This window comes from Leptonychotes weddellii, chromosome X (assembly GCF_054177405.1).
Source record: "Leptonychotes weddellii isolate Sample4059 chromosome X, ASM5417740v2, whole genome shotgun sequence".
NCBI lineage: Eukaryota > Metazoa > Chordata > Mammalia > Carnivora > Phocidae > Leptonychotes > Leptonychotes weddellii.
In genome coordinates this window covers 57,678,135-57,801,965 of record NC_138385.1, presented here as the reverse complement: position 1 = coordinate 57,801,965, position 123,831 = coordinate 57,678,135, and the positions used below count along the sequence as shown (strand labels likewise).

The window sequence follows — 123,831 nt, the reverse complement described above, 5'->3', positions numbered from 1 at the left end:
GGACTCCAGGATCATGACCTGAGCCGAAGGCAGTCGCTTAACCAGCTGAGCCACCCAGGCGCCCCCTGTTTTGTTTCTTAAATTCCACATATGAGTGAGATCATATGATAATTGTCTTTCTCTGATTGACTTATTTCGCTTAGCATAATACCCTCTAGTTCCATCCACGTCATTGCAAATGGCAAGATTTCATTTGATTTTGATAAATGAGTGGTATTCCTTTGTGTGTATATATATACATATATACCACGTCTTCTTTACCCATTCATCTGTCGATGGACATCTGGGCTCTTTCCATAGTTTGGCTATTGTAGACATTGCTGCTATAAACATTGGGGTGCAGGTGCCCTTTCGGATCCCTACATTTGTATCTATGGGGTAAATACCTAGTAGTGCAATTGCTGGGTCATAGGGTAGCTCTATTTTTAACTTCTTGAGGAACCTCCACACTGTTTTCCAGAGTGGCTGCACCAGTTTGCATTCCCACCAACCGTGTAGGAGGGTTCCCCTTTCTCCACATCCTCCCCAACATCTGTTGTTTCCTGTCTTGTTAATTTTAGCCATTCTGACAGGTGTGTGGTGGTATCTCATTGTGGTTTTGATTTGTATTTCCCTGATGCCGAGTGATGTTGAGCATTTTTTCATGTGTCCGTTGGCCATTTATATGTCTTCTCTGGAGAAATGTCTGTTCATGTCCTCTGCCCATTTCTTTTTTTTTTTTTTTAAAGATTTTATTTATTTGACAGAGAGAGCACAAGCAGAAGGAGAGAGAGGGAGAAGCAGGCTCCCTGCTGAGCAAGGAGCCTGATGTGGGACTCGATCCCAGGACCCTGGGACCATGACCCGGGCTGAAGGCAGCCACTTAACTGACTGAGCCACCCAGGCGTCCCCTCTGCCCATTTCTTGATTGGATTCTTTGTTCTTTGGGTGTTGCAAAGTTTCAAAAGGTTTAAGAGGATATACAAATTAAATATTTTCCTCTCACTCTTACTACCAAGCCATACAGTTTCTTTTTCTAGGAAACAATTAAGTTATCAGTTTCTTGCATATCTTATCAAAGATATTCTTTGTATACACAAACAAGTATTCCTAGACTTTCTTTTTATTTTTTTTCTTATTCAAATGATAGCATACCATCCACATGTTCTGAATCTTACTTTTGTTTTAATATATCTTGGAGGTCATTCCAAACTATGCATTTTTAAGCCTTTTACTGTGGAAATTTTCAAACATATAGAAAGGAAAAAGAATAGTATAATGAATCCCCATGTACCCATCACCCAGTTCAATAATAATCAACACCCTGTTATTATTGTTCTATATAGCCCTCTCTCTTATTAATATTTTGCTGGAGTATTTTATTTTATTTTAATTAATTATTTTTTTGCTGGAGTATTTTAAAGCATATTCTAGGCATCATATCATTTCACTTTTAAGTATTTGGGTTCATTTTGGGCTCAAAAGATAAAGACTTAAAAAAATACAATCACAATACCATTGTCACACTCAGTAAAATATATTAATTTCTCAACATCATCAAATACTTAGTCTGTGTTTAGTTTTCTGTTAGTATCCAGAAAATGTTTAATTTCATGGTTGCCAGTCTAAAGATATTTTTATTGACAATTTCAGAAGACCCACCCCATCCACTCCTTGTTTCCCTTAAGTTCTTTTTCCTATTTGACACTATTCCTTATAACTTTTAAAGCTATTATAGATATTGTTCTGTTCTAAATCCTTCTTTTCTGTTTTTTCTTGGCTCCTCTACTTCCTCCTACCTTCATCCTTGAGGCCCAGTGTTGAACTCTTTTCTCTTTTTCTCTAAATTCTTTTATTTTATTTTAAGATTTTATTTATTTATTTGACAGAGAGAGACATAGCGAGAGCAGGAACACAAGCAGGGGGAGTGGGAGAGGGAGAAGCAGGCTTCCCGCAGAGCAGGGAGCCCCATGTGGACTTGATCCCAGGACCCTGGGATCATGACCTGAGCCGAAGGCAGATGCTTAATCAAACTGAGCCACCCAGGCGCCCCTAACTTCTCTTCTTTCAAGTAATAATCCACATTATTATTTCAGTTATCACCTTTGCTGATGACTCTAAAGCCTTTATCTCCAGCCCAAGCCTCTCATCCTAATGCCAGTTCTCTAACTGCCTGGAGGACCTCTGAATAAAAGCTCCATTGTAAACTCAAAATGAAAATATCTAAAATGGAGCTTATCTTTTTCCCCAGATAACTTTCTTCATTGGTTCATTTCATTTCTTTTCTTTTTTTATTTTTATTTTTTTCTGACAGAGAGAGAGACAGCAAGAGAGGGAACACAAGCAGGGGGAGTGGGAGAGGGAGAAGCAGGCTTCCCGCAGAGCAGGGAGCCCGACGCGGGACTCGATCCCAGGACCCTGGGATCATGACCTGAGCTGAAGGCAGACGCTTAACGACTGAGCCACCCAGGTGCCCCCCATTGGTTCATTTCTGATAATGGCAACTTCATTCTCCCTGTTCTAATCTTAACATCCAAGTTATATCTAAACTGTAATTCTCTTTCATCCCCCTTATTCAGTTACCAAGTTCTATTGATTTTCCTTTGTAGTGTCTCTAGCTTCTCTCCAGTCTCACTGTTATTCCCTAAAACCTAATCACAGACTTTCATAGGTAAAGTAGCTACCATTCAGCATTATGTTAGAAGTCCCAATCAATGCAGTGAAATGAGAAATCAAAATAAGAGATATAAATATTGGCAACAAGAGCTATAGAATACATAAAAATATAAGCAATGATCTCTTACACAGGAGAAGACCAAAAAAAGCACTAAGCATAAAAGAAAAACTTGAACATATCAAAATTAACAACTTCTGCTATTTCAGAAAATTATACACAAGCCACAGAGAGGAAGAAAATATCACAAGTCATATGTCTGACAAGGGATTTTTTTAAAGATTTATTTATTTATCTTAGAGAAAGAGAGAGAGCATGAGCAGGGGGTAGAGGTAGAAGGAGAGGGAGAAGCAGACTCTCCACTGAGCAGGGATCCTGATGTGGGACTCGATCCCAGAACCCTGGGATCATGACCTAAGCCAAAGGCAGATGCTTAACCAACTGAGCCACCCAGGTGCCCCAACATTGTCAATATACTAAAAATCATTTAGTTGTGCATTTAAAATGGGTGAATTTATGATGTGTAAATTTTTACCCCAATAAAGCTGTTTTAAAAAGATAATTACCCATTTGGGCCAGCAATCACATTCATATTTCCCCAAATGAACTGAAAACTCACGACCACACAAAAACCTGCACTTAGACGTTTATAGTGCTTTATTCATAATTGCTGAATCTTGGAAGCAACCAAGATGTCCTTCAGAAGGTGAATGTATAAATAAACTGTGGTACATCCAGACAATAGAATATTATTCACTAAAAAGAAATGAGCCATCAAGCCATAAAAAGACATGGGAGAACCTCAAATGCACATTACTAAAGTGAAAGAGCCAATCTGAAAATTCTACATATTGTATGATTCCAACTATATGACATTCTGGAAAAGGCAAAACTATGGAGACAGTAAAAGATCCGTGGTTGCCAGGGATTGTGGGGAGAGGGGAATGAATAGGCAGACCACAGACGGTTTTTAGACAGTGAAACTATTCTGTATGCTATAGTAATAGTGGATATATGTTATTGTATATTTGTCAAAACTCATAGGATATAAAACACCAAGAGTGAACTCTAACGTAAACCACAGACTTTGGATTGTAACAATGTGTCAATGTAGGTTCATCTGTTGTAACAAATGTGCTACTCTGGTGGTGTGGGTTGTTGAGATAGCGGGATAGGCTCTGCCTGTGTGGGGTAGGAGATATGTGGAAATTCTCTGTAATTCCTGCTCAATTTTGCTGTACCTAAAACTGCTCTAAAAAATAAAGTCTGTTGGGGTGCCTGGCTGGCTCAGTTGGTACAGCATGTGACTCTTGATCTTGGAGTTGTGAGTACGAGTCCCATGCTGGGGGTAGAGCTTACTTAAAAGAAATTAAAATAAAATAAAGTCTATTAAAAATTAACTGTTGTGGCACTTGGGTGGCTCATTCAGTTAAGCATCCGCCTTCGGCTCAAGTCATGATCCCAGGGGCCTGGGATCAAGTCCCGCGTCGGGCTCCCTGTTCAGTGGGGAGCCTGCTTCTCCCTCTCCCTCTCCTGCTCCCCCTGCTTATGTCCCCCCCCGTCAAATAAATACATAAAACCTTTAAAAAAAATTAACTGTTTATGGGGCCCTTGGGTGGTTCAGTCGGTTGAGCATCTGACTCTTGGTTTCGGCTCAGGTCATGATTTCCTGGATCATGGGATTGAGCCCTGCACCAGGCTCCATGCTCAGTGGGGAGTCTACTTGAAGATTCTCTCCCTCTGCCCCTACCCCCACTCGTGCACGTGCTCTCTCTCTCTCTTTCTCTAAAGTAAATAAATCTTTTAAAAAATTTAAATGTTTAAACAAAAATAATAACAATGTATTGTGGGGTAAAAGTAAAATGCATAACAACAGTGTAAAGTCCAGGAAGAGAGAAATGGAAGTACATTAATGTAAGTACATAACAACATATAACTCTTCATGAAGTGGTATAAGAACACTTGAAGGTAGACTGATAAGTTATGGCTGTACATAATAAACCTATAAGCAACCACTCGAATAACAAAACAGAGATGTAAAGCTAATAAGCCAATAAGGAGATAAAAATGGAATTAAAATAATATTGATTAATCCAAAAGAATGTAGAAAAAGAGGGAAAAGAGAGCAAAGAAGAGATGGGGCAAATGGAAAACAAATAGCAAAATGACAGACTCAAACTTAAACTATATTAACAATTAACGTTAAGTGTAGATGGTCCAAACACCCCAATTACAGGGTCGAGATGATCAGGTTGGGTAAAAAAAAAAAAAAAAAAAGCAAGACCTAACCATTTGCTGCCAACAAGAAATGCTCTTTAAATACAAAGACACAGATAGGTTAAAAGTAAAAGTATGTAAACAAAGAGGTGCCATATGATAACACCGGTTAAAAGAAAGGTGGAGGGGCTATATAAATATGGGACAAAGTAGATTTCAGAACAAAGATACCAGGAATAAAGAAGGTAATTTCATAATGATAAAGGGGTCAATAAATGAAGAAGACATAACAATTCTAAATATGTGTGTGCCTAATATAAGAGCTTCAAAATACATGAATCAAAAACTGACAAACTGCAAGGAAAACTAGACAAATCCACAGTTCTAGTCAGAGATTTCATTACCCTTCTCTCAGTAATTAATAGAACGAGTAAGCATAAAGTTAGTGAGGATACAGAAGAAGTGAACACCACTATCAACCAAATTGACCCAGTTGACATTTTTAGAACACTCCACCCAATAACAACAAAATACATATTCTTTTCAAGTGCACGTTGAGTATTTACCAGGATAGACCATATTCTAGGCCACAAAAAAAATCTCAATGAATTCAAAAGGGTCAAGTCATACAAAATATATTCTTTAAAAACAATGGAATTAAATTACACACCAACAACCAAAAGATCTCTGGAAAATCCTCAAATATTTGAAAATGGAACAATCCACTTCTAGATATCCCATGGGTCAAATAAGAAATCAAAAGAGAAATTAGAAAATATTTTGAACTGGATAAGGATGAAACCACACATATAATTTATGGCATTCTGCTAATGCAGTATTTAGGGGGTAATTTTTAAAGATTTTATTTATTTATTTGTCAGAGAGAGAGAGAGAGACAGAGCACAAGTAGGGGGAGCGGCAGGCAGAGGGAGAAGCAGACTCCCCGCTGAACAGGGAGCCTGATGTGGGGCTGGATCCCAGGACCCTGGGGTCATGACCTGAGCCGAAGACAGACGCTTACCCGATTGAGCCACCCAGGCGGCCCTAAGGGGGTAATTTTTTAAAAAATATATTTTATTTATTTTGAGAGAGAAAGAGAAAGAGAGAGAGAGGGAGAGAGAGAGTGCATGCAAGAGCTGGAGGGAAGGGCAGAAGGAGAGGGGGAGAGAGAGAATCTTAAGCAGGCTCCTCCACGCTCAGCGCAGAGCCTGATGCAGGACTTGATCTCACGACCCTGAGATCATGACCTGAGCCAAAATCAAGAGCCGGTTGCTTAGCGCAGTGAGCCACCCAGGTGCCCCTTAGCAAGTAGTTTTTATGCACTAAAAACCTATATTAGAACAGAAGAAATGTCTCAAAACAATGACTTCAGCTTTCACTTCAGGAAAAAGAAGAGCAAATAAAACTCAAAGTAAAGGAACAAAAATAATGAAGATCAGAGTGGAAATCAGTGAAATAGAAAACAATAGAGAAAGTCAACAAAACCAGATTCTTCTATGCCAGTGTTCATAGCACCATTATTCACAATAGCCAAACGTTGGAAAAAAACAAAACGTCCATCAGTAAATGAATGGTAGCTAGAAAAGTCAAATTCATGGAGACAGAAAGTTGGTTTCCAGGGGCTGGAGGCAGAGGGGAATGAGGAGTTATTGCTTAATGGGTACAGAGTTTCTGCTTGGGATGACAAAAAAGTTTTGGAAATATCAATGGTGATGGTTTTGCACAACATTGTGAATGTACTTAATGCCACGGAATCGTACACTTGAAAATGCTTAAAAGGGCAAATTTTGTTATGCGTAGTTGCCACGATTTAAAACATTAATGATGTAACATACAAAAAACACACTGAATCGTACAAAAATTTTTAAAGATTATTATTTTTATTTTTAAGCAATCTCTACACCCAAGGTAGGGCTGGAACTTACAACCCCGAGATTAGGAGTCACAGGCTCTACTGACTGAGCCAGCCAGGCACCCCTGAATTGTACAATTTAAATGAGTGAATTTATATATCAGTAAAGCCGCTAAAAAAGGAGTGCATACTGTATGATTCCACTTACGGAAAAGTCTGGAAAATGCAAATTACTATGGTGATCGAAAGTAACTCTAATTCGCTCACTTTCTCATCTTTTACCGCCTCCATTTTTCCTAGTACTTCAGTTTCCTGCCTGCCTCCTTATGTCAACGTCGGTCTTGAGGAGGAAATCGGGGTCTGGGGAGGAGGGGGCGGCCTCACTGTGCCAAGGGAAAGAGGGGCCTTGGGGAACCTCTGAACCGAGTAGTTTGTCTTGGGGTCCGCACCTGGGGGCCGGATCGAAGTAATCCTCGATTACCCCAAGGGGCAGTCAGTCTAGAAGCCCGTGACTCGCAGACCGTGGGGCTGGCGTTGGACTCCACTTCCCAGGAGGTGTCGGGGCACCCAGCCGAGACTGCGTCTGACGACGGGGGTGGGACCCGGGAGCTGCCCGGATGTGGCGCCGAGCCCGCCGAGCCCGCCCACTCCGGCGAGAGTCGCGCCGGACGCTGTGCCCGCCGCGGTCAACGGCGCGGGAGGACGACCGCTTTGCCAGGTAATCCTTAGGGAGACTCCCCGCACCCAGCGCTGCCCCCCGCCCGCACCCCAATCCCCCGCGCTTTTCTTGAGTCTCCCCAGCCCGGGACGGCCGCGTTAGTCTGTGAGCCGTTCCTGGGATGGAAGGCGTTGGAGGGTGGGATGAGGTGGATGCATACGGGGGAGACTGAGCCAGCTCTTGCTGCTTGCGACTCGCATGTGGGGCACCTCTCTGTCCCGGGCTCGCGAGTCCCTAGGAAGTCCCGGAGCCCAGCAGCCTTGGTGGAGAAGGATGCGAGCGAAGTGCCGAGCGGGCTTGTGGGGCTCTTGCTGGGTCACTACCCCTGCCTCCCTGGTTTAAGTTTCCAGCCGCAGGATAGTCTTCCCCTGGCTCCGGTTTGGGGAGCGTTCACGGGGCTTCCTTCGGCCTCGAGAGTCCCAAAGCCTTCTGCGACTGGACTTGAACCAAAGAAGTCAGTCTTCAGTGTGAAAAAGCTGCCGGGGTTTAGTAGAGGAGCTAAGTTGTGGAGAGTAGTGAATACAAATGGGGGGTCTTCTGCTGAACTGTTTTGGTTTCAGAGAGTTACAGGGTGATTTCAAGTGGATTAGACCCAGACTTAGGGAAAGGGTGAGACTTGGAGGAGAATGTGCTAGAAACGGTAATCCTTTGAGCTGCGTTCTTGTCTTGACTCTTACTGGGTCTTTTACATTGTATCCAACCTAGGAGAAAATTGACTCCTATGCAGACTGTACATGTGAAGGAAGGATACTTTGTCAGACGAGGTTGGAAGATTTGGAAGAAACTGTAATTCCAGTTCACTGTGCATGACTGATTGGGAAGGGCACTTTCTGGGGGTGCTGGTTTCTGCAGCACCAGCCCTCTCCCAATTTCCAATCCTAGAGGCATACCTAAAGATCTCTGAGCTGCCCTGGTATCTACTTCACGGTGCTACTGGGAGGCTTAAATAAGATATGTAAAAGTATTTGGCACAATGCCTATAACAAGCTCTCATTTTTTAGTTTCCCTTTGCTTCCCCATAGCAACTTTTCCCCCCCTTTGAGCCATGCATTACTTTGTATTCTTGTTTGCCTTTTCATATGAGTCCTGCCTTTACCACAAGATTGTAAGCTTCTAGCAGTCTTTCTTTTTACTCTTTTTTGAGTCCCTTCCAGCAGTGAGGTGCCCATGGGAATACCCAGGAGAATGTAGATAGTGGTGGTGATGAGGAGGGGAAAGCTGTAGGTGATCCATAACAGGACAGCATCGTGCTAGATCCCGAGGCTGAGGTAAACAAGCTTTTCTCATTTGCCTTTCTCTTATAACTCCTAGCCTTCTCTCAGAGCTCCAGACCCTTTAAAAATATTTTTATTTTTAGTATTTTAAACCATTTTTAAATATACAGTACAGTAGTGTGAACTATATGCATATTGCTGTGCAGTAGATCTCTAGAATTTCTCATCTTGCAAAACTGAAACTTTCTTTTTTAAAAATTTTATTTATTTGAGAGAGAGAGCATGCAAGCGTGCCAGCACGAGTGGGGGGAGGGACAAGCAGACTCCCCACTGAGCATGGACCCCCCCCCCAATACGAGGCTCCATCCCAGGACCCTAAGATCATGACCTGAGCAGAAATCAAGAGAGTCAGACGCTTAACCGACTGAGTCACCCAGGCACCCCACAAAATGGTTGAAATATTCAACCTTAAAAAATATATATATCTCGGGCGCCTGGGTGGCTCAGTTGGTTAAGCGACTGCCTTCGGCTCAGGTCATGATCCCAGGGTCCTGGGATCGAGTCCCGCATCGGGCTCCCTGCTCTGCGGGGAACCTGCTTCTCCCTCTCCCACTCCCCCTGCTTGTGTTCCCTCTCTCGCTGTGTCTCTCTCTGTCAAATAAATAAATAAAATCTTTAAAAAAAAAAATATATATATATATCTCTCTCACATTTTCTTTATGTTTTCATCTATGATGGTCTTTAGGTTGCTTCCACCTCTTGGCTCTTTTTTTTAAAATATTTTATTCATTTGAGAGAGAGAGATACAGAGAGAGAGAACATGAGCAGGGGAAGAGGGAGTGGGAAAAGCAGGCTCCCCACTGAGCCAAGAGCCCAATGTGGGGCTCAATCCCAGGACCTGGGATCATGACCTGAGCTGAAGGCAGACGCTTAACCATCTGAGCCACCCAGGCGCCCCCACCTCTTGGTTCTTGTGTGTAATGTTGCAATGAACACTGGTGTACAAGTATCTCTTAGAGATCCTGTTTTTAATTCGTTTAGATATATTTTTTAGTATTTTTAAACTTTTTAACTATGGATAATTCCAAACATACACATAAGTAAATAAAACAGTATGATGAACATGTGGGCTGAATAAATGAGTCAATTAATTGTACAAAGTAGCCCCCCAAAATACCTGGGAGTTTTCCTGAACCTCCCTTTCATAGAGAGTTTGCTATGGGTGAGGATGTCCTGGGTTTTGTTTCAGACCTGGGATGTTCTAGCTGCCCTTCATCATCTAGGCCCTCAGCCATCAGTGTGGCTTGAATGCCCATCTGCAGACCATATATACTAGGAGGGTTAGTAGATAGAAACAAGCAGAAATGAGTGTAGATGCCTTTTCCTAGTTACAGAGATGAGGAGCTGAGCTTGCGGTGCAAAGTGGTCTTTGGGCCTAAGAGTTTGCTCTGGATCAGCAACTCCCTCAGATGCACAGTTGTCCTGAAAGCAGTCACTTGGAACAGAGACGTTGGATACCGGATGATACGGAATAGCAGACTGGGAAGATGAGTTGTTCACGCAGGAATTGCTATAGGAATTCAGAGGAGAAAGAAATGAATCCAGACTGGGAAAATCAAGGAAGGCTATTCTCAAAGAATGTGGTGGTGACTTTACCCTTTTTCCATCGACCTTGTATGTTTGATCCTTACGCCTGTTCCTAGATGGAAAGAGATAGGGCTGATGGTCAGTGAATACTGGAGCTGAATTACACTCCGGACTTTTAGCTGTGGGACCCATACTAATGAAGGCTTCTAGGTGGAATGCCTTGCTAGTCAGAATTGGCTGTGTGGGATGAGAGCTACCTCTAGTGGGCCTGTGTGAAGCATACTCAGAAGGCCAACTTTTCTTTTTTTTTTTTAAGATTTATTTATTTGAGAGAGAGAGCGCACAAGCAGGGGGGAGAGGCAGAGGGAGAGGGAGAAGCAGACTCCCCACTGAGCAGGGAGCCTGATGTGGGACTTGATCTCAGGACCCCAGGATCATGAGCTGAGCCAAAGGCAGATGCTTAACCCACTGAGCCACCCAGGCACCCTGAAGGCCAACTTTTCTTTACTTTGACTGAAAATAAGGTGTTTTGTTTTGTCTATGATATGGGCCTAATGTAGACCTTAGCTAGTAAGACAACAGGGTGAAGGATGTATCTAGTCCCCCAAATTCTCAAGGTGAGAAACTAATTGATTCTCAATTTTTTTAAAAGACTTTATTTATTTATTTGAGAGTGAGAGAGAGCACGAGACGGGGGAGGGTCAGAGGGAGAAGCAGACTCCCCACTGAGCAGGGACCCTGATGTGGGACTTGATGCTAGGACTCCAGGATCATGACCTGAGCCGAAGGCATTCGCTTAACCAACTGAGCCACCCAGGCACCCTCAATTTTTTTTCTATAATCAAATACATATGACAATTTATCCCCTTTCCTCCATGTTCTGACACTTGAAGAAGTTAATACTATCATAGGATCAGGTCTGAAATTAGTGCAGTAGCTAAGAAGCTAAAGGAAATGGAGTGCTTTGTGGGCACTGACAGGGTAGGGCATTGATAGGGTTTTAATATGGGGGTATAAATGTGGGAGCTCATAGTAAACATACTTCTTGGAGGTCATTTGTGCCTTACCATTAACTCTCAAATACTTGGTTCATGAAGAAATGGATGAGAAAGTATGGTGGTGGTATGACCAATGGTTTTGCTCAGATAAGGTGGGAGGGGATGAGGTCCCTGGTTTGTCTAGCATTGTAATGACATTACAGAACTTTTGCCTTCCCCAGAACAGAAGAATTATTATGAAGTCGTAGTAGTTTCTAATACTTAATGAGTACTTTCTATCTGGCAGGCACTAATAAGTACCACACAAACATTCTTTCATGTAAGCCACGGGTGAAAAGCCTGCCCAAGCTGACAAAGCTTAGAAAAAGAAAGGACTGGTTTTGGACTCCAGGTGGTCTGATGTCAGAGCCTGGACTCTTAACTCCTCCTCTGGATGGCTAAGTCTGACTGGCCTACCTTTCTCCAAGCTTATGACGTCACTGTCAGGAACAGAGGTTTCTTTGCTGAGTCTATAGCCATAGACCCAAAGTAAGAGCTATATTTCTTTTGTTTCAACCTTTAGAACCTCCTTCTACATCAATGTGTTTTTTTAAAGATTTATTTATTTGAGAGAGAGAGAGAGAGAACATGTGCATGTGGGAGGGGCAGAGGGAGAGGGAGAGAGAATCTCAAGCAGACTCCGTGCTGAGCACAGAGCGCAATGCAGGGCTCGATCCCATGACCCTGAGATCACGACCTGAGCCAAAACCGAGAGTTGGACGCCTAACTGACTGTGCCAGCCAGGTGCCCCAACATCAATGGCATTTTAAAAATTAGTTTCCATTTATTGAGCACCCACTATATTTTAGCACCTCTGATAGATGCCAGACCTCCTGGCAAAAATGTAACAAATACCTATGTATATGAATGGTTTTTAATCTTTTTGGGCTGACAGCCCTTTTTGACAACCTGTTGACAGTTTTGGATCTTCTTTCCAGAAAAATTCACTTATGTACATGCACATAATATTGCATACTTCAGAGGCGGCTTCTAGGACCTACTGAAGTTTATCCTCTAGCAGTCCATGGACTCCATGGTAAGAACTCTTGCCCTATATAGTCTTTTCCAGCTGACTCTTCTATGGTGTTAAGGGGATGGGCAGTGGTGGTGGTGGTGGGGGTCTTACCTCCTCTCTTTCTCCTCAGAGACAAATGTCTATAAAGCTTAGGCTCCCCCAATGAACCAAGCATCTGCGAACATTCTTTCTTTCTCTCTTGCACTTAGGACTCCAACGGAAGAATGCAGACAATCAAATGCGTGGTTGTAGGAGATGGGGCTGTAGGTAAGACCTGCCTCCTCATCAGTTACACAACGAATGCCTTTCCTGAGGAGTATATCCCCACTGTCTTTGACAACTATAGTGCCCAGACATCTGTGGATGGCCAAATCGTCAGCCTGAACCTGTGGGACACAGCTGGCCAAGAGGAGTATGACCGACTGCGAACGCTGTCCTACCCCCAGACCAATATCTTTGTCATTTGTTTTTCCATTGGCAACCCATCCTCGTATGCCAATGTGAGGCATAAGTGGCACCCCGAGGTCTCCCATCATTGTCCCAATGTGCCTGTCCTGCTGGTAGGTACCAAGAGAGACCTGCGGAATGACGCTGAGACAGTGAAGAAGCTGAAGGAACAGAGCCTAGTGCCCACAACTCCTCAGCAAGGCACTTCCCTGGCTAAGCAGGTGGGGGCTGTGAAGTATCTAGAATGTTCAGCCCTGATGCAGGATGGGGTACACGAGGTATTTTCAGAAGCTGTTCGGGCTGTGCTTTACCCTGCCACAAAGAAGAACACCAAGAAGTGTGTCCTTTTATAGCTTTTGGGGTGCTACTTGGAGACTGCACCTAAGGGGGAATGAGAGGGATTCCTTTGATAGCATTGAACAAACAATGCCAGCATGAGCCATTTGTCTCTTTTCCTAGAAACCCTAGACTCCAGGTTATTGGGCTTTTGGAGGAACAAAGACAGCCTTGTTTGTACATGGCTGCTTTGAAGTTTGGTCTGAACCTTTTGGAGGAAGTTTGGGGAGAGATAGAGAGAGAGTGAGAGAGAGAGAGAGACTGACTGACTGACTTTTACCTCTAAATTAGCTTTCCTAGCTGTATTTACCATTGAGTAAGTGCCTCACAGAAAGACAAGTTTCTACAGTTTTCAAATCATTGCCTTAAACTTTCCGATATATTAGTTTTAGAAAATCATTTTATATGTGATTCCTGGGTGTTCCCAGTGTCAACATGTTCTTCCCATTCTGGAGATGAGACATGCTTGCAAAAATGGTTAAGCAGCATTTTTCAAAGTTCTGGAAGATACTAATAGACGTTCCTTGACAAGGTTCTGTGGTCAAGTAAGTCAGGAACCAGTGGGTTTTTTTTTTAAGTGTTTATTTAAATTCCAGTTAGTTAACATACAGTGTAATGTTAGTTTCAGGTGTACAATGTAGTGATTCAACACTTCCGTACATCACCTGGTGCTCATCACAAGTGCCCTCCTCCATCCCATCACCTATTTCCCCCAGCCCCCCCACCCACCTCCCTCTGGTAACCAGTGATTTAAATAAAGTGGGACTGGTTCCTCTACTGGGGGGATTTATAACTTTTAATAAGTGGGCAACATTTCCCAAATTTATTTCACTGAATCTTTTCTTTTTTCTTTTTTTTTTTGGTTCCACGCAACACCTGTTAACATCTCTGGAAGCACAGTTTGAGAGATGCTGGGTTAAGAGGAACTAGAAAATCCCAAAGAGGCTGTGGTGAAAAAAAAAAAAGCATAATGTGGTCCTGTTCTTTTTGATGTTTCCCTCTTTATGCCTTTGAGGGGAATGTTTATCAGCCACGGACTTGTTACTGGTTCCTCTTCTGCCCTCAGGAGATGAGTTTGGCACTTCGTCACGGTAGCACGTTGGATGTGGGGTCCGATGGTCAGATCTGCTATCAGATTATGATAGCACTATGGGCCTGGTGTTGTGGAATTAATCCCCCATAAAGCTATGTCCCTGAGGCCTCTGTGAGGCCCTTTTTTTCTGTCAGCTTCTGCTTCAGGGAAAGACCACTGAAGGTTAACCCCACAAACCAACCAACCACCCAACCAAAGTGTTCTGCCAGTCATTATCAGGGAGTTGTGTGATTCTTCTCAGTGTCCTACCTTGCTGTCTTCCTATTCCTCCCTCCTCTGTACATTGTGTGTGTGTGTGTGTGTGTGTGTGTATTTTCAGTCTTGGTTGCCTTTTGATGTCTTTTAGTTGCTCGAAGAAAGTTGGAGTATGTTGGATCTCCAGACTCCGGGGCTGTCACATTTGTGGGGATTTTGCTGGGGGATTTCAGCCTGCCCTGCGGCGGTAGGAGTCAGATTCCTTACCCCAGTAAGCCTGCTTCTCCTTATTCTCCCTAGTTGTATTTTTGACCTTCTTCATTTGATATGGAAGGAAAACTTACTTCTCCACCTGGCAGATAATAGTTGACAACTCCACTGTGCACATATTCTCTTACCCTGCCAAAATAAGCATTGGATCTTTGAGAGTTTGGGAAATGGAGTTAAAAGAATCACGTAGCTCCTTCTGTGGTGAATGAAGGGTCTGTGCTTTGCTCTGGGATGGTCCTGCTGTTGCTCTTTGACATTATATGATCAGATTAGTCCTCAGGTTAACTGAGCCTCCTGGATAGGGTTGCCAGATAAAAGAGAGTAGTTTTGTTTTTGTTTTTTTTACAAATAATTTTTTAGTGTAAGTATGTACCATGCAATATTTGGGACATAGAGTCAAAAAATTATTTGCTGTTTATCTGAAATTCGAATTTAATGCGGCATCCTATATTTTTGTTTGCTAAATCTGGCACCCCTATTCTTGGAGAAGCGGAAGCTGGAGGTTGAGCAGATACCAAGTGTTGTTAGAAAGTGAAAGGTTACATAAGCTCACTATTCTTCCTCCTTTCCTTCTGGTTTTCCTTTCCCTCACCATGGACTAAAGTGTTCTGTTTTGCTTTTCCTTTATCCCTGTACTCTCCTCTTCATACAGTAATTCATTGGTGTATATTTCTACACCATTGTCTAAAGCTGTGGAGGATCCAGGATGGATAGTATTGTCTAGTAGATGTCTTCTATCTCAGTTTCAATGTGCTGTATCTATTTCTGGCATGTGACCCAGGGCCTCCTGTTTGGAGGGGGGGTTGTAGGGGCTCTGTGTGAACAGGGTGTTAACTGGAAGAGGGTGAGGGTGGCCCTCCTTAACTAAGGCCCAGTAGCACTTTGGAAAGTGGGGGTCTATTATTGTAGTGTGGGGACTGTAGGAGTCAACTGGCCTGTGGGCACATGTGCCAACTGCTCTGTGTAGTCACTGAGTTTTTCCCACGGGTGGCCAAATGAAGCACCTGTTGCTCGAGTGTATTCTGGTCTCAGGATGCTCGGATTGATGCTGCCTGAGGTGCTTACAGGACTTCATGGTTGAAAGGGGCTAGAAACACGGCTGTCACCTGTGTCTCTGGGAACTTTCCATTTAGCTACTGAAATCTTTTAAATTGGCTTTTAATTTAATAGCACCTCCTGCTCCTGCTTTGCCTGGGAAAATCTCGGATGTAAGCCTGGGCTTGGTCTGGTCAGACTCGCGTCCTCTAACGAGTGGAGGTGTGATCCCCAAGTCTGAGAGTATGATTTTGTATTGGACTCATTTGATGGTCCTGAACAGACACTGACATCTTGATTTTTATACTTAAAAGGAATTTGTATGATGACTAACATGCTAGTACCACTTTTAAATTGTTCAATAAACTTTTCTGATTTTACTGGGTCTGTTGCTTTCTAAAAATCAAAGCAGTTCCTCAACCCTCCTCCTTTGTCTTGAGTGGTTTCTAAATGCCTTTCAACTTGCAAAGGATGAAATAACTATAACTGTATTCCACATCGCACCTATGTGTAACTGTACTTATTTTTCTACCTCAGACAATCAGGGTAGGGAACTGTCTTCCCTGCTAACATTGATTCTCTTGTTCCTGCTGGTTTTCACTAATGACAGACCAGTTAGCTCCCTGTGGGTGATTTTTTAGTACACTACATTGAATAAACAATTATCACGCTCCTATTGTGTTACAGGTATTACAGTACTAGGGACTAGGGTTGTAAATATAGGACATAACATTTAATGTCCTTTGCCTCTTCCAGTTATTTCAGGAAAATATCCTTTCTCTGTGTGTTATAAAAATGAACTGATACTGTTAATTGTATATAGCGCTGGTGCACTATTAAGTGACTACTAAAGGGGGCGCCTGGGTGGCTCAGTCAGTCAAGCAGCTGCCTTCGGCTCAGGTCGTGATCCCAGGGTCCTGGGATCGAGTCCCACATCGGGCTCCCTGCTTGGCGGGAAGCCTGCTTCTCCCTCTCGCACTCCCCCTGCTTGTGTTCCCTCTCTCGCTGTGTCTCTCTCTGTCAGATAAATAAATAAAATCTTAAAAAAAAATAAAATAGGGGCACCTGGGTGGCTCAGTCGTTAAGCGTCTGCCTTCAGCTCAGGTCATGATCCCAGGGTCCTGGGATTGAGTCCCACATCGGGCTCCCTGCTCGGCGGGAAGCCTGCTTCTCCCTCTCCCACTCCCCCTGCTTGTGTTCCCTTTCTCACTGTCTCTCTCTCTGTCAAATAAATAAATAAAATCTTAAAAAAAAAAGTGACTACTAAGGAAGAGCAAAACCATGTTGTGTTTTGTTTTGCTTTGCAAACAGCTTTATTGAAATATAATTACATACCAAAAAATTCACCCATTTCAGGTATACAGTTTAATGACTTTTAGTAAATTTTCTGACTTATACAGCTGTCACCAAAATCCAGTTTTTTTTAAGATTTTATTTTATTATTTTTTAAAGATTTTATTTATTTGAGAGTGAGCGAGCGAGCGTGAGAGAGAGCACAAGGGGGGGGGGAGAGGGAGAAGCAGGCTCCCCGTCAAGCAGGGAGCCCGATGTGGGACTCGATCCCAGGACCCTGAGATCATGACCTGAGCCGAAGGCAGGTGCTTAACTGACTGAGCCACCCAGGTGCCCCAAGATTTTATTTTTAAGTAATCTCTACACCAAAGGTGGGGCTCAAACTACAACCCTGAGATCAAGAGTCGCATGCTCAACTGACTGAGCCAGCCGGGCACCCCAACTAAAATCCAGTTTTAGAACATTTCTCTCACCCCAAAGATATCCCTCATGCAGTTAATCCCTGTTCCCGCCCCCAGCCCTAGGCAACTAGTAATCTACTTGTCTTTTCTGAACATTTCATGTACTTGGAATCAAATAATATGTGGTCTTTTTTTTTTAATCAAGTAAGTTCTACACCCAGTGTGGGGCTTGAACTCATGACCCTGAGATCAAGAGTTGCATGCTCTACCGACTGAGCCAGCCAGGCACACCCAGTATGTGGTCATTTGGAACTCACTTCCTCTATTTATCATGTTTTCAAGGTTTATCTATTTTGCAGCACCTATGGGTACTTTATTTCTTTTTTTTGGGGGGGGTTTAACCAAACTTACTTTTATCTTGCAGAGAAGATCAAGAAAGGCTTTCTCCTCCACCCCACCTCCCTAATTATATTTATTTTTTTAAAGATTTTATTTATTTATTTGACAGAGACAGCGAGAGAGAGAACACAAGCAGGGGGAGTGGGAGAGGGAGAAGGAGGCTTCCCGCCAAGCAGGGAGCCCGATGCGAGGCTCGATCCCAGGACCCTGGGGTCATGACCTGAGCCGAAGGCAGACGCTTAACGACTGAGCCACCCAGGCGCCCCCCTAATTATATTTATTGCCTCTCCCATTTTTCCCCTCAGTGCATCCTAGTTTGACTCTAAGTAAGAGAATTGCTCTATTCCCTCAAAGAACTTTGGTCATTTGAAAGTAAAGTGTTCTTTAAATTCCCATAGTTCTATGTATCTTTTATCTTCTATAGTACATAGTGTCAAAAAGAAAAACCACAGGCCCACTAAGGCGAGGAGCCCCAGATCAGTAAAACCAAGACTTAATACCTAACTTAACTGGAGTTTCAGTTCCACCAGGAATATAACCTTTAACTAGTCAACATGCATTTTCTTGGTCAGCACTAGGAAATTTACTCATAGGCCCCTCTGTTCCCCTTTAGAGGGCTACCTTGCCTAAAACAGTGCTTTACTATTTTGGGGGGGCGGATTTTTAAAGTTTATTTATAATTCCTACACCCAACGTGGGGCTTGACTCTTACGACACCTAGATCAAGAGTCACATGCTCCACCAACTGAGCCAGGCAGGTGCCCCTACTTCATTTCTTTTTATTGCTGAATAATATTCCACTGTATGGATATACCGTATTTTATCTACTTACAATTGAGGGAAATTTGGATTGTTTCTACCTTTTAGCTATTATGAATAGTGCTGTTGTGAACCTTTGTGTACAACATTTTTTTTTTAAGATTTTATTTATTTATCTGACAGAGAGAAAGAGCACAAGCAGGGGGAGCAGCAGGCAGAGGGAGAGGGAGGAGCAGACTCCCCACTGAGCAGGGAGCCCGATGAAGGACTCGATCCCAGAACCCTGGGATCATGACCTGAGATGAAGGCAGTTGCTTAACCAACAGCCACCCAGGCACCCCTGTGTACAAGGTTTTGTGTGGACATGTTTTCAGTTCTCTTGGGTATATACTGGAGTGCTGGAAATTGCTGGGTCATATGGTAAATTTATACAAAACCACGTTTTGAGTCAAGAATAGCATCTTTATTATTTATAGTATGTGAAGTCCCCTTCCCCATTCTTTTTTTTTTTAGAATTATTTTTTTTAATATTTTATTTATTTGACAGAGAGCACAAGCAGGGGGAGTGGCAGAGGGAGAAGCAGACTCCCCGCTGAGCCAGGAGCCCAACGAGGGGCTCGATCCCAGGACCCTGGGCAGATGCTTAACCGACTAAGCCACCCAGGCGCTGCCCCCTTCCCCATTCTATAAGCCTCCATCTACCTCCTGCTGAATCTTTTCCTTAAGCACAAGCATCTAAGAAGCACTGTAAAGTACATTTAGGGTGCCTGGATGGCTCAGTCAGTTCAGCATCTGCCTTCGGCTCAGGTCATGATCCCAGGGTCCTGCGATCAAGGCCCGCATTGGGCTCCCTGCTCAGCGGGGAGCCTGCTTCTCCCTCTCCCTCTCCTGTGCCCCCCACTTGTGCTTTCTGGCTCTCTCTCTGTCAAATAAGTAAAGTTTTTAAAAAAATAAAGTACATTTAGAAATATATTCCATTTTGCTTTTTTGTTTTAAATATTAGTATAGCAGTTATATTCTCCTATAACTTTTCATTACCAAAGTGCAGCTTCTCAGCTGTGCAGATTTTGGCAGATGTTTGTCATCTGGCCTAGAAACGTAACTACTGTTAACATTCCAAGGGACATCCATACAATGAAGTATTAAGGAGAAATAAAAATGAATGAGGAAGAGTGCTACAAAGTGGTACACTGTGATTTGAGGCTAAATTATTAAGTGAAAAAGAGCAAGGTGAAAGAGTATATATAGTATGCTACCTTTTGTGTAATGAAAAAGAAGTAATATGTATACTCATTTGCTTATTTTTGCAAAAAGAAACATAGGAAGTACAAATATCAAGTCATTATATTGTACACCTGAAACTAATAGAATGTTATATGTCAATTACACCTCAATAAAAAAATAAACACAGGAAGGATAAACCAGAAATTAAGGAATGGTTACTTACAGGGAGTAGCTGGGTACTGGGGTAGAGGGCATAGGCATGGGAGCAAGACTTCTCTGGAAATAGCTTTTTACATACTTTTGACTTTTAACCATGTCAAAATTTACATATTTAAAAAATTAAATTATATAAAAAAGGATATTAAAAGCAAATCGTAAAGTTGAATAAAAACAGAAACAACTCCACAGAGGGGAAAAAAATGGTTCAAGTAATTTTTACACACAGTACACTATATATCCTTAATAGGATATATTCTAAGGACAAAAAACTGCAAAGAACTTCTGAACTTTACTTAGGTTTATTGTTGGTAGTGGTATCCACCTTGTAATTCTGAAGAGAGTCAATATATGGATGTTGGGAACCAGCATTTTAATTGTTAAGAGAAGCAAGACAGAAATATGAAATGGGGAAAAGTGAGGGAGAACCCTGTGGTGTTGGACTTGAATTGGAGGTATTAGTATAAACTCATTTATTTATTTCTATTTTTTTTAAATGTAAGCTCTATGCCCTATGTGGGGCTTGAACTCACAGGCCCAAGACGAAGAATCGCATGCTCTACTGACTGAGCCAGCCAGGTGCCCTTTAACTCATTTTTTTAGCTCTCTCCACTGAAAGGGCCTATAAGCAATGATGGCCCAGTTTCTAAATACCATGCCTCACTAAAAGATATCAGGGCTCCTTGGAGAAATGGCTTATATTGGGTCTGGGACAGGAAATGTACAGATAAGCCTAGAACATCTTGTGCCAAAAAGCAAGGAAGTACTCCAAGACTAATAACACAGGAGCCAGAGTGAAGTGGGTCCCACTGGACAAATTTGGAACAGTTTGAGCATCAAAAAGGATAATGATGGTGCTAGATTATGACACATTAAAATAAAAACGGGAGAAGGGAGGTAAGACCCAAGTTCTTTACTGAATAAATCCACTTAATAAACGTAGAAGGAATTTAAGAATTAGAAAAATCACCCTTCTGCACTCTCCTAACATAATTGATTCAGGCAAGGATCATTAAAGGATGCTAAAACCATTGCGTGAATATTCACAGAATCTCAACCCCATTTACTTAGTTACAAAAGGAAAAATGCGCCTTTGCAATGGAGAGATCTGGCGCTCAAATACAGCATCACCAATAGTGTGACAACCTGACGTTTGTGCCTTCTGATGGCCGGTAAAATATTTAACGTAAATCAGTTCGAAGAAACAATCAGACGAATTCAGAATATGGAATACTTTGAAGACAATTTGCCTGGATTCTTCCAAAAAAACTGTAGTTCATGCAACACAAAGGCTGGTGTTTCTGGATTAAGACTGAAGGGAGATTACCAAGTGCAGTGCAAGAACCTTCAGCGGATCCTGGATTGAGGTGCAAAATGCTCCAACTAGGACAACTGGGGAAATCTAAATACGAAACACGAACTGTATGTTAAATGATAACGATTTAATGTTAATTTTTAAAGATGCAATAATGATTTTGTGATTATGTAGAAAAATGTCCATTTTTAGGGCTGGAGAATCACATATTTGTAACCTACTTTCAAATGGTTCAGAAATTTAAAAAAAATAAAACCTGTAAAAATGTTAACAATTGTGAACCTAGGTGAAGGATCGGCTGTTCCTTTTACTCATCTTTTTCACACTTCCCGAAAGAAACCGAGGGGGAGGGGACTCCATTTCCATGGGGAAATGTCAATTCAAAAGAACTTGGATAGGTACCTCTGGCACAGTGCAATTTACGGCCAGTTTCTCCTTAAGAAGCAACGACGCCGCAGACAGAACGGAAGACTGCTTCTAACCTTTACTTCCGCGTACCGCGGCGTGGTGACCCGCGGTTAGTAGAACGTAGGCTACGTGACCCAGGCAGTTTCTTCCGATTGGAGGAACAGCGTGACTCTAACTGGGTGCACCGGAGATGCTCATGCGCAGATTAGTGGAAGGGGCGGGGCCCAACATTTTCTTTGACCAACCGCTTTCCACATAACCAACCTCCTGATCGCGTACGGTCGAATCAAAAGCCGTTAGTAAAGTAGTGCAACCAATTCTTTTTCGTAGGCCGGCCGGTCTTTCCGGTTATTCCCCGCCCCCCCCTTATTCCGCTTCCGGTAGGGCCTGGTGGGGTCAAGGAGCCCTGTAAGTCACTTCTGGGCGACTAGTGTTTTTATTTCCGGTCCATGGGACCAGGCTGGGATCTGCTGCTGTCCGCAGCCTCTGGTGACACCACAACCGCCATCATGTCAGACACGGACAGCGATGAAGATTCCGCTGGAGGCGGCCCATTTTCTTTAGCCGGTTTCCTTTTCGGCAACATCAATGGAGCCGGACAGCTGGAGGGGGAAAGCGTCTTGGATGATGTGAGGGGGCGGGCGTGTGTATAGGGTCGGGGGTGGTGCGGCTGAGTGAGGAGAGTAGAGGGTGCTTAGAATAGAGCCCCTATGAGAGGGCGCGGTTAACGTAAAGAGGAGAGGAAATGAGAAGCGGACCCTATTCTAGTAGAGCGTGCATAACGTAGAGTGTGGAGGCTCCGTTCTGGGTGAGGGTGGGAAGAAGAGAGAACTGTAGGCAAGCCCTCGTAGGTCAGGGGCGCTGATGTGGGTGGCGTTGGGGATCATATCCTAACAAGGCAGACGGAAAAATAGCGTAACCTAGGGATATTGCTTTTAAGCCGTTGCTCTGAGGACTTTGGAGATTCTCGAAACTGCCTGTCTGACATCGTTGACTTGAGGTGGCTCTAGAGCAAGAGGACTGGACAGAACCTGTGATAAATCGTGTGGTTCAGGTCTCCGTTCTTAGAACAGTGAATGTTCAGACTATTTGAGGCAGACCCCTTCTGGTCCAGTGCACTTCTTGGGTAGTTTTCCACAGTTTTCACTGACATTCATGAAATTGTTTCCTGTGTTCAAATGGATCTTACCTACTTTCATTTAGGTTCATTTTCTCAAGGAAAAAATATTGATCAGTATTCCTCTTCTGCATCACACACAAACACACAAAAGGTAGCAAAAAAAGTTCTTGTCATCCCTTCCCTAATCCCAGGGACCTCATTTGCCTTAGCCTTTATTCAGAGAACTACTGTTCCATTTGTTTAATCTTGGTGATGGATCTTTGACTAATCTTTTCTTAGTAAAGTATGGTGATGAAATTGGACTTAATATATTGATAAAGATCTGATCAATGTGGAGTTTAGTGGAAGATTTACTTTACAGTTCTGGAATGTGATGCTCCTTTTAGCACATGCAGAGTTATATTTAATATGGATTTACAGCTTTGTGCTGGACCAGGGAAATAAGCCTTGTGGTGTGGGAAGCTTAGGTTTAGTTGTTATCTTTGACTCTGGTGCTGTCCCTTTTTCAGGAGTGTAAGAAGCACTTGGCAGGCTTGGGGGCTTTGGGTCTGGGCAGCCTGATCACTGAACTCACCGCAAATGAAGAATTGACTGGGACTGATGGTGCCCTGGTAAATGATGAAGGTGAAGTGTGGGTCATGGGGAGTAAGGAGGGAGGAGGCTAGCCATTTACTATGTATACACTTTTCAGTGGGAATTATTTAAGGGAGTGAGAGTTTTTGTTGAGATATACCTGCCCCCCCCCCTTTTACTTATAGGATGGATCAGGAGTACAGAAGATGCTGTGGACTATTCAGACATCAATGAGGTAGCAGAAGATGAAAGCCGAAGATACCAGCAGACAATGGGGAGCTTGCAGCCCCTTTGCCACTCAGGTGATTCTTTAGTGTCATCAGTAGAGCATTCCAGTTCATTTTCTTGCTGTGTAGTCCATTTTGTTTCTATGTATGCTTTCTGCCATTGTTCCTGCTCTCCATCCTTTGCTTCTCTCTTTTTGTCAGCTCAGTTCCATGTAGCTGCTGTCTTTTTTTTGTGTTCTGGGGCAGTGTTATACTCAGATGTTTATTCCTCATATTGGTTATCCCCAAATTCTTGGTGAATGCCAAGTAAGGATGATAGTGCTTTCCTTATCATCTAGTATTTGAGTACCTACAGGGTTCATGGCACTGTTTTAGATATTACTTGAACTCAGTCTTTGCTCTTAAGGACTTGGTGGTTCAAGGAGGATTAAGTATATACAATGTCATATATAAATGAGCACACATATTTATTGGATCAACTTTTTTTTTTTTTAAAGATTTTATTTATTTGAGAGAGAGAGAGAGAGCACAAGATGGGGGAGGGTCAGAGGGAGAAGTAGACTCCCCGCTAAGCAGGGAGCCCGACGTGGGACTCGATCCTGGGACTCCAGGATCATGACCTGAGCCGAAGGCAGTTGCGTAACCAACTGAGCCACACAGGTGCCCTATTGGCTCAACTTCTATTAATCACTCACCACCTATATGCTGACAGAATGCATTTAATGCTTGCTCACAATATAGGTTTCTCTCCCTGGTATAAGGTGCTACATATAGAATCAGAATCAGAGCTAGAAGGGCTCTTAGTGATTATTATTAACCTCATCACAGATAAAGAAAACTTGGTCTTTAATAAGATGTGGGACTTTATTAAAAGTTCTATAAGTTAGGTAGTGGCAGACCTTGACTAATTCAATAATTCAGGTTATTAGACATTTATTGAGCTATTATGGGCTATAAACTATGATAGTATGGTACAAAGATAATAAAATCCATTTTCTGATCTTGAGCTTAGTTCTGTGGTCTGGAACCTAGAGCTACTGATCATAGTTCCTTTTTTTTGACTTGTAATTTTTTACAACTTTTAATTGAGGTATAGTTGACACATATATAATTGTTTCCACTGCCTTACACTACCTCTCACTTCTTGACACTTTTGTATGAGGTTGCTCATTGTTCATTGTCCACCTCTTTGAATTAGATTTCGGGACCAGTTGATGGATTTGAGTGCTTGTTATAGAGCGAGACTTAACCGTACCACATACACAGGAGGTAACCCAGAAGAAGAGAAGATACAGGTCTCACTCTCAGGGATATTATTATCATTTGGGGAAGATGGGATAAACAAACACGAAGCATAATTACTCATAATAAAAAGACATAAGCCAGCTACAAGCTCATATTTCTGTATAGAGTAGTGTATTTCATTTCAAGAGGTTGACAGAATATCTGAGACAAATATTGTAACTTATTTTTGAGTACCGAACTGTTATTTTTGAGTACCGTGGCTTAGGCTAAGGGGGAGGTGGTAGCAGCTCTGATTTTCAGGGAATACTGGAATTTTCAGGTTTGGGTTTGTTGTCTTGGCTAGGGATGTTAAGGAAGAGGACGAGTGGGGGTGTCCTAGTTGGTTTTTATGAGCTGACCTCCTAGAAAAGGAGGATGCTGCATTTGGTAGTCTTAGTACTCTGGGATGCTTATTTCCAAGTTCTCTTATTCAATGAAGGTGCCTTCACCTGTGTCCTAACTTCTTCCTTCTCTGGCATTGGCCCCTTCACATGGCTTGATTTACAAGGATTCTTCTTTGGAATAATTGGAAGTGGGTGGAGGTCATTAGAAAAGATGTCATGGAGGTGAATTTTGAGCAAAAGTTTGAAAGGGTTTCATGGAGAGGAAGCAGCAGGGCATTTTGGTTTGAAAACATGGCTTGTCTAAAGGTTTGGAGATAGAAATAAGGAATAGGTGCAGGGGGACTTGGCCAGCAGGTTTTCTTGAAAGGACTGGAAAACATACCCTAGATAGCAAGGACCAAGGATAGAGTAATTTGACAGCACTTGTATGTATGCCTTACTTGGGATTTGATGTCATAAAGGATTGTATATCAACATTGATTGTTGAGTAAGGGGCAGGGTGGTATAATGAAAAGAAAATGGACTTTGGAGTCAGAATGATAGGTTCAAGTCCCAGCACCATATTTAGTTTGAACCTGGGAAAGTTGCTCAGTCTTTGAGGCTTGGATTTGTAATAAAACCTCAGTTTTCTAGTCTGGAATAAAGATGATAATACCTCATTAATGGGTCTTATGTGGGAATTTAAGTTCATTATCACGGGGACTGAAAGCACCTACATAGTACAGTGTCATGGTAGATGCTCTGTAAATATTAGTTGCCTTTCCTTCCTAAATGAAAATGAGAAGTGATACTTGTTGCTTTGGGGTTTTGATTAGAAAAGGGGTAAAGGGGCAGACTAACTTGGAGACTGTTCTTGCAGGCTAGATGTAAAGTCATCAAGGTCTCGAGTAGGGTGACAATTGTGGAAAATGCTAAGCAGAATTAAACTTGAGAGTTGCTGATAAAACATCAGTAGGACTTGGTAAGTGAGGAAGTACATTGGAAAGAGTATAGGCTTTGTTGTTCAACCAGCCTTACTTTGTCATTTAAAACTTTGTGACCCTGGGGCGCCTGGGTGGCTCAGTTGGTTAAGCGACTGCCTTCGGCTCAGGTCATGATCCTGGAGTCCCTGGATCAGTCCCGCATCAGGCTCCCTGCTCAGCAAGGAGCCTGCTTCTCCCTATGACCCTCCCCCCTCTCATGTGCTCTCTCTCTCTCATTCTCTCTGTCTCAAATAAATAAAATCTAAAAAAAAAAAAAAAAAACAAAACTTTGTGACCCTAAGTAAGTCATTTCACTATCTCAGAATAATTCCTACTTTGCCAACATTCTTGGGAGGATTATAGATAAAATAACTACAGGTACTTGGCATATAATGGGAGCTAAGTAAATGGAAGTTGCTGTAATGACTACTATTAATGATTGATTGGAAAAGCTGTGTTGGGGGGTAAGAGATTGATGGAGGAGACAGGAGACTTAAAGTCTTAAGCTGGGAAAATGAGGCTGGAGGTGGTATTGATAGTAAGGAAAGGGAGTTTTAAAGAGGAGAAGGATATTTCAGTGTGATGAGAGATGCAGTTGTGGAATATCTGAGTGGAAAGGTTCTTTTTAAAAAAATATATATTTTTAGTTTATTTATTTGAGAGAGAGAGAGACAGGGACAGAGCATGAGCAGGGGAAGGAGGCAGAGGGAGAGGGGGAAGCAGACTCCCTGCTGAGTAGGGAGCCTGATGCGGGGCTCCATCGCAGGACCCTGGGCTCATGACCTGAGCTGAAGGCAGACACTTAACCAACTGAGCCACCCAGGCGCCCTTGAGTGGAAAGGTTCTTTAGGTGGCAGAACATGCGGTGTGACTGTAGAGGGGTAAGTCAGGGCAAGACCTACAGATCTGGGCTTAATCTGGATAAGGGTGATTCAATCTGGATAAGGGTGATTCTTGAGTAAGGGAATGGAGCTTGTGTAGAGGAATAAAAGAGTGTTCACCGTCAGGTGTTGAGTGATGCCAGAGATTAAAGGTCAGTGAAAAGACTAACAAACTGCAGAAGGTAGACAAAAAAAGTGTGTCAAAGATTTGGGGAGTGGGAAGAGAGAAAGTTCAGTCTTAAAGGAAACTGACAGAGAAGGAAGAATGTTAAATTCAATTATGAGATTGAGCAGGATGAAAATAAAAAATCAAATAGGATTTGATCGGGAGAAGGAACAAAGGTTTTAAACGGTTCTTGGGACCTCCCTCAGTTTCTATATGAGGTATACATAGTGTTCTAGTATTTGGTGATACTGTGTCATCATCTCTTTCTGAAGGCGAAGCTGCACCTCCTGTGTGTTCTTAAGGGATCTGTATAGTGTTTCATGTGGTGCTTTAAATTCTTGCGTAACAAACTCGGGGCTGTTGTGCGACCTTCTGGATGTTGAGGGGATCATCTTGCTGGTTTCATTAGATTATGATGAAGATGACTATGATGCTGATTGTGAAGACATTGACTGCAAGTTGATGCCTCCTCCACCTCCACCTCCAGGACCAATGAAGAAGGATAAAGACCAGGATGCTCTTGCTGGTGGTAAGTAGAGACTGTCTTCTTTTGTCCAAGGAAAAGTTCCATTCATAGATCTAGGCTTTTGACATACCCATAGGGAGCTATTAAGATTAAGCAGTTAGGAGAGGATACAACTTCTGGAAGTGATTCATACAATTTTCAAATGTTAATGTCAAAGGGAAGTTTTACTTTTAAAACATTTGGCAACAGTATTTTAACAGGTACTCAAGAAAAAGTAGTTTACGTCAGTGGTTCTCAAATCTGGCTGCCCATCACAATCATCCCAAGCCTTTAAAAAAAAATATACAGATTTCTGACTCACCCAGAGAGTCTGATTCTGAAGATCTGGGATAGAGCCCAGGAATTTCCAGGTGTTCTCCCAGTCATTGCTGATGCAACTGATCTGCATGCTAGTATTTGGAAACTACCTGTCTAGATGATTTTCTTTAAAAGAAAGGATTAAATGGAGAAGGCATCCTAGAATGTGCATAAATCATGTAGAGCCAACTACCAGATTCAGAGATTTCCAAGGCAAGGGCTTTAGTGATCTTCTCCACCTTTCCTGTGTCGGCCACTAGTAACTCTGTCCTAGGCTAGGAGATTGCGGAAAGCAGTGCTTTTCATCTCCTGTATTTTGAGAATTATGTTAGCCTAAATTTCTCCTGGTAGAGTTTTCACCATTTCTGCATTAGTCTGCAGGCTAAATAACATCTGATAACTTTATGTCCTGGATCTTATTTTATGTTAAACAATTTCATTATCATCCTGTGGGCTTAAAAAAAAATTCTTCAGTTTATGGGTCCCCGAACTAGAAATGATAAGGCCCGATTGGTATAAAAGTGTCATATAGTTTTGCTATTGATCACATTCCTTTAATATATGTATAGAAAGTAGTAAATGTAGTAATAGTGTTTGTTTTCTCTCATCACAACCCTAGGGTACCGGGTACAAGGTGAGTTGGGGATGGTGGGAGATAATGAGTTGGAATGAGTTTTCTGGGTTGCATACCTAGTGATCTGGGTGCTTGGAACTATATCCCCTGCCACTGAGCCATGCATATAGCCTAGAGTGGGTACTGGCTGAATCGGAGGAAATATGCTCACAGTTACATGCCAAAGGGGTTTCTCTTCCTTGTTGCAGTGTCTGAGGATGGAGAAGGCATCATCTTGCCCTCCATCATTGCCCCTTCCTCTTTGGCCTCAGAGAAAGTGGACTTCAGTAGTTCCTCTGACTCAGAATCTGAGATGGGACCTCAAGAAGCAACACAGGCAGAATCTGAAGATGGAAAGCTGACCCTACCATTGGCTGGGATTATGCAGCATGATGCCACCAAGCTGTTGCCGAGCGTCACAGAACTTTTCCCGGAATTTCGGCCTGGGAAGGTACTTTCCATGGAGAATGCCCACATTGCAAACCACTGACCTCTCCTAAATGCTGAGCTCTGTTGCTAAGATATTGAATATAGAATGGATAAGATCTAAAAGTTTTCTTATTCAATGACATTGTATTGGGTCTTTTTAAAAAAGTCGTATGCATTGATGATAATACTTGTGATTTATGTAGTTCTCGTTAGAAATTGTCCTTGTTGCCTTAAAAGAACTAGTCCAAATTGTTAAGGGATGCTTCTTTACTTCCTTGGTAGATGTTGTAACTCTGAGTTCAGCACTCCTCAGTCCCTCCTCCACAGCCGAGTAGACCCCTCAAGGGAGTTTGCAGACCCGGATGCTGCTGTTTTCCTATCTGATAATTGAGTCTTTGAGTCTCTGTGTTCTAGGTATTACGCTTCCTACGTCTTTTCGGACCAGGGAAGAACGTCCCATCTGTTTGGCGGAGTGCTCGGAGAAAGAGGAAAAAGAAGCACCGGGAGCTGATACAGGAAGAGCAGATCCAGGAGGTGGAGTGCTCAGTAGAGTCAGAAGTCAGCCAGAAGTCTTTGTGGAACTATGACTACGCTCCACCACCGCCTCCAGAGCAGTGTCTCTCTGATGATGAAGTAGGCAAAATAGAGACCTGGGATTGAGACCTACAAGAGGAACAAATGAGTTCTCCCTAGCTTATGTCTAAATTGGAAATACCACCTTAGCAGGCAGAGTCCTGTGCTGATTATGAACAAGTAATCGTGAGTTCGGTCTTAGTGGCTGTTCCTTCCCTATTAGAGTAGAAAAGTATTGTGGGCCTGCAGTTGGTGGTACACACACTGGTGAATAGGAGTTTGAATGATAGGCAGAGTGTGCCCTGATCTAGCTCCATTGTTCCCATTCTAATTCCAGTCCTGTTGAAGAATCATCCTTATAGTTCCTCTGACTTCCCTTCCTGACTGTGGACTCCCTCTAGTCCTGGGACATCTGGGATCAGGAAAGCCTCCTCCCCTCCTGCTTTGTTCTGTTACAGATTACAATGATGGCTCCTGTTGAGTCCAAGTTTTCCCAGTCCACTGGAGATACAGATAAAGTGACCGATACCAAACCAAGAGTGGCTGAGTGGCGTTACGGGCCTGCTCGACTGTGGTATGATATGCTGGGTGTCCCTGAAGATGGCAGTGGGTTTGATTATGGCTTCAAACTGAGAAAAATGGACCACGAACCTGTGATGAAATGTAGAGTGATGGAGGTAAGCGACGCTGATATGTAAGAAAGGCATCTGTGCCCAGGGCCCTCTCCGTTTTACTTAACTTTGCTTTCTAGTTGGGGAGATACCGGGCAGGGTGTCTTCGGTGAGAGATGGAGGTTCTAAGCCTTGTTCTTGTTGAGGTATGTTGCCCTGGCAACTAGGCCCGATTGTAAGGGTTCTGTTTGGACAGTGAGTGCTGCGCTGGACCAGGAGTGGGAAGAGGCAGACATTGCTCCATCATCAGGTTCTTTCAAGTCAGGGACCACATTCGATGTGTCTGATGGGGGATCTGGAGTGGGAACTTTGACCAGTGACCATTCAGGGATTTGTTATTCCTTCTCCGTTTCTGTAGGACTTCAGGAAACTTGAGGAAAACAGCGCTGACCTTTTGGCTGATGAAAACTTCCTGATGGTGACACAGCTGCATTGGGAAGATGATATCATCTGGGATGGGGAAGATGTCAAACACAAAGGAACAAAACCTCAGCGTGCAAGCCTGGCAGGCTGGCTGCCTTCCAGCATGACCAGGAATGCCATGGCCTACAATGTTCAGCAAGGTGCGCTTCTGTGCCGGCCATGTCTAGCACACTGCCCTTCATCTCCGTCATCCTGAGGGGGTTCAGCTGTGCTCTCTGCTGCTGCTGAGGGGCAGCAGAATGGTTTCAACCTGAGCCCTGATTCTAGTCCGTAATCAGTTGTACACTTTTTTTTTTTAAGATTTATTTATTTATTTGACAGAGACACAGCGAGAGAAGGAACACAAGCAGGGGGAGTGGGAGAGGGAGAAGCAGGCTTTCCGCTGAGCAGAGAGCCCAACACGGGGCTCGATCCCAGGACCCTGGGATCATGACCTGAGCCTAAGGCAGATGCTTAACGACTGAGCCACCCAGGCGCCCCAAAGTTGTACACTATTTACAAGCTAGGGTGGACTCTGATTTCTCATTAGAAAAATGTGAAAACCACTTTGAAGTTAATGGTCTTTCCGAACTAGAACAAGGCTTTATCTCTATGGTCTACTTCTGTTTTTAAAGCCAGCCCCTTTGTCTTTATCATGCTAGAATTTGCTTTTTCTCTCCTTAAGTATGCAAAAAGAAAAAAAAAAAGGTATGTCATGCTTAATGTAGAGAACTTTGAAAACAGAAGACAGTGTCAAAAATCACTGAATCCAGCTATCCAGAGATGATCGACTTTTAACTTTTCGGTGTACTTTGGTTTTCTGTCTTCTGTGTGTGTATGTAGTTGAGCTCATTTCTGTAGACAGTTTTGTATACTGTGCTTTTCACTTGATAACAGTATTATTCTATGTCATCCAAAGTTTTTCATAAAAATGTTTAATGACATGGAAACTCAAGTAAAAAAAACATAGGGCGCCTGGGTGGCTCAGTTGGTTAAGCGACTGCCTTCGGCTCAGGTCATGATCCTGGAGTCCCGGGATCGAGTCCCGCATCGGGCTCCCTGCTCGGCAGGGAGTCTGCTTTGCCCTCTGACCCTATCCCCTCTCATGTGTTCTCATCTCATTCTCTCTCTCTCAAATAAATAAATAAATAATCTTTAAAAAAAAAAAAAAAAAAAAAAAAAGTAAAAAAAACATAAAGTGGCATATATGATAACCTGTTTTGTAAGTGGGAAAAAAAAAAAGCACACTATATAATCATAGAAAGCTGACTGAAAGGAAATGCACTATGGGATTCACAGTGGTTATTTCTGGTTTGTGAGATCACAGACAGCTTCAGTTTCCTTTATATTTTTCTGTATTTCCCTTCAGTTACCCTGGATTACTTCTATAATCTGGAGGAAAACAAAAATGTCTTGATTCTTAAATCTAAGGAAGAGGTTTTTTTCCTTCTCTCGTTCTATCTAAAAGCTTTGCTGGTTGCATTGTATTCTTAAATGGATGTTTTCATAATTCACCAATAGTTATTGTATTTTTTATATATATCTTACTAGCATTTATTGTTAGTATATTTTACCATATCATTTATTACCACGATTTCTTTAGCCAGTCCCTTATTAAACACACTTGGCTGTTTAAATTTTGAGTCTTATGAAAAATATTGCAGTGAACATTTTGTCTGCAACTATTTTTAAAGGGAGAAATACACTGTATGCACTAGGCTTCTTTTCAGTAGCTGCATGAATAACTTTACTAACATTTGCTCTTTTTCCCTTTGCTGGAATCATGATTGAAAGGGGCATAGTTGGGGCGCCTGGGTGGCTCAGTCATTAAGCGTCTGCCTTCGGCTCAGGTCATGATCCCAGGGTCCTGGGATCGAGCCCTGCATCGGGTTCTCTGCTCCGCGGGAAGCCTGCTTCTCCCTCTCCCACTCCCCCTGCTTGTGTTCCCTCTCTTGCTGTCTCTCTCTCTCTGTCAAATAAATAAATAAAAAATCTTTAAGAAAAAAAGGGGGGGCATAGTTGTTTTGTCTCATTGAGTGTTTCCTCCTCTTCTGAGTAGGTTTTGCAGCCACCCTGGATGATGACAAGCCTTGGTACTCTATCTTTCCCATTGACAATGAGGAGCTGGTGTATGGACGCTGGGAGGACAATATCATTTGGGATGCTCAGGCCATGCCCCGGCTGTTGGAACCTCCTGTTTTGACACTTGATCCCAATGATGAGAACCTCATTTTGGGTATGCTATTGGCAGGGACCAGTGTTCCTTTTCCATAATTGACAGCTTGCTGCTAATGTCAAGGGACGGGGAGATCAGAAAGGTTGGGAAGGTCAAGACTAGAAGCTTCTCGGGGGCGCCTGGCTGGCTCATTCAGTGGAGAGGTGACTCTTGATCTCAGGGTCGTGAGTTTCAGCCTCCTATTGGGTGTGGAGCCTACTTTTAAAAGTAAATTAAAAAGACTAGAACTTTTAGGTAGCAGTTGAGCGAGCAAAGTTGTGGCTGTTTCTAGTATTTCTGTTTTGCTTAGGGAAAACTCATAATGTAGGAATATTGAAAAGTAGTACCTTTGAGATTCCAGGGGTGTAGTTTGTTTGAATCACCTACTAGAAGTGGTCTGGGGTGGGATAAGAGATCTGGTTAGGAAGTGCAAAGATACCTGTTGGGAAGGTGAATCTTCAGGGATAGTATCTCCAGAGTGATGTTTGTTTCATCCTTAGAAATTCCTGACGAAAAGGAAGAGGCCACCTCCAACTCCCCTTCCAAGGAAAGTAAGAAGGAATCATCTCTGAAGAAGAGTCGAATTCTGTTAGGGAAAACGGGGGTCATCAAAGAGGAACCACAGCAGGTCTGCGGAGGGAGAGGGGACCCCAGGGTGTTTAGAAGAGCAGAGAAAGGTAATGGGAGACGGGTAGTCTGACTAAGGTTTATTTGATATCACTTTGATATCCCATCATTAGAACATGTCTCAGCCAGAAGTGAAAGATCCATGGAATCTCTCCAATGATGAATATTACTACCCTAAGCAGCAGGGTCTTCGAGGCACCTTTGGAGGAAATATTATCCAGGTACAGGTAGCATTTTTTTCTGTGATGGATGGGAAACACTGCCTTGTTTTGATGGAGGATATGGGTAAATCTTGCCTAGGCTGGAGTTAGTATTTAATTTGAACCCTGTATTTCCTGTCTTAGCACTCGATTCCTGCTGTGGAATTAAGACAGCCCTTCTTTCCTACCCATATGGGGCCCATCAAACTTCGGCAGTTCCATCGCCCACCTCTGAAGAAGTACTCCTTCGGGGCACTCTCTCAGCCAGGTCCCCATTCAGTCCAGCCCTTGCTAAAACACATCAAAAAGAAGGCTAAGGTATGACTGAACTCTGTTTAGGGGAAAAAAAAAAAAAAAAACAGCTGTAAAAGATGGTAGAGTACAAATTGGGGAAACAGACATGATATTATCGATGATATTAGGGAATTACTTTTTTCTCAGATGGAATGTTATTATAGTTATTTAGGAGAATATCCTTATTCTTAGGGGATGCATGTGAAAATACTTAAGGGTGAAGTGTCATGATGACTGCAGCTTTCAAAAATGATTCAGGGGGTGCCTGGGTGGCTCAGTCGGTTAAGCGTCTACCTTCGGCTCAGGTCATGATCCCAGGGTTCTGGGATCGAGCCCTGCATCGGGCTCCCTGCTCAGCAGAGAGCCTGCTTCTCTCCCTCTGCCTGCCGCTCCCCCTGCTTGTGCACGCGCCTTCTCTCTCTGTCAAATAAATAAAATCTTTAAAAAATGATTCAGCAAAATCTGTAGAGATAATTTTAGATAAAACAAATAATGTAAGATATAAAGGTATATCTAGGTGGTGGGATAGTAAGTGGTCATAGTGTCAACTTCATGGTTGAAAACTTTTACAATGAAGTTTAAAAAAAGGCAAGGCAAAATCATTTTTGGTGTCATAGTTCCAGAATGAACATCAGTTTGCAGTTCTCGTCCCGTCAGGAGCTGAACTGTATTCTCTTTGTTCTGGGCAGATGAGAGAACAAGAGAGACAAGCTTCTGGTGGTGGAGAGATGTTTTTTATGCGCACACCTCAGGACCTCACAGGCAAAGATGGAGATCTTATTCTTGCAGAATACAGTGAGGAAAATGGACCATTAATGATGCAGGTTGGCATGGCAACCAAGATAAAAAACTACTATAAGCGGGTGAGTGTCTGAGAAAACATTTGTTACTAATATAGTTGTCATTACATATCCAGCAATAGTCTGCGAACATATATTTTGTCTTTTTTATGCTGTAAATTTTTTGGGAGAAAGAAATGGTATCTTTTTTGTAGTGGGTAATATAGCTGAAATGCTATGCTCAAGGAATATTTTGTGTAGGTTTATTGATTCTAGTCTGTGATAGTAACTGGGTCTTCTGTGTCCCTTCTAGAAACCTGGAAAAGATCCTGGAGCCCCAGATTGTAAATACGGAGAAACTGTTTACTGCCATACATCTCCCTTCCTGGGCTCTCTCCATCCTGGCCAATTACTGCAGGTGAGGGATTCTTTCCTGTTAACAATTCTTTCCTAGGGAACTTGACAGGTGAGGAGCTCGTGAGCCCAGAAAGAGCCAATTCTAGTTGATTGAGGTACTATTTATATATGAAGTATGGGGAGGATCAGTATAATCCCCAAATGATTATAGTCCCCAAATTTTCTTTTGATCTTTTTTTTTAAAATTGGCTCCTAATAATGTTATTTGTAAACTAAATTTGAAATAGTTTTTGGAAAACACACACTGGTAAGAAGTCTAGAAACATCTGGGTGGCATACGGAAGTCAACCTGGGATTAATAATTTACTGTAGTTAACTAATGAGTATTTAATGTGTATCTGCAGAATTGGTGTATTTTCATTGTATTAGTCATGATCATTTTGAGGTATTAAAGCACACCTGAACCATGCCATTTACAGTCCTTAACCATAGTAAAGTGTTTCCCGCCCCCCCCTTTTGTTCTGATGGGTGTAGAGAGGCCCTCTGATAACAGAGCTTTTACATGTTTTGTTAAAGGGAAGTACAGAGGTGCATGAATGATGTGAGGACATCTCTAGCACTGTCCTACCTTGTTTTTTTGTCCTCTATTTCTCTTGGTAGTCTTAACCACTTTTCCTCCTCTTACAGCTAGTGTATTCTATTACTACTATTGCTTATTCTCCCAAAGCATCTTTAGACTGTTCCTGGCCTTCCTCTCCCTATAACTTTCTGTTGTGGCTGCTTTTATAGTCTCTTAAAGATCCTCTTTTATCGGGGTGCCTGGGTGGCTCAATTGGTTAAGCGTCTGCCTTTGGCTCAGGTCCTGATCCCGGGGTCCTGGGATTGAGGCCCGCATTGCATCAGGCTCCCTGCTCAGTGGGGAGTCTGCTTCTCCCTCTCCCTCTGCTGCTCCCCCTGCTTGTGCTTTCTCTCACTCTCTCTCCCGCTCTCTGTCAAATAAATAAATAAAATCTTTAAAGAAAACCCTCTTTTATCTTCTGTAATTCTGTTTTTCTCCCCATTTCACGCTTAAAATTTTCTTTTCTTCCCCCCACACTTAGAATTTTCTATCCACATCCATATATTGAAGGTTTTCTTTGTTTCTGTCCTCCTTTCTGATTTTCCGGGAAGTCTTTCTCTCGAATCACAGGCTTGAGTGGTCCCTATCTGGCTGCTACTTAAGCTCAAATGTTTCTGTCCTGTGTGTTTAGTCTGTCTTTTCTAGCACACTTTCTACTCCCATTAGTTTTGGTTTTGTCATTTTATTAATTTATTTAACAAATGTTTTGGTGTTACCTGCGTTCTGTCAGGAGCTATGCTGGGCCTAGGGTAGTAATATAGTACTTGTTAGTTTACGGAGTCATTGTCATATATAATCATAGCAGTCCTGCAAGGTATAGGCATTTTAAAGTATCTCTATTTTGTAGATGAGGACAGTTAAGCTCAGAGATATTAAATAACTAATCTGACATAATACAGTGAGTAGCAGAGTCAGTGTCATCTGAATCCAAATCCTGTAGATTCCCTACTACTGACTCTTAAAGGTAGCCAGTGGGTAAAAATTTACTTTCTAATCCTGTTTGACATTCCATATTCCAGTTTGTTTATATTACTGGATAGGTTTTAGACGGCATTATGGGGATGGAGAGCAAACAAGCTTGATTTTCCTTTCTCCTTAGTTGACTAAATTTCCTAGGGCTTCTTTGTATATAACTTTTGTGTTTTTACTTTTGGTAGGCATTTGAGAACAATCTTTTTCGTGCCCCAATTTACCTTCATAAGATGCCAGAAACTGACTTCCTTATCATTCGGACAAGACAAGGTTACTATATTCGGGAATTAGTGGATATTTTTGTGGTCGGCCAGCAGTGCCCCTTGTTTGAAGTTCCTGGACCCAACTCCAAAAGGGCTAATACACATATTCGAGACTTTCTCCAGGTAAGAATGTCAGAATAGGGAGGTGGGTCAGGATGCACATAACAGGGTATTGTGGATTTGGGGGCACATCAGGAAAGATCAAAATACATAGGGGCTTAGCAGGGGAAGGAGCCCTGGCGAGCACTTTTGTCCTCTGTTTTGCCAAATGAAAACATTCGGTTTGTTGGGCAGGTTTTTATTTACCGCCTCTTCTGGAAGAGTAAAGATCGGCCACGGCGGATCCGAATGGAAGATATAAAAAAAGCCTTTCCTTCTCACTCAGAAAGTAGCATCCGGAAGAGGCTAAAGCTCTGCGCTGACTTCAAACGCACAGGTCATCACTTGTGACTAATTATTTGTTCTTTCTGTCTCTTTCTAAGAAAGGAATTAATGGCTTTCAATGAAAGGATAAGCATACAGCTCACAGATTTAGAAATTGATAGTCTTCAAAAGAGGGAAGTAGTAAATCTAATTATGGAGGCTCTGATTGTGTTTTGATTTGTGCCTGCCAGGAAATTCATTGTATGTTCGATGTCATGAGGTGCAGGAAACCTAGCAGCAGGGGTTTTCTTCGGCAGTCAGGCTAACTGTGGCTAGACCTTCTGGGACATTGCGTGGTTCAGTCTCGGTTTGTTATCCTTGTTGCTGTCAGTGGAAGGGCCTTTGGAATGCAGAATGGTCTCATTCTCTCTACTTTTTTTTCTAGGGATGGACTCAAACTGGTGGGTGTTGAAGTCTGATTTTCGTTTACCAACTGAAGAGGAGATCAGAGCTATGGTGTCTCCAGAGCAGTGCTGTGCTTATTATAGCATGATAGCTGCAGAGCAGCGACTGAAGGTGAACACCTTCCTCTTAGGCGCTGCCTGTGCCCGTGCGTTTGTTTCAGAGAGATGAGGATGAAGACTGTCCTCACTGGCTTAGAAACAATGCTTACTAGATTATTAACCGGTTACTTAAAAATTCAGGCTCTGAGGTACTCTGTGTATGTTGGTTCTGAGGAAAACTACAGCATAGCTAAGTATCATTGGGAAGGCTTAACGAGGGACAATGAAATATTGTTTCATCCGTTTGGGTGGTGACTTTAAACTTTGTTCTTTACAGGACAGGTATGTAAATAGGGCAAATACTTCAAGGTTGTTTTCCATAGCCTTCCAGGTGGGCAGAGGTGATGGTGCTGGACATGTGCTATAGAGAAGCACAATATCCTTCTGAGGCCCAAACAGGAAAGATCTAGCCGGGGTGAGATAGCGCAGCTATACCACTGAGTTAGTGAGTCTGCAGTAATGAGCATCTCTACTTAGCTTCCTTTATGGGCCTTAACTATCCATATATCAGCTGGCAAGTTCCCTGAAATATAATATATCTTCTGATAGCCTAAGGATGTAGAGTGGTGACAGAGACAATGAAGACTTTACAGAATCCATTCTGTATGCAAAAATGTACTTTGATAATCTGTACTTGGTACTTAATGAAACTTGTACTTTGTGTTTTCCGATTTATTGATTGGTTTGTGCTTAGATTTGTGCTCTTCCAGGATGCTGGCTATGGTGAGAAGTCCTTTTTTGCTCCAGAAGAAGAAAATGAGGAAGATTTCCAGATGAAGATTGATGATGAGGTAAGGCTTTACACTAATTTTTTTTGAAGATTTTATTTATTTGACAGAGACATAGTGAGAGAGGGAACACAAGCAGGGGGAGTGGGAGAGGGAGAAGCCGGCTTCCCGCCAAGCAGGGAGCCCAATGCGGGGCTCTATCCCAGGACCCTGGGACCATGACCTGAGCCAAAGGCAGACGCTTAACGACTAAGCCACCCAGGTGCCCCTTTACACTAATTTTTTAAAATTAATTACTTCTTTTAGAGAGTGAGAGAGTGTGTGAGCAGGGGTGGGGGGGGCGGGTGGAGGGAGAGAATCTCAAGTAGACTCTCCCACCTTGAGCATGGAGCCCAGTGTGGGGCTCGATCTCATAACCCTGAGATCATGACCTGAGCTGAAATCAAGAGTTGGATGCTCAGTTGACTGAGCCACCCAGGCACCCTGGCTTTATGCTAATTTTTATTAGTACATCCCATTTACCCATTTTTATTTTTTCTATTTTTCCTTTTTCTTAGAAAAACAGCTTTATTGAGATAAGATTGACATACTATAAGCAGCACGTATATAAAGTGTACTATTTGAAAAAAAAAATTAAAAAAATAAAGTACTATTTGATATGTTGTGATGTATGTTTATATCTGTGAATTCTCATAATAAGATAGTGAATGTATCTGTCACCCCCAAAAGTTTCTTTGTACCCCCTTTGGAATTCCTTTTTCCTGTCTCCTCCCTTCACTCTACCCTCCTTGTGCCCTGACAGCCACTGATATTTTCTGTCACTATAGATTAGCTCACATTTTCTACATTTTTAGATAAATGGACTCATTCAGTATGTACTCTTTCTTTTTTTAATTGTGGTAAAATATACATAACAAAATTTGCCACCTTAACCTTTAAGTGTACAGTTCGATATCGTTAGGTATGTTCACACTGTTATATAATCAATTTCCAGAACTCTTTTCATCTTTTTTTTTTTTAATTTTATTTATTTATTTGACGGAGAGAGAGACACAGTGAGAGAGGGAAGACAAGCAGGGGGAGTGGAAGAGGGAGAAGCAGGCTTCCCGCAGAACAGGGAGCCCGATGTGGGGCTCGATCCCAGAGTCCTGGGATCATGACCTGAGTCGAAGGCAGACGCTTAATGACTGAGCCACCCAGACACCCCGTGAGAACTCCTTTCATCTTGCAAAACTGAAACTCTGTTATCCATTAAATGACAAGTCCCCATTTCTTCCTCCCCCAGCCTCTGCAACCACCATTCTACTTTCTGTCTCTTAATGAATTTTACTACTCTAGGTACTTCTCCTAAGTGGAATCATACAGTATTGTTTTTATGTGACTGGTTTATTTTACCCAGCATGATATCCTCAAAGTTCATGCATGTTGTAGCATATATCAGAATTTCCTTCCTTTTTAAGGCTGAATAACATTCCACTGTGTGTATATACCATATTTCGTTTATCCATTGATCCACCGATGGACATTTGGGTTGCTTCCACCTCTTGCTATTGTGAATAGTGCTGCTGTGAACATGGGTATGCAAATCTCTCTTCAAGATTCTGTTTTCTGTTCTTTTGCATATATACCCAGAAGTGGATTACTGGATCACGCAGTAGTGCTGTTTTTAGTTTTTTGAGCAAACTCCGTACTTACTTTCTTCAAAGCAGCTGCAGCATTTTACGTTCCTATCAGTGGTATATAAGAATTTCAATTTCTCCACACTCTTGCCAACACTTATTATTTTTTTGATAGTAGCCATTCTAATGGTTGTGAGGTGGTATCTCATTGTGATTTTGATTTGCATTTCCCTAATGATTAGTAATGTTGAGCCATCTTCTCGTGTAGTTACTGGACATTTGTATATCTTTTGAGAAAGGTCTATTCAAGTCCCTTGCTCATTTTTGAATTGGGTTATTTGGTTTCTGTTGTTGAGTTGTAGGAGTTCTTTATAAATTCTGGATATTAATCTCTCATCAGATACATGCTGTGCCCATATTTTCTCCCATAGGTTGCCTTTTCATTCTGTTGTGTCCTTTGATGCAGAGAAGTTTTTAATTGAGATATAGTCCAGTGTATCTAATTTTACTTTTGTTGATAGTGCTTTTCGTTCCATATCCAAGAAATCATTGTCAAATCCAGTGTCATGGTTTTTCCTCTACGTTTTCTTCTAAGAGTTTTATATTTTTAATTCTTATACTTAGGTCTTTGATCCATTGTGAGTTATATAGGAAAATATTTCCAACGGATGAAGTATAAAATGACACCCGATGGCACCAGATTAGGTTGTCGCCACCAGTCACACTAGTAGTGGATAACACCTGAGCAGCCACACCCATTCAGACTAGCCTTCCACAATACTGCCCTCATTCCCAGTTAGGGAAGACGCCAAAAGCTAAGGGCGGAGGTATGCTTTCTTCCTTTGCCTTGTTAGCTGTGATCACGCCACATTATATTTATTTTTAGGTCAGGACGCTCCTTCATTTTTTTGGGCTTCTTCTCAGGAGGACCCTTAAGCTTCTCCTTTTCCTGGTTCCGCTTAAGCCGCCGAAGTTGCTCTTGAATCCTCCGCCGTTCCTTCCACATCTCTTCTCGATGCTGTTCATCAAAAAGGGCAAACTTCCGACTGAATAGCAAGGGGGAAAAATATCACAGGACCGTAAGCAAAGCTAAACCAAGACGACTGTCCTGATAGCTAAACACCTCAGAACTAAAGTAACGCATCCGGACAGAAATAAAAGGGGCTACCCGCATCCCCATCTCCCCCACTCATCAGCCTTCCATGTGCAGAGCGGCACCTCTCTCAGGATGAGACGTCCTGAGTCATCCCTAAGATTTTTGCCAACCAACCACAAGGCAAAGGACCCAGGTGGAACTGAAAACATGCCTTTATTTTGGAGCAAATTTGCAACTCGCCCTGTGATTTGAAGGAACTACCAGACTATTTTCCACAGTGACTGTATTATTTTTACATCCCTATTAGCAGTGTATGAGGGTTCTAGTTTTTCCACATCCTTGTCAACATTTGTTCTTTTTATTATTATTATGGCCCTCCTGTCAGATGTGAAATGGTCTCTCACTGCTGTTTTGATTTGCATTTCCCTAGTGGCTAAGGGTGTTGAGCATCTTTTCATGGCTTATTTATCATCCAGACATCTTCTTTGGTCAAGTGTCTGTTCATCTTTTTAGTCCATTTTTGTTTTTAATTGGTTTCTTGTTTTTCTTCTCATTGAGTTTTGAAGTTCTCTGTGTATTCTAGGTCCAACTGCTCTATCAGGTATGTGATTTGCAAAAATTTTCTCCCAGTCTGTGGTTTGTCTTTTAATTGTTTTAACAGTGTTTTATGAAGAGCAGAAATCCCAATTGTCAGTTTTCTCTGTTTCTTGTGGTTTTGGTATTGTAGCTAAGAAATTTTTATCTAACTCAAGGATGCAAAGATTTTCTTTTATGTTTTCTTCTAAAAGTTTTGTTGTTTTAGGTCTTACGTTTTAGATCCCTTTTAATTTTTGTATAGGGTTCAAGGTATAGATTAAGCCTCTTTTTCTTGCATATGAATGTCCAGTTATTCCAGCTACCATTTTTTATGACCTTTTTAAAATAAAAATTTAAAACCAAAATCTGATCATATGACTTTCTTGCCCAAAGACTTCCTTTGGGTCCTCACTTCTTTTAGAAAGAAGCTCTTCACATGATTTACAAGGTGCTACATGTTTTGGGTCTTTTATGTAACTCTAACCTCCTTTCATCTCCTGTCACTGTCCATCTTGTACTCTAAGCTCCAAACATACTAAAGTTCATTCGGTCCCCTCAATTTCTTTCTTTTGCCTTCCAGGATTTTGCAACTGCTTTTCCCTCTGCCTAGAATATTTTCTTGCCACTCTTCTACCATCTTACCTTCACCTATTTCCTTGGAAACTTACCCTGACTCCTGCCCTCACTCCCACTGTATTGGCTCATCATTCTTACCTTCTTTATGTACATGTAACGCTTGTTACTTTCCTATCAATGCACTGATCATGCACTATTGAATTTGGTTATTTGTCTCTTCCTCACTAACATGAGGTCCATGGGAAAGTAGTGCCTGGCATGTGGTAGGTGTTCAATAAATACCTGTTAAATCAGCGAATGATTGTAAATGAGGTTCGACAGAGTGAGTGAAGAAGCATTGTGGTGTTCTTTTGAGGTTGGAGTGAAAAATGAGTAGATGTCTAAGAATTTCAGAAAGTAAGGATTTTGTCAAATAGCCTTCGAGATTGAATCTTGATTAGCGAATCGTGTATACTCTTAACTGGTCTGTGTGGACAAGCGCATTCCTCTTGTCTTAATTCCCTGATTATTTTGCAGGGTCAGTAAATACTATTCAGGGTCCCAGGAGAGGACAGACATTTTTGACCAAACCAGTGGCAGAGGTAGAATGGACCCTGGGGTTAAAGCCAGTACTTTGTAAAACATGCTTATCATTTAATTATAGAATGTATTGGCTATTCTAAAGAAGCCATTTGAGCAGTTGGGCAGTCAAATGCATCATCAACCTCTTTGAGCATCATGAGGGTGGGGAGAGTTCTTTGAGAACTCTCAGTATATCGCAGGGCATATGGGGCTGAAGGGTACCACTGTTCCGCATATTCCTCCTTATACTGGCTGAGATCTTGATTTCTGTTTAATATCATAACATAAGTACCATAGAGGGGAGGAAGAGTAAGCTGAATACTGGGCAGCTTTATATGCAACTGTTGATCTTTGTGGATAATTGAAGAAAGCATCAAATTGTCCATTATTGTAATTATTCAGACCTTCTAAGTATGGCTAGACGTAGAGCAGATGTTTCCCATAGCCCTCAGAATCTTTTTCTATACCTCAGGTTCGCACTGCTCCTTGGAACACCACAAGGGCTTTCATTGCTGCCATGAAGGGCAAGTGTCTCCTGGAGGTGACTGGGGTGGCAGATCCTACAGGGTGTGGTGAAGGATTCTCCTATGTCAAGATTCCAAACAAACCAACACAGCAGAAGGTGAGACTGTCTGAAATCCTAGAAACTAAAAATCAAGGGAGGAAGAAATGGAGGTTAAGGAGTGAAAGTGAAAGGGCTGGAGGATCTGGCACTTAAGTTGACAGGATGGCTTAGGTGCCTCCTATAAGGAGTTCAGCTTATTACAATTTTGCCTGTTTTATGTTGGAGGTAGGATGATAAGGAGCCTCAGCCAGTGAAGAAGACAGTGACAGGAACAGATGCAGATCTCCGTCGCCTTTCACTGAAAAATGCCAAGCAGCTCCTACGTAAATTTGGCGTGCCTGAAGAAGAGGTGAGCATGGAAGAGGAAAACTTAAGAGTCTCCTAGGGGGGCTTCGTACAGAGAGGGAAAAGCTAGGAGGCAGAGGCAAAGAACTATTTGGATAATTTTGTGGTGTAGGTTGTAGTACACTGGATCTTAGGCACTTTTTCAGGAGTTAGCTTTGCCCGAGCTTTCTGTTTAACCTGCTTTGGGTGTTTTTTTTTTTTGGTCTGGCTCTCTGTGTGCCTTGGTTTATTCTTTGAAATCTCTGATGATTTAGGTTGAAATCTCTGATGATTTAACGCAGAACTATACAGAAAATCTGTATGTGTTTGTGTCTTTCTCATAGATTAAAAAGTTGTCCCGCTGGGAGGTGATCGACGTAGTCCGCACAATGTCCACAGAGCAGGCCCGCTCTGGAGAGGGGCCCATGAGTAAATTTGCCCGTGGGTCAAGGTTTTCTGTGGCTGAGCATCAAGAGCGTTACAAAGAGGAATGTCAGCGCATCTTTGACCTACAGAACAAGTGTGTTGCTTTAGTGCTGCAGAAAATCCAAGCTGTAAAGGGGAGGGGTCCCAGACACTATATTATAATGAAGAGGAGGTCACCTGATAATGTGACTAGGTGGTCAGGTATCTGAGATTTCAGGGTGGTATCTGTTCACGATACTGCTAGAACACCTACTCCTTTCAGAGTAACTTGGCAAAGGTTTTGCATTGGCAAGAGGTACTCTAGGTTCCATGGCAACTTTTGTGGCCTACTTGGGCCTGGCAGTTATTACAGTGTTGATAGGGGACAGTAAGTGGTTTTTTGTTTTTTTTCCAGAAGGCTTACTTGTGGGAGGATGGTAACGCTCTGTTAAAAATTACCAGTGTGCTGTTTTATTTCTCAGGCTTTCTCTAGGAGTTCTGAAAGAGTTGCTGTGCTATTTCGTATTTTAGATTTGCCTTGTTGACAAAAGTCGGGGAAAACTTCGTAAAGCTTTTCTGTTAAGGCCCCCATATCTTAGTGGATTTTGGGTATTCCTTTTTAAGGTTGATTTCCCAATTTCCCACTGTTGCCTAAAAGCACATTTCTTCAGCTTTTCATGCACTTTCATGTTTCCCCTCATCCTAATTTGTAACATCGTTTTTTTCTCTGTTCAGAGTTTTGTCATCAACCGAAGTATTATCAACTGACACAGACAGCAGCTCAGCTGAAGACAGTGACTTTGAAGAAATGGGAAAGAACATTGAGAACATGTTGCAGAATAAGAAAACCAGCTCTCAGCTATCACGCGAGCGGGAGGAGCAGGAGCGGAAGGAACTACAGCGGATGCTACTGGGTGAGGGTAGTGGCTTCACAGACAAGAAAGAGAAGGATTGGAAAAGTGTAAATAACCGCAGACTAAGAACTGAGCCAAAGCTGGAGGCAGAAGAAGTAGGGAATGAGTATAGAAAAGCCTGTAGATGAGGTAGAGAGGTGACCACAAACTGGACTGGAGGTTTGTCTGGGGGGCCCAGATTGAAGAGATGCCGCCAACCCACTGCTGCCTCTGTCTGTATCGGGCCTGTCCAAGCCGGGGCTAGCAGTGCTGTACGTCACGTGAGCTTTCTGGGCATTTGTCCTAGAGGCTAAGAGTTTTTAAAACCGATTTCGTGGATAAATTTGAGGGGTTGCTCTTGAACCCTCTGAAATCATATGTAAAGTTCTGTGCAAATGTGCCTTTTCTGAGAAGATCCGTGACTTGCAGAAGATTCTCAAAGGAGTCCTAGACCCTAAATAGAGTTAAAAATCACCAACCAAAAATTGTGAAAGTTGAGAGTGGGGATGATAAAGGCCTGAACTGGTTTGGGATATGGATATTGGGAATGAAAAGAGGTGAAAAATCAAGTTGACCTTAAGATTTCACTCCGGGCTTGCCAGAAAGATGGTGGTACCATTGATTAAAGTAGGAAACTCCAGAGAAAGAAGCAGGTGTGAGAAGGGAAGATGTAATGTGTGGAGTTTGAGGTCCCCCACGACACTTCCTGGTATAGACGTCAAGCAGGCAAATGAAAACTTGGATATAGATACTATGAGAGGGAGGGTAAAGGCCGAAGATGGAGATTTAAATGACTGTTCTCACTCCCTGTAGTCTTTTCCTTGGTTTCCTCCTCTCTATAAAAGCCTTGTATAATTTTGTGTTCTGACTACTTTGTAAAGATGTGATAAAGCCTTTCCACTGGGGCGGTCCTAGACCAGCAGTAGCCACATCACACGGGAGCTTGTTAGAAATGCAGATTCTCAGGCCTCACCACAAACCCTACTGAATTGGAAGCTAGTGTCAGGTGATTCCTCTTCATTCATGTTCAGGTTTGGGATGCATACTCTAGGCCCTAAGACTCTGGGCTTGTTTCTGTGGTGCCCTTTTCCCCTTTGGTGCTTGGGTGCTTTTCTTTAATGTGATCATCAGCTACTTGCTACTTAGACTTTCTTCTTCTGCTGTTCAGAGGAATCAGGATACATCTATTTTTCTGTCCCCTCTAACAAACATGTAGTTCTTTGAGTTCCTTTCAGAACTTCTCGTACTGAGAAAAATGGGAACAGTGGCAGTGGTAAAATGGAAGTCAGGAAAGGACAAATCAGTGTATTTGCGGGCTGGTGGTGATGCTGATGCTTTCTATAGAACTATACGATGCCTTCAGTAGAACTGTACTTTTGTGGCACGTTGAGCTTCGAGGTCTCCAGTCTACCTCGGAAAAACGACCGTTTGGGTGGTAGGGGGAATGTGTGGAAATCTTTTTCTGCCTTGCAGCAGCAGGTTCAGCAGCATCAGGAAACAATCACAGAGATGATGACACAGCTTCTGTGACTAGCCTTAATTCTTCTGCCACCGGCCGTTGTCTCAAGATTTATCGCACATTTCGAGATGAAGAGGGGAAAGAGTACGTTCGCTGTGAGACCGTCCGAAAGCCAGCTGTCATTGATGCCTATGTGCGCATACGGACCACAAAAGATGAGGAATTCATGTGAGTTTGACTCACCGCTTTCCAGTACGATGAGGAGGATGATAAAAGTGGTGGGGGGTGGGGATGAGGTAGGTGCTGGAGTTTGAGTGACAGGATTCTGTACAGTTGGAAGTTGGAAGTTGGAAGTCTTTGTTGGTTGGGTGCCTTTAGGTCTTTGGGTTTGGGCAGAGTCAAATCACAGGGCAAGTTGCAAATTTGCTCCAAAATAAAGGCATGTTTTCAATTCCACCTGGGTCCTTTGCCTTGTGGTTGGTTGGCAAAAATCTTAGGGATGACTCAGGACGTCTCATCCTGAGAGAGGTGCTGCTCTGCACATGGAAGGCTGATGAGTGGGGGAGATGGGGATGCGGGTAGCCCCTTTTATTTCTGTCCGGATGCGTTACTTTAGTTCTGAGGTGTTTAGCTATCAGGACAGTCGTCTTGGTTTAGCTTTGCTTACGGTCCTGTGATATTTTTCCCCCTTGCTATTCAGTCGGAAGTTTGCCCTTTTTGATGAACAGCATCGAGAAGAGATGCGGAAGGAACGGCGGAGGATTCAAGAGCAACTTCGGCGGCTTAAGCGGAACCAGGAAAAGGAGAAGCTTAAGGGTCCTCCTGAGAAGAAGCCCAAAAAAATGAAGGAGCGTCCTGACCTAAAAGTAAATATAATGTGGCGTGATCATAGCTAACAAGGCAAAGGAAGAAAGCATACCTCCGCCCTTAGGTTTTGGCGTCTTCCCTAACTGGGAATGAGGGCAGTATTGTGGAAGGCTAGTTTGAATGGGTGTGGCTGCTCAGGTGTTTTATCCACTACTAGTGTGACTGGTGGCGACAACCTAATCTGGTGCCATCGGGTGTCATTTTATACTTCATCCGTTGGAAATATTTCCTAGGGGTTGAGATAGGCTTGGTTGAGAGAGATGTTTTTTATGTGTACATTTGTGTGTGTGTGTGTGTGTTTGCATGTACCCATACACACATCCTTTAAAAATTGTACACATTAAAAGAAACTTACCAGTACAGGTTGCTTTCCATGACTTAGGTAGGATTCTAGATATTACTATACTCTGTAACTATCATGTACACCATAGAATGAGGCCACTGCTGTGTAAAACGATAGCTGTCTCATAGTGGTGTTGCAGTAAGTGATACAATGCCTGGGAAGCACTTTACAAACTGTATAAAGTTCTCAGCAAATGTAAACCGCTGGTGACATGTACTGAGATCATTAATATTTTCACTTGATCTTAGCCAAAAGGCTGAGAAGCGATGAGATCATTAATATTTTCAGGGTTCTTTCTTATATATGATATTCTATAAATACGATACGGTGTTGAGGCCATTTTATAACTGACCTCAGTTTCAGAGGTCAGTAGCAAAACTGAGACGGAGACTCGGTATTACTGAGCCCTTTCCTTGGGATTGGAAGTTTATACCCATGCTGGCTGCCTGTGCTGCTGAACGCAGCCTTGGGCTTCCGACAGACTTTGTCCTGCATATTTAACATTTTCATACTCTCCCGAGGGTGGAAATCCTCTCCCTTTTCTTCCTCGCTTGATTTTTTAAGAATGTCCAGTCTCTGGATTGCATTTTATTTTTGGTGTGTCATTTCCGCTCAGGCTCTTTTGTCCAGTGGCTTCAGGTTGACAGGTGTAGAACAGTTCTGTTACGACAACAGTTGTGTACCTGCCTTGTATGTGTTTTGTAAAGCGAACATTAGGCCGCCTGTTTACCTCTGACATGTTGCTACTTTTCCTTTTGCAGCTGAAATGTGGGGCTTGTGGTGCCATTGGGCACATGAGGACAAACAAATTCTGCCCCCTCTACTATCAAACAAATGCTCCACCTTCTAACCCCGTTGCCATGACAGAGGAGCAGGAGGAGGAGTTAGAAAAGACGGTCATTCATAATGATAATGAAGAACTTATCAAGGTCGAAGGGACCAAGATTGTCCTAGGGAAACAGCTAATTGAGAGGTAAGGGATAGCAGGCGGGAAGTGCTGTGGAGAGATCCGCTGGAGGTCGATGATACAAAGGGTGGCACAGGTGGATGTGATGTGTTCTCTGAAGTGGAGCTCCGAGCTCGGGAACGTTGACGGCTTTTCCTCAGTTGTTGTCAGCAATGACAGTTACGGCCTTTTGTCCTAAAGCACTCCTCAGGCTCTCCCACTTGCCTCGGGCCATGCGACCTAACTTTTAACCAAATAAAACCATCCTTCCCAGGGTGGTTATGAAGATAAAATGACAGACTATATAAACATGTAGTACGGTGCCTGGCATATGGTAGGTGCTCTTCCTGTTCTACTTCCGGGCACTCCTCACATTTGTTGAGTCCCTAATCTCAGAGTGTTCCGGTAACGGACCATCCCAGAAAGACCAAGGAGATGTAAACTATGCTTATCCCTGTCTCTTGCTTTCAGGGAATTTAATAGATAATCAAGTGGAGAAGTTTTTAAATTAAAACATTTTCCCCCTAACTTGTGAGTTTGAAAATTGCAAACCTACAGAAAAGTTGAAAGGTTAATACAATATATCATTCCTCTAAAGTCACTAACTTAACATTCATCGCATTTGTTTCATCTTTATATGTCTAAAACTTTTTTTTTTTTTTTGCTGAACTCTTTGGAAATAAGTTGGACGCATCTTGTTGTTTCACTCAGAAGTTCTTTAGCACACATCGTCTAAGAATAAGGATAGAACAACAGGATACTACTGTTACACTGAAGAAAATTAGCATTAGTTCAGTAGTATCTAATATTTGGTTCCTACAGAAATTTCTCTGGTTATCTCAATGTCTTTTATGGCCTGCCCTACCCCCAACTCAGGATCCAATCCCCGTTCAGACATTAAGTATTTTGAGTGTCTCATTCTAGAACTGTTGTCTCCTATGTTGGTTTTCATGGCATTGACTTATTTGAAGAGTCCAGGCCAATTGTCTCCATATTCTGGATTTGTCTGATTGTTTTCTCATTGATTATGTTTAGATTAAATGTCTTTGGCAAGATTACTACATAGGTGATATTATGTACTTACTACACCACATCAAGAAGCACATAATGTCAGGTTTTCTCACTATTTTGATCATCTTGTTTAAGTGGTGATCCCCAGAACCCTCTATAATAAAGGTATGTTTTTCCCTTTGTAATTAGCATGTGGGTGAATATGCTGTTCCCTAACAGTCTTTCTCTCAGTAGTTGTAGCATCCATTGATGATCATTGCCTAACTCCGTTGTTACATCGGGGGTTGCAAAATAGTGCTTTTTCTAATAATAGCATTCTTTCTACATTAACTGGCATTCTGTAAAGAAGAGCTTTCCTTTCCTTTCTGTTTGAGTATGTCTATGGATTCTGAAATTCTTCCTTTTGTAAACTTAATGTAATATAATTTATTAACACTATTTGTAATTGTGATGCCCATATTGTCTTACATTTGACCTCTTAAAGCCAGATCCTATGTCCTTTTGAAACAATCCTGTAAATCTTTGAGAACATCTTTGCTTTCTGACACAAGATGTTCTAGGCTGTCTTTGAAATTTCCTTGTTCGAGATCTAGAATCAGCCATTTCTTCCAAGGAGCCCTGGTTCCTTTTATCAGGGAATGGCATTTAGAACCAAGATCTAGGTGTTAGGTATGCTCATTGCCACTGAGATGTCATTGCTTCTAGGCTTTTACTGGACAGAACTAGGAAGTATACATTGTAAACCACACATCAAAACCTTCGTATCGAAACCTCCATTCAAGTCATATCTACGGATTCTTCTTCCTCTTGCCCCAGTCATATCTGTATCCTTTCTCTGTTTCCCCGCATTGATATGTTTATTCATTTGTTCTGTCTGTACATTTGTATGTACAGAATGGTTTGAGAATCATAATACCAGTACCACTAACAACAAACCTATAAAGTAGATTTGAGGTGTTTTCTGTAGTTTGCTGTCCTTAGACTATATGCCGCTACAGTTGTACAGTCAGGGTATTTTATGCAAAATATATTTAAATTCTCTTTTGTCTGTAATTTTTAATCAATTTGATTTGTTTTGATCAATTTTATTTGTTTCTTACTGAGGTAAAATTCGTAGATACCATTATGTAAGCTTCAGAGGTACAGTATTATAGATCGGTATTTGTATACATTACAAAGTGATCACCACCGTAAGTCTAGTTACCACCCATCACCATACAGTTTGTTTTTGCTTCTCTCTTAGGTTTGGGGCTCTTTTTTCCATTCTTGATTTAATTTATCAATATCTGTAATAGTCATTATGTTTTGAGGCACATTAGAAAAGGAAAATTTAGTGTCTTGATCCCATACAAAGGAAAGGAAGAAGGTGAATGGGCTTTTAATGATTGAGGGAAACTCAGACTAGTTTTTTTTTTCAAACCAGTTTTTCATTTCTTCCTTGTTTCTTCCATTGTAAGTTTAGCCTCGTAGCCCTTGAACCCTAAGGTAGAATGTTGGAGCTGGAAGGGTTCTTGAAATTCCGTTAGCCTAGTTCCCTTATCTTCCAAATAGGAAACTGAGGTGAAGTTGTGGCTTGCCTAGTTCTTTATTAATTTGGAGATCCTCTGAGGCCTTGCCTGATCTGAGCCTTAGAATGTGGATGTCTGGCCTTTGGTTTGGCTTTTTCCTCCCCAGGCTCATGCTCAGGTACTTTGGACTTCTTCATTGTAATTGCTTTTTTTTCTGGGGACTAGAGATAGGGACTGCATGCTATGAAAGTGTTTTTGATTACAGTGCAGATGAGGTTCGCAGAAAATCTCTGGTTCTCAAGTTCCCTAAACAGCAGCTTCCTCCCAAGAAGAAACGGCGAGTTGGAACCACTGTTCACTGTGACTACTTAAATGTGAGTATCTACGTTGCCTCTTTCTGACCAGATGGGGTTCTCATTGATTCCTCCAGCCCTCTAACCCATGGCTCTGGCACAGCCTTAGATTGTCCCTTTGGCCTTGCCCTGAAAATTACGTGTACTGTTCATGACAAGATTCCTAAGCTATAGCTAGAAAGTATTGTGTGTTTGTTTTTCTTATCTAAAGAAGCACTCTGATTTCTTGGTTCTCCCTAGAGACCTCATAAGTCCATTCACCGGCGCCGGACAGACCCAATGGTGACATTGTCCTCCATTTTGGAGTCTATCATCAATGACATGAGAGATCTTCCAAATGTGAGTTCATCGCATTCCTATCTACAGTAGCAATGGCAAAGCCCTTTGTTCTGTCTGTGATTTCAGATAGAGGGCAATAGAGTATACTTATAGGTATGTGGAACTCCTCTGATTCTTTGGGATGTAGTTTTTTGGGTTTGTTTTATTTATTATTTATTTTTTTAAAAAGATTTTGTTTATTTATTTGTCAGATAGAGAGCACAAGAGGGGGGAGCGGCAGGCAGAGGGAGAGGGAGAAGCAGGCTCCCCACTGAGCAGGGAGCCCGATGCGGGGCTCGATCCTAGGACCCCGGGATCATGACCTGAGCCGAAGGCAGATGCTTAACCATCTGAGCCACCCAGGCATCCCTATTTTATTTTTTTTAAATAGTTTAGTAGACAAAACAGACCTACCTGCTTCATCTAGAAAGATGCCTTTGAGAGTTGATGGCCAGGTAGACAGAGGTAAGATGTGAGAGTCTTCAGGAATTGGCTCTGACAAATGTTCTTTGCTCATGGATAGTGCTGTTTCTTGTTTGCACAGACTTACCCTTTCCATACTCCAGTCAATGCAAAGGTTGTAAAGGACTACTACAAAATCATCACTCGACCAATGGACTTACAAACACTCCGTGAAAATGTGCGCAAACGCCTCTACCCATCTCGGGAAGAGTTCAGAGAGCATTTGGAGCTAATCGTGAAAAATAGTGCAACCTATAATGGTAAGAATCACCTGTCCCTTGACTGCAAAGGTCACCTTTCAGATCCTTATTTGTCTCTTATTAGTCCCAAATTCAGATGAGTTTGGACTGACTGAAAGGATCTACAGTGTATGAGTGCATTTTGGGCTTAGGAAAATCAGATAGTGCACATTTTTGTCATTTACTGTTACTTCTTTTTAGTCCCACTTTTTAACGTATCCTCTGGAGAATTCGGAGTCTCTCTGGTGAAATGAAACAGTTGCAGGGAGATTAGTGGGAGGAAGAAGTGGGCTTGATTAAAAAGAAGGGAGAGACAGTGTGGATGGAACCTATGCACAGTGTGTGCACGTGACCATATTTGCTGTGTATGAATCTTTGATGTGATCTACAGATTTGTTATAGGGGCTCATTACATGTTCACTTTGCTCCACATCTGGCAGGGGAGGGAGAACGAAATCTGCGTAGTGTCTTAAAAGGGTAGGGGGACACAGTACAGCTTCTGCATGTCAGGGATCAAGGTTTCTGATCTCCACTTGTATCCTTGAGCGCAGATTCGTGTATAAGCGTGGGGATTAAGGGTACAGAGAGAGAATGAATCCCGGCCTTGCCACTTACTGATTAAGTTACCTTAGACAAGTTATCTTAGACAACCTCTCACAGTCTTCTCAGTTTTGTCATCTGTAAGCGTGGCAGTACCTAGATTCCGAGACCTTTTATAGCAAGCCTGACCCACTTATCTAGTCTCCTGTCCGATACCTGGCTCCCATACCTACTAGAGACTCCTGTCAGATTCAGCGTTGTATTTCACGAAATAGCCCATGCCATTATTTCATGCCCTTTGCAGTCTCTGCCCTGTCTGGAATGCCTTTTGCTCCCTTCCAGTGGGAACATGCCCTGTGAATTTCCATTCATATTTCCAGACCAACTCATACCATCTCTTCATGAAGACTTACGCACACTGCCCAAAAGACTCATTTTTTAAATTTTCTGTTCTTCCTAGCAGAATTAAATCAATTTTTATGAGTCTTACTATGTTATATGTAATGATTTATGTATCTGAATCTGCCATCACTTTGTGACCTCCTGGAGAGACTGTCTTACTCCTCTTTGTATTTTCAGGGCCTAGCAGAGTGCTAGACACACACAAGGGAAGAACACATTTGTTAGGCCCAACTGTCATTCAACTTACAAGGATAAATACTGAAAAGTCAGATTGGAAGAGGAATGAGAAGGTGTTAAGAGTCAACTTTGAAAGTACAGAGCCGAGGTACCTGTGGGTCGTTTAGGTGGAGATGTTAGAACAAAGTGGAAAAGCTGAGTTACGACCTGGTCCCAGCCTTAAGCACCCCCCGGCTCAGTCCTCCTCCTTCCTCCTACCCCCGGCTGATACCAGTAGCAGCGGCGCTGCCGGTGGCTGCAAGGGTTTTAACTTGCACCTTCTTTCTGATCTCACCGTAAGAGGTCTCTGAAGTGGGCCCTACTGTAATCCTCATTTTACAAATGAACAGATAAGCCTGTAGTGTTCAAATAACCTGACGGAGGTGGTCACACTGCTAAAAAGCGGCAGAGGTGTGAATCCATTCTCACCTCACAACCCTGAAGCGGTCTTCTGCAGAAGTGCTGGCAACCTCCTAATTGATGGATCCAGTAGCCACATTCCAGAAATCCCTGTTTACTTAAACAACTTCATTGAGATCTAATTCACATACTGTACAATGCACACATTTAAAGTGGTGAGCCTTAATGTGTATTACCCATGTGGGAGCATGTATCGGTACTTCATTTCCTTTTTATTGTCACATAATACTCCACTGTATAGATATACCCCATTTTTAAAACGTGTTCATTGGTTTGTAGACATCTGCGTTATTTGTACTTTTTGGTTAATACAGATAATGCTGCCGTGAATTGTGGATAAGCTTTTGTGTGGACATTTGTTTTCATTTCTCTTGGATGTATACCTAGGGGTGGAATTGCTGGTAACACGTGGTATACATTTAACTTTTTTGAGAAATTATCAAATTGTTTTCCAGAGCAACTGCAGCGTTTTTACTCCCATCAGCAGTGTGTAAGGGTTCTAATTTCTCCACATCCTTGTCAACACTTGTGTTATTGTCCATCTTTTTTATTCTAGCCATCTTGGTGGAGGTGAAGTGGTATTGTGGTTTTGATCTGCATTTCCCTGGTGTTCCAGGGAGTGGTGTTGAGCATCTTTTTTCCCAGTTTTACTGAGATAGAATTGATACACAGCACCGTAGAAGTTTGAGGGGTACAGCATAAGGGTTTGGCTTACTGTGGTGTGAAATGATTACCGCAGTCATTTTAATAAGCATCTATCATCTCATATAGACACAATAAGAAGAAAAAGAAAAAAAATTTCTTCCTTGTGATGAAAACTCTTAGGATTAACTCTCAGTAGCTTTACTATCATCTAGCAGTGTTAACTGTAGTCCTCCTGCTGTACAAGTACTCACTTCTCTCATAATTTCAAGTTTCTACCTTGTGACCACCTTCCTCCAATTTCCTCCTACCTCTAGTAACCATAAGTCTGATCTTCTTTTTTTTCTACGAGTTTTGTTTTGTTTTGTTTGTTTGTTTTTAAAGATTCTCCGCATAAGTGAGATCATACAGTTTTTGTCTCTGATGTTGAACATCTTTGCATGTTCTTAGAAGTCTCTTGAACTCCAGTGTGTTTGACACTATGGACCACTTGTAGCCCCTCGATACTCTCTTCTCTCTTTTCTAGGAGTACTTTCTCTAATGATTTCCTATCTTTTTCATTCTCATGACTTCAGCTACCATGTATCCACTGATATCACTGTCTCCAGCCCCTACCTCTCTTCGGGACTCCATACTCGTGTTTCCGGTTGCCTGCCAGACATGTCCATTTTTCAGTGCCCTACTGGCAACTCTTTATCTGGTTGCCTTATTTAGACTGATGATATTACCATCTGGAAATGATGGCTGTCATTGGTTCCACCCTTTCTTCCCCACATTCATAGATCACTAAGTCCCATAAATTGTAACCTCTACAATTTGCTGGAACACATCTCCTTCCTTTCAGTCTCTGTTGCTGCTTTCTTAGTTGAAGCCCTGTCCTTTCTTGTTGGACCCCTTGCAACAGCTTCCAAACTTTCCCTTTGCTGCTTGCCTTAATTCTTCACACTGTGATAGGGTAATTTTTTCCAAAACACAAATTTGAAAAATTTTTCCAGCATAAAATCCTTAGTGGCTTTCTATCACCTATGAGACCTTTATAATGTGGCCCTGCTGCCTTTCCAAGTTCCATTTCCTGTTTCTCCTCCACACATACCTGTGTTGCAGTTGTACCAAACTGCTTGTGGTTCTTGTGAAATGTGGTGCCTCACGTTTCTGTTTATTTCCTTACTTCTGTATCTTTGTATACTTTTTCTTCCCTCTGGAATGTCTTTCTACCCTATTGTTTACCTGATGGACCTCTACTCTTCATTAATGACACTACTCAAATGTCACAGCAAGCCTTGCCTACCTCCCAGTATGCAGATTTAATTGTTGTAAAAACAGCTTACAACATGTTTTATATGCAGCCCTACCATATTTCCTAGCAACCAGTGTATCCCTCTATTTGCACTATACTCAGTTTTTTAAAACTTCATTATGGAACTTGTTAGGTATGTACAGAAGTAGAGAGAATAAACCTCAGCACACCTATTCATCTAGTTCAACAATTACCCTCATGGCCGATTCTTTGCTTGTTGTTTAGTCTGTATTTCCAGACATCATATCATTTTATCCATTAAATACTTCAAGCACTCATATTCTGTCTTGGCAATGATTTATTTTCATGTCATTTTCTTTGACCCAAGAGCTAAGGTAGGAATTATGTCTTATTTTCTCCTTATTCATCATTGGACACATCGCAGACCCATCATTAATTATTCGTTGAATGAATAAACAATGCTGAATTAACTGATTAGTTGAGAATAGAGTAGAGGTTTGGGGTCTGGGGAACAGTTATATGAATGGATAGACAGAGGAAGATAGTCAAGCAAAGGATACTGAAAGGAAATAGTCAGAATACTGTCTAGATGAAAATGTTTTAACTATCCATACTATAATGAGCTAAAATCAGGGCAGCTGTAAGTGGGGACTGTAGGAAATAGTTCGAGGATTTTCTGAAGCTCCCATTATGGATTTCAAGGAAACTAAATAGTCTGAGATGGGATGGAGAGTCTTTTATGACAAAGGCTTTGGATTAGCCATATGTTGGGAGGACATCACAAACCATGAGTTGTGTAAAGAAAAATTGCAATCACAAATTTTATATGCTAAGTATGGCGAGATTATAAATCATGCCTTCATCTCCTCAGCCATCCTTAAACAAATTGTCATTCCCCATCCATGGTATTATTACTTCCAAGGTATTAAAGGCAGGAGTATCAATAGTAGTACTGTGGGATATATATAAATAAGGAAGAGACTTAAAATTAGTTTTTTCATCCATCCTGTATATCTGCCATGTTGTTTGTTAGCACTGAAAAATGGAGATAAGCCTGGTATATCTGTCTAATCTAGCAGCTAGGCTGGTGTCTGGCACATATTAGATGTTTAAGTAAATGTATTAAAAGTCTAAAAGAGGTATTGGCAGCTCTCGTCTCCCATTTTTAATGGTCTCATCTCTTATTGTTCCTCTATAAATTTAGGTCCAAAGCACTCATTGACCCAGATCTCTCAATCTATGCTGGATCTCTGTGATGAAAAACTCAAAGAGGTAAGATATTTAAAATGAGAGAAAGGGAGGGGCAACTGGCTGGCTCAGTCAGAAGAGTAGGCAACTCTTGATCCTGGGGTCATGAGTTTGAGCCCCATGTTCGGTGTAGAGATTACTTAAATAAATAAACACTTAAAAATGAATAAATAAAATGAGAAAAAGGCATGGAATTTGAGGGGAGCTGGTAGCAGGGTTGAGGAAGGAGGGACTGTAACAGAAAGAAGAGTAGAGAAATGTAGGAGTAGCAGATCTTTAGTGTGTTAGAGACTGGAAGGGACCTTTGAAATCTCATAATCCAATTCTTTCTTTTATAGGTGGAAAAACTGAGATCCGTAGAAGAAAATTACTTGCCCTGGGCATCATGGTTATTAAGGAGTGTGGCTAGGATTGAAATCTAGAACCCACATAACTTGAGAAAGGGCCAAGGAAAGTGAATTTCCAAGAAGTCAGCTAGAGCTGAGAGACTGTGTTTTGGCAGAGAGGAATTTTACTTTTTAAAAGATTTACTTTGGAGAGGGAGTGGGGAGAGGGGCAGAGGGAGAGGGAGAGAGAGAATCTTAAGCCCAGCACGGAGCCTGACATGGGGCTGGATCTCACAACCATGAGATCATGACCTGAGCTGAAATCAAGAGTTGGACGCTTAACCTACCGACTGAGCCACCCAGGCGCCCCTGAAAGATTTTCTATATTTCATTTTCTTTTTTCTCAAGATTTTATTTATTCATTTATTTCGGGGGGGGGGAGGAGCAGAGGGAAAGGGACAAGCAGACTCTGTGCCAAGCATGGAGCCTGATATTGGGCTCGATCTCAGGACCCTGAGATCGTGACCTGAGCCAAAATCAAGAGTCAGATGCTTAATAGACTGAGCCACCCAGGCACCCCTATATTCCATTTTCTTACCAAAAAAATGGCACCTTACAAACTTACAAAAAATGGAAGTATGATGATGATAATATTAAAGTAGACATTTCATAAAAGAGGATAATCAGATGGCTGATAAACATGGAAAGATTCCTCAACTTGATCATTGGGGAAATGCAAATTTAAACCATGTTGAGATACTACTACATGCCCACCGGAAAGGCTAAAATCTAAAAAGACTAAAAAATAAATTAAAAAACTGGTAGTACTAAGTATTTGTGAGGACGTGGAGCAATTGGAACACAAACTTTTTTTTTTTTTTTTAAAGATTTTATTTATTTGACAGAGACACAGCGAGAGAGGGAACACAAGCAGGGGGAGTGGGAGAGGGAGAAGCACGCCTCCCAACGAGCAGAGAGCCTGATGCGGGGCTTGATCCCGGGGTCCTGGGATCATGACCTGAGCCGAAGGCAGACGCTTAACGACTGAGCCACCCAGGCGCCCTGGAACACAAACTTATTCCTAGTATAGTCTGAAACGAATTTTTTTAAAAGATTTATTTATTTGACAGAGAGAGAGAGTACAAGTAGGGGGAGCGGCAGGCAGAGGGAGAGGGAGAAGCAGACTCCCCGCTGAGCAGGGAGCCCGATGCGGGGCTCAATCCCAGGACCCTGGGATCATGACCTGAGCTGAAGGCAGACACTTAACCGACTGAGCTACCCAGGCGCCCCAAAACGAATTTATTAGGTTAGATTCCCTTATGTAAAAGTCACTAATCAACAATATGTTGTGTTTTCAGCAAAAACCGTGTAATATTAAAACTAACTTGGTAGAGATGTTTTTGTTGTAGGAGCTAGGTTATCAATTCCCAGGGATGTATATTTTTGGTGATCTACAAGAATAGAAGATAGAATACCTAAAGGAGTGGTTGGTATATCCCTTTCGATCCTTTAACGAGAATATCATTTCTCTTATTTGGACTTTCGCCTAGAACTGAATTTGAGAATTCAAAGTTAGGCTTTTTTGGGCAAGGGCAGTAGACAACTGAACCGTAAATTATCCATAAGTTTCTGCGGTGATTACACCTCAGGGAAACCTCTGTTTTTCCTTTGCTTTGTTTCATATCAGAAAGAAGATAAATTGGCTCGTTTAGAAAAAGCTATCAACCCCTTGCTGGATGATGATGACCAAGTAGCATTTTCTTTCATTCTGGACAACATTGTCACCCAAAAAATGATGGCAGTTCCAGATGTAAGTAGTCTCTGTGCTAAATATTGTGAAGATAGTATAGGGGAAGGGAAAGGACAGTAAGATGTGCGTGTGTATGTATGCTGGGGAGTCTGGAGGGTAGTGTTTGTAAATTCAAACTGGTATATAATTTAAAAAACTGATCTTTTTGCCGTAAGAGTGTTTGGTCATTAAAATTAGAGGCCAGGAACCTGTGGATATAGAGCGATTTCTTTGTTCCTGTTGTTGAAAGCTCCTGAATAGCCCTAGAAAGAAGTTAGGATGCCAGCTAATGGGAGGCTTTGGATTGAGAGGTGCTTCTTGACAGATGGCGGTTTATTTAATTATCCGGTGTTTGTTGTCTTTTTGTTTTTTTGGGGTTTTTTGTCTTTTACAATGTTATGGCAGGGCTACCAAGTTGACTGTATGTATCATATTTTGGTAATGATTCTCCCTTAGGAATGCTGAACTGAATTTCCTTTTGTGTTGTAGGCATACGTTATATATGTGTTAATGCTATAAAACTTCTGGATGGGACTGGGGAATAAGTTTTAATTGTGAGTATAGAGCAGGGTTTTTTCCTTAAAGGAATCCATGAACCTCTTAAGTTATAGACAAAATCTTGTGTGATTATGTGTCTCTGGGAAAAGGGGTTCATAGCTTTTGTTGGAACCTTAGGAATATTTGTGACCCAATGAAGGTTGAGAATCTCCAGTATAAAGAATGGTTTCCATTTAATTTCTCATGTTTTCTGTTTTCTAGTCTTGGCCATTTCATCACCCAGTTAATAAGAAGTTTGTTCCAGATTATTACAAAGTGATTGTCAGTCCAATGGATTTAGAGACTATACGTAAGGTGAGTGATTTCATCTAAAATGTCTTTTTGGAAGCCAGTAAATTTGTACATGTATCTGAGTCCCCTGGTTCTTTTAATCACAGAATATCTCCAAGCACAAGTACCAGAGTCGGGAGAGCTTTCTAGATGATGTCAACCTTATTCTGGCCAACAGTGTTAAGTATAATGGTGGGTATTTCTCCTTTTTTTTTCCTTTCCATCATTCTATTCATCCAGTTTTAGTTAGCATTATTAAAATTTAATTACATGAAGTAGCCTTGAACAGTACTCTGCCTTTTTTTTTTTTAAGCGGGCACATATTTTAGTGTGTTTTGTAAAGTTTGCTAATAACTTTTAATGATGAAAAAGCAATGTACATTAATTTTTTTATACTTTAGAAAGCACAGAAAAAAGAAGAGAATAAAAATCAAATGGTTATTACTTTGGGCTTTGAGCCATCGCTGCTTTCCGTGAGATGTGAAAATTCACCTGTGCTCCAGGCCCTTAGATGGAGCTTAAGGAAATGTGTGACTATAGCCCATAGTGAGCTTCCTCAGAGCATGGAGTTTTGGCCAGTATGTGAACCAATAATATATGCCAGGCTAGTTACTTAACTTCCATGTTAACTACTTAATGTGTTGGTCGGAAAGACATAGTCACTCTGCCCACGTAATTCACAATCCAGTTGATGGAGAGAGGCTGTTAGAATACAGCTTAACAAGGGCGTATTAGAAGGATGTACAAAGTGCACTAGAGGAGAAAAAGGAGCACCTTCACCTAAAGGTTAGGGAAGGCTTCACAAATAAGCTAATAAAGATCAGTTTTGAATGACTCACTTGTTAACTAAACATTGATTGAGCACCTAATATATGCTGGCTCTGATAGATGCTACAAATATAAAATCAACTTAGATATGATTCCTGCCCCCAGATTAGTTGTAGTTTATTTAGGAAAACAGAAAAGAAAATTTACAGAAGTTGAATACTATGCTAGATGTATGCACAGAGTGCCAGAGGGACACAGAGACAGGCTATTTAAATCAGAGTGAAATTAGAGGAAACTTTCTGGAAGAGAGTTATCTTAAGCTGAGTTCTAAAGGATCAGGGGAGTTTGCTAGGCAAAGAACGTGGAGGAGAAAACGTTCTAGGCGGAGAAGAGCGAGTGGTATGTAAAGATACAGAGGCCTGAAATGACATTAAAGGCTTGAGAAACAAGTTGTTGGGGTTGCAGTTATATGTACATCTTGGTGAGTGACTGGTTATGTGTAGAAGTCTCTAGGAGTCAAATCCTAGAGACCCTTGTGTGTGCCCTGGATCATATTTAAGAGATTCTACTTTCTCCTAAGTGGAAAGACATTGAGGAATTAAGCAGTGAAATGGTGATCTCATATAATTCCTTAAGCAGAACAGAAGAGGGAGCTAAGGGCATTTGAGAGAATTGCCTAGCATACTGAGGTCTCAACTAAAAAATCCACATGGTTGTATGACTTTTCTGCGGCAGTATTCAGCAGCCCAACTAATGTGGCTGTACATTTGCTAGATAGAAGGGACAGAGAATTTGGAGGGAGGAGGTGAAGGAAGGGACAGCCAGAAAGACAGATGAGGAAATGGACAATTGAGAAGAGAATGTTTAATGCCACGGAGGAATGAAAGAACAGGGCAAGTTCAGAGAACGATACTTGACTAGAACTTTATATATATCATTAAGGGAAGGTGGTAGGAGATGAGCCTTCCATTTTTCTTTCATCTGAGTTGGTTTAAAAGAATCTGCTTTCTCCCTTGTGCTCTTCTTATTGCTCATCGGAAATTAGAGAGTGGAAATGCCCTTTGTTAGGTCAGTTATCTCTCCATTATTGTCTCCTGAAAACACTTAAAGCTGATTAGCCAGAATTCTGGTAAAGGAAATGTTGAGAGGCTCACAGATGTCTAAAAATGATTTTAACAAGTTAATAAAGCAAGAGTGTTACAGAAAGCCCGCTTGGCCTTGGTGATGGCTGGCTTAAGATATAAGGCAGATTTAAAAGGAGCTAATAATATAAGGCAATAAGAAAAACCCAGAAGATGCTAAGTGAAAAATGAGCAAAGGGCAGACAGGCAAATCACAGAAGGCCAAAATTAAATAGCTAATGAACATGAATAAATATTCAGTTGCACCCAGTAATCAAAGACATGCAAATTGAAACAAAGAGGTACCTTATTTCCCACCCATTAGACGAACTCAATTTTTTTTTAATTTTTTAAAATTTTTTATTTTTTTAAGATTTTATTTATTTATTTGACAGATAGAGACACAGCGAGAGAGGGAACACAAGCAGGGGGAGTGGGAGAAGGAGAAGCAGGCTTCCTGCCGAGCAGGAAGAGTACTGTAAATGTATTTTTTCTCCCTTAACAACTTTAATAGCATTTTCTTTTCTCTACAGTATATAATACATATAATATCCAAAATATGTGTTAATTGACTGTTAATGTTATCAGCAAGGCTTCTGGTCAACAGAGTAGGATCTTTATTGGTAGTTAAATCTTTGGGGAATCAGAAGTTATAAGTGGATTTTTGATTGCACAGGGTGTTGGTGCCCCTAACCCCTGTGTTCAAGAGTCAACTGTAATTGCAAAAACATGGGAGCACTTTGAATATCCAACAATAGGAAACTACATAAATTATGGTACCTATATATGATGGAGTACTACTTAGCTGTCAAAATGGTAATTAGGTAACAAATAAGGTATATTTGTGTATGCTGATAGGAAAATATTCAAGATGTGTTGTTGAAAAATAGATTACTCGACAGTATGTACAGAAGGGGTTGCAAACTCAGATCTTATAAAGGCCAGATAGGTATGAGTGAAATGGGCACAATAGGGACTGATGAACTGGAGAGCACATACCCATCTAAAGGAATCAGTCACTATTTAGCTCATTTGTTGCCATAGAATAGAATTACTAAAGGGAGAGATGGAGGATAATTTTCACTTTGTACTTGTTTGTGCTTGTTTGAATTTTTTTAATTGAGCACACAATACTTTCATAATTTAAAAAAATTCCACTTTCAGAAGGATGGAAAAATCAGATGACCTCCAGAATTTTGACTTGGGTAACTGGTGGCGCCATTGACTAATATAGGAAATAGAGGAGGAGTGGTTTTGGAGAAAAAGGGGTCAGGTTCAGTTTGGGCTGTGTTGTATTGAGCCAAGTGAAGACTTAGTAGATAGTTGGCTATATACATGTCCTAAGCTCAGAAGAGAAGTCATTACTGTAAATATGGATATTTTTTCAGATCATCAGCATATAAAAGTAGAAGTAGATGAGCTCAAATAGGGACTAGGGGTATATTCCTTGAACCCCCGATGCTGTATGTAAAATATGGTTGTATATTTTTCCAGGTAGAAAGACCATAGTTTTATCAGATTACTAAAGTTGTACGTAACCCAAAAAAGTTAAGACCCACTGTTTAGTTGAGAGAGAATGTAGGAGGAGAATAGACTTGACAAATTCCAACATTTAAGGGATCAGGTGGAGAATACTGAGGAGTGGCCAGAATGAAAGAAGGAAAAACGGAAGAGAATAAGACCTGGAAACCAAGAGAAGAGGAAGGTGGCCAACAGGTCAAGTGCTACATAGAAAACGAGAGAGAATGGTTGTTAGAAGAGCTGTTGCAGTGAGGCGGTTAGAATCGAAAGCCAGATTGCAGGGGCGCCTGGGTGGCTCAGTCAGTGAAGTGTCCGACTCTTGATTTTGGCTCAGGTCATGATCTCAGGGTCATGGAATCAAGTCCCACATCGGGCTCTGCACTCAGTGCGGAGTCTGCTTGTCCCTCTCCCTCTGCTCCTCCCCCTGCTCACACTCTCTTCTCTTTCTCTCTCTCTCACATAAATAAATAAAATCTTCAAAAGTCAGACTGCAGAGGATATAAATGAATGGAAAGTGAAGAAGTAGAAACAAATTTGTCTGTGAAGGGAAGGAGGAAAACTGTGATCAACATATGGAAAGGGATGAAGGCATTTGGACAGGGGACCTTTTCATAGGTGAAAGAAGAGAAAATTAAGGTTATGAGGTAAGGTCCTTATGGAAGGTGGGAAGATAGACACTGAGAAAGTTTCTGCCTGGTAGCCTCTTATTTTCTCTCCAAAGTAGGAAATAGGGTCTTCTGCTGACAGTGGGTAGGGTGGTGGGAGAAGGAATTTGAAGAGAAATGCTGATAAGGGTTTGAATTATCTGTTGTAAGAAGTTTGAAAAGTAGCTGACCAGGGACATTTCAGAACTGTTGAGAAGCCTTTGAGGGTCCAGCTGATGTTGGAGACCATTCATTTCTTTAGCACCATCAATTGGCCCAGTTGTTTAATTGTGAGGGAACTAAGAAAGCAGATGATAGAATTGATTCAGGATTGGGATCTTGTTTTCTGGGTGTGTTGGAAAGATTGGAAATTGAAGGTGTCAGCAAGGGAAAAAAAAAAGGTTGAAGTTTGAGCTTCTTAAATTTTGTCACCAAAGAACCCTTTATAGCAGAGGATTGTAACTGCATAGTCTCTGGTTTGGGGGATATCCCAAAGCAGCTCTACAAAACCTTGAAATTTCTTGGCAATTTGTGTGTGTGTGTGTGTGTGTTTTTAAGATTATTTGTCAGAGAGAGGAAGAGCGCACATAAGCAGGGAGAGCAGCAGGCAGAGGGAGAAGCAGGCTCCCCACTGAGCAAGGAGCCCGATGTGGGACTTGATCCCAGGACACTGGGATCATGACCTGAGACAAAGGCAGATGTTTAACCAACTGAGCCACCCAGGCATCCCTGGCAATTCATGGTTTTTTGGGGTTTTTTTTTTAAGATTTTATTTATGTAAGAGAGAGAGAGCATGAGAGGTGGGAGGGTCAGAGGGAGAAGCAGACTCCCTGCTGAGCAGGGAGCCTGATGTGGGACTCGATCCTGGGACTCCAGGATCATGACCTGAGCAGAAGGCAGTCGCTTAACCAACTGAGCCACCCAGGCGCCTGTAATTCATGTTTTATCTTTAAAAGTTAATCAGAGTTTGCATTTGACTTATCTTTGCTTTCACACACTTCACATTTCTTACCAAGTTATTTTCATTTTTAAAAAAGATTTTATTTATTTATTGAGAGAGGGAGACAGAGCATGAGCTGGGGGAGAGGCGGAGGGAGAGGCACAAGCAGACTCCCCGCTCAGCGGGGAGCCCGACATGGGGCTTGATCCCAGGACCCTGAGATCATGACCTGAGCCAAAATCAAGAGTCGGATGCTTAATTGACTGAGCCGCCCAGGTGCCCCCAAATTATTTTATATCATCCCCCAACCTCCATCTTCAAATATAATTGCTAATTGAAGGGAGATGTACCACACTATATATACATTACCTTACTTTTTAAAGCATGGGAGCTGATGAGGGACGAAACAAAAGCCAAGAGAGGCTTGATAGATTGGGAAATAGGAATTAATGGGCTTATAGGCTTGTAAATTTTCTTGAGCTCAGAGGGAATGAAAAAACTGGACAGGATACAAGGCTGTGATTAGGAAGTAGGATATATGGGGTGCCTCGGTGGCTCAGTTGTTAAGCATCTGCCTTCAGCTCAGGTCATGATCCCAGGATCCTGGGATCGAGCCCCGCATCGGGCTCCCTGCTCCACGGGAAGCCTGCTTCTCCCTCTCCCACTCCCCCTGCTTGTGTTCCCTCTCTTGCTGTCTCTCTCTTTCTCTCTGTCAAAATAAATAAAATCTTGAAAAAAAAAAAAAGTAGGATATTAGAATTGAAACTTTCAGAAGTGAATTTTTCAGTTAAGGACAGCATTCTGGATACAGCCTTGGATATGTTTGGCTAGAGTAGAGCTGCAAACTGTGGGCATGAAATTAGCAAGGATTTTGGATGGGTAGTACAGGTGAACATTAGAGTAACCCACCATGATGGGGAGGGATTTGGAGCAAGAGGGGAGATTCTGCCACGTGGATAGGTCCTTGGTGAATGTGAGTAGGTGTGTGATGGTGAGTAGAGATGAAGAGCAGCGATCTCAAACTCAGGCGGCTTGCAGGGGCCAGGCAAGTAATGTAAATGAGTGAGGTGGGCCAGGTGTGGATTGTAGTAAATTAGAAGAGTACATACTCCATCTAAAGAGTCCTATACTTCATTTGATTGTTGTCCGGAGGAAATGAGTATAGTGTTGCTAGGTAGTCTTAATTTCTCAAGAGAAGCGGATAATGTGCATTTTTGTGTGTGACATTTCCCAGTTTTTACATATTTGCAAATAACTTGAAATTTCTAAAAAATTCTGTGGGCCAATCAAAAACCTCTATCTGCAGGCTAAGTCTGGCTCCAAGGCAGCTGGTTTTCAACCTCTGGCACAGTAGAGAACAAGTCTCAAAATAGGGGGGATTTTTTTTCCCCAAGGGAGAGTAAATAATGATTTGGTAGCAACAGTGGACAGCCTAGAAGGCTGACTTTTTCTCCTCTTAAACAAGTTGATGAGAGTATAAGAAACTTCTGACTATGGCCGTAAGGGTTCGTAGTGTCTTATGATACAAAATGTGACATCTTTTGTACTAAAAGGGCATCAATCATGGAGTTGAAGGCCACATATGAGATGTTTCCTACTATGAGGTACCATATACATAATAATACTTTTAAAATTTTGTTGATTTGATCAGATTTGAACATGCTTCTGTTTTTAAATCATAGTAGTAGGGTCCAGAACAGTGTATCTAGTTAATATCGACTCTTGCCATTCTGATCCTTCACACATAGTATCACACTACATAAAAGCATATTTCTGTATTATTTTATATAACTCCATCAACTTACCCTGTATTATCACGTGTGTGTGTGTGTATAGTATGTAGCCAGAATGCTAGCACTGAGGCTAGGCTCATTAGGCAGCAAGTGGAAGATAAGGAGCACTCCATATACAAGTGCGCCTGGAAGGGTGCAGGACATGTCAGAGCACTATCTTGTACTTAAGTGGTGGTGATGGGCTGCACACTCAAGAGTTCAACCCCTTATGCCTTCTAGCTACCGCATAGGTACCGACTCAATCTCAGAGCCTCTCTTTATGTTCACGTAGCATTTGAAAAGAGCATTAATAATCAGGGAAACCCAAAGCTTGGGATTGGAGCTATTTGCAGTAGTCTCAGAAGGCACATAACCTCTCATGTCTATAAAACAAGAAAGGCGTATAGATCAAGAAATCCCTTCTGAAAAACACAACCCAAACTTTTTGTCAGTCTTTACAAAACCATAAGGTCGTAAGTTGTTGATAGAGGTAAGTTAGTACTTAATGTTTGGTTAAATTTGAAGTGAACTGTATCGTCTGTACCAGTAGGTGATGCCAAACTATTCATAATATTTCTTTTTTTTTTTTTTAAAGATTTTTTATTTATTTATCTGAGAGAGAGAATGGGAGACAGAGAGCATAAGAGGGGGAGGATCAGAGGGAGAAGCAGACTCCCCGCTGAGCAGGGAGTCCGATGCGGGACTCGATCCCGGGACTCCAGGATCATGACCTGAGCCGAAGGCAGTTGCTTAACCAACTGAGCCACCCAGGCGCCCCATAATATTTCTTTTCCCAAAGAATTTCCTAGCAAGTTCCTCCTCTAGGCTCTACAAACCAAAAATTAACTCTGATGAGAAGCCATCTTCAGGGTAGGCCTAGGAGAGGTAGATCATGTGTCATTAAACCTGAGAGCCTGAACTTAAAGAATGCACAGTGGGACCCGACGATCGAGATCAGATATAAAATAACTTTACAAAAAGAACAAAACAAAACACCCCAAAAAACTCCTGGGAGGGTTTTTTTCCCCCCCACTTTCGTTTGAGTAACTCCCAACCCTGTGTGAGCTCTGATAGTTGTTCTGCTTCTAGGACCCCTTGTGGAATCTCATTCTAAACATGTGCAGTTTAGTATTCAGCCAGAGACTCAAGGGAGCCTCTGCAGATCTTAAGTTATTTTTCTGTGGAGCTCCCTCCCCTCCAGTTCTCCCCTGCAGTTTCCAGCTCTCTTCGCCTCCGATTCCAGGATTTGTCTCTGTGGCTTTGTGGGACTGTGGTGCCTTGCTTGGGTTCAGTAGAAAGCTAAGGCCAATTGTAGAGCCCTCCTCCTTCATTTCCCTTCTCTCAGGGATCATAGTCCCACACTTCCTGTTGGTCAGTGTTTGAAAACAGCTGTTTTCATAGCAGGCCGGTGGCAGTTACTCCATCCAGAAGGTCTCTTAATTTTATTTGTGGTGTTTTCTGACACAGAGAAACTTACTTTGTGAAGTGTAGTTACCATACAGTGTTATATGAGTTTCAGGTGTAAAATAGGATTCAAACAGTGCTCTCATCAGGACAAGTGCACTCCTTAATCCCCATCACCTACTCCACCCATGCCCAAACCCACCTCTCCTCTGGCAACCACCAGTTTGCTCTCTGTATTTAAGAGTCTGGATTTTTTGTTTGTCTCTCTTTTTCTTTGTTCTTTTGTTTCTTAAGTTCTACATCTGAGTGAAATCATATGGTGTTTGTCTTTCTCTGACTGGCTTGTTTCACTTAGCATTATACTCTCTAGCTCCATCCATGCCATTGCAAATGGCAAGTTTTCATTCTTTTTTTATGGCTAAATAATATTCATCTGTGTGTGTGTGTGTGTGTCAGTCACATCTTTTTTATCCATTCATCTATGGATGGATACTTGGGCTGCTTCCATATCTTGGCTATTCTAAACAATGCTGCAGTAAACATAGGGCTGCATATATCTTTTCAAATTCATGTTTTCATTTTCTTTGGGTCAGCAGACACACGAAAAGACATTACAGACCATCAGGGAAATGCAAATCAAAGCCACAATGAAGCATCGCCTTACACCTGTCAGAATATCTAAAATCAAAAACCTAAACAACAAGTGTTGGTGAGGATGTGGAGGAAAAGGAACCTTTGTGCACTACTGGTTGGTGGGAATGCAAATTGGTGTAGGCATTGTGGAAACAGTATGGAGCTTCCTCAACAAATAAAAATAGAAATACCATATGATCCAGTAATTCTGCTACTGGGTATGTACCCAGAGAAAATGAGAAACCTCATTTTTATGTAGTTATATTTATCAATCTTTTCCTTTATGATTTGTCTTTGGTATAATTGTTTAAAAGATCTCCCCTACCTCTAAGATATCCAGCTATGTTCTCTTCTAATACCTTTCATATTTTAAATATTTGAATGTTTATCGATTTTAAAAATAGATTCTATGGTGGGGCGCCTGGGTGGCTCAGTTGGTTGGGCCACTGCCTTCGGCTCAGGTCATGATCCTGGAGTCCCGGGATCGAGTCCCGCATCGGGCTCCCTGCTCAGCGGGGAGTCTGCTCCTCCCTCTGATCCTCCTCCCTCTCATGCTCTGTCTCTCATTCTCTCTCTCTCTCAAATAAATAAATTTAAAAAAAAAAATAGATTCTATGGTATAAGGTAAATATCTAACCTTTTTCCTCTTCCAAATGAGTAGCCAAAGTGTCCCAAGTTCTATTTATGGAATAGTCTATCCTTTCCTACTAAATGAAATGATACCTTTATCATGTACTAAATTCTTATATATTCCTGAACCTATTTGGGGGTTTTCTATTCTCTTTTATTTATTTGTCTAATCTGCACTATTATCACCAGATAGTATCACTGCACTCATCACTCAGACTTTTTAATTTTAAATTCCTTGGCTTGCTTTGCTCAATTATTAAATAAACTCTGAGATGATTTTTGTTAGATTCTAACTTGTCCCCAAATAAATAAATAGTATTGAAATCTTATTTAATGTATGGATTAATTTGGAGAGACTGTATTTCTTTATAATATTACATTTCTCCATCTAGGAACTTAACGTTTTTTCATTTATTCACGTTTTCATTTACTCCCTTAATAAAGGCTACTAGTTTTCTTTGGATAACTTCTAGGTATCTTTAGTTTATTCCTACACATAGATTTTATAGTTTTTGTTGCTTTTGAGCATCTTTTTGTTGTTAAAGTTTATTCCTAGGCAGTTTAAAAGTTTTGCTGCTATTATACATGTGCTCTTTTTTTTCCCCTAACTGGCTTATTAAATCTCAAGTTCTCAATCCATTTGCATATGAGTAGGTGATTCAGTATTATTCATAGGTAAATATAAAGCTTAAACTATTCCCATATATTGGTTTCTAAGTCTGTCTTATGAGACTACTCTGTTAAGTTTGGTCAGTATTCTACAATAAGGTTCTTTTTTTTTAAATCTGTCAGTGACCTTCCTTAGATTGGGGCCAAGATACACATATTCTTATGTGAAGTTTCGGTCTCCATCTTGAAGAGAATAAAATCTCTCTCAGTCCGGCTTCAGCCTCTTGTGCCATTCTTGCTCTTCCTCTTCTTCACAGCCAGACTTTTTTTTTTTTAATTCTGGTAAAATGTACACAACATAGAAATTTGCCTTTTTAACCATTTTTAAGTGTATAATTCAGTGGCATTAAGTATATTCAAAATGTTGTGCACCCATCACCGCCATCCATTTCCAGAACTTTTTCATCATCCTATAACAGAAACTCTATATCCATTAAACAATAATCCCATTTTCCCATTCCCCCCAGCCCTTGGCAATTTCTGTTCTACTCCCTGTCTGTAAATTTGCCTCTTCTAGGTACCTCATGTAAGTGGAATCAGAGTATATGGAATATTTGTCCTTTTGTGTCAGGCTTATTTCATTTAGCATAATGTTTTCAAGGTTCATCCATGTGGTAGCATGATCCGAATTTCTTTTTTTTTTAGATGAGTACATAACATCTCTCTCTTGTTCTTTACCTGCCATTCATGCCTCATTTAGCCTTAATTTGGCTTCTACCTTGTCCAACACACCAAGCGAATAGGATCACGTAATTGCCAGATATGGTTGGCACTTTTCAGTCCTTATCTTGGCCTCGCTCCGGTATTTGACATCACTGACCATTCCTTCCTTAAAACTGTATTATGATTGGCTTCATAACTTTTAGCTCTTATATTCCTCCTACCTGGTAGATCATGGCTTTTCAGTCTCCTTTGCTGAATGTTCTTTTGCCTATTCCTCTAACTTCAGCAGCCACCTCTTTCCTGATAACTCTCAATTTGATTCTGAGCAAAGATCTATATCCCCATCCACCTGCTGAACATTTCCTGTTGGATGTCCCAGTGGAACTTCAAACATACCTCTCAAACTGAACATTCTTCCGTCCTTCTCTATTCCAACTTTCCCCCTCCATCCTTTACTATTTCCCGTCTGGGTTTAATGGGGCACTGGTGTTACCCAGTAGCTATACCCAGAAACCTCAGAGTTATCTTTACTTCTTTCCCTTGAATAAATCTCCGACTTCCAGTATATCACTAAAGCCCTCATTATATTTTGCCTGGATTATTACAGTAAATAGTCACCTGGCTAATGTTCCAGCCTCTGGACTAGTAACCTGTCATTCACATTCCTGTCAGGTAGAACCTCTTTTTTAAAAAATAAATTCATATTTCTTATAAAAAGGTCTAACAATATGGAAATATGTAAAATTAAAAAATAACCTTTCTGCCTCTCCTCCTACCCCCACCTCGCATAGTTTCATTCCCCAGAGGTAATGTAATATGTATCTTTTCCATGCTTTTTTCTGTACTTATATAAAACAGTTAATAATGACATGTGGTTTTTTAAAATTTATTTTTGCAAGAATTGCCATTTTTATAGATAATTATTCTGTAAGTTGCTCTTTGCTCGTGAGTATATCATGATTGTTTTTGAAATAATTTTAGACTCAAGAAATTACTGAAATAGTACAGAGAGTCCTTTTTACCCTTCACCCAGCTTTCTCCAGTGCTGACATCTTAACATAGCTATAGTTCAGTATCAAAACCAGGATAATTGATTTGGTACATTGCCATTAACTAGATTACAGACCTTATTCAGTTTGCACTTTTTTAGAAAATCTGTATTCATTTGTGTGTGTGTGTACAATTTCATGCAGTTTACGCCATCATGTAGCCACCACTGAAATCAAGATTTAGAACTGTTCTGTCACCACAAAAGAACTCCCTGAGGCTAGCTCTCTGGATCCACATCCCTCCATGTGCACCTACCACTGTCTTGTCCCCTGGCAACCACTTACCTGTTCTTCATCTTTATAGTTTTGACATTTGAGTGTGGGGTTTTTTTGTTTTTTTGTTTTTGTTTATTTTTAATTTTATTTACATTCAGTTAACATATAGTGTATTAATTGGTTTCAGGGGTAGAGTTCAGTGATTCATCAGTCTTGTATAACACCCAGTGCTCATTACATCATGTGCCCTCCTTAATGCCCATATCACCCAGTTACCCCATCCCCTTCCCCCCTCTTCTCTCCCCTCCAGCAACCCTCAGTTTGTTTTCCTAGAGTTAAGAGTCTCTTTTGGTTTGTCTCCTCTGATTTCATCTTATTTTTCTCTCCTTCCTCTATGCTCCTCTGTTTTGTTTCTTAAATTCCACATATGAATGAAATCATATGGTATTTGTCTTTCTCTGACTTCTGTCACTTAGCATAATACCCTCTAGTTCCATCCACGTTGTTGCAAATCACACACACACATATACACACACCACATCTTCTTTATCCATTCATCTGTCGATGGATATCTGGGCTCTTTCCATAGTTTGGCTATTGTGGACGTTGCTGCTCTAAACATTAGGGTGCGGGTGCCCCTTCGGATCACTACATTTGTATCTTTGGGGTAAATACCTAGTAGTGTAATGGCTAGGTCGTAGGGTAGCTCTCATTTTTAACTTTTTGAGGAATCTCCATACTGTTTTCCAGAGTGGCTGCACCAGCTTGCATTCCCACCAGCAGTGTAAAAGGGTTCCCCTCTCTCTCCACATCCTTGCCAACATTTGTCGTTTCCTGACTTAATTTTAGCCATTCTGACTGATGTGAGGTGGTTTTGATTTGTATTTCCCTGATGCCGATATATTAACATGCTCAGATGCTCAACATCACTCGGCATCTGAGCATGTTAATATAAATAGTACTATTTTTGACATTCACTTTTTCACTAAACATAATTGCCATGAGATCTATTCAAATTGTTGTATCAATAGTTCATTTTTTCAGATTGTTGAGTAGCGTTCCATTGTGCCAGAGTTTGTTCAGCCATTCACTCAGTGAAGGACTGTCAGGTTTCCAGTACTTGGTATTGTAAATAAAGCTGCTGTGAACATTTGTGTACAGGGTTTTGTATGAATATAAATTTTCATTTCCTAGGGATAAATGCCCAAGAGGATGATGGTAAACATATGCTTTGTAAGAAACTGCCAAACTCGTTTCCCGTGTGTCTGTACCATTTTACATTCCTACAAGCAGTATATGAATGATCCAGTTTGTCTTTAGTATTCAGTACTATCATTGTTTGTTTGTTTGTTTGTTTTTTAATCATTCTTTAATCTCACTGTGGCTTTACTTTGCATTTCCCTAATGGCTGTTGATGTTAAACATCTTTTCTTACGCTTATGTGCCATCCATGTATTTCTTTGTTGAGGTGTCTGTTAATTTCTTTGCCCCAGTTTTAATTGTGCTGCTTTCTTCTTGTGTGTGTGCTGTTTTCTTACTAATGAGTTTTGAGGGTTCTTTATTTTAGGTACTTGTTCTTTATTATAGGTATGATTTTTAAAAATTTGCATTTTTAAAAATAAACCCAAAACTTATTGAAATATAGTTGACATAGTGTTATATTAGTTTCAGGTTTAGAACATAGTGAACCAACAATTCTATACATTATGCTGTGCTCACCATGTAAGTGTAGTTACCACCTATCGTCATAGAACATTATTAAAATATTATTGACTATAATCCCAGTGCTATACTTTCTATCCCCATGACATTTATTTTATAACTGAGTGTTGGCAAGGATGTGGAGATAAAAGAACCCTCACGCACTATTAGTGGGAATGTAAATTGGTGCAGCCACTGTGGAAAACAGTAAGGAGGGTCCTCAAAAAGTTAAAAATAGAAATACCATACAATCCAGTAATTCCACTGCTAGTTATTTACCCAAAGAAAATGAAAACACTAATTTGAAAAGATAGATGGACCCCTATGTTTATTGCAGCATTATTTACTCTAGCCAAGAGATGGAAGAGATGGACTAGGTCAGGTAGGTGTATGATTTACAAAGGTTTTCTCCCAGTCTGTGTCTTCTCAGTCTCTTTGACAGTATCTTTGGAAGAACAGAAATGTTTAATTTTGATAAAAGTCCAATTTAATTTTTTTTTTCTTTTATGGAGTGCACTTCTAGTATATCTCTAGGAAGTCTACCTAACCCCAGGTCACAAAGGTTTTTTTTTCTCTTACATATTTTTTTAAAAGTTTATAGTTTTAGGGGCGCCTGGGTGGCTCAGTCGTTAAGCATCTGCCTTCGGCTCGGGTCGTGATCCCGGGATCCTGGGATCGAGCCCTGCATCGGGCTCCCTGCTCGGCGGGAAGCCTGCTTCTCCCTCTCCCACTCCCCCTGCTTGTGTTCCCTCTCTTGCTGTGTCCCTACAACCTCTACAACATCGGGAATTATCAGTGTTTAAAAAATCTTTGCCGATGAGATTATTTCTGTAAAATTCAAGTATATAACTTAAACTAAATTTTTCCATCTGAAAAAATTACATGCTTGTTTCAAAAAGAAACCACACATAATTGTATTAAGTGAAAAGGAAAATCTTCCTTTCTCCTTTTCCCATCCCATTCTCCAGGATGGCCACTGTCGGGTTTGGAGTGAAGCATTATGGACCTTTTTCTATACATACCATATACTTTTTCTTTTTTTGACAAAAGAGATCATATATTTACATTCTGTTCTACTGTTTTTTTTTTCACTTGATAATGTGTTATGGACAATTTTTCATTCATGTATGTGATCTTGTTTAAAATCTGTTCATAGGTGACTCAAAAAAAGAGTTTAAAGGAATGTCATTATGAATGCTTCTGCAAAAAACATCTAGATTGGCTTTCCCCTTTAAAAAAAAATACTGTGGGGGTGCCTGGGTGGCTCAGTCGGTTAAGTGGCTGCCTTCGGCTCAGGTCATGGTCCCAGGGTCCTGGGATCGAGCCCCGCATCGGGCTCCCTGCTCCGTGGGGCATCTGCTTCTCCCTCTCCCTCTGCCCGCCGCTCTGCCTACTTGTGCTCTCTCTCTCTGTGTCAAATACATAAAATCTTTTTAAAAAATAAAAATAAAAAAATACTGTGGCTGAAGTAGAGGGAGATTGCTCAGTGGTAACTTGTTTGATTTTTCATTTTTATGAGAATACTGCTTTGTTCAAGAATTCAGTTTCTACTTATATTTGATAGGGAATAGACATATGATGTCCATAACTTGCTAGCACTTTTCTCTTATGTGCTGTATTGAGTTAGTAGATAGTGATATAGCAACCTGGTATGAGGCAGCATCTCACTAAAAGTCTCGTACTTGTGACGAGTGAGATAGTATATCATGCCAATAATCAAATGTGCGCCAGAATGTATTAAGGCTACAACAAAGTCCACATTTAAAAGATACCATTGGGTAAAATAAAGGTTATTATTTATTAAAAGAAAAAGGAGGGATGCCTGGGTGGCTCAGTCGCTTCAGCGACTGCCTCCAGCTCAGGTCATGATCCCAGGGTCCTGGGATCAGACCCCACATCCGGCTCCCTGCTCAGTGGGGAGTCTCCTTCTCCCTCTCCAGAGCTCTGTGATCTCTCTCGCTTTCACTCTCTCTCAAATAAATGAATAAAATCTTGGGAAAGAAAAGAAAAAGGAGACACAAGGAAAAAACAGGTCTTCTTTCAGCCCTGGAGTTTCTATAATGTATTTTTAAGGCACCTCTGTGGTACCAGGGGAAACCAAACAAAACCTTACCATGAGGGATACAAATCAGTGTTAACCTTCTCCATATTTATTCTTTATAAGCCATTGTAGTTGGTATCATGTAGAGTTGGGCCAACAGTATAGGAAGGAAAACGGCCACATGGAGACTTAGTGGCCTAAATCTAATAAGTGATTGCTGTAACCTTCATGAAGGCAGGAATAATGTCTGTCTTACAGCCTTAGTGCTTAGGGTAATGTTTGGCACATAGGAGACACTCAGTAATATCTGTTGAATGAACTAATGGCCAAAGGTGGAGGTACAGTACCAGGAAGGAGTGGAGAGTGGTGCTCCAGAAGCCATGGGATTAGAGTTTTAAGGAGTGACACAGGGCTTCTAAGGTCAAGTACGAAAAATGTTCACCAGATTTGGCAGTTAGCATGTTGTTGACTGTTGACTTGATGAGAAAAGTTTTAATGAAGTGTTCTTTTTTAACATGGATCTGTTCTCTGACACATTGCTACTTTCTCTACACCCCTTAGGACTTCGTATAGTATTGAAATTATGTTTGTATGATCTTCATGAGCCCATGAAAGGCATCAAGGACAAGGACGTGTTTGTTCTGTTCTGTTTTTTAATTTTTACCTTTGTATCACCAGAGCCTGGCACTTTACTTGGCTCATAATAAGTGCTTAAAAATGAAGAGTCAAGGCCTATTACGAATTTTACTCTATAGGAAAAGGTGTTTTGAAGTCGCTGTGTTGTTATTTTTCCAATGGTTGTAGAGATATGAGGTTTAGCCAAGGCTGTATATGTATTTTTTTAAGTTGCTGAATGGAATGGTGGGTCATTTGGGAAAGAAAGAAGCATTTTCGGGGTTTTTTTTTTAAATTAACATATAGTGTATTACTAATTTGAGGTAGAATTTAGTGATTCATCAGTTGCATATAACACCCGGTGCTCATTCCATCAGGTGCCCTCCTTATCATCCAGTTATCCCATCCCCCCACTCACCTCCTCTCCAGCAACCCTCAGTTTGTTTCCTGAGTTGAGAGTCTCTCATGGTTTGTCTCTCTCTCTCTCTCTGTTTTGGTCTTAGTTTTTCCTTCCCTTCCCCTACGTTCATCTGTTTTGTTTCTTAAATTCCATGTATGAGTGAAATCATATGGTATTTGTCTTTCTCTGACTTCTTTCACTTAGCATAATACCCTCTAGTTCCATCCTTGTTGTTGTAAATGGCAAGATTTCATTCTTTTTGATGGCTGAATAATATTCCTGTGTGCACGCATGTGCGCACACACACATACCACCTCTTTTATCCATTTATCTGTCGACGAACATCTGGGCTCTTTCCACTCTTTGGCTATTGAGGACATTGCTGCTATAAACATTAGGGTGCCTGTGCCCCTTCGATTCACTATGTTTATATCCTTTGGATATATACCTAGTGCAATTCCTGGGTTGTAGGGTAGCTCTATTTTTAACTTTTTGAGGAGTCTCCATACTGTTGTCCAGAGTGGCTGCCTTTTCAGATTCTTTGGGGCTTTTTGTCTGATAGGTCCTAAATGTAAATCCTACCCTTGTCCAGTGACATTTATTACCCCAGTTCCCTTCAGGATAGTTTCTAGCTTCTTGAGTTTCTAATCCAGATTCTGAGTGAGGTTCTGTTACTCTGGTTTGAGAGATCAGACCTCTTTATCTTGGAAACCAAACATCTTAATTTGCATTTGATCCCATTCTACATAATGTAAAGAGCCTAGCTACAGTCTTAAAGATTAGATTTACTTCTCTTTTTATCTTTTCTAGACCTAGTTTGAGATAAATATCTAGGAATTGAGAGAGTTCAAGCTTAATGTCTTTGGGATCTGTGGACTATGTGTAGTTTCTTTAGGAATTAGCTGTGTGGATTTTTTTCCTCTCTCTTTTTCTCTTTTTAAATCTGGCACTGATTTTTTTTTTTTTTTTTAAAGAAGCTTTCTACTGCTGCTGGGGTTTGATTTGATTTTTTTTTTTTTAATTTTAATGATTCACATTGGAACACTCCCCCTGCACCATTCACTGTCAAGGTAATACTTTATGCTTGTTTTGGCAGAGGACTCCTTTTCTTTTTTTTTTTCCACCAAAAACTTCAGTATTTATAACATTACCTGGAATTCAGCATTGTTTAGATTTTTTCTTTTGATGAAAAATTTTGCATAGTGAAAGGCACAAATCTTAAGTGCACATTTGCTAAGTTTTGGCAAACACGTCAGAGGACTCATTTTCTTAGGAGGAAGGTTATTTTAAGTATTGGTGGAAAGATTCTCAAAGGAAATGTGAACTTAAGAGTGATCACAAACATCCTTCTCTCCTTGGTTGTGCAGGACTGCTCACCAACTTGACTTATTTTTCACTGAAACCTTTCAGATAGCAGTAATACTTTCCCTCTCTCTAACTAGAACGATGAAGCCTGTAACTTTTTCTCACATCACTATAGAGGTAAATTAACTTAGAAATGACAAAAAGTATTTTCTTGATTTGGGTGGGAAATCAGCTTTCCAAAGGTACCTGGGAGGTTCAGTTGGTTAAGTGTCTGCCTTCGGCTCAGGTCATGATCCTGGGGTCTGGATCGAGTCCTGCATCGGGCTCCCTGCTCAGTGGGGAGCCTGCTTCTCCCTCTCCCTCTGCTGCTCCCCCTGCTTGTGCTCTCTTTCTCTCTGTCAAATAAAATCTTAAAAAAAAAAAGGAATTACCACTATTTAAGGACATTTGGATTTGAATTCTATGTGATTCTGTAGGTTACTACCAATCCTTATTTGGAATGAGATGAAGTATAAATCTGTTGCCTTGACAAGACATTTACAGTTGCATTGCTATGATTTAATAAGAGAAAAAGCAAAGTATATTTGAAGAAATATTTCTTTTTGTAAATGGGTAGCTTATTCTCCTGTAGGGTACAATAATACTTCATAGATGGTCTGATCTTTCATATTCATTTTTGTGTTGTTTTGGAAATTACTCTTTCAAAAGTTAATTTTGGTTTTCTGTGTGGAAGTGGTGTGGTTATAGACTCCTTTGAGAGTCTGAGGAAAACACCGTGGGTCTTCCACCCTGAAAACTAATACTACATACAAAATTTTGCTTACAGTTTCGGGACATTCGTGGATCTCTTTCTCTCATTACCACCCCATTCAAGAATTCCTGGGATAAGAAAACATCTGGGTATCTTATCCCTTTTGGGGGGGGTACATTTGTTTATGTATTTATTGAAGTGTTTTGACATACACTGTTATATTACTTTCAGGTGTACATAGGGGTTCGACAATTCTATACGTTGTACTATGCTCACCGCAATAGGTGTAGTCACCATCTGTCAGTATACGGTATTATAATATTATTGACCATATTCCCTGTGCCGTACTTTTCATCTCTGTGACTTACTTATTTTATAACTGGAAGTTTGTACCTCTTCATCCCCTTCACCTATTTCACCCATGCTCCCACCCACCTCCCCTCTGGCAACCACCAGTTCATTCTCTGAATTTTAAGAGTCTGTTTGTTTTTTGTTTGCTTGTTCATTTGTTTTGTTTTTTAGGTTCCACATATAAGTGGCATTTGTCTTTCTCTGACTTATTTCATTTAGCGTTATTCCTTCTAGGTCTGTGTTGTCAAAGATGGCAAGATTTAATTCTTTTTAATGGCTGGGTGATTGCGTGCGTGTGTGGGTGCGCTGATACACCACATCTTTATCCATTCATCTCTTTTTTTTTAAGATTTTATTTATTTATTTGAGAGAAAGAGCGCATGCACAGGGGCAGAGGGAGAGAGAAGGGGAGAAGTGGACTCCCGGATGAGCAGGGAGCCCGATGTGGGGCTGCATCCCAGGACCCCGGGATCATGACCTGAGCCGAAGGCAGAGGCTCAACCGACTGAGCCCCCTAGGTGCCCCTATCCACTCATCTCTGGATGACACTTGGGTTGCTTCCATATCTTGGTTACTATAAATAATGCTGCAGGAATCATAGGGGTGCATGTATCTTTTCATATTAGTGTTTTCATTTTGGGGGGCAAATCTGGCATTTTACCCTTTTTTGGTCATGTTAACAGTGGTTTGCCAACTCCACCACCGTCTTTTATCAAAAGTACTTCGAAACTACTTTGCCTGTAGTAGAGTAACAGAGTTAAATAGCCGAACCCTCTGTAATGCTTGAGGGCACACACTGTTAAAAACGGAGGACACAAACAACTAGTAATCCAAACACATGAACAGGTGTAGCAGCTTATGTAAATGAGTGTGTTTTTTAAAATATATTCTGGGGTTATTATTAGCAGGTGTTTCTCTAGAGTTGTGTGTTGCAAAGAAAATGGGGAAGGAAGAGGTCCCATCTTCAAAATGGTTAAGAGAGAAAATTGTGCAAATGTAGAAACCGAACCTTTCCCTGTGTTTTAGATGAGAGCAGTGAGATGTTAAAGGGTTAGTTTAGGTTTAGGTTTCGAAACTGAAGTCGAGTAAGGTCTGAATTCTTCATTTATAGGCTGGAATTGTAGCCACAAGGCAAGTCCCCATAGGTAGAAGAGTCACTGTACCGGAAGAAGCTGCTGTTGTATTGGCTCGATGATGAAGGAGGCCTGTAGACTATGTACAGAGCCCGTTTGCCATAGCATCGCGCATTACTGTCAACATAACTTCTGCAGTCTGTCTCCATCTGTATTTTGAGGGCCAGCCTACTGGTGGCTCTAGGAGATTAGAACTCTGGAAACTTAAGCTGCAGTCTTCTTATCACACAAACTGTTCTTTTTTTTTTTTTTTTTTTTTTAAAGATTTTATTTATTTATTTGAGAGAGAATGAGAGAGAGCACATGAGAGGGGGGAGGGTCAGAGGGAGAAGCAGACTCCCTGCCGAGCAGGGAGCCCGATGTGGGACTCGATCCAGGGACTCCAGGATCATGACCTGAGCCGAAGGCAGTCGCTTAACCCACTGAGCCACCCAGGCGCCCCACAAACTGTTCTTGATGGTGAGCCAACTCTGGCTGTCTTTATATGTGTCCTAAATATGTTGACGGTCGACTTTGTTTTCCTTCTGGTTTATTTGTGTTTGGCACCGTCAGCTTGTGTGAGGATACCATTTTTATTACATCTTTGGAAAAACAGATGTCCTAGCTGAGGTTTTAACTGAAAGAGCCTTCTTTTGTTCATATAATAGCTTGTAATAATCAGAGTGGGTCTGGCTTGAAAGTGGCGCATATACATGTTATATATTTTTTATCCTTTGCCTCCTAATAAATAGTAGGCCTGATTCAGGGATCACCTCCTCTGTGAAGCCTTTCCTAATTCCTTTTTCCCTCTCGCTTCCCAGAATTGGCCACTTCTTCCTCTGTGCCTCTACTAAACCCTGTATGAATTTTTCCATTTCATTATATTGCCCTATTTGTTTATAGTCTGTCTCACCAGACAAGACCATAAGCTTTGTGAGGATATGGTCTGTATCCTACTCCTTTCTGCCTGGCACATAGAAGGTACTCAAAAATGTTTTAAGAATGAAAGAGTGGGTGAATGACCAGTATATTAAAGAATATTAAAGTCCGGGATTAAAAACTCACATGCCTTCAGGGTCTAGGCAAAAATGAGTTAAGCAGACCTGGTAGGGAGGGCGGTAGCCTGCAGAACACAGGCCTTATCTGAAAGGGGCGGCTGCCCCTCAGCTCCAGCCATTCGGTGCTCTGTGGGGGTGACGACTCTGTTGTTACCACATCTTTTTTAAGAGAAGCCAGACATTGGGGTTTTTATATGAAATTTCTCAGTTATTAAATGTTGTCAACTAAGATTTCCCTAAAAAGTTTTTATTGAGGTAATTTATATACAAAAAAGTGTATATGTTATGGGTGTACAGCTCAGTCTGTCTTCACAGACTGAAGTGATTTTTTTATGTGGGCCAAACAAAACCGGGTTGACTTGCAAGCCACCGATCTGCAGCTTGTGACAAAGACCGTGTGGGGAACTGTATAGTCTAGTTAAGAATCACCTAGTAGTTAAAAGTGTCTCAAAGTGGTGTGTAGAATCTGTCTGGATTATCATTCAAAGAAATCAAATGTAAAAGACCCTTTTATGAAACAGTTGGCGAATTTAAATGTTGACTGGCTATTTAATAATATGAAAGAATTATTGTTAATTATTTCAGATGTAATATAGCTGGTTTGGTTTTATATATAGATACAGATTTGATTTTTTAGAGCAGTTTAGTTGAGTGGAAGGTAGAGTCCCCATATACCCCCCACCTCCACACATGCATAGCCTCTCCCATTATCAGTATCCCCTCCCACGGTGGTACATTTGTTACATTTGATGAACCTGCATTGACACATCGTAATCACCCAAAGCCCATAGTTTACATTAGGGCTCATTCTTGGTGTACGTTCTGTGGGTTTTGACAAATGTATAATGATCCATATCTACCATTATAAAATATCATATGTAGTTATTTTTTAGAAGGGTCCTCAGAGACACATAACATTTTAAAACAATTTATGGGTGAAATAAATGAATTGATGCTGGAACTTGCTTCAAAATAATTTGGGAGGAGTGTAAGTGAAACAGGATTGACCATGTATTGACAATCATTGAAGCTAGGTAATGGGTACATGGAAGTTCATCATATTAGTGTCTCTGTTTTTGTATGCGCTTGAACTTCTCCACCTCCAAAAGTAGAGCAAGAGTCCAAGATAAAGCTGGGGCATGGTTTTTCGGGTCTAGGATAACATGGGACACTACTGCTGGTGACAGAAGTAAATTTCTGGAACTGAAGTCTGCAAAAGTCATGGCATTTTTCTTTTTTCTTTTGTAGGGCCTGAAAGTCAGTATACTAAGACTGCTCAGGAGATCGTAAATGTCTGTTACCAGACACTGACTGAGGTAGGTGGTAAAGAGGAGGTCTCCTTGGGATGTAGCATTCTGGAATACCTTTGTTCCCTTGGGTAGGGAGATCTTCCCCGCCTATCTGATTTTCATATGTAACCTCCTATGCCACATCCCTCATTTCCTTTCCTGCTTTATTTTCCTACCTGGTCCTAAGTGTTTTTAACAAACTATGTGATTATTTACTTCAGTTATCATGTGACCTGTCAGTAGAAGAAGCTCCATGAAGACAAGGATTTTTGTCTGCTTTGTTTACTTTTATTTTATTTTATTTATTAAGTAGGCTCCACACCCAGCGTGGGGCTCAGACTCACAACCCTGAGATCAAGAGTCGGATGCTCGACTGACTGAGCCAGCCAGGCATCTTCAGTGCCTAAAACATATGTTCAATGAATTCACTAATTTTCTTTATTTCTCAGTATGATGAGCATTTGACTCAACTTGAGAAGGATATTTGTACAGCTAAAGAAGCAGCTTTGGAGGAAGCAGAATTAGAAAGCTTGGACCCAATGACCCCAGGGCCTTACACACCCCAGGTGAGTCTGAAGACTAGGAACCGCCTCTTAGAGTTTTCTTATTGGTTTGGGAAATTGGGAGCATGTTAACAGATATATTTACTGAGATACCCTTCTTCTCTGTCCTTCCTCTTCATATGCCTTTCGTGTGCTTTCTTGTCTTCTCAAAGGCTAAGGTGAGTGAGGGCCATGGGTCTTGGTGGCCTTGTTGAATCCAGAAGCAGCAGGTGTGGGATGAATGAGTGGGGTGGGGTCTTAGTTGTTTAGGCAGTATTTAGGAATACCAGATGCCTGACTGCTGTGGCCACAGGTATCGTCTTGGGTCTCTGGAGTTCCTTTGCCCATGAATTGGGGTTCTAGGATATCCCTAGAGGATCAAATTCTCAATTATAGACATTGGCCACGTTGTTCCTGTGCCTCATAGATGCCCGATTACTCATTCCCTCGGAGGTATCTCAGTTAGCTCAGATGTCACCCACTTTCCTGGATTGACTCCCTCTCCTTGTAAATGAGGACAGGTAACATTTATAATGTTCTTAAAGTTACATGTCACAAGAGTAGGGAGCAAGATTAATAAGAAATTTTTAGTCTTTCTGTTTTTGTCCCTTGACTATATGTGAACATAAGCATATGTTTCCATATTTGAAGAGTAGGACTTATCAGAATATAGCTGGGGCTTGGTTTCGGTATTGAAGGCACTATGGTAAAGTGGGAAGTACGTGAATTTTGGCAATAAAACAGGCCTGGGTTTGAATCTTAGCTCTGCTCTTATCTAGCTTTGTGAACTTGGGAAGTTAGCTTAAGCCCTCCCAGTCTCCTTTTCTCTAAAATGTACTTTTTGAGATTATTAAAAACATTAAATGAGTTAACTTGGCTGGCACATAGGAGACATTCAGTAAATGTTTCCTTGTCTATATGAAAATTGTCTACAAAGTTCTCAGACTTCCTTTCAAATTTAACCAATTATTTTAATGCAAAATTCTCCTGATTCCCACTGGAAAACTTTTTTTCATTCTACTCTGAACTGATAACTGCGACCTGTATGATCTCTGTTGGATTATCGCTGTTTGTATTTCATGCACTCTCCCTATCTATCTTTTACTCTCTCTCACCCCAAAACCTAGGTTACTGAGGGGCCAAATATAAAGAGCCCTAAGATACTACTTCCAGGCCCAGAACAAGGAAAGGCTCTTGGAGTGTGTGGGCAGATTGGGTCCGGGGGGCTTGGGTGAGTGATGTTACCCAGGAAGGCCCTTTTTGCTTATAGGCCCACAGCTCCCACAAGGCCCTTTCTGGTAAGTTAAAGCCTGGGTTTTAGCCATCATTCCTCAGAAGAGTCTAGCCACTGAGCAGCACATGCTTAGCTCTCATCTATGATAGCATAAACCTAGTCATTTGGTGAGTCAAAGCCTTAGACCCAAGGGTTATCTTCCTATCTTTCCTGCCCCTCCCACACTGTCTCAGGTGGCTGAGGAAAGCCTGGCAACCGTTCTCCCTTCTGAGCAGTAGCTGTTGTTCGGTACAGTGAGAGGGTCCCCTTTGAAGAGTAGGGTGTAGATAGCGCCTCTTCATTATTCCAGTTCACCCTCTCATCATTGCCTTCACTCATATGTACACATTGTAAAATAGTAAGCCCCATGTATTTTCTCTTAACCTGAGGAGGATGCACCTGAGCGATTGTCCTTACTCATTGCTACTTTCAAACCCAATGTTATTAAAGAGGGTTTGTGTAGGTTTAAGCTATCATAATTCTGGTTGTATGGAACCATAACAGTAATCATACTTTACTTCCAGCCCTAAATGGTGGCAGTCAACAATGTATTTTCACTCAGCAGTTTCCACCTAGCTTGAATTACATCATACACATTCAGCTTCACACTTTATCTAAAGTTGCTCACTTGCAGGTTCCCACTAGCCCCTCATTCCCTGATTTTCTCTTCTTCTGTACAACCACTAGTTTACCTACTCTGTAATGCTTTAAATTCTGTGTTGCCTCTTTCTCCAAAACCTTCTTCAATCATCCTTCCTTGTTTGCTTTAAAAAAAAAAAACCCCACAAAGTAACACATATGTGGGGTTTTTGTTGATAAAAGCAACATGTTCATTGGGAAATACAAAGGAGAAATAAGTTACCTAGAGTTAAGTCTACCATTCCGAAAGAACCAGCCACTGTGAACATTTTGGTGTGTTTCTTTCAAATCTGTGGTGTGTGGTGTGGTGTGGTGTGTGTTTGTGTGTGTGCGCGTGCGCTCATGCACACATGTGCACACCAGGGTATGTAGACCCTCTTAAAGTGAAATTGGTCAATACGGTTTTGTGTCTTACTGTTTTCACTTCACATTTTGTTATGAACATTTTATCTCATTAGTCTTTGAAAACATGATTTTTAAATCGCTACATAATATTTCTACCCTCCGAGTTTTAGAAAACGCTTTCCTACTTCTCCAGCCTGTTCTTTATCAGTTCCTCCTGCCCTTCTGTCACTGAAAAGTCCATTTGCTAAATCCCTCATCTCTTCAGGAGAGGGAAGGGATCTATAATTTATTGAATTATAAATTACCTTCATTCTCCCAATAACCTTGGGAGGCAGACATTGTTACCCATGTTTTATAATTGAGGAAACCAAGGCTTAGAGTGATTAAATAATTTGTTAAAGTTACTCATCTAGCAAGTGGTGGAGCCAGGACTCAAACCCAAGGCATTTTGTTCCAAAACCCATGTTTGTTTGTTTTTTTTACCACACCATTTTGCCTCATAGCATCCTCTGATGAGCTCATAGACTGTTAACTCGCTACACGCTCTTGTTGGAATGGGAATTCCTTTATGCAATTTCCTATTAGACGTCTCTAAACCAGTCAGTCAGAATTGTGCAGGTATGAAGCCTTAGGCCTGCCAACAATAAGACAAGGCTTAGAAGACACTAGGTTATTGACCAGAAAGACTGTCAGGACGTAGAATTGTCCACAGCTTTGATGCTTTTCTGTTTCAGGCTTCTGATCGTGTACGTCAGATGCCTATCTGCTAGAATGAGCAAGCATTTGTAGGATTCCCAAAAACCTGTCCATAAAGCTGTGTCAAACTGTTTCTCTTTAAATGGATTGCTCTGCATGACCTTTTTCTGCAGTGAATGCTCTAAAGGGGAGTTCTGGATTTCTTACTCCCTTTCCTAAATAGAAGCTAAGTTGTACATTTGTGCCACAGCCTCCTGATTTGTATGACACCAACACATCCCTCAGTATGTCTCGAGATGCCTCTGTATTTCAAGATGAGAGCAATATGTCTGTCCTGGATATTCCCACTGCCACTCCAGAAAAGCAGGTGACGCAGGTAGGATGTTCTTTTTCTCTTTGTGGCATTGGTAATATGCTTTGGTGTGGGGAGTGGGGGAGTGATAGTGGTGATACGTGACGTGTATCATGGATGATTGGGCCCCTTTGGCCTTGGGCATGGAGGCTTAGAAGTGGGATTTCAAGGTGGGCTGGTGGCAGGTCACATGACTGGCATTGTCTTCTGTCTGTCCCCATGGGCAGAGTCAGGCACAGCAGCACCTCAGGGAAGGCACAAGTATGAAAAGTGTATGAGGCATCAGAGCAACCTCACAGGTGACTAGAAAGACCAACTGCATTCAGAGACAGAGTTCAAAATAATTGGCCCTGCTACTGTACTGTATGTATGCTGTAATCTAAATTAAAATTATTTATGAAATTAAATTAAATTTTAAAAATTGGCCTGTTCTAGAGGTGTCCGAAGATGCTCCTAATCTGAAGCCAAAAATCCTATCAGCTGCTCTCAGTCAGGCTTCCACTGGAGAGTACAAAACCCAGGAGAGTTTTTCTATCCCAAAGAGTCCTAACAGAAGCTAAGGAAAGCTTGGGTTAGGAAGGAAGAGTCTCTTTGTAATGATACAGCAAGGGCAGACCCAAGGACCTTCCTATTCTTCGGGTTTTTGGTTTTTTGGTTGGTTTTTTTTTTTTTTTTAACTCTACCAGTGATTTCCAAAGAATGAATGGGAAAAAGCACACATGCCTTGAGCTGTGTGAACAGCCCCCACTAGCTGTGGGGTTGGCTGGGATATCAGGGAGGAGCATCCGCCCTGGGTAAGAGCCCGTGGTTAAGTCCTCCTACAGGCACGTCCCTCAATGATGTGCTATTTGTCTTCCTTACTCAGATGCACCAGGGCCGAGGTAGGCTGGGCGAGGAAGACTCTGATGTAGATATTGAAGGGTATGATGATGAGGAGGAGGATGGGAAACCTAAGACTCCAGCCCCAGTGAGTATGCTTACAGAAAGCTTATGGTTACGTTATACCCTTACATGATAGGAGCCCCGCTAGTACAGGGCAGGCCAAATCCCAAGGTGATATCAGAGAGTCCATAGTGAGGCCCAATCAGACTTTAATCCTTGGAAAATTAGCTAAACGAATTCATCCACCACAGTTACTTAACTTCTTGTGAGGCAGCAAGGGGGGTGCTGGTGGTGGCTACTGCTCTCTTACTTGGTCAACTGATGGGACTTTGACCCCAACCGGTCTCATTCAGGAAGGCGAAGATGCAGATGGTGATCTTGCAGATGAAGAGGAAGGAACTGTGCAACAGCCTCAAGCCAGCGTCCTGTATGAGGATTTGCTTATGTCTGAAGGAGAAGATGATGAGGAAGATGCCGCGAGTGATGAAGAAGGAGACAATCCTTTCTCTGGTAAGTCTCGTTCCTTGGCTTCTATTCTAGGTGGCTCACCATAGCACCCTGAGGACTGGATAGGAAACTCTTGGCCACATACGCTATTACCAGAAGCTGCTCTTTTCTTTTTTTTTTTTTTAAGATTTTATTTATTCATTTGACAGAGAGAGACACAGCAAGAGAGGGAACACAAGCAGGGGGAGTGGGAGAGGGAGAAGCAGGCTTCCCGCGGAGCAGGGAGCCCGACGCGGGCTCGGTCCCAGGACCCCAGGATCATGACCTGAGCCGAAGACAGACTCTTTTTTTTTTTTTTTTTTTTTTTTTAAACGTTTATTTATTTATTCATGAGAGACAGAGAGAGGGAGAGAGAGGCAGAGGGAGAAGCAGGCTCCCAAGGAGCAGAGAGCCCGATGCGGGACTCGATCCCAGGACCCCGGGATCATGACCTGAGCCGAAGGCAGACGCTCAACCATCTGAGCCACCCAGGCGCCCCGAAGACAGACTCTTAACGACTGAGCCTCCCAGGCATCCCGAAGCTGCTCTTTTCTTGAAGTCTCATTAATAGACTCAGAGTACTGAGCACTCACAGGATGATGACATTCAGTAGCCTTTGAGGAGGTGAAGACACATAACATGGAAGTGCAGAAGATGACCATGGGGCCGTGGGAGAGGCAGTGCCTAAGTAGCATCTTTGATTTGAATATTCGATCAAGATGAGAAAGAGGTGTTGTATTTGTAATAGGGAAGGGGGAGAAATAAGGAAATAAGTTCCTGCTTTACTCAGCCATAAGAAAGAATGAGATCTTGCCATTTGTGACAACATGGATGGACCTAGCGGGTATAACGCTAAGTAAAACAAGTCAGTCAGAGGAAGACAAAATACCATAAGATTTCACTCACATGCGGGATCTAAACCAACCGACCAACCAACCAAAGCAGAAACAGACCCCTAAGTACAGAGAACAAACTGATGGTTGCCAGAGTGCAGTGGGGTGGGGGGATGGGCAAATGGGTGTGAAGTGGGGAGGGAGATCCAGGCTTCCGGTTACGGAACGAATAAGTCACGGGAATAAAAAGCACAGCATATGGAATAGAGTCAATGATATTGTAATACTATTGCACGTGGACAGATGGCCGCTACACTTACAGTGAGCATAGCATACCGTATGTATTGCCAAATCACTGTGTTGTAATCCTGAAACTAATAGAACATTGTATGTCAACTATACTTCAATTTAAAAAAAAAGATCCTACTTAGTTTATTTTGTCAATTAATGGCAATGGCAGGGAAAAGTACAGGAGATGATAGAGGGGAAAAAAAACAAGACTGGACTGAGACGAGAAAAGGAAGTGGTAATTTGGGTTCTGTTTCCAAACTGTGGTTTTGCCGACATTGGCCCGAGGCCCCCCTCCGAGGTGAGGAGTCCCGGCAGGGTGCCTGTGTCGATGGAGGGCAGGAACTGGTTTGGGAAGACCAAGCCAAAGGTGGTAATTCTGTCCAGCTTATCTCGGGACCATCTTTTCACAGCTATCCAGCTGAGTGAAAGTGGGAGCGACTCTGATGTGGGATCTGGTGGGCTAAGACCCAAACAGCCCCGCATGCTTCAGGAGAACACGAGGATGGGCATGGAAAACGAAGAAAGCATGATGTCCTATGAGGGAGACGGTGGGGAGGCTTCTCATGGTTTGGAGGACAGCAACATCAGGTAATCGGCAGCGCCACGCTACAGGGCTATGGCGTCAGTGCCCAGCTGCGGTGGCAGAGGGTCCGGCGTCAGATTACTTTCAACCATCAAACATTTCCAGAGCACCCTCTAGGGCCAGGTACTGTGCTCGGCCCTTGGGGAGACCCAGAGAAGCAAGCCATATCCTGCCCTCGAGGAGCTCACAGTCTAGCGGAAGAGACTGATAACAGACAAGATCCTTACAAATACAGCGTGATAAGTACAAAGTGCCAAGTCACCACTGAGGAGGCAGTGTCTCACTCTACTTGGAGTGATCAGGGGAGGCTTTGCAGACGAGGGGACATTCGAACTGGGCCTGGCAGTAAGGCTGACTAGGAGTTGGCTAAGTAGGAAAGTGGCAGGAGGTGAGGAGACCCTTAGAGACGGACCAGTAGGTTCAAAGGCACAGAAATACACCAAAGGATGTTCCAGGGTGAAGAGAGGTTGTGGGGAGGTGTGGCTGCAGAAGCAGCAAGGGATTATTATTGTAGAGGACCTTACATGGCATGTTAAGACACTTGGGAATCATCACTCCAAGGAGAAGGAAGTAACATCGGATTTTTGTGTTAAATAACTCCAGGGCAATGATAAGGATTTCAGCTGGGATCTGTTAGAAGTGGGGGGAAGGAAGGGACATATTTAAGAGCTGTTTAGAGGATAGATCAGTCGGACTTAGGAAGTAGGGAGATCAAATACATAATGAATGGGAATGTCACTGAGATAGGTAAGTGGAAAGAGCAGGTTTTCGATGAGGCGGGAAAGGAAAAATGCATTTGTCTTTGGACGCGTTAGATTTAAGGTACATTGGATACATCTAGCCAGAGGTGTCCAGCAAGCAGTTAGAGTCTTCATTTACTCATTAGGCAAATATTTATCACAAGTGCCGACCACAAGCAACTAGGATGTGGTCCCTTCCATCAAGGAGTTCAGTCTAGTGGGAAACCTAGAACAGGTTAAGAGATGATCGTGGTGTGACATGGAAAGTGCTGTGATAGGCACTCGCAGGGTTTTTCTGGGGCTTGGGCAGGAGTGGGGTAGGGGAGCCGCTTAGAGAAGGAAACTGAGCTCACTCAGACGAGGAATTAGCTAGACGAAGAAGAAAGCAAAGGGCACTTCAGAGAGCAAGAACAGCGTATGAGGAAACAGTTCCAGAGCATGCAAGCAGCTTGGTGTGGCCGGAGTTTTTGATCCGTGATCCGTGTGATAGAGACGATTTACACAGGTAGGTAAGGGCCAAATCATAAGGGCCTGAAAGTTCGGGGTAAACATTGAATGAGAGGTATGAGCAGATCTACATTTTGTGAAGAGTGCTCTGTACCCCAAAAGAAATGCACATGGCCAATAAATATATGAAAAATAATTTCCCTAAGAATCAAAGGAAGGCAATAGAACAACGACATGCAGTATTTTACGTTTAAGATGGCCAAAGACTAAAATGAATGCTAATGCCTGGAGGTGGGGAGGTGTGAGGAAAAAGACCTTCTCCAATGACTGCTGGTAATGTGAAATGATAAAAATGGGGTGGGGGGGAGAGAGGTACAGCAATTTATCATTATAAATCAAAAACTTAAAAAATGGGAATCCTCCTTGACCCCCAAAATTCCATGTGTAGGCAGTTATTCTGATAGTAATGAAACACCTTCATCAGGACGTTTGAATGGGAGTTGAATCACGACACTGTTTTTCATAGCGGGAATGTTGGAGACCGCTTCAGTGTGCCAGTGAGAGACGGTTATAGCAATCGTGTGGCAGCCATGTAGTGGAGTACCAGACAGCAATCAAAAGGATGCTGTAGATGTATGTTTATTGACATAGAAAGACATTCATTATAATCATAGTGAAAACAGCAGATTCCTGAAGAGTATGTAGAGTATTCCAACTTTGTAAAAAGAAAAAATGTTTCAGTATCTAAGTTAAGTGCATAGAAGAAAACTTGGGAAGGTTCTATACCGAGAGATTATTTCTGGGTGGTAGAGTTATTGGTGATTTCTTTCCTTTTTTTTTTTTTTCTGGCATATATTTTATTTTTTAAAAAACCCATGAACACGCATGACTTGTGTGGTGTTTTTTAAGTAAAATTAAGAATAAACAACAAAGAGCATGGTGGCAGAAGCGTGAAGAATGAATTGGAGGAGAGCAAGATGGAGGCACGAAGACTCATTTCAGCAGTGCAGGCCAGAGCGAGCAGAGGACTAAGCTAAGGCAGGCAGAGTAGAGATGGGAAGGAGGGGACAGAGACAAGATCTCCTGAGGAAGTAGAATCTTCAGGACCATTGACTGATGGGCTCTGTGGAGGAGTGAAGCTGTAAGCGGGAGATGAGACCCGAGGCTGCCTGAGCGCTTAACGGTCGTGGCCGCTGTTAACCGTGTGGTGGCAGGCGTAGGGGAGTGTCTTCCATTCGGGTTCTTGTCACTATGAAGTTGGCAGGTTGATGTTTTGAACAGGATCATTTTTCTCTTGGGGACCTATATAGAACAGTCCAGAGCGAGTCATTCTAGCGCCCAGGGGCGGTGAGATGGGCTGATCCCTCGGCGGCACTGAGAACGGGACTGGTCGGCTAGAGGATGGTGCCCGAGCTTGAGAGATGACCTGTTTCTCTTCTCAGTTATGGGAGCTATGAGGAGCCTGATCCCAAGTCAAACACCCAAGACACGAGCTTCAGCAGCATCGGTGGGTATGAGGTATCGGAGGAGGAAGAAGATGAGGAGGAAGAGCAGCGCTCTGGGCCGAGCGTACTAAGCCAGGTCCACCTGTCAGAGGATGAGGAGGACAGTGAGGATTTCCACTCCATTGCTGGGGACAGTGACTTGGACTCTGATGAATGAGGCTTCCTTTGGGCCTCCCTGGTGAGCCTTCCCTGTTCTCCAGCCTGGGTGGCTCACCTTCCCTAATTTGTTCATAATTGTATAGTGTCTGATCCCGAAATCACTAGATTGACTAACACCTCAGCCTTTAAGAAGTAGTATATAAATGGTAATAAGTCACCTCTTCTGATCTTCCTGGGACAGTGTCACACTTTGATTTAAAAACAAGCAACCCCTTTTCCCCTTCCACTAACAAAAGTGCCCTCCTTTAGCTCCACTTAACTGCCCTTGGTATCAGTTTTCCCTCAGGAAGGAGGAGAAATGAAAGCACTAACGATTTTCCATCCTCTTGGTGTATTAGACATTTTCCAAGCATGGTATCATCTCAGTTTTCTGATTTGCAGGCTGGAACAGGTGACAGCCCCTTGCTGGGACAGAGAACTGGGTTCTGGTCGACTCCATGCCCCAGTAAACACATAAACCTATTGGACGAACTGCCCATTACCTTATTATTTTTCTGATTATACAATGCCTTGTCCCTAAATGGATTTTTGAGGCAAATGACTGTCAATCTTTGAAACAGCCTATACGTCAGAAATGATAATGTTGCCATGTGAATGTGTTCTGTGCCCCTCATTCCCAGGCGACAGGGTAGGAAAATAATAAGGTCTTTGGGCAAAGACTGTATATCTTCTTGTGTTTCTTTTCATGCCTAGGATACGGTTCTGTGCATAGTAGGTACTCAGTAAATGTTGCTACAATCATAACATCCTCGAAAGACTTGTTTTTGACCATCTGCTCCACGATAAGCACTCTGTCAGATCCTTGGGATGCAAAGGCAAGTAAATAAGACACATTGCTTTTACCTAAAGAGCTCGCCCTCAAGTTGGGGGAGGGGGAGTGGAATTCAAAACTCGTTTCTTAAATACATTACAATGGTGCTTGAGCTGAGTGCAGTGAAGAAGCTAGATGTAAAGCAGAGGGGAAAACAGAGGCATGACCATGTATGAAAAAGTCAGGGAAGTCTTCCTAGAAGTAATTTATAAGCTGACTGTTGAAAAACGAGTAGGAGCTTCCAAGATGGAAAACTCCAGGCAGTGTGTAACCTGCCATCTCTACTAGAGATAGCAGAGTGTGTTCCTGATTTGTTCATTTGTTTGTGCCTGCCTGCCTGCCTTGTTCCAGAAAGGATTGGAGGTGGTTTGTGCTCTAGTCCTTTAATGCTGGAGTGGCTAGAGATGAGACTGAAAGACTGGCAGGAAGTATATCCTCGATGCTAACAGGTGTGAACTGTATATTATAGGAAATGAGCGCTAGTAGAATGATTGCATCAGATTTGTGTTTTAGAAGTTTTCTGTATGTTGAATGAAAGAAATTGAAGAATTCTATGTAACGGACAAGTTTGATCCCACTTTTGTAAAAGACAAAACCACGTGTGTATATTTATGTGTGTATATATTTGTATACGCAGAGGAAAAGGTCTGAAAGGATATATGCTGAACTGTTCACAGCAATAACCTCTGGGGAATGGGATCGGAGGGGAGGGGGCTATATGGTTGTGTGTATACTGGGAGTGTATTGTGCTTTTATTTCTGTATCGTTTGAGTTTTTTTTACAAGTATGTACTATTTTTGTAATAAAATTTTTTTAAAAAATATGCAGCAGTAGTGTGGAAAATGGCTTGGAGGGGAGCAAATGTAGTTCAAGTAAGGGGTAATGGAGCCCAATCCAGGGCTGTGGCATTAAGATGGGGAGGGGCACGAATTTGAGAGATCTTCAGGAGGTAGAATCAACAGGCCTTGATGACCGATTGGCGTTCGGAGGTGGAAAAGGAGGAATGGAATGGAAGGTGGCTTTCAGAATTTTGGTTTGGGAGATTGGGCGGGTACATGGTATTCATTCATTTGTTCATTCAACATTTATCAAGCAGTCTGCTGGATGCTGATATAAAAGTAAGATCTAGTTTCTGATCGCAGGGAACTTTAAGGGCTAGAATGAGAGAGAGAGACATGTAAATAAATTGAATAAAACATGATCATTGCAATAAATACTTAATGGGGATCTGTGGCGAGAGGGAGTTACCAACTCTGCTTATGGAGTAAGGACGGGAAGGTTTCACAGGGGTGGCCTTTGAGATGGATCATGAAAAGTAGGTAGGAGTTTGCCAGACGGGGGAGGGGAGGGAGGAGGGCATTCTTGGCAGAGGGCATGAAATTACATGGCCCGTTCGTGGAACGAGCAGTTCTGGATGGATGGAAATAGAGGGGATATAACATAGGATGGTGATGACCATGTTCAGGAACAAATGCTCATTTTAGAGAGATCGCGCCGGCTGTGCTTCGAGAACGGACGGACTGGGGGGAGAGGGTGATGCCAGAAGAGAGGATGGAGACTCAAGCTGGCCGAGGTGTGGGCAGTAGGGACGTGATGAGCGGTATGCTTTGGTGACTGACTGGATGATGGAAGGTGGAAGAGTGGACCCTAGGTTTCTGACTTAGGTGACCGGGTCAGTGGTGATGCTGTTCACAGGCTGTGGGTGGAAGGTAGGAGAAAGAGCTACGTTTGCTTGGAAGCATGGAAATCGAAAGGATGATAGGTGGAAAGCCTAGGATTCATGCAACCTCGGGAGCAGGTGAGATCACCCGGGAAACGTGTAGTCAGAAGAGCAAGGAGGACAGAATCCTGGTGAAGACCGATATTTGAGGGTGGCTAGAAATAGAAGCAAAACCGGAAGAGTGGTATTTTCTCAAACCAAAGAAGGAGTTTTAAGACCACCACCACCAACAACAACAAAAAATACCACGTGAATGCTACGGAGAGGTAAAGTAAAAGGAAGCGTGAGCGAGAGAGCACCTAGGAGGTCCCTGGTGACCTTAGCCAGCAGAAGCAGTTGTAGAGTAGTGAGATTGGAAGCCAGCCCGCAGCAGGGTCCAAGGGGAGGGGATGCAGATGGAGAGCAGATGGAAGAGGAGGAAAGCGACCACAGAGATCACCGACCATTCTCGAGAAGCGAGGCTGTGAGGCATAAAAGGGGGAGAGTCATAAAAGGGAAGATAAGTAACCATGCTTACGTGAGCTTAGGGGAGAAAGCAAGACAGAAAGAGGAATTGGATAAAACAAAACCCCCCAAAGAGGGTAACTGTGGGGAAGCCCTGTGTGGGAACAGGCGGGAATGTCAGCATAGCTAGCGTGCACGCCGGCAGGAGATGTCCTTCCCCCTGAGACCCCAAACGGATGGGTGTAGTCCCAGATCAGTGTGTAGACAAGGGCGGTGGGGAGCTGCAAGAGTTCCCGCATCACAGCTTCAGTTCCGTCTGGGAAAGAGGGAAGAGGTCCTTGCGAGAAAAGTGAAAATGGGATGGGAGCTTGAATAAATGTGGAGCTACCGAGGGAGGTCATGAAAAACGACACTAGCGAGGTGTCCCATCAGTAGCGGAGAGGTCGAATTATGGCACATCTATTCAGTGGAAAAGCATGCAGCTGTTAAAAAAAGAATGAGGAAGATGAGTGTGTACTAATATGGAAAGGTGTTCTTGAAAAGAATGAGAGAATAGGCAGTGATGTGTGATTTCATTTGTTTGGGGGACAAGGGCGACATGAATCCCTATTTGCATACTCACAGAAAGGAGGGCAGTGATGTGTGATTTCATTTGTTTGGGGGACAAGGGGGACATAAATCCATGTTTGCATACTCACAGAAAGGAGGTGGCAAGGTGCACTTCGAGCTGTTAACACCTCTAGGAGTGAAGTAGAGCGGGGAGGGGAGGGGAGGAGGGCCCATCCTTTTCACCCCAACCCCTCTATTCATGTTTAAGTGTTTCTCTTTGGTTTGGTCTTGGGTTTTGGTTTTTTAATGGTCCCTGAAGAAAATGGGAGCTGGAGCTGACAGGATCCAAAAAAAGGATTGCTGGGTGTTGAACACACAAATGAGGTTACAGATGTTAATTTAAAATGGTACCAATCGGGGCGCCTGGGTGGCCCAGTCGGTTGAGTGCCTGACTCTTGATCTCAGCTCAGGTCTTGATCTCAGGGTCATGAGTTCAAGCCCTGCATTGGGCTCCATGCACACCCACCTACTTATAAATAAATACATACAAATTTACATACATACATACATTAAATCAATTTACTTTATTGTGTGATTTTCCTCCAAAGGTACTTAGCAACACAGCTGGCAGGGTGTAGAACCAAAGGTAAGCAGCTTGGGGTGAAGACCCAAATGTAAGAGAGAAATTGGTGGGATTCCTTTCGATCACTATTTCTTGACTACTCTGGACTAAGACCTTGCTGGGTTGTTGTCATTGGCAGATAGACATGCGTGTGTTACTTTGATAACGTTAAGGTATTTTTTTAAAAATCTGGAAAGGTAAGCAACGAAAGAACCACAAAAGATGCTTGGAAAGACTGGCCAGAGAAGTATGCAGAAAACAGGATATACCGTTTTTAGGGAAGCCAAAGGAGAATTTGAGGTCAGCAATATCTAGTACTTGCAGAAAGGTCAATCAGATAAGGACTGAAATTTGTCCTTTGGACTTGGCAATCGGTGAATTTCCTTGGAATGGTGGGTGCAGAAACCAGATGGCAAGTGGGTTGAAGAATTGAATGTGAGGAAGTAGACACAGAGCTTGATTTAAGTAATAGCCATCATTCACTGTGCCAGCCTCCATGCAGAGAGCCCGTCTTACCCGACCTCATTCAATCCAGAACCATCTATGAGATAGGTATTATTCTCATTTTACAAATGAGGGAACGCATTCAGAGGTACAAAGGGTAGAGGGATTAGTCTTGGACTGGAGACGGACCCCCCCTTTTTTTTTTTTTAAGATTTATTTGTTTTAGAGAGAGCATGAGTGGGGGAAGTGGGGCAGATGCAGAGGGAGAGAATCTCAAGCAGACTCCCCACTGAGCGTGGAGCCGGACACGGGGCTCGATCTCACAATCTGGAGATCATGGCCCAACGCTCAACTGCCTGAGCCACCCAGGTGCCCCAGAAGGACTCCCTTTAAATGAAGACCAGAACGAGTGTTGGATATTATCTAAGCCGTAGGAAGGGGGCAAACCATGCCTCTGGGCATGGTAGACCCTAATAAGGAGTTTTGTCTTTATCCGAAAAGTAGTGAGACGCTTCTCGCTGGGAGAGGAGTGGAGCTGGAGAAGGTAGTCTCAGCTTTGTGTTTCCAAAACTCCAAACCCTTAGCAGTGTAAAAATAGCCAATTTCTTTCTTATTGGTAGTTTAAGTTTCTTTCCCAATTCCAGGGTCTTAGGTATCACAGTACAGTGTTTGCCTAAATATAGTAATCTAACTTGTTTCCCCCTGACTTTGGGTGTGCTTGTTAAAAACCTTGGTTCCTGGGCCCCAGCGCAGCCCTCTTGAGTCCGAACGTCTAGGGAAGAGGACTGGTGTTCTGTGTATTTTACAGATGGCCCAGGTAATTCTTACCTGAGAGGTTTGGGAAACTGATCCAGCAACATTCCCAAATTAATGCTAGCCTCTGTATCAGCTATTCTTTTTATTTGTTTATTATCTTCTAAAGATTTTATTTATTTGAGAGAGAACAAGCGCACGAGTGGGGGGAAGAGCAGAGGGAGAGGGACAAGTAGACTCCGCGCTGAGCATGGGGCCCAATGCTGGACCCAGAGATCGTGACCTGAGCCGAAATCAAGAGTTGGACGCTCAACCGACTGAGCCACCCAGGCGCCCTCAGCTATTCTTAAACTACTATACATCCAAGTGGCAGTAGGGGTCACTTGTAAATTCAAATTCCTGGGCTGGGAATGTGCATTTTTAATATGCATACCTTAATGTAAGAATAGCAACAATAGTAATAATAGTCTTTTGGTAACTGTAAGTGCTTTAGAAGAAACACACAATCACAGTTTTTTTAATTATTGGGTAAATAATGCAAATTTATCTTTTGCCTTTTGGTTCATAAAAAATAGTCAAAGATTTTAAAAATAAGTTACCTTTATTTTTTTAAGATTTTATTTGAGAGAGAGAGAGAGAACACTAGTGGGGGGAGGAGGGGCAGAGGGAAAGGGAGAAGCAGGCTCCCCGCTGAGCAGGGAGCCCGATGTGGGGCTCAATCCCACGACCCCGGGATCATGACCTGAGCTGAAGGCAGATGCTTAACCAATTGAGCCATCCGGTGCCCCTAAGTTACCTTTAATATTATGCATCACACCTATTATTTATATATATATTTAAAGATTCTATTTATTTATTTGGCAGAGACACAGGGAGAGAGGGAACACAAGCAGGGGGAGTGGGAGAGGGAGAAGCAGGCTTCCCACTGAGCAGGGAGCCTGATGCGGGGCTCGATCCCAGGGCCCTGGGATCATGACCTGAGCCGAAGGCAGATGCTTAATGACTGAGCACCCAGGCGCCCCTCATCTATTATTTATAAATGTCATGCGGAAACTGTGACAGTTTAAATTACATATAAATTATAAATTCTGCAAGTTGGTTTAAATAGGTGTAAGAGTTTCAAAATCATTTCTCTTGAATTTTACTTATATAGGTTTGGATTTCCTGCATTTTGGGGACTTGGAATCCAGTGTTTTCATATTATAGCTTTTCAAATTTTTAAAATACCCATTTATCCTGAATTTACAACAAAATAAAAATGTATGCTTATATCCTGTATTTGTGACTCTCTCACTTCTATAGTACAAATAAGACCTTCTATCGACCAAAAATTTGACTCTGCTATCTATAATATGTGTAAGAAATGCTCACGTAACAGAGGAAGCAGAATTAAATTACATTTTAGTAGGCGGAAAGTAAGTAATACCAGTGATCGGGGCGCCTGGGTGGCTCAGTTGGTTAAGCGACTGCCTTCGGCTCAGGTCATAATCCTGGAGTCCCGGGATCGAGTCCCATGTCGGGCTCCCTGCTCAGCAGGGAGTCTGCCTCTCTCTCTGACCCTCCCCCCTCTCATGCTATCTCATTCTCTCAAATAAATAAAATTTAAAAAAAAAAAAAAGTAATACCAGTGATCACAAAACTGTTCACTCTTCCCTTTGTTTTCTTCTTATTTATGAAATCAGGAATATTTTCAGAGGAGGAAATGGCTATATTGGAAAACTGGGAGCAAATGTTCTAAAGTAGAGAAATAGTTAAATAATTAGGAAGGAGAAAGAATTTGCAAATGAGAAATGGAGACTGCTAGGATGCCAGGTATATTTTGTTTCAGTTTCCCCAACTGTGTATCAGAAGAAAGTATATCGGTAGTAAGTGTATTAGACGCTGTTATTTTAAGATTTCTTTATTTATTGGAGAGAGCGAGCGTGCCCACACTAGTAGGAGGGGGAGGGGCAGAGGGAGAGAGAGAATCTTAAGCAGGCTCCACTCCCAGCGCAGAGCCCGACACAGGGCTCGATCTCAACGACCCTGAGGTCATGACCTGAGCTGAAATCAAGAGTCAGATGCTTAACCGACTGAGCCACCCAGGTACCCTTGGGAGGAGGATGATTATTTTTTATTATTATTAACACATAATGTATTATTTGTTTCAGGGGTCTGTGATTCATCAGTCTTACACAATACACAGCGCTCACCACAACACATACCCTCCCCAGTGTCCACCACCCAGCAACCCATCCCTCCCACCCCCCTCCACTCCAGCAACCCTCCGTTTGTTTCCTGAGATTAAGAGTCTCTTATGATTTGTCTCCCTCTCTGGTTTCTTCCTGTTTCATTTCTGGGGAGGAGGATTATTTTTAAATCCTCCCAAGTAGTAGGGAGGTCTGTCCGCCTCTTTCCCAATCCCTGATTTAGACAATTTGGTGAAGTTTCTCCAATATTGCGAAAATTCTTAGGCCTCGGTACTTAAATTCAGAACCAACTGATTCCTTATCAATAAGGAATTTTCAGCTTTTACCTTTGTTCTACTTTATCAAGCAGCTTTCAGTCAAACAGTGGTTAAAATAATGAATCTTGGGGCGCCTGGGTGGCTCAGTTGGTTGAGCGACTGCCTTCGGCTCAGGTCATGATCCTGGAGTCCCGGGATCAAGTCCCGCATCGGGCTCCCTGCTTGGCAGGGAGTCTGCTTCTCTCTCTGACCCTCCTCCCTCTCATGCTCTCTGTCTCTCATTCTCTCTCTCTCAAATAAATAAATAAAATCTTTAAAAAAAAAAAATAATGAATCTTTTTTTAAAAGATTTTTATTTATTTATTTGACAGAGAACAAGCACGGGGGAGGGGCGGCAGCAGAGGGAGGAGAAGCAGACTCCCTGGCGAGCAGGGAGCCCGACGTGGGGCTCAATTCCAAGACGTGGGATCATGACCTGACCCAAAGGCAGACGCTTAACTGACTGAACCACCCAGGCACCCCTAAAATAATGAATCTTAACCTGTTTGGGCGGTATGGACAATTTTGAAAATACGGTAAAAGGGCACCTGGGTGGCTCAGTCGGTTAAGCATCCGACTGGTGATTTCAGCTCAGTTCATGATCTCAGGGTCATGGCACGGAGCCCCATGTCGGGCTCCATGCTGGGTGTGGAGCCTGCTTGGGATTCTCACCCTCTCCCACTGCCTTTCACCCCCTCTCCCTCTCAAGGGGGTAAAAAAAAAGAAAATGTGGTAGAAGCTGAGAACTCTTCCTCCAGAAAAAAATGTAAATGTGTACATAAGGTTCTGTATATCATATCAGATGTTTCCTGGAATCCTGGTTAAGAAGCTAATTTAAAGGGAGTGTGGCCTGAGGTCTAAAGAAATTTGCTTTCCAAAGGTGTCTAAATCTCAAACAATAGAGCATAATTTAAATACTCCTAAATCCTAAGAAAGAATCCTAAGCAAGTTCCAGGCTGGATTTCCATCTTACAAGAGAAAGAAGAGTTGGGACAACATATTTTCATTCTCTTGAGGTAAGTTTACAAATCATTCCATTTTCTCCAGCCTTCTACATGCTAGCTGTAACTGCAGATTCCGATAGAATCTCTCTGATAAGGAGCAAACAGCATTCCAACAAAAGCCCTCATTTCAGATCCAAAGGTCTTGGAAACAATGTAGTCTGGTGGTTTGAAATACAGGCTTAGATGTCACACTTGTGGCTTCCAGCATTTACTAGCTGTGTGACCTGGAGCAGTTAGCTAAAGGTCAGTTTCCTCTGCTGTCTGACAGGGCTGTAGAGAACATTACAGGAGCTAAGGCAAGTGCTCAGCACGGTGTGGGCCACCTAGTACGCACTCAGTAAACATTAGCTGTGGTTTATCACATATTCTGAGTAAACAAGAGTTCAAACATTTAGACCAATGTCAGTAATCCTAACTCCTTAAAGTGAAATCTTAAAATTCCAAACACCATGTAGTCTTAGGGTATTCCAGACTACGTAGGAATCCTCAAGAAAGGATGGTTTGTCAGCAATACCCGAGAGGAGTTTTCAAACTCCCATTCTCCCATGAATCTTCCCCACATTCAGATTTGCTTCCATCACCACCCTGAGTTGTATTATGCCCTTGGCTGAAAATCAGTGCCTGGGTGAGCCACTGTTAGCGAGGAAAATATGTAAAGGTAGGGGGAAGCTGAAAAGCTTCAGAACCGCATACTGACTTCATCTCCCATTCTGGCAGGGTCAGAAAATTGACCCGTTCTGGGGCGCCTGGGTGGCTCAGTTGGTTAAGCGACTGCCTTCGGCTCAGGTCATGATCCTGGAGTCACAGGATCGAGTCCCGCATCGGGCTCCCTGCTCGGCGGGGAGTCTGCTTCTCCCTCTGACCCTCCCCCCTCTCATGTGCTCTCTCTCTCATTCTCTCTCTCTCAAATAAAAAAAAGAAAAAAGAAAATTGACCTGTTCAATTTACTTGACTCCCCTTTATTGCAAATTAACTCTTGGGGCACCTGGGTGGCTCAGTCAGTTAAGCATCTGCCTTTAGCTCAGGTCATGATCCCAGGGTCCTGGGATCGAGCCCCGCATTGGGCTCCTTGCTCATCAGGGGAGCCTGCTTCTCCTTCTTCCTCTGCCCCTCCCCTGGCTCATTCTCTCTCTCTCTCTCTCTCAAATGAATAAAATCTTTAAAAAAAAGGAAAATGAACTCTTTATGACACAATCAAAATGAAAACACAAATACTTGAAGGCTCTAAATATTTCCAAGTACTATAATACAGCCAAACTGTTGTAGATGTGAAAAAGGCACAAGATTTTCTTCACCACTAAGTTTTGTTTATTCATTTCTTGGAAAATTTTTCTTTTAAGTAGGCTCCATGCCCAACGTAGGGCTTGAGCTCACAACCCTGAGATCAAGAGTGGCACGCTCCACTGACTGAGCCAGACAGGTGCCTCTTTATTTATCTACTTACTTAATTTTTACTTTCAGTAGGTTCACCACTAACTTTTGTAATTTAAATTTCATTTTAGCTTTTCTCCAAGTTTCTTGATGTGTTTCCAGAATCCAAGTTTAGGATAAAAATTGGGGGGTTTATTTATTTATTTATTTTTAAAGATTCTATTTATTTGACAGAGAGAGACACAGCGAGAGAGGGAACACAAGCAGGGGGAGTGGGAGAGGGAGAAGCAGGCTTCCCGCTGAGTAGGGAGCCTGACGCGGGACTCGATCCCAGGACCCTGAGATCATGAACTGAGCTGAAGGCAGACGCTTAACAACTGAGCCACCCAGGCGCCCCCCAAAATTGGGGGTTTTAAAAGGTTTGCTTCTTGTTTCCTCTTCTTATGATTCCATTTTTTTTTAACTTTAGAATCAAATTATAAGTTATCAGATTTAACTCTCAGCTCACCAAGTAAGTATGGCTTCTCCTAACTTTGAGCAATAAATATCAGACTGGACAGAATGTATTTACCAGAAAATGTAATATAATTCTTAAAAAGGTAAGATGAGGAGATTTTCTTATAATTAAACCAGAAGTTGTTCCCTTTAACTGCATCCTAGCACAATGTCTTTTTTTAAAAAGATTTATTTGAGAAAGAGAGAGCGCATCTATGTAAGCGGGGGGATGGGCAGAGGGAGACAGAGAGTGAGAGAGAGAATCCTCAAGTAGACTCTCCGCTGAGTGCAGAGCCTGACACAGGGCTTGATCTCAGGGCCCTGAGATCATGACCTGAGCCGAAATCAAGAGTCGGACGCTTAACTGATTGAGCCACCCAGGTGCCCCACATGATGACTTTTTAAATCGTTATTTAGAAGTGATTACATAGTCATACATCCGCTTGATTAATACACATTTTATATCCCAGTTTAGTCTATTGACTTCTAGTTTCAAGAGCTCTTCATCTTATATAAAGTCTAGATTTTTCCACGAAAACCTCTAATTATTAACATTCAAGCACGTAAACTGCTTTGGATGTTGGTTGGGGCCGGGTGACAAGGACTGCCTGGAGCTTTCTCTAGGTGTCAAGTCTTAGAGCCCCAAGACTGAGAAGATAGTCTCTAAATATATAGGCTGCCCTGTCCCCTCCCCCCAGTACTCATTACAAAAGAATAACTGACTTTCCATGAACTGTACTGTCCTCCAACACATGCTATGCTTATGCATTTTGCCTGGAACGGAGTTACCTGCCCAGTCTGTGATATCCTGCTACAGAGCCTCGAGGCAGCTCAGAGATGCTCATGTGCATGATTTATAAAATAACTAGACGAGAGGACTTCTGACATCATTTTCAAATTAAGATAATACATTACGCACCTAAGAACATGGCTTTGAAGTCAAACTCTTGCGCTCAAACTCTGGCTCTCAAGGCAAGTCTCCCGGGCCTTCATTTCCTCTTCTGTAAACGTTGGATTATCATAAAGATGAAATGAAATAACATAAAGTGAATTGCTTAGAATGATGTCTGGCACATAGTAAGGCCTCAGTATGTGTTAACTGGTATTTTACTACTTACTATTTGACTATTTCAATAACAATAATGAGATGGGGCGCCCAGGTGGCTCCATCGTTAAGCGTCTGCCTCCGGCTCAGGTCACGATCCCAGCGTCCTGGGATCGAGCCCCACATTGGTTCCCCGCTCCGCGGGAAGCCTGCTTCTCCCTCTCCCACTCCCCCTGCCTTGTGTTCCCTCTCTCGCCATGTCTCTCTCTATCAAATAAATAAATAAAATCTTTTAAAAAAAAATAACAATAATGGGGAGGGGAAGGGAGATGGACCTTCCTTTGTTCTGACTCAGTAGCTGATGGATTCCTAAATCACAACCTACCAGTGTTTAAGTTCAAGTGGAAAAGCAAGGCATGCTGGTAAAGCAGTGAATGCCAACCTACTGAGAGGTAGTAGGTTTACTCAGTGACAACCAGTTCGCCATCCAGTTAGTTGACCATCGGTAGCATACATCCCAGCCCATGACTTTAGTCACCAATCGGATGCTATGTCCAAACCTGAAAGCAATGTATGAACACCTAAATTATTAATCAGCAGTGGGAAATGTAACAGAGAGGCAAGGATTCGTATTTGCTCATCAAGTACATTCTCTACTAAATGACAAATCTAGATGAGAAGACATTGCAGTCATATGCATTGATTGTTGTATAAAGGCAGTAAGAAAATTTAAAGGTTTTTGTCTGTTATATATGATCCCTGATGTGTTTTCTTTGATACTTGCTTCAGTTTCCCATTGTTTACAGTTTAGGAATACTGAAAAGAGGTCACTCTTAATAAAAGTGTTACAAAAAAAAAAAAAAAGATTGTCGCTCAGTGAGGAGAAAATCAGAACTGGGACAGTAAGTTGGATTTTACTTCTAACTTTTCACTATGGAAAATTTTAAACATATTTAAAAATAGAAGAATATAATGAACTCTCATGAAGCCTGCATCTGGCTTTAACGATTATCAACAGTTTTTGAGTCTCTGTTCATCTACCCTTCCCCCCCCCAACCCTTTGGGAGGACTGCTGTAGTATTTTTTTTTTAAGATTTTATTTATTTGGCAGAGAGAGAACACGAGCAGGGGGAGGAGGGGCAGAGGGAGAGGGAGAAGCAGGCTCCCCACTGAGCCAAGAGCCCGACGCGGGGCTCGATCCCAGGACCCCAGGATCATGACCTGAGCAGAAGGCAGATGCTTAATCGACTGAGCCACCCAGGCGTCCCTGCTGTAGTATTTTTTTTTAAATCCCAGACAACATATTTGCCAATAAAGTATTCAGTATGTAATGTACCTCTTAAGGATAAAAACTTTAAAAAATTAATAGCTATCTTCATCACATACCATAAATAATATAATCTCTAATACTATTATCAATCTGTGTTCAAATTTCTCACATTGTCTCAAAAAATGTTTACATTTGGCTTGTTGAAATCAGGAATAAAACTGCAGTTGGTTCATTATTTTTTTTTAAGATTTTATTTATTTGACAGAGAGAGAGAGACAGCGAGAACAGGAACACAAGCAGGCGGAGAGAGAGGGAGAAGCAGGCTTCCCGCCGAGCAGGGAGCCCGATGCAGGGCTGGATCCCAGGACTCTGGGATCATGATCTGAGCCGAAGGCAGATGCTTAACTGACTGAGCCTCCCAGGCGCCCCTGGTTCATCTTTTTTTTTTTTTTTTTAAGTTTTTATTTTAATCACCTGGAGCTCATCATGACAAACGTACTCCCTATGCCCCTCACATTTTCATCCATTCCCCTCCCCCACCTCCCCTCTGGTAACCATCAGTTTGTTCTCTATAGTTAAGAGTCTTTTTTTGGTTTTTCTCTCTCTCTCTCCCTCTCTCTCTTTCTTTTTCCCCTTTGCTCATTTGTTTCTTAAATTCCACATCTGAGTGAAATCATATGGGTATTTGTCTTTCTCTGACTGGCTTATTTCACTTAGCATTATACTCTCTAGCTCCATCCATGTTGTTGCAAATGGCAAGATTTCGTTCTTTTTTATGGCTGAATAACATTCCATTATATATCTCCCATCTTTATCCATTCATCAATCTATGGACACTTGGGCTGCTTCCATGTTTGACTACTGTAAATAATGCTGCTGTAAACACAGGGGTGCACGTGTCCCTTTGAATTAGTGTTTTTGTATTCTTTGGGTAAATACCTAGTAGTGCGATTGCTAGAGCATAAGGTAATTTTATTTTTTACCTTTTTGAGGAACCTCCATATTGTTTTCCAGAGTAGCTGCACTAGTTTGCATTCCCAGCAACAGTGCAAGAAGGTTCCTTTTTCTCCGCATCCTCGCCAACACCTGTTGTTTCTTGTGTTGTTGATTTTAGCCTTTCTGACAGGTGTGAGGTAGTTTTGGTTTGCATTGCCCTGATGGTAAGTGATGATGAGCATCTTTCCATGTGTCTCTTGGCCATCTGGATGTCTTCTTGGGAGAAATGTTCCATGTCTTCTGCCCAGTTTTTAATTGGATTATTCATTTTTGGGGTGGTCAGTTTTATAAGTTCTTTATATATTTTGGATACTAACCCTTTATCAGATATGTCATTTGCAAGTATCTTCTCCCATTCCGTAGGTTGCCTTTTAGTTTTGTTGATTGTTTCCTTTGCTGTGCAGAAGCTTTTTGTTTTGATGTAGTCCCAATAGTTTATTTTTGCTTTTTTCCCCCTTGCCTCAAAGGACCTATCTAGCAAAAAGTTGCTACAGCCAATGTCAGAGAAGTTACTGCCTGTGTTCTATTCTAGGATTTTTATGATTTCAGGTTTCACAAGGAGGTCTTTCATCCATTTTGAATTTAATTGTGTATATGGTGTAAGAAAGTGGTCCAGTTTCGTTCTTTTGCATGTAGCTATCCAGTTTTCCCAACACCATTTGTTGAAGAGACTGTCTTTTTCTTAAAGATTTATTTATTCATTTTAGAGAGGGACAGGGAGAGAGTCCCCGCACACATGAGCAGTGGGGAGGGGCTGAGGGAGAGGGAGAGGATCCCAAGCACACTCAATGCCGAGCGCAGAGCCCAACACAGGGGCCCGATCTCACGACCCCAAAATCACAACCCGAGCTGAAATCAAGAGTCAGATGCCCAACCATCTGAGCCACCAAGATGCCCTGAAGAGACTTTTTCTGATTGGATATTCTTTCCTGCTTTGTTGAAGATTAATTGACCATATAATTGTGGATTTACTTCTGGGTTTTCTATTCTGTTCCATTGATCTATGTGTCTGGTTTTTTTTGTTTGTTTGTTTTTAAAGATTTTATTTATTTATTTGAGAGAGAGAGAATGAGAGAGAGCGAGTACATGAGAGGGGGGTGGGTCAGAGGGAGAAGCAGACTCCCTGCCGAGCAGGGAGTCCGATGCGGGACTCGATCCCGGGACTCCAGGATCATGACCTGAGCCGAAGGCAGTCGCTTAACCAACTGAGCCACCCAGGCGCCCTATGTGTCTGTTTTTGTGCCAGTACCATATTGTCTTGATGATGACAGCTTTGTGATAGAGCTTGAAGTCCGGAATTGTGATGCCACCAGCTTTGCTTTTCTTTTTCAAGGTTGCTTTGACTATTCAGGGTCTTTTGTGGTTCCATAAAAATTTTAGGATTTTTGGTCTAGTTCTGTGCAAAATGCCATTGGTATTTTGATAGGGATTCCATTAAATCTGTACATTGCTTCGGGTAGCATAGACATGTTAACAATATTTGTTCTTCCAATCCATGAGCATGGAATGTCTTTCCATTTTTTGTGTCTTTTTCACTTTCTTTCATCAACGTTTTGTAGTTTCGGAGTCCAGGTCTTTCACCTCTTTGGTTAGGTTTTTTCCTAGGTATCTTATTATTTTTGGTGCAGTTGTAAATGGAATCAATTCCTTAATTTCTCTTTCTGCTGCTTCATTATTGGTGTAAAGAAATACAACAGATTTCTGTATGTTGATTTTGTATCTCGTGAATTTACTGAATTCGTGTATCAGTTCTAGCAGTTTTTTGGTGGTATCTTTTGGGATTTCTATATAGAGTATCATGTCCTCTGCAGATAGTGAAAGTTTTACTTCTTCCTTACAGATTTGGATGCCTTTTGTTGTTGTTGTTGTTATTGTTGTCTGAATGCTGTGGCTAGGACTTCCAGTACTATGTTGAACAAAAGTGGTGAGAGTGGATATCATTGTTCCTGACCTTAGGGGAAAAGTTCTCAGTTTTTCCAAACTGAGGATGATGTTAGCTGTGGGTTTTTCATATATGGCCTTTATTATGTTGATGTATGTTCCCTCTAAACCTACTTTTTGAGGGTTTTTATCATGAAGGGATGTGGTGCTGTGTTCAGTGCTTTTTCTGCATCTATTGAAATGATCACGTGGTTCTTATCGTTTGTGTTATTGATCTGATGTATCATGTTGATTAATCTGCAGATATTGAACCACCCTTGCAAGCCAAGAATAAATCCCACTTGATCATGGTGAGTGTTTTTTTTTTTAATGTATTTTTGAATCCAGTTTGCAAGTATTTTGTTCAGAATTTTTGCATCCACGTTCATCAGAGATATTGACCTGTTCTATTTTTTCATGGTGTCTTTATCTGGTTTTGATTTCAGGGTAATGCTGGCCTCATAGAGTGAATTTGGAAGTTTTATTTCCTCTTCTATCTTTTGGAGTAGTTTGAGAAGAATAGGTATTAACTCTTCTTTAAATGTTTGGTAGGGTTTGCCTGTGAAGCCTTCTGCTCCTGAACTTTTGTTCACTGGGAATTTTTTGATCATTGATTCAGTATATTTGCTAGTAATTGATCTGTTCAAATTTTCTATTTCTTCCTGTTTCAATTTTGGTAGTTTATGTGTTTCTAAGGAATTTATTCATTTCATCTAGGTTGTCAAATTTGTTGGCATATGGTTTTTCATAGTATTATAATTGTTTATATTTCTGTGGTGGTTATTCTTCTCTCATTTGTGATTTTATTTGGGTCATTTCTCTTTTTTTCTTGATAAATCTGGCTGGAGGTTTATCAATTTTTTGATCTTTTCAAAAAACCAGCCCCTGGCTCACTGTTGTGTTCTATTGTTTGTTTTTTTTTTTTTTTTAAATTTCTCTGTAATTTATTTCTGCTCTAGTCTTTGTTATTTCCTTCCTTCTGTTGGTTTGGGGTTTTGTTTGTTGTTCTTTTTCTAACTCCTTTCCGTTTAAGGTTAGGTTATTTGAGATCTTTCTTGCTTCTTGAGATAGGCCCCTTTGCTAGAAACTTCTCTCTTAGAACCGCTTTTGCTGCATCTCAGAAGTTTTGGACCATTGTGTTTTCATTTCATTTCCATGTACTTTTTTTTTAGATTTTATTTATTTGAGAGAGGCAGAGAGCTGGAGAGAGAGCACAAGCAGGGTGAAGGGCAGAGGGAGAAGCAGGCTCCCCACTGAGCAGAGAGCTTGATGCGGGGCTCAATCCCGGGACTCCGGGATAATGACCTGAGCCGAAGGCAGACGTTTAACCGACTGAGCCACCCAGGCACCCTTCCATGTACTTTTTTATTTCTTCTTTTTATCTCCTGGTTGACCCATTCATTGTTTAGTAACATGTTGTTTAACCTCCATGTATTTGTGGTCTTTCTAGATTTTTTCTTGTGGTTTGAGGCTTCAGGTTTCATAGCGTTGTGGTCAGAAAACATATATAGTATGACTTCGAACTTTCTGTTATTTGTTGAGGCTTGTTTTGTGGCCTACTAATGTGATCTATTCTGGAGAACATTTCACGTGCACTTGAGAAGAACGTGTACTCTGCTGTTTTAGGGTGGAATGTTCTGAATATATCTGTTAAATTCATCTTTTCCAGTGTGTCATCTTGTCCCTGTCACCCAGGGACACCTGGGTGGTTCAGTCATTAAGTGTCTGCCTTCTGCTCAGGTCATGATCCCAGGTCCTGGGATTGAGCCCCGCATCGGGCTCCCTGCTCAGCGGGGAGTCTGATTCTCCTTCTGTTTCCCTCTCTCACTCTCCCTTTCTCTCTCGAATAAATAAATAAAATCTTTAAAAAGAAAAGAAAGACATTGTTTCCTTGTTGATTTTCTGTTTGGATGATCTGTCCATTGATGTAAGTGGGGTTTTAAAGTCCCCTACTATTATCGTGTTGTTATTTATTAGTTCCTTTATGTTTGTTATTTACTGTTTTATGTATTTGGGTAATCCTATGTTGGGTGCATAAATATTTACAATTGCTATGTCTTCTTGCTGGATTGTCCCCTTTATTATTACATAGTGTCCTTCTTTGTCTCTTGTTACAGTCTTTGTTTCAATGTCTATATTGTCCCATATAAGTATTGCTACTCTGGCTTTCTTTTGATATCATTTGCATGATAGATGTTTCTCCATCTCCTCACTTTCAATCTGCAGGTGTCTTTAGGTCTGAAATGAGTCTCTTGTAGGCAGCATACAGGTGGGACTTGTTTTCTTATCCATTCTGACACCCTATGTCTTTTGATTGGAGCGTTTAGTCCATTTACATTCAAAGTAATTATTGATGGATCTGTATTTATTGCCATTTTGTTACTTGTTTTGTGGTTCTTTCTGAAGATTTTCTCTGATCCTTTCTTGTCTTTCTCTCTCTCATGGTTTTCTGATTTTCTTTAGTGATATATTTGGATTTCTTTCTCTTTATTCTCTGCATATCTATTAGTGGTTTTTGATTTCTGGTTACCATTAGGTTTGTATATAACATCTTCTGCATATAGCAGTCTATATTAAGTTGATGGTCCTTTAAGTTTGAACTTATTCTTTACTCCTCTCCTCTCCATGTCTTAGGTATATTGTGCCATAGTTTATATCCTTTAATTTTGTGAGTTCCTTGACAGACTTTTTACAGAAATATTCGTTTTTACCTCTTTTGTGTTTCCTACCTTCGTAGTGTCACTTTTGTTCTCTCCTTTCCACTCAAAGAGTTCCCTTCAATATCTCTTGCAGGGCTGGTTTAGTGCTCATGAGCTCCTTTAGCTTATGGAATGATAGCCTCACTGGATAGACTCTTCTTGGCTGCAGGTTTTCCCCATTCAGCACTTTGAATATATTATGCCACGCCTTTCTGCCTTGGAAAATTTCTGCTAAACAATCCACTGATAGCCTTATGGAGTTCCCTTGTATATAGCTGTCTTCTTTTGTCTTGCTGCTTTTAATATTTTTTCTTTATCACTATATTTTGCCATTTTAAAAAAGATTTTATTTATTCATCTGTCAGAGAGAGAGAGAGCACAAGCAGGGGGGAGCGGCAGGCAGAGGGAGAAGCAGGCTTCCCGCCAAGCAGGGAGCCCGATGCGGGGCTCGATCCCAGGACTCTGGGATCATGACCTGAGCCGAAGGCAGACGCTTAACGACTGAGCCACCAGGCATCCCTATTTTGCCATTTTAATTATAATATGTCTTGGTGTGGATCTGCTTTTGTTGATTTTGATAGGAGTTCTCTGTGCCTCCTGGATCTCTGTGCCTCTCTGTTTCCTTCCCCAGATTAGGGAAGGTTTCAGCTTATTTCTTCAAACAAATACTCTGCCCCCTTTTCTCTCTCTTCTTCTTCTTCTGGGACTCCTAGAATCCGAATGTTATTACTTTTGTTGGAGTCACTGAGTTCCCTAAGTCTATTCTTGTTTTGCATAATTCTGTTTTCTCTCTTTTGTTCAGCTTGATTACTTTCCATTACTCTGTCTTCTGGGTCATGAATTCCTTCTTCTGTTTCTTCCAGCCTGCTGTTCATTCCATCAGGCGTGTTTCTCATTTCATTTATTGAACTCTTTATCTCTGCTATGTTATTCCTTATCTCTATGTTAAGGATCTCGCTGATGTGCTCCACTCTTTTCTCAAGTCCAGGGAGTATCCTTATGATCATTGCTTTAAATTTAAATTCTGTGTCAAGCATGTTACTTATATCTGTTTTGCTTAGATCTCTGGCTGTAGCTTTGTCCTGTTCTTTCGTCTGGGACAAATTCCTCTGCTTTCTCACTTTGTGTAAGTCTCTGTGTTAGGAAAGTCAGCTACGTCTCCTGCTATTGAGTGTGATGGCTTTAGGAAGAAAAGTTCCTGTGGTGCCCTGCAGTATAGTGTCCCCTGTTTCCCAGGACCTGGTGCTTCTGGGAGTGTCTCTGGTGTGTGCTGCATGTGCTCTGCTGTTGTGTCCTGGCCGCTTCATCCTTCAGACCAGTTGTTTGCAGAGGCTGTCTTTGTTGTGGGCAGTGTTTGGTCCCTAGCTTGAATGTAGTGAGTTTTAACTAGGTGTGCTGTGGTCTATTTGTGAAATGAGATCTGTCACCACCTCCACCAGAACCAAGGCTCCCCGAAAATTCTGGGTCTGGAGACATGGTGTGGGCAGGGATTTGGGTGCTCTTCTGGGGGAGGGTACCCACCGAGCTGGTACTGATGCAAGGGTGACTGGGAGGGGTAGTTCCACCAGAGTGCAGGGCGGGGGTTGGTGTATGCAAGTTAGGTAGCGAGTATGGGCACTGCGCTGGTTCCCACTAGTGGCCCTGTGCTTATGCTGATGGATGGGGGAGGAAAATGGTGCCTGCCGGTTCCTTTGTTCCTGGAAGGGTCTCTCTGTGAATGCTCTCTGGGATACACTCTGCTCTGAAATGAGTGAATAACCTCCCCACTTTGTGCTTCAGACCACCATTTCCATGCTGTGTGTCCAAGATTGTTTGCTTGCCTTCTCTCCAAAAGCAGCGCAGTGTCTTTTGGGCTCTATCCCAGCCAAGCACACTGACCTTTAAAACACCAGGCTTTAAGCCCCACTGGTTGCCAGAAGTCATGAAATTTGGTGCCTCTCACTTTTCGAGCCAATTGCTATGGGGATTCATTTTCCCCTGTACTCCCCTGTTTGCTAGTCTGTCTGTTGCCCTTCTCTGTGACCCTGTTCCTTTTCCACTGCAATGGCTACAATCTGTTTCTTTCCCAAGCTCTGTCTCTGCACTTCCTACCTTCTTCAATGTGGCCTCTTCTCTACCTTTAGTTGTGAAGTTTGTTCTGCCAGCCTTCAGGTCAATTTCTGAGGTATTTGGGATGATTTGATAGCTTTCTACTTGTATTCCTGGGATGAGGCAAGCCTAGGGCCCTCTCACTCTGCTGCCATCTTCCTGTCCTTGCTCCTGGAATGATAGCTTAAGGTTGTGTAGAGAATTATAAAGCCAGATGCCATGACCCTTAAAGGAATGGAAATTGTTTATTCATGACTGGTGAACTTCACAATGGGGTGCAAGCAGAAAGCTTCCCTCATCCTCCCCTCCCCATCGTTGGTATTCAGAGTATGGGAGAAGAAGCAATCTCCTCCTGGAGAAGACTCCAGGAAAGAGCCTCAGTTCAGTGAAGGCAAGGGACGGAAGGGAACGTGAAGTTAAGAAAACCAGGGTGTAGTGTAATTTCTCATGAAACGGGCTCCAGAGGGCATAGTGGAAAATAGTTTGGGGGTGTATGTGGAGTAAACAGAGCATCTGGGGCTCTCATATAAGATATTAGCTCCTTCCAAATCTTGTGGAAGTGGCAACAGCTACTCTACTGTCATTTTTTTCTTTAATGCAATTCTTTTTTTTTTAGAGGGAGGGAGGGGGTGGGGCAGAGGCAGAGGGAGAATCTTAAGCAGGCTCCACGCCCAGCCTGGAGCCCCATGTGGGGCTCAATCTCACAACCCTGAGACCATGACCTAAGCCAAAATCAAGAGTCAGATGCCCAACTGACTGAGCCACCCAGGCACCCCCTCTTTAATGCCATTCTTAATGTGCTTCATTGCAACCAATTTTAGTTTCACTTGAACATATTTCTAACTCTTACTTTCCTTTCTGTTTTAAATCCATAAAATCAGATGGGCTTGTCTCCAAGTAAATACTCTCTCTAACCCTTATGAAATGTCCTCATTCAATAGCTAAAACCCTGTCATTCCAATATCTTAAATCTGGTCCAAAAGGCCAAATTGATTTTTCCTTTCTTTTTCTTTTTTTTTTTTTAAAGATTTTATTTATTTATTTGACAGAGCGAGCAAGAGAGCACAAGCAGGGGGAGCGGCAGAGGGAGGGGGAGAAGCAGGCTCCCCGCTGAGCAGGGAGCCCGATGCGGGACTTGATCCCAGGACCCCGGGATCATGACCCGAGCCGAAGGCAGATGCTCAACCGACTGAGCCACCCAGGCACCCCCCAAATTGATTTTTCTAACGCTATCAAATAGCTATGCATTTACCTCTGTTCATATCCTCCTTGCTCTTCCAAAAACCCTTCCCTCAGTTGGAGGAAGGAATGGAAATGCTCCCTTATGCTCTCAAGGGCTTCAGCTTTTGGCCAGGCACCATTCCATACAAGTGCTTTGCAAAGTAGTTGTAGAAGTGCTATTCAACCCTCTGGGAAGCACCAGGAGCAGATAGAGGTCAGAAAGTCTGATAGAGATTCTATGACATACTCCAGATTCACAGTTTGGGCAAACAGCACCTCATCCCCTTTGAGCGTTGCTTTATATACAGTATTTAATTTTTATATACATAATGTATAGTACAAAAAGGTATGTGGAAAGAGTAAGTCTCCCTTCCTTTTCTTTCCCCCAACTCACTTACCCTCCCTAGAGGCAACAACAGTTATCAGTTTCTTGTATATTCTTCCAAATGTTCTATATGTTTATCAACATATATCTATACATTAAAAAAATCCCCACAAATTGTAGCATTAGGTGTCCACAATTTTGCACCTTGCTTTTTTTCACTTACTAGCACATCCTGGAGTTCTTTCCAAGTCGGTCCACATAGAGTCACTCGTTGTTTCTGTAATTGCATAATATTACATGCTAACTATACCATAGTTTATTGAACCAGTTCCCTCCTGGTGAACCTTTAGGTTACTTCCAACTTTTTGCTCTTGCAAACGATGTTTCAGTGACTATTTTTGTACATGTGTCATTTCAAACATCTATTTGTAGACTATAGATAGAACAAATATATATATTATATATAGAATAAGTAAATAGAGAAAACATCCCTCAAAGTGGAATTTCTAGATCAAAGACTACGGCACTATCCTTTTTGATTGGCTACAAAGAGGCTCTATCCAGTGATCTCTTGAACACTGTGGCAACAGGCCACCCACTTCCACAAAGTCTTTGCTACTCCTGCCAAGGGCAACTGTTTCCACTTCTTTTTGTTTCCACTTACAGAATCCTCCCTCTTCTTCTGTGGAGTATGTGATAAAACATCTTGTCTAGTGAGTATGTACAAATCCCTCATGGGGAATGCTTCATATCTGGGGTGTAATGAATGTGGCTGGTTCAATTTGGTTTTCTTTTCATATTCTCTGACTTATCATTATAACTTTGGTTATGGAAATCCTCTGCTGACCTCCTGGCATCTTCCTTCTCCTTTTTCTCTTTGTCCTATACCTCTTTCTTCTCCCTCGCCTTCTTTTCCTTCTTATTCTCCTTTTCTACTCCTCCTCTCCCCTCTTCCTCCTTCTCCTTTGTGATTTTTTTTTTTTTTTGATGTGTCAGCTTGGTTAGGCTTTGGTCCCCAGTTATGGAGTCAAACTAATCTCGGTGTTGCTGCAAAGGCATTTTGTAGATGTGATTAAAATCCGTAACCAGGGGGACGCCTGGGTGGCTCAGTAGGTTAAGCGGCTGCCTTCGTCCCGGGTCATGATCCCAGGGTCCTGGGATTGAGTCCCACATCGGGCTCCTTGCTCAGTAGGGAGCCTGCTTCTCTCTCTCTCTCTCTCCCTCTGCTTGTGCTCTCTCTGTCAAATAAATAAAATCTTAAAATAAAATAAAATCCGTAACCAGGGGCGCCTGAGTGGCTCAGTCGGTTAAGCGGCTGCCTTTGGCTCGGGTCATGATCCCAGAGTCCTGGGATCGAGCCCCACATCAGTCTCCCTGCTCGGTGGGGAGCCTGCTTCTCCCTCTCCCTCTGCCTGCCTGTCTGCCTACTTGTGATCTCTCTCTCTCTGTGTCAAATAAATAAATAAAATCTTAAAAAAAATAAAATCCATAACCAGTTGTCTTTAATAAAGGACAGTATCCCCAAAAAAGGGAAATTGTGCTAGATAATCGGGGTGGGCCTGAGTCAATCAATTGAAAGGCTTTAAGAGCAGAGCTGAGGCTTCCCTGATGAAGAAGAAATTCTTATATATATAATATACCTGTGCCCAGGTGTTCTAGCCTGCCCTTCTTGATGGCCTGCCCTATGGATTTTGGACTTGCCTAGCCAGCCCCCACAACTATGTAAGCCTATTTCTTGCAATAAATTTCTTTTCTTTTCTTTTTTTAGATTTTGCTTATTTATTTGAGAGAGCAAGCAAACACGAGCAGGGGCAGAGGGAGAGGGAGAAGCAGACTCCCCGCTAAGCAGGGAGCCTGATGGGGGACTCGATCCCAGGACCCCAGGATCATGACCTGAGCCGAAAGCAGACGCTTAACCGACTGAGCCACCCAGGCACCCAATAAATTTCTTAATATATGTCTTCCACTGGTTCTGTTTCTCTGGTTGAACTCTGACTAATACGCCTTTTAAAGTGTTTTCTCCATCCAGCCTGGGAAGTCCTCATTTCATTGATAAACATACGGAGGCACTCCCCAAAGGCACTCCCTTTTATCTGTACCTCAAGGGGGAAGATCAACTTCAGTAAATACTTACAGAAAGCCGTCATTGCTTCTGATGGGAAGGAAAACATTCTGCATGTCCCAGGAAAGGTTTCCCAGTGTCAGGAACAATGTGCTAGGGGTGTCAAGTGAACCACCCTATTATTGGTTGGTTGATGCCAGAATGCTGTTAATTGCATAAAAAAGAAAGTAAAAATGATTGAGCATAAAAATGAGAGTGGGGTAAAGTATAAAGACCCATGAGTCCATACTGATATAAATAAGTGATTGAATAAATAGATAAATAGGAGAGAAGAGACAAATGTCCCATGCAGAAGAATTCCGAATAATCTATGTAGTTACTCTGCCCTCAAAGGGGTGGAGCATTGCTTTGTATTTGTTATGCTTGGGTGTGTGCAGTGACTTCCTTCCAATGAGTACAGTATGGGAAGGGGGGGAAAGAGTAACTTTATAGGGGAGAAATTTGACAAACACTACCTCAGTCAGGTAGGTGGTCAACATCAGTAGTGAAAGCCCATGTTCTATGTAACTATGTAACCATGTAACTATGATACAATGACGATGGCACTTTACATCTGTGGTCTTCCTTCTGAAAACTCATAATCCCAGTCTCTTCATGAGAAAAACATCAGAAGAATCCAACTTGAGGGACATTCTACAAAACACCTGACCAGCACTCCTTAGAGTTATTAAGGTCAGGGTGCCCCTGGGTGGCTCAGTTGGTTAAGCGACTGCCTTCGGCTCAAGTCATGATCTCAGGGTCTTGGGATCGAGCCCCGCATCGGGCTCCTTGCTCAGTGGGGAGTCTGCTTCTCCCTCTGCCCCTGCCCCTGCTCATGCTCTCTCTCTCAAATAAATAAATAAAATATTTTAAAAAAAGAATTATTAAGGTCACCAAAAACAAGGGAATTCTGAGAAACCATTACAGCCAAGAAGACGTGATGACTAAGCGTAATGTGGTGTCTTAGATGAGATTCTGGAACCAAAAAAGGACATTAGGTAAAAACTAAGGAAGTCTGAATAAAGTGTGGACTTTGGCTAATAATGATGTATCAATATTTGTTCATTAACAATAACAAATATACCACAGTAATGTAAGATGTTAATAACAGGGGAAGCAGGATGTTGAGTGTACGGGAACTCTGTACTGTCTTCTCAGTTTTTCTACAAATATAAAACTCTTCGAAAAAATTAAGTTTATCTATGGAGGTAATAAAAAGGTCAGGGGTTTCCAGAGGTTCAGGGAGAGGAAGGAGAGGTTGAGTAGGTAGAGCACAAGGGATTTTTAGGGCAGTGAAACTATACTGTATGATAGTGTAATGGTGGATAAATGAGCCCTAATGTAAACTATAGATTATTAGACTATAACAATATCAGTTGGCGTTCGTAAACGGTAACAAATGTACCACACTGTTGCAAGATGTTCCTAATTGGGAAAACTACGCACGTGCGAGTGAGTGGGAATGGGTAGAGGTGGAGAGAGTAAGTTGGGCACATGGCACTTTATGTAGTATCTGCTCAATTATTCTGTAAATGTAAAACTGCATTCAAAGAATTAAGTCTACTAAAATAAATGGATGGGGACGCCTGGGTGGCTCCGTAGGTTGAGCATCTGACTCTCGATTTCGGCTCAGGTCATGATCTCAGGGTCGTGAGATCAAGCCCTGTGTTAGGTTCTGCACTCAGTGAGGAGTCTGCTTCTCTCTCTCTTCCCCTCTCCCTCTGCCCCTCCCCTCGCTCACATGCTCCCTCTCTCTCTAAAATAAATAAATAAATCTTTAAAAATTTAAAATAAGAGGCACATGGGTGGCTCTGTCGGTTAAACGTCTGACTTGGGCTCAGGTCATGATCTCGGCGGGGTCCTGGGATCAAGCCCCATGTCTGGCTTCCCACTCAGCAGGCAGTCTGCTTCTCCCTCTGCCTCTGACCCTCTCCTTGTGCTCTCTCTCTCTGTTTCAAATAAATAAATAAAATATTTTTTAAAAATTGAAATAGGGACACCTGGGTGGCTCAGTCATTAAGCGTCCGCCTTCGGCTCAGGTCATGATCCCAGGGTCCTGGGACTGAGCCCCGCATCGGGCTCCCTGCTCAGCGGGAAGCCTGCTTCTCCCTCTCCCACTCCACCTGCTTGTGTTCTCTCTCTCACTGTGTCTCTCTCTGTCAAATAAATAAATAAAATCTTTTTAAAAAATTGAAATAGGGGGCGCCTGGGTGGCTCAGTTGGCTAAACGACTGCCTTCGGCTCAGGTCATGATCCTGGAGTCCCTGGATCGAGTCCCGCATCGGGCTCCCTGCTCGGCAGGGAGTCTGCTTCTCCCTCTGGCCCTCCCCCCTCTCATGTGCTCTCTCTCAAATAAATAAATAAAATCTTAAAAAAAAAATTGAAATAGGGCGCCTGGGTGGCTCAGTCGGTTAAGCGTCTGCCTTCGGCTCAGGTCATGATCCCAGGGTCCTAGGATTGAGCTCCGCATTGGGCTCCCTGCTCAGCAGGGAGTCTGCTTCTCCTTCTGCCCCTCTCCCCTACTCATGCTCTCTCGCTCTCTCAAATATTTTTTTTTTAAAAAAAGACTATACCGGGGCGCCTGGGTGGCTCAGATGGTTAAGCGTCTGCCTTCGGCTCAGGTCATGATCCCAGGGTCCTGGGATTGAGTCCCACATCGGGCTCCCTGCTCCTTGGGAGCCTGCTTCTCCCTCTGCCTCTCTCTCTCTCTGTCTCTCATGAATAAATAAATAAAATCTTTAAAAAAAAAAAAAGACTATACCTTTTTTTATTTTTTATTTATTTTTTTAAAAGATTTTATTTATTTATTTGACAGAGAGACACACAGCGAGAGAGGGAACACAAGCAAGGGGAGTGGGAGAGGGAGAAGCAGGCTTCCCGCGGAGCAGGGAGCCTGATGTGGGGCTCGATCCCAGGATCCTGGGATCATGACCTGAGTTGAAGGCAGACACTTAACCGACTGAGCCACCCAGGTGCCCCAAGACTATACCCTTTTTTTTTTTTTAAAAAAGAAATTTTCATACAAATGATGTGTGACTTGAGTCAATCAATTTATGAATCAATTATCAAACATTTTGTGTGCATACTAAATGCCAGGCACTAAGGTATACATTGAGGATATACATAATTTCAGTTCTCATTTTCCCATCAGAGAGCTCACAATCTAGGTGGGAGAGGCAGATACATAAATGGACAATTACAGGGCCTTGCATTAAGTGCGATAATAGATGTATGCACAAAGTATTGTGGAAATAAGAAGAGTCACCCATTACAGCCTGGGGGTGTTGGAAAGAAGAGCAGGAAGTGGCCAAGTGAAGGGGGTAAGGAAGGTCATTTTAATCAGAGGTAAGAGCACAAACAAATGCATGGAGCGAAGATATGGAAGATGTGTGTGTGTGTGTATGTGTGTGTGTGTGTGTGTGTGTGTGTGTGAATAATTACAACTGGTTCCATGTTGTAATAGCAACATTTTTCACAATAGGAAGTGGCAAGTAATGAGGTTGAGAGCAAGTGAATGACAGCCCGGCTTATGTTTTCTATAAATCCCTCTTTTAACAGAGTGGAGGCCAGGATTGAAAGGGGACAAGATTGGAGGCAGGAAGATTAATTAGGAGGTATAATAGTCCAGCAGAAAAACTACCGGGGCCTGAACCAGGGAAGTGGTAACTGGGATAAAGGGGAAGGTTCGGGGGCGCCTGGGTGGCTCAGTCGGCGAAGCGGCTGCCTTCGGCTCAGGTCATGATCCCAGGGTCCTGGGATCGAGTCCCGCATCGGGCTCCCTGCTCAGCGGGGGGCCTGCTTCTCCCTCTCCCTCTGCCCCTCCACCCCGCTCATTCTCTCTCTCTGTCTCTCTCAAATAAATAAATAAATAAAATCTTTAAAATAAAAAAAGAGGAAGGGTACATTTATGCAATATTTTTTCTAGTGTATATTCTAGGGGTAGAACGGCTGAGTCGTATAGTATAACCATGTTTAGATTTATTAAATGTGAAAATGTATTCAAAGTGATTATGGGGTGCCTGGGTGGCCCGTTGCTCAGTTCCAAAGCAGAGTCTCACGCAGGTGTTTCTGATTGGAGGAGCCTAAATTCCCGGATGGTGTCCTATCCACAAGGGGGGCTGGTGAAGTGTTCTAACTCTTACATGAGGGAGGCAGAGCTCATAAGGTGGAAATTCTTCTATATATAGAAAGGCTATTCAAATAATGAGGACAGCCAAAAGTGTGACCCAGATGATGCTGCTGTCAACTAGCATAGGGTGTACAAGAGTTTCGGGGTGCTGGGGCGCCTGGGTGGCTCAGTTGTTAAGCATCTGCCTTCGGCTCAGGTCATGATCTCAGGGTCCTGGGATCGAGTCCCACATCGGGCTCCCTGCTCGGCGGGAAGCCTGCGTCTCCCTCTCCCACTCCCCCTGCTTGTGTTCCCTCTCTCGCTGTGTCTCTCTCTGTCAAATAAATAAAATCTTAAAAAAAAAAAAAAAAAAAAAGAGGACGAGTTCCATTGTGAACATGGGGAGTGTGAGGTGTCTGTGGAACACACAGATATAGATGTCTAGCGTGGTGGGGGGTGAGATATTTGAGGTTCTTAGCACACAGGTAGCAGCTAAAACAAGACTGAGTGGGATGGTGAGATGAGAAGACAGAAGAGAGAGTCCTGGTGTGGGAAATAAAACTTGCCCAGGTTTCTCAGTGGCCCTGTAAAAAGCCTTAGCCCCAGGGATGTATACAGTATACAGATCGAAAATATTTGATTTCACTTCCCCTAGACGCATTTCACTTTTCACATACCAAGGGGCTATCTTTAGCCATTTGTCTAGCTAACGGCTCTGATCCAAGTGGATAATAAAACTTCTCTTATCTCCCTAAGAGATTCAAAGGGTCACAGCCAGGATTAAGTCCCCTGCCGAAGCTCCCAAGGTGTCAGGAAGACGAGCATTATTTCCCTAAGTATTAACACTTCAAAAGGGATGAAGCCTAGACCTTAGAGACAGCTCTAGGCTGTAAAAACTGGAGATAACAGGGCTTATCTGGCCTTTGGAAAGACGTTAACATTACAGAAGGTTAGTGTCAGAACCAGGATCCTTTACTTCCAACCTCTGAGGAGCAAAGTTTTCTCTCTCTCTCTCAGAAGGGAGCAGGATGTCTGTCTCTCTTCCATAAATATATATATATATATACATATATATATATATTTGTTGTTTTTAAATTTTATTTTTTTATTTTTCATTATGTTCAATTAACCAGCATATAGTACATCATTAGTTTTTGTTGTAGTGTTCAACGATTCATTAGTTGCGCATAACACCCAGTGCTCATCACCACACGTGCCCTCCTTAATACCCATCACCCGGTTACTCCATCCCCCACCCACCTCCTTCTGTAACCCTCAGTTTGGTTCCCGGAGTCCAGAGTCTCTCATTGTTTGTCTCCCTCTCTGATTAAATTTTATTTTTTTAGGGCGCCTGGGTGGCTCAGTTGGTTGAGCGACTGCCTTCAGCTCAGGTCATGATCTTGGAGTCCCAGGATCGAGTCCCGAGTCAGGGTTCTCCCTCTCCCTCTGCCTACTACACCCCCTGTTTGTGCGCTCTCTCTCTGTCAAATAAATAAATAAATAAATAAATAAATAAATAAATAAATAAATGTCTAGGCGGACTGGGATGAAGGGGATGGCCATTCCTGATAGAGGGAAAGATTGGGAAAAGGCATGGACGGAAGTGTGGAACAGCCTGATATTTTCAGGCAACCGAAACCAGCAGGAATGTGAGCACAAGGAGATGGCAACAGATGAGGCTGGATTAGCAGGAGGAGCTGACGCAGGATGGACAGCCCCTGAGGAGTTTTCAGCAGAGTATTGACTTAATTCTGATTTGTATTTTATTTTATTTTATTTATTTTTTAAAGATTTTTTTTTTTTTGAGAGAGAGTGTGAGAGAGAGGGCGAGTGGGGGGGAGGGGCAGCGGGAGAGAGCGTCTTTTTTTTTTTTTTTAAGATTTTATTTATTTATTTGACAGAGAGATAGACAGAAGAGCACAAGCAGAGGGAATGGCAGGGGGAGAGGGAGAAGCAGGCTTCCTGCTGAGCAGGGAGCCCGATGCGGGACTCGATCCCAGGACCCTGAGATCATGACCTGAGCCGAAGGCAGACGCTTAACCATCTGAGCCACCCAGGCGCCCCAGAGCTATTTTGATATCACACATGTGTTCTTTCAGTGTGCAGTAGGAAGCCTGGTAGCTTTATCCTCTCCGTTTTGGCTTTTGTGGCCCAACTCCCCACTCCAGAGGCAGCTGTCAGGACCTTCGAGAATGGGATGTTTTCCTTCACCGTATAGGGCAAGGAACACAATTATCAAAGGCTTTTGGCCTCAGCTCATTTCTTTTTTCCTTACTTGCTTTTTTTTTTTTTTAAAGATTTTATTTATTTATTTGAGAGAGAGAGAATGAGAGAGAGCACATGAGAGGGGGGAGGGTCAGAGGGAGAAGCAGGCTCCCTGCTGAGCAGGGAGCCCGATGCGGGACTCGATCC

The 123,831-nt window shown here is 42.1% G+C and overlaps 2 protein-coding genes across 10 annotated transcripts; both read left to right on the top strand.

Moving 5' to 3' along the window:
* Positions 1-7,338: 7,338 nt before the first annotated feature.
* LOC102727164 (rho-related GTP-binding protein RhoG-like) lies at positions 7,339-16,049 on the top strand. Of its 4 annotated transcripts, XM_081808682.1 has the most exons (4): positions 7,373-7,440; positions 8,585-8,708; positions 12,217-12,314; positions 12,503-16,049. In XM_081808682.1, the coding sequence occupies exons 3-4, from the start codon at positions 12,303-12,305 to the stop codon at positions 13,091-13,093; spliced, it is 603 nt and encodes a 200-aa protein (XP_081664808.1). In that variant the 5' UTR covers positions 7,373-7,440; positions 8,585-8,708; positions 12,217-12,302; the 3' UTR covers positions 13,094-16,049. The 4 variants fall into 4 exon arrangements, with proteins under 4 accessions (XP_030875313.1, XP_081664808.1, XP_081664807.1 ...); XM_031019453.2 differs by lacking the exon at positions 8,585-8,708 and having other exon boundaries at positions 7,339-7,440; XM_081808681.1 differs by lacking the exon at positions 7,373-7,440 and having other exon boundaries at positions 7,460-8,708.
* Positions 16,050-22,056: 6,007 nt separating this feature from the next.
* On the top strand, positions 22,057-94,586 carry TAF1 (TATA-box binding protein associated factor 1). Of its 6 annotated transcripts, none has more exons than XM_081808676.1 (39): positions 22,058-22,313; positions 23,314-23,428; positions 23,563-23,679; positions 27,651-27,770; positions 28,887-29,128; positions 29,521-29,739; positions 30,138-30,356; positions 30,709-30,913; positions 32,812-32,988; positions 33,468-33,595; positions 33,708-33,815; positions 33,939-34,112; positions 34,778-34,951; positions 35,181-35,285; positions 37,001-37,201; positions 37,373-37,514; positions 37,887-38,017; positions 38,715-38,795; positions 43,633-43,782; positions 43,955-44,074; positions 44,394-44,569; positions 45,190-45,368; positions 46,824-47,034; positions 47,507-47,672; positions 48,778-48,989; positions 51,747-51,855; positions 52,075-52,173; positions 52,697-52,874; positions 57,536-57,603; positions 59,593-59,715; positions 60,454-60,546; positions 60,630-60,714; positions 83,135-83,202; positions 83,625-83,741; positions 86,921-87,046; positions 87,888-87,989; positions 88,258-88,414; positions 89,925-90,102; positions 92,727-94,586. In XM_081808676.1, exons 1-39 carry the CDS (start codon positions 22,134-22,136, stop codon positions 92,944-92,946), a joined length of 5,775 nt encoding a protein of 1,924 aa, XP_081664802.1. In that variant the 5' UTR covers positions 22,058-22,133; the 3' UTR covers positions 92,947-94,586. The 6 variants fall into 6 exon arrangements, with proteins under 6 accessions (XP_081664806.1, XP_081664802.1, XP_081664801.1 ...); XM_081808675.1 differs by having other exon boundaries at positions 46,821-47,034; XM_081808677.1 differs by having other exon boundaries at positions 22,059-22,313; positions 28,950-29,128; positions 46,821-47,034.
* The last annotated feature ends 29,245 nt before the right edge of the window (positions 94,587-123,831 follow it).

Bases quoted from the DNA above. Each gene is read 5' to 3' on its own strand.
- TAF1 (XM_081808675.1), top strand. From the start codon at position 22,134: ATGGGACCAGGCTGGGATCTGCTGCTGTCCGCAGCCTCTGGTGACACC. The intron at 29,129-29,520 runs GTACTTTCCATG...TCTGTGTTCTAG, and splicing joins CGGAATTTCGGCCTGGGAAG to GTATTACGCTTCCTACGTCT. The intron at 52,174-52,696 runs GTGAGTTCATCG...TTGTTTGCACAG, and splicing joins ACATGAGAGATCTTCCAAAT to ACTTACCCTTTCCATACTCC.